The sequence below is a fragment of the Puntigrus tetrazona genome, chromosome 5, assembly GCF_018831695.1.
Source record: "Puntigrus tetrazona isolate hp1 chromosome 5, ASM1883169v1, whole genome shotgun sequence".
NCBI classification, from domain to species: Eukaryota; Metazoa; Chordata; class Actinopteri; order Cypriniformes; family Cyprinidae; genus Puntigrus; species Puntigrus tetrazona.
The window spans coordinates 22,721,852-22,825,460 of record NC_056703.1 but is presented as its reverse complement, the minus strand read 5'-3'; the positions used below and the strand labels follow the sequence as shown (position 1 = coordinate 22,825,460).

The 103,609-nt window shown below is 38.0% G+C and overlaps 4 protein-coding genes across 11 annotated transcripts in view; all 4 read left to right on the top strand.

The window, feature by feature from the left end:
• Positions 1-1,594: 1,594 nt before the first annotated feature.
• On the top strand, positions 1,595-31,956 carry rasa4 (RAS p21 protein activator 4). Of its 2 annotated transcripts, XM_043240616.1 has the most exons (21): positions 1,598-2,165; positions 6,925-6,981; positions 8,373-8,486; positions 8,642-8,703; positions 14,260-14,392; positions 16,545-16,626; positions 16,718-16,855; positions 18,120-18,211; positions 21,929-22,046; positions 23,251-23,404; positions 23,522-23,586; positions 23,892-24,004; positions 24,162-24,354; positions 25,541-25,678; positions 25,894-26,038; positions 26,921-27,093; positions 27,677-27,814; positions 27,952-28,087; positions 28,714-28,834; positions 29,015-29,073; positions 31,153-31,956. In XM_043240616.1, exons 1-21 carry the CDS (start codon positions 2,101-2,103, stop codon positions 31,278-31,280), a joined length of 2,424 nt encoding a protein of 807 aa, XP_043096551.1. In that variant the 5' UTR covers positions 1,598-2,100; the 3' UTR covers positions 31,281-31,956. The 2 variants fall into 2 exon arrangements, with proteins under 2 accessions (XP_043096552.1, XP_043096551.1); XM_043240617.1 differs by lacking the exons at positions 21,929-22,046; positions 23,251-23,404; positions 23,522-23,586; positions 23,892-24,004 and having other exon boundaries at positions 1,595-2,165.
• A 2,697-nt stretch (positions 31,957-34,653) lies between these two features.
• Positions 34,654-63,750, top strand: clip2 (CAP-GLY domain containing linker protein 2). 3 transcript variants are annotated; one of them, XM_043239958.1, is made up of 17 exons: positions 34,654-35,003; positions 35,589-35,805; positions 41,951-42,465; positions 49,273-49,397; positions 50,573-50,786; positions 52,914-53,111; positions 53,249-53,352; positions 53,915-53,975; positions 56,634-56,684; positions 57,873-58,838; positions 59,069-59,126; positions 59,745-59,828; positions 59,979-60,135; positions 61,012-61,171; positions 61,791-61,979; positions 62,069-62,131; positions 62,211-63,750. In XM_043239958.1, the coding sequence occupies exons 2-17, from the start codon at positions 35,691-35,693 to the stop codon at positions 62,220-62,222; spliced, it is 3,072 nt and encodes a 1,023-aa protein (XP_043095893.1). In that variant the 5' UTR covers positions 34,654-35,003; positions 35,589-35,690; the 3' UTR covers positions 62,223-63,750. The 3 variants fall into 3 exon arrangements, with proteins under 3 accessions (XP_043095893.1, XP_043095892.1, XP_043095894.1); XM_043239957.1 differs by lacking the exon at positions 56,634-56,684 and adding an exon at positions 54,402-54,506; XM_043239959.1 differs by lacking the exon at positions 56,634-56,684 and having other exon boundaries at positions 34,655-35,003.
• Positions 63,751-65,682: 1,932 nt separating this feature from the next.
• gtf2ird1 (GTF2I repeat domain containing 1) lies at positions 65,683-87,378 on the top strand. 4 transcript variants are annotated; one of them, XM_043239149.1, is made up of 27 exons: positions 65,683-66,113; positions 72,848-72,977; positions 73,064-73,205; positions 73,281-73,457; positions 73,554-73,737; positions 74,693-74,991; positions 75,168-75,263; positions 76,549-76,632; positions 76,994-77,177; positions 77,712-77,737; positions 77,983-78,106; positions 78,874-78,917; positions 79,068-79,148; positions 80,012-80,098; positions 81,773-81,823; positions 81,906-81,971; positions 82,118-82,301; positions 82,414-82,475; positions 82,940-83,005; positions 83,205-83,472; positions 83,628-83,656; positions 83,742-83,789; positions 84,488-84,565; positions 84,645-84,837; positions 84,944-84,981; positions 85,069-85,184; positions 85,774-87,378. In XM_043239149.1, exons 2-27 carry the CDS (start codon positions 72,852-72,854, stop codon positions 85,840-85,842), a joined length of 2,922 nt encoding a protein of 973 aa, XP_043095084.1. In that variant the 5' UTR covers positions 65,683-66,113; positions 72,848-72,851; the 3' UTR covers positions 85,843-87,378. The 4 variants fall into 4 exon arrangements, with proteins under 4 accessions (XP_043095084.1, XP_043095085.1, XP_043095083.1 ...); XM_043239150.1 differs by having other exon boundaries at positions 65,684-66,113; positions 73,278-73,457; positions 74,696-74,991; positions 82,943-83,005; XM_043239148.1 differs by having other exon boundaries at positions 65,684-66,113; positions 73,278-73,457; positions 74,696-74,991.
• Positions 87,379-88,799: 1,421 nt separating this feature from the next.
• The window catches only part of dtx2 (deltex 2, E3 ubiquitin ligase), a 15,934-nt gene continuing 1,124 nt past the window's right edge, over positions 88,800-103,609 (top strand). The window contains exons 1-9 of one of the 2 annotated variants that reach the window (XM_043239482.1): positions 88,800-89,609; positions 90,982-91,570; positions 94,437-94,495; positions 96,215-96,352; positions 99,182-99,249; positions 99,516-99,677; positions 100,728-100,889; positions 101,158-101,247; positions 103,175-103,609. The exon at positions 103,175-103,609 is cut by the window's right edge and continues 1,124 nt beyond it. In XM_043239482.1, coding sequence (XP_043095417.1) covers positions 89,309-89,609; positions 90,982-91,570; positions 94,437-94,495; positions 96,215-96,352; positions 99,182-99,249; positions 99,516-99,677; positions 100,728-100,889; positions 101,158-101,247; positions 103,175-103,435 — 1,830 coding nt within the window. In that variant the 5' untranslated portion in view covers positions 88,800-89,308 and the 3' untranslated portion in view covers positions 103,436-103,609. The remainder of the gene's footprint in view (positions 89,610-90,981; positions 91,571-94,436; positions 94,496-96,214; positions 96,353-99,181; positions 99,250-99,515; positions 99,678-100,727; positions 100,890-101,157; positions 101,248-103,174) is intronic. The other variant, XM_043239483.1, reaches the window with a different exon arrangement.

Below are 103,609 nucleotides of genomic sequence, written 5' to 3'. Positions count from 1 at the left end.
TATATTCCTGGATCAATGAGTCAGACGTGCCCACACTCGCATTCATTTTGCGAAAACATATAATTGTAAGGAAAACGTTACCGGAGCCCATACAACGTTCTCCAACGTTATCTGACATTTGACCTTTTTTGAGAATGTTTTTCAGGTATTTTTGTGCCTACTTCCTTTTTTTTGGTCAGTTTATTTCTGTCTGAGAAAAAAAAGACCCTGTTGTGATTTGTCAATCAATCACCTTCCTTTTTCCGTGAAGGCCCTTGTGCGTATGAGAATATGTCAGTGCTGACATTGTATGAGAACTTTGATTTCCTCCAAAGACCATAATCAAGGAGCCGTTCAGTTTTCCACCGTGTTTATTCAGCTGCATGCATTTATGGATGCTGTCAGCCTTTAAAAAAAAAAGCTAAAAAGATATTTTTATCGAGTATTGCTATATATGTTCTTATGTGAGTCGGTTCAGTTTAAGTGAAGCGTCTTTCCCTTATGATGGCAGACTGGGGTTATTTGGTCAGATCATGAGCTTATCAGTCAAAATATCTCGTGTTGACACATATTACCTCTGCGAAAAAGGAAGTCATATTACACTTACAGCTCTCTTGTTCTGAATCACTATTTTGAACGCAACATTTTCGTAACACTAGATGATATGTATAATAATATATGTGTAATAACAGAGGCTTGTGCTCCCGTCTAGCAATGCCTGTATAAAGATTTGAATTAAAGAAATAAGAGAGAAGTGGATGGCTGCCCTCAAACTCATAAAAAATAAACAATCACTTCATAGAGATGACACAAAAGAACCGGTATAGGTTCCCTAAAGAACCCTTTCAGTGAACAGTTCATAAAAAAAAAAAAAAAAAAAAAAAAAAAAAATATATATATATATATATATATATATATATATATATATATATATATATATATATATATATATATATATATATATATATATATGTGTGTGTTTTTATATGAAAAGCATTTTAATTATATAGAGAGCATTTTTGATGTTAAAAGTTCTTTCTGAGGCATAAATATAGATAAAAAGAAAAAAAAGTCAAAGAAATCAAAACGTCCAAATGTGAATTCCTGTTCTGGTTTCAGTGATCTCTAGGGCATTTATTTCTTTTGAATTAAGCCCTCCTATATAACCAAGCGAACACAATGAAACCACACTGACATACATTCAAACTATTTTCAGCTGTAGCCTATATAATGAAGGTAGACTTTAACTCTAGAGATGAGCTGTAAATATCAAGTCAGGGCAGGTTGTGGCATTTTTATTAGGGCAATTTGTTAGACACTCTCGCAACCTTTAATATTTGAATCGTGTTGTCATTTCGTTAAATTTAGCTAAAAAAAGGCTCCTCCGTGACAACTTACCCCATATACTGTGAACGCGCGTTCAATCAGCTGTATCTTTTATCTTAGCCAATAATAACGGCAACGTTCAACAAGTTTCTGTAGCCGACCAAACCAAAGCTACAATCGAGACCAAAGCTGACTTTCAAAAACGAAGCAAACGCTGAGAAATCTTCACTGAGGTAAAGACCGTGACCCTATTAGTCCGGTAACCTAACCTCACCAGGGTCTGTTTATCTCGGCTGTGTTAGCTCTCGTTAATCTCGAGGGTTAACAAACGACTCCTTCTCCCTTCACGCGCAGAATTCATTTCTCGGGTCGCGTCGCGTCGCGCCACACCTCGTCTCCACTTGACGCGACGCAACAAAAGTAGCTAAAACACTCCACAAAAGCCGCCCGCGCGCTCGCGGTTTAAAAGCGGCGGCGTCGATTCCGAAGCGAGCGTTGCGGTTTTGTCGCGTCGCGTCTGCTTAATATCGTCTCTCGTCAAGTGCGCGATCCAGTCAGTCACTCCTCCTACAAACAACCCACGGAGAGATCAAACCCGCCCGTGTCTAACGCGTGGATCGCGCAGACGACCGCTGGACGCCCCGGCGGTGCCGCTTCTCAGCGCGGCGTTATATATCGCGAGCTTTATCGACAGAACAGTTCATTTGCCGTTTTGTGCAATGCTCACAATCATGCGCGTTTCTGGAGAAATAAGAAGTGTCGGCGCGTGATTTAGGCTGTGCTCCGGATGACAGCATGGCTAAACGAAGCACACTGTTCATCAGGATCGTGGAAGGAAAGAACCTGCCAATCAAGGACATGTAAGTGCTAGTGACTTTATGTGATAATTAATAAGATGCACTGTACAAAGATAGCGTGTGTTGGAAGAGTGCAGCCTACATGGTGATAGAGAAACTGAAAGCAGTATGGGATTTGACAGGTATGTTGGGCATTACCAGGTGACAAAATTACGTGGATAAAAAATCATACACGTTTATATTTTGTTTCAAAGAATGCTGTTTATGAATGGATCAGATTCTACCATTTAATCATAAACATGAACAAACAGGCTAGTCTGTACCTGCCCTATACCTGTAGGCTATTTGAAACACAAATAAATAAAAGTGCCTCTCCAAGGGATGCACGTATTATCGTATAAATATTAATTTATATATATTTTTGAAACAATGTTTCAGTTATGTTTTGAAAGAGATTGAAAGCCGTAACCTGTGCGCAGGTGGTGAACCGATGAACGTACGTTAAAAAGCTTTTTTATTGTACGACTTGTTGACTTTTGGAACAGAAGCTGACTGCATTGCGAAATGCATAACAGAAACGTACAGCCTAATGCATTTCTCGCAATCGTGAGAGGCTATTCAGCCATCGGATTCAGTCGGATATTTTACATTTGTTTTAATTTTTTGAAAGCTCGTGCCAAAGCACTGCGTAGACACTCTTTTCGCCCCTTAATGAGCATCATCAGTCCAATAAGCCTGTTAATTGGTTCCCTGTTTGGAACTGGCAGCGTTCCATCGCGAATAACACAAATTCATGCGGCGCTTAGCTCAGTGTTTTCTTTGTCTGGCGTGCGGTTGGAAACTCACACGGTTACGACGTCGCAACAGTAGCCCAGACGACAACGGTTTATACGTTTCTATTTCTGGCAGGGACGGCTCTCCCACGTTCTGCGTCGAAATGACTTTATCGGTTAGTAAGGTCGTCCCGCGTTAACATTTCAGCGCTGCGGTCAGTCTGAGGAAAATGTGACTCGCCGTCCTTCTCCTCCTGACTCGCTCGTTCCGCTTCCTCGTGTGATTAGATTGAAAAACTAGTCGCTTATCCAATTTGCTGAACTGTTTAGTTGGTGGCCGGAGCAGAGTGTTTGCATTCACGCCAAAAGTGCACAGCGGAGGATTGTGCATGTTCTCTAAAGACTTGCTTTAGTAAAAAATAGTACGCACCTCTTTGGATTTCCCTGCATTTCTTTCAACGACAATCCTTCTGGAAAAGATTCTAGACTCTTTAGGTGAGCTAATCGTAATCAAGCGGGCGGAGAGCAATCAGCGCCCAGGCGCAGGAAACACGATGCACTTGTTTTCTGAGATAAATATTCCTTGATTGGGACGTTTACAAGATCACAAGTAGAGAATGCAATTAGATACAGGCCTGCTAGATGTTGTCGTCGTCGTGATTTCATAATTATATATCAACTTGGATATAAAATGACAACAATGATAATAATGAATTATTATTAAAGTCAAATCGGTATATGTGTGTGTAATTGTTTCGTTTTGTGGCAATTGTGATATCGTATATCCGGCCGGTTGTTATCATAAAATAAAGCCCTTCAGCCTGTCAGGGTTTATTCTGCGATAAGAACTGGCTGGATGTACATTATCCCTTATATAACGCCGTATTCTATTATTTATTTGACTAAATATAGCAAAATAAGAAATATTTTACTGTAAAATAAAAGTATATTATAATGAATAATATATAAAGAGTAATTATTACACTACAACAGCATAATTACAATATTAATATTAACGTATAGTCATTTATTGAGACATTATATCTTGAGAAACTAGACGATTTGACACCGAGTTGCAATTTCAGCCGTGTTTTAAATGAACTGTGCAGCATTCGTCCCAGCTGTAGTTTAAGAGCAAAACCCGTTTAATTCTTGCAACTCCTTATTTATCCATTGGCTGTTAGGTCTGCGTTCATGACTGAGTCTCAGCTACGTAGTTGATAGTCTCTACTAGAATCACAAAATAACAAATGAACCAGCAGTCAGATAAGCTTGTAGCAAGCCTCATTCATGTGACGCAGAGCGTTCTGTTGAGATGACTTTAATGTTAGGTCTGGGGTCTCAGAGATACCAAAGATGTGTGTTTAAAATTAATTAAACAGTCAATTAAATCAAATGAAATTGATTGCATGATATGCTGAGACATCAGTAACACCCCAGGGACCGATTCTCACCGTTATGTTGCTTGTTAGCATGCCTGTTATTGACACACTGCCTGTTTTTTAGTGATTATAAGCATGTTTATTCAGCATATTCTACACCGATAATCCCATCCCATACCTAAACTTCACAACAACCTCAGTTCTGAAACATTTTTAAATTGGATTTCCGTTGGTTTATGGTTTGTTAGGATAGTGCAGCATTTGACCAAAATACGACTAATTGAAAATCTGGAAACCAAGGGTGCCAAAAAATCTCAATATTGAGAAAATTGCATTTAAAACGGTCTTAATGAAGTATTTAGCTATTGATATACTTATGGCAGGTGACTTACAAAATCGAGGAACATAATCTTCACCCAATATCCATGTGATCTTGAGCCATACAATGTATTTTTGGCTATTTATGGCTTGTTTTGTGCTCGAGGGTGACATATTATCTGAACTGAAGGTATCACACGTGGTCACATGAAGCGTTATAATGTATGAACGTATTTATATAATGCATACATTGTAACCAATATATAATGTATTGATGAGAATATGTAATTCTTAACGAGAAATACTTTTTAACGCATTATATGTTAATTCTTCAATTAAAATGCTACAAAATGTCCTTATTACATAGTTTCTGTTTGAGTCAGGTGGCATTTTTATTCCGTTATTTAAAGCCGATGAAATGAACACAGCGACAGATCTTTTCTTAAGTGTTGTTATGTGCATCCGTTGCTGCTCGGGATTTGGGAATTGGCAGGCGATTGTGAAGGGCCAGGTTTAAATAAACGAAACGATCGGAGGAGTCTGAGTCCGGAAGGCTGAGTTTTGACGACATTTTAAATAAATATTACAAGGTCAGAGACACATTTAATGTGTATTTTCATTTCATGCCGACTTTAAATTTCAAGTACGCGTTTAACTAATCAAATGACTCTGGGGTCTCCAAGTCCCCAAACAGAACGTCATGGCAACAGAAGATAAGAGGCACAGAGAGAATGAGAGAGGAACCTCTCCTCTTCCTCTATCCTGCTACTGCAGGTGGCATGAGGATGATAGTATGTGGTTCAACTGCCAAGCTACAGTGCTGTTTGATGTAGCACCTGATTCTGACAGCCACAGGTTTCCCCATTACACTGATAACAACAGGCGAAGATGAATCACCGCACGATGCACTCATTCTCCTCTCCCTCAGCACACACACACACACACACACACACACACACACGCGCGAATACTCATACAGCTCACCAAAGTTGCCAAGGGCAGTCATTACCTCCACAGAGGAATTTCAATATCCTCACAGTGACAACAGACATTTCTACACATGCTCTCCGTCAATTCACGGCTCGTCCGAGACAGCATGCAGTGAACAACCGTCCAAAATAGACGCGCAGCATATAGATGCAAAATGTGACAAAGAATAGGACGCCATGCTTTTATATTTGAGTGTATATTGTTCCCATAGGAATGTGTGTGTTAGCATTCATCTTAATTGGTGGCTTAATTGGTTTGTGCGGGATGAAATCAGTAAACCGTCTGCAAATAGTCTGCCAAATATTTTTTTTTATTAATGTACCCTTTTCACATTTCATATTTGGGTATGAAGTTCTACAGCTGTGAAACGGATTCCCGTTTATAGCAAAGAAAAAAAAGGTGATAGTGTTTTAATGATTTTCAGAGGAAGAGGAAGAAATATAGAGGCCGAGAGAACAATATCAAATGTAACGTTGACTTGAAATCGTCTTCACTGCAGCATTTTTTTTTGGTAATATAATACAAAGAGTAGTGTTATAAATCTGTGAAAATGGTGCGTGAAGTAGTTTTGGTCAAATATTTTTTTACTTTTCATGACAAATCAAAGTCATGTTGTGTGAGCGACAAAGTATGGGAAGACAAAACAAAACAAACCAATAAGGAAAAACATAAAAACTAAATTATTATAACAAAGAGGACCCTTAAGGATCCTCACAATTCTCTTAAAATATGACATATCTGTACCTTTTTACGACAAAGTCAGTTCAGTTTGTAAAATTTCACGTGCTGCAGTTTTCCAAAAGTGTAATAATTTATGAAGGACTAATTTATGATATTTTCAAAAGGAAAAAAAACAAACTCTATAATAACCAACGTGAATAAAGAAAAAGAATTTGGCACATGTGTTTTTTAACCAGATTTTTAAATATATCTTTGGAAAGTCTTTGACCCCATAAATGACTTTCCTCTGGAATCTCATTAATATCAATATCGGACTGATAACGATTCTGTGAAATAAAAGATTAATGAGTTCTTTCATATAGGTTTCCTTAAAGCTCCACAAAGGAAGATTCTTTGTTGGACTTGAAAAGGTTTTATTATGGAAAGAGGCTATAAAATCCTTTTTTAGTTATAATTATAACATTATATTTGAAGTGTGTGATAAGAAGACAAAAATGTTTTTCATTTAACCTTGTAAACCATAAACGTATAGTATCTTTCTATTTTAAGTATGCCATGTTGTTGATCCGAGAGAGAGCGACGGCATCATAATTAGCATATAATTAATTCTTGATTGCATAAACCAATCACGTGTGATCATGAGTTTTGCAATAACATTACTGTTCATTTCACTTGCAGAACTGGAAGCAGTGATCCATACTGCATCGTGAAAATTGATAATGAGGCAATAATTCGGTAGGTATGATTTTTTTTTCCCCTGACATTTCAATTTGAGTCCCGGTCTTTGGGGATCTAATATTGGTCCACGTTGCGATACAGCCTATAATAAGTCAATTATCACAAACTGAACAGGTTAGAAATGAAATTTTCTGTGAAGCAGAACTAATTGAATTTGTGCCACATAATTGAAATCTCTGCTGTTCCGTAGATTGCTGTGTGGTTGTACTAGAGCTTGTGTACCTCCACATTTGGCAGCTATATAAAGGTCACACTAAACAAACCTACGGTTTGAGGAGTGTGAGGTGGAGGTTCAAAAACGCCAAATATATATGTACAGTGTGGGCATATTGATTGCTGGTGCTCCACATGGAATCAAGAGTAGGAGGCAGAAGGTAGAAGAAATGAAAATCCATCTTATATGCATGAAAACCCTGCTAGGAACCACTCGCACAATGAGAGCAGTGAGGATTTTGAACTCGACTTATTAGGTTTATTGCATTGTTTTATTTGCCATTCACTCCACCGTCTCTTTTGTGACTCACTTTATTCCGAATGCCTATAAAAATAATTTCTTTCCCAGCTGAACCGCAAGGTTTACCAATCATTCTATTGATATCAACAGAGCGAATGTTACTGAGTCCGATTGTTTTCTGAGCTACTGTGATTGTTTAAATCAATCGTTTGCATTCTTTGCCCAGAATACCAAATCCGAAGGTAAATGAATGTTAAGTATGGATTGAGGTCTGATGTTTGTTTGCACAGGATCATTACCGCGGTAAATGAACCTTGTGAGACTGTTGGTGCAAGAATGAAAATGCGATACGCCGTGTTTACGAAACATATTTGCTTTTAGAGATTAACAAAATGCTAATCTTTTCTGATCAGATACCACCTGTCTGCATATCACTGCGGTTAGGACTGCTGTCTGGTTTATTTTTATATAGATTCTCCAGACATTCTTTATTCATTTAGACTAGACACCAGACAGGGGTCTTTTCCAGACTTTTAATTCCTTCAACAATGATGTTTACTAGTAAGATGAGTGTTGTTTTATTATTATTTATGTGTCATTATTGTAAGTTTTAATTATTTTTTTATTTTTAGATTATATTTCAGTTTAAATTGTACTGTTTTTTCATGTGCTTTTGCTTATATATATTTATATATATATATTTTTTTGTTGAAACAGTAATTAATTTAAACGTATAGATTTTTTAATCTAATAATCATATGTTATTTCAGGTTTAATAAAAAAAGAATATTGTTTAGTTTAAGTTTTTTTACTTATTCTTTTTCCAAAGCAATGTATGACATGTTTTATTTCTAAACACACCAGGATGATTTTGAACATTTCCCCGCATTGTGCGCAGAGTAATGATTTGTTTTTGGGTTTTTTTATCTTGCAGGACAGCAACAATATGGAAGACATTGTCTCCGTTTTGGGGTGAAGAATACACCGTCCATCTTCCTCCTTACTTTCGAACCGTGTCTTTTTATGTCCTGGATGAGGACTCTCTCAGGTCTGAACCTATGTACTATGTACTACTTACTCGGTTGAGTGTGAATGTGATACTTTTCTGTAAAAAATGCTGTTTGGCACACACTTTCAACTACTGATATGATTGAGTTAATTGAATTGAACAGTTACGCTTAGTATTTATTTTTGCTTATACAGCCGAGATGATGTTATTGGGAAGGTGTCAATCAGTAAGGAGCTTCTCACTGCTAAACCTCAAGGTAAGACAGAGTATTTCCTAGAGAGAATCTATGCCCTTTATTCACTCGCTGTGCTGAAATGGGGAATCAATACCAAGAGCCAACAAGGCATTTCTCACTGTCAGCAAGACTGAGATTGCAAGAAAGTTGTGACAAATAATCAAGTCGGACCCGTAGTCATATGGTCTTAAAAGTGGACTTTAAACTAAAATACATTTGACTGTCATGTGACTATGATAAACCACAAACTTCCTCACGTCACATTTAGATAACATTGCTACATCTCTTCATAATAGATTATTAACCCCCAACTCTGAGTGTTTAAGGCATTTTGACATGGACAATGGAATATGGAGGAAATTTACAAAGAGGGGAACAATTTATCAACGGAAAAAGTGGAAAAACATTCCAATTACTGAAGGAAGAGGGGAAAATGACATTAAAAAATTAAAAGACAAACAACCAAAAAACTATGTTTGCTTCCTAAAAGATCCCAGAAACCATAAAAACCAGTGATTATCAGTTGTCCTGTATTCACATTTTAAGTTTGAAAATGTATATAAAGATTTAGTTTTAAGTATTACACAGGAGTCCCGGTGTAGGAATTAATGTAGTAATTATTTGAATATCTTAATCATGAAAATATTTAGTGGTGTGAAAAAGTGTTGGCCGCCTTCCTGATTTTTTAGTTTGATAATCTGAAACATTAAAGCGTGACTAACATGCAATAAAAATAAAAAATTAAAATCAGGAAAGGGGCCAACACTTTTTTATACCACTCTCTATATATATTTCATAGCAATGTACTTTTTTACACCAGTGTACTCCAGCTACAGTAAGGATCCACGATGCACAGGGTTGTTGTTAATAATAACAGCCTTGTTTTAACGTGTGACTTCACACATGTGCCCCATGTGACCATCAGTGTCCCAAATTCATGTTCGCTATATACTGATTCAAAGCATAGATAACTAGGGAACAGAATGAGTAACATCCATATTCTCTTCAATTTGCACCAAGTGTTTCTCAAGGAGATGTCATTTATTTACTCTGAAAACAAGAAAACGGTACTGATGAGAAAAACTGAAAAACTGCATGAAGTGACTTGAAATGGACTGCAGTTGGACTCCCTCGTGTACTATGACCACACGTTTTAGTGGGGTTCCTGTGAGGTGGTGTTTTGAGATTGGTGCTGGTGAGTCATTGTGGTTGTCTGAGCTTGCAACTCATGTGTGTTGTGCCTGAGGGGCAAGGACACGGCAGGGTTATCCATTATCATGGCACAAAATGGAAGAGAGCATCACTCTTTGCACCCCCTGTGACGAGTTGATGATTAGTCACACAGCGCAGCCCGTCCGGGATGGAATAGAAAAGCGAAATGACACCATTCATTAACATTGTTTAGTTCGCTGTGTCGGTTTCTCAGAGAGATAGGGTATAATAATGATTGTTTGGATATGCGGCTCAGCTTGTTAGTGTTAACAATAGCCTAAACACGATAGAGAGCCCGTTAAATGTTGCCCAGCAACCCTAGCCTCATTTTTACGACTGAAACGGCTTTGTCGGAGGTAGTGCACTTTGCAACATATTGAGCTTTGGTTCTCATGTGGGTAATCCTGGTTTGAATCTGGCTCGCAGCAGTTCTTTATATGGTTCTGTATCAGTTCTTTTTCTGGTTGTTGTCTATGACCATATGTTCTTCCATATACACTACCAAAAGTTTGGAATACAATTAAGATTTTCTATATGCTCACCAATGTTGTTTTTACTAATATATATATATATTATTCCTTTAATGGAAAAGCTGAATATTCAGCATCATTACTCCAGTGTATGATTTTGTGTTAAAGACAATTTTGACATCTTTATCAGTCCTGAAAACTGTTTTTGATGGCTTCATTTGTTTTTATTAATTTACTTATAAGCCATAATACACTACCATTCAAAGGCTTTTCACCAAGGATGGATCTGAAGTGTGAAGTTAAGAGAAGTATGTTATTTATGTTGCACATAAATGCTTCTCGTTGAATTTTCCAAAAACACTGCATGCGTCAAAACTCTTTCCAACATTGATATCAATAATAACAACCAATCATAATAACTGAGCGCAAAATCAGCATATTAGAAGGATTTCTGAAGGATCATTTGACACTGAAGTCTGGAGCAGTAATTAAAATACAATATTGTTCTATTAAAAATCTTAAAAAATCTTAAAAACCCTGTTCTATAAAATCTTGATGGGGTACATGTCCTAACCAAGCACGATATGTTAAAAACGAGCCAATAAATCTCTAAGACGCCTCTAGAAGAAGCAGATCTGGCAGTATAACTCAACTGTATAACTCAAGTCAGCTTTCATTGACTTTTAAATGACTCTTTATAGAGGTTCTCTTCTTCTCCTCATCTGTCCTCTTCTCACCCTCGCTCTCTCTGCAGCTATAACAAACAAATGGCCTCACATAACCTTTCTCTCCAAGGGCTCTGAAATAGCATTTAGTGAAAGGACACGTTCTACAGAGAACAGAAATAGCCCTGTGCTCAAGTTTCCCTTGGTTTGACAGGGTGTGAACATTGAAGTTAGCTATAAGTCACATCATAGTCTAACCACACCGATAACAGCGTGAGATGGTGTGTAATTAGCTGAAAGGGGAACAGTGGCTTATTATGCAGATTTTCATAGACACTCTAACTATGACATTCTCAGAATAGAGATATATAGAAAAATGTGCGAGCACTGATAGGTACTAGATAAATCATTTTACTTGCATTTTTCCCTGTGCTTTTTTGGTGTGGATTTTGAAGGAGCATGTTCAGTTATTTTCTCCTTCAAGCTGCCGCTTTTCACAAAAAGGTGTGCTTTATGTTGTTTTAAGGCTGTGTGAACTGAATGAATGAATCAGCTGTTGTGAATGAACTGTTTGAATGAACAGCCAATCACTCATTACAACCGGTTTTAGGTTAGTAGTTAAAATTGTAATCTAAATGCATTTATTCCATCCTAATAAATAAACACCTAAAATAGCATTACGAATGCAGTTTTTGTGCTGCTTCTGCAGTGCAAAAACAAAAAATGCATTTATTGATACTGATTTGATTTGATTTGACGTGTCTTAATATTTTAATTGAATGTATTGGTTACATTTAGGAATTTGACCAAAAAGATGAATCGTACGTTTACCAAGGATATTAAAATGGCCATATGAAGGTAAAAGTGCCTAATGCAATCAATCAGTACAATAGGGCAGTAATTGCCTCTTAATGGAAAAGTTCATTTTTGTTGGTGTGGTGAATTAACCACCGCATGGAATGTGAAGAAAATTAAAAGCTTTGTGAGTCATCATGAGTCATCTGTCCATGATAGGCCAGCACAAAAACACATTGCAAAATATTGCCTAAATAGACTATATATATATATATATATATATATATATATATATATATATATATATATATATATATATATACACACACACACAGTATATTTTCACAATATTGCACACTCCTAGCAACAAATGATCTTTATGTCTGTAACGTGATTCTGATAAATTCTCACCACCCATAACATTGTAGCAAAAACCTAGCAATGTCTAAAAACATTAGTAATTTGCTAAAAGCACTTCATAGTAGCTGTACAGCCTGTATGTGCAGAAGAGGGAAGAATGCACTCTGTTATAAAGGACTTTAGCTAGTGGCTCAGCATCCGTTTGAAGCAGAGACCTTGACTCTTTAAAGGCTGGTCCTGTGTGTGTGGGCCACTGTTTTTGAACATATTTATGAGGCAGACCTTTAACTGTAAGCCAATGCTTCCTATACATAATTTCAGTAAAGCTGCCTCAACGCATGAATAACAAACATATCAGTGGAAAAAGCGCTTCTGGAAAATAGCTGTTTAGTTAAATGTAGCTGACTTTAGATTATTTTTCCTGGTTCTTTTCTTTACTTAAGAAAGAAAATTGCAGGCAAATTCGTCTGTATGAATGTCGTGTTTTTGTCATTGTTGTGGTCGAAAGATTGAAGCGAACAAAGGGCTGTTTCAGACCATTATAGTGATTTCACATTCCGTTCTCTTTTCAATTTATTTCTTTTGAGCAATACCGAGTAACAACAAATAGTATTTTCCTGGAATGCTTAAGGTCATCCCTCTCTCTCTCTCTCTCTCTCGTTAAATCTGGCACTATTGTCTGGCGTATTGAAGATACAAATTACATCTGAGCTTCAAACAAATATACGAAATGTGTGCATAATCAGATGCTATAATATCGTTCAGTTTCACAGAATAAACCGAAAGCAGCAGAAACGTTAATTCCATTCAGCTAAATGGAACGGTTTTCCTTGGCAGGCCCAATTTATTTTGGGACTTCTCACCAGAGCAATAAAGGAAAATGGACCTTGACGAGTGATACACCGGCATACTAATTGAGAGGAAAACCTGCTTATCAGACCACAGGAATAAACAAGCCTCGTGTCCACATGAGGAAAGCCAAAAGAACTGGCCAGTGACTGAGACCGAGTCTAGACGCTCTCTAAAGTATGGAGCCCCACACATGACGCATGATAAAAATAAATATGGGCAGAAATGAAGAATTTATTCCAATGACTAATTCATTCTCTTGTTTAAATACAGCAGTGGCCACGTTTCATTCCTTCAATTTAATTTAGTTAAATGTTTTAACTTGAGCGAATACAGTACGGTTGCTCTTTGCCTAAAACAAGGAAAATAATAAATAAATTGTAGGAACACTTTCTTAATGGGGACAGTTTTTCTTGTGCAGGGCTAAAGTAAAAAGATGAAAATAAGATAAATATTTAACTTTCATTATTGATTAGGCAATTGAAATTGCATTCACACAATGTGTACCAGCTCAGTCAGTCGTCATTTTTCACAGAATATATGAATGAATTATGAATCTTTAGTTTAATTGGAATCAGAATTGGATTTAAATACCCAAAAAAGAAAGGTAGTAGTTACTTTTATGATCATTTTATACATTCGGTTGACGAAAGAATTGATGTTTTATACGTTATAGTCAATTGTATACATATTTCTACACACATTTTATTTAAGTAATTCTTCACTACATCCCTTCACTTTCAGCAGTGTGCATCCTTGCGTGTTACATGACACAGTAGTTTCAATTTGCTGAATGAACAATGAGATTTGAGAGCACATTTAATGAACATCCAACATGTCAGTAAATACTCTTGGTCTACCATAAGCTTATTCTTAGAAATACAGCAAGGCCATTAATTCTATTACCCTATAAGCCTCTTAAGGCCAGAGATACTGAGGAGGAAGATGATATATTACATTTATCCCAACTGTATGCCTACATGCGTGTGTTTACTGACTTTCTCCGATCAGGTCATATGGGAGTGTTTACAGGTATAAAATAATGTAATTGAGCAGCAGAAGCCGTAATAATACTGCTCTGATTTCTGCTCCTGCATCATTATAAGGCTGTGAACTAGATTGCTTTAGGGTCCTTGAACTTGCCTGCTAAATGATTCATATCAACGTCATCGGCAGATATGTGAAATCTCCTTTTTCAGATTTGTCGATTTTTTTGGTTTGTTTAGGTGTAGATGGATGGATGAATCTAACAGAGATTGACCCTGATGAGGAGGTGCAAGGAGAGATTCACCTCCAGATTTCGGTGCTGGGAGATGGGGATATTCCACGAAAACTGTGCTGCCAAGTCCTAGAGGCAAGGTGAGGAACTGTGAGGTGCAGCAAAGTACGCGTTATATGTTTTTGTGCATCTTTAATGATCGGCGTAGCCCAAACTTTTATGGGGCCCTAAGCAGAAATTTTATTTGGAGACCCCTCAGTGATGCCAATATGACTGGTTATCGTCAAAGCTTGTTTATTCACACAAATCTAACACACCCACGATCAGTTTTGATTGTTGTAGTGTTGCTTACATATAATACATATTAAACAGCAGAGAGCATCTGTAAAACACCAACTCTTGATCCATGTCTAGCTAATTGAGGCATAATGATATTGGAATATAACAGCACTTAAAACATAGGCTAAGGCAAATAATGCTAAGCTGCTATCAGTACATGAAAGTTTATTTTTATTACAAAATTATATACCCAGGAAAGTTACTTTTAATTAAATGTTGAAGTAAAATGTCATATTATACTAAAATGTCTATTTGCTGCAGTTTTGATGTTTAAACATGAACTTTAAAACGAGGCTATGCTAACTATGCGAGGGAAGCTTTGCCCAAAAGCAACTATGGTCGCAAATGCTGTTGCTACCAATAGAGTTCAGTGGAAAAAATGAGAACAAACATAGATAGCTAATGGTGGTTTTAAGAAACACACCCCTGCCACAAAACCCCCATGTTGAATTTGTCCCCCCTCCACCCCCAAAACGAGATCAACTACCATTGCCCATCAACATAATATATCACAAAGGAAATAAATAAAAGAAAATGTCATTTCATGTAGGCTCCTCTTGGGGGCCTTCTGGTGTTTTAAGTCTGGGTATGTCCATTTGATCAATCAATGATCAATCTTTTGGTTATTTCAGATGTAAGAGGTAAAAGAAAAATACAAATACAACAATAAATGCTAGTTATGAATTTTATTTGTTTACATTAGTTAATAATAAGATAATTTTATTAACTCACATAGATTAATAAATGCTGTAAAAACATATTGGTCATAGTTTGTTCATAACTAATGCTAAAGTTAACAAATAAGATTATACATTTTTTTCAGGCGGCATAAAGGCAAAACAACAATTGTCCTTGACTATATATTAAAAGTTCAAATGCTTTGGTGACATAGTACTCAAACAGTTGTTCACTGACAATTGTTCATGCTGTTAAACAAGAAACTCTTTCTGTTTTTGTCACAAATCTTCACTTTGGACTTCAATTCCCATTACCCATTGCACTGATGACACACACACACACACACACACACACACACCTGATTGCACTCATCACAGGCTCATCTGCATTCAGTCACTCACACACCTTATAACAAACAACGGTTTCTCTCTCTGTTCCACACCGAGTGTTGTAAACGTTTATACCCTCTCCACACCGTACATAAGCCATTTTCCTGTTTCCCAGTTCCCTCTGAGTTTCCTTGTTAGATTTCCCTGGTTTCATTTTATGCCTGTTATCTGGACTCTCTCTCTGCCTGCCGTCTTGAACACTGTTTGTACCCTGATTGAATCATTGCTCGCCTCCCTGGATTATTGCTCTGTCTTGCCCCTTTGGATTACATTCGCAGCTGACTGACCCTTTCTTCTCTCTGATTTCCTCCTACATACCTGTTTGCCATTGCCTTGACCCTGCCAGTTTGGACCATGTTTTGAAAAAAAGCTTCACACTTGGATCCGCACATCTCTGGTCTCATCAGTCCTGTATTTTTTGTGGTGGTCACACTTCATTTTAATGTACAGTTCTCACCATTAACTTAACCATTGACCTGTGCCTCAATACACCCCTGATTTCCTGTTTATTAATTAGCAAGGTAGTGGCTAAGTTTAGATATTGGGCATGATTAGAATATGGTTATTCAGAATTTGTGCTTTATAAGCACTAATAAACAACCAATATGTTAATTGTAGACGTGTCAACAAGCAACCAGTTAACAGTGAGAATTGTACCCTATATGCTGAAGTGTTACCTTAGTATTTTATTATAACAGATACCGCCTGTATTTGTGAAAGAATGCAAGTCAATTAGCATGGCTAGTGCCACAAAAACCTTGAATTTTAGGTATACTTGTCAGAATTAAACCATTTGAAAAAACAAAAAATCAGGAATTGCTAGAATTGGGATGCTAAATTTGGATTTGCATCTAATAGCTTTATGTATTTTTTGCTTTGTTTCTAGAGATCTTGCCAAAAAGGATCGCAATGGGGCTTCCGATCCTTTTGTCAGAGTGAGATACAATGGCAAAACGTATGAGAGCTCGGTAAGGATGTGTCTGTATATTTCTGATTTCATCTGCCACACACTTAGATCTGTCGGCCTCCTACTGATTACAATGAACCTGTTTCCTCAAGGTGGTTAAGAAGTCCTGTTACCCGCGGTGGAACGAGAGCTTTGAGTTTGAGCTGGACGAGACGCTGGCTGACCCTGGGCTTTTGAGCGTGGAGGTGTGGGACTGGGATCTGGTCAGCAGAAACGACTTTCTGGGAAAGGTGACTGTTTCTTTGAGCATTTAGAGATGTGCGTTAGAGGACTTCCTCATGTTCTAAAGCTGACTTTTGTCTTAGTTTAAAATAACTCACAAAGCGCTGAATTAGTATGACCTTGTGTGTTTAAAAATATAAACTTTGTTATAAACTACATTGTTCAAAATGAGTGTCCTGTACTTTCCGTGGATCACAAAAGTATAACTTTTAAATGGTCATGTGGCTCTTTTTTTCATTCATAGTCTAAAAAAACAGAAGGAAATAATTGATGACAATAGTTTATAGAACTTCTGCATTATATTTCAAGTAGTGTTTTTATTTCAATACGTCATTCACATCCAGTCTACTATATATATATATATATATATATATATATATATATATATATATATATATATATATATATGTGTGTGTGTGTGTGTGTTGTCAAACGATTAATAATTATTCATGAATACATTTTTTAACATAATATGAATATGTATGTATACTGTATAAAATATATACTGCATGTGTGTGTATTTATATATGCAAAATAAATATACACAGTACACATGTGTATGTGTATAATATATATAAAAACTTTTATTTTGGATGAGATTAATTGTAATAAGATGATTAATGTAATGAGATGTTATTAAAGAAAGGTAATTAAAATAATCAAATGTAATCATATTTGATTACATTTTGATTATTTTTCTAATGAATTTTTCAATTGTCAAACATTTTAATCAGACAGGGTTAACCCTTACAGTTGAACTCAACACTGATTGCTGAGATGTCTCAAAATGCTTCATCACATCACCAGCACTTTTTGGTTTAAGATGGTTAAATACAGATTTATCAAAAAATCAAGATATTAAGCAATCGGTCATATATACGTAATCCCAAATAGTAAGCAAAACAGTTGTCGAATAAGGATGCATTCTCAATCAAATCTGTACGTGTGAGAAAAATACAGATGCAAGCCCTTTTGTAACTTTTTTTGTAACTTTTTTGTAAACTGCAATTCAAATATTACAGCAAAATAACAGTTACATTTGCTTTGAAATTCAATCACGTAATAACTGCTAATTGCGCTTTAGTGAAATTCCTAAAAGCACACAATTGAAGCATAGTCCCAGTTTCATAACGTTGCAGTTGTGCCTCTGTTTGACAGATGTTCACCGTAACATTGCCTTTGTCACCCAATAATAAGTGTTCCCGATTGCTGTGTTTAGCTTCGATTGCTTTGACAGCTAATTGTCACATCAACTGATGTGTTTTCCTTCAGGTCCTGTTCAACATCAACAAGCTTCAATCTGCCCAGCAAGAGGAGGGCTGGTTTCGCTTGGGGCCTGACAAATCCAAACACAGTGAATATGAGTGAGTGCATTTAAGACTGTTGCAAATATACACGCCGCCTAAGCAAACCTTGAACTTTGGTTGCCACAGCAACAAATATTCACCTTTAGCAGAAGGGATTTAGACGATTGGCGGAAGGACAATGAAATACAATGGATAACAAAAACTATACTTTCGTGCGACAAAAACAAAGTGCAACTTTCCTGGGAATTAGTCTAAGCTAACATTGGAGGATTGTTAGGCACTCTTCCCTCAGGCTTTCGCAGCGTTACGCTTGTGTGTTCTGGTCCATGTGTTGACAGGAAGTACTAATCCTTTCCCTGGCTAAATCCTGGGATTTTTTTTTCTGTTCGTTTGCTCTATCTCCCCCTCCACCCGTCCTTCCTCTCCACCCATAAGAGATCATTTGGCCACGTGGATTGACAGTGGGGATTATATCTCAAGCTGGCACAGGAGGAGTGGGATGGAAAGGCTTATGTAAAAACTCCAGTAAGGGGGATTCGGTTGGGTGATGACAAAAGCTATGCGTCATCTGAGAGCTTGTGTGAGTTTGTGGGTAGATTAAGACAGAGAGTGTTTTTGGGGACACGGCGTGTCAGTGAGACGCACTTGGGCGAAGGAGTCGTTGACATTCGTTCATTTGCTCGTTTATTGATTCGCTTGACGTGATTGTGATGAAGAACTTACTGTCTAAATCCTTCCACGAGTCATGCGGTTCAAGCTCCACTTCTACACGGATAAATGGATCAGGCTCGAGCACCTTTACAGAATGTTTGTGGACGAGGTGTAATATGTAAAAGACGGATAAGGGCACTAGAACGTCATGTGTAGACGCTCTCTGTTATTATTTAAAGTGTTGGACCGTTCCATATTCATATATCTTCTTAAAGGATTGTATTTAGGATGTACATGGACGGTGTATCTATAATTTTAGGATTAATCAGCGCGTTCCATTGAGATTGGCTCACGGTTTGACTTTATTTGACTTAGATTTGGGGGGGTGCTGGAGATAATAGGAGTATTTCCAGAAATGAAAATGAAGATCGTATCATCATTTACTCACTCTTATGTTGACTCTCTGTCTTCTGAGGAACTCAAGAGAAGACAGATTGTTGGTGACCAAATACTTTCAGTTCCTGTTGACTTCAGTTATATTTTTGACCAGACAGTTTCCAAATCAATGGGTACCTCTGTTAACATTTTTTGAACCCACTTTGGTCTAATTTGATCACACAATAAAAAATATATACCAGTTTGACAGATATTATTGAAATGCTAACCTAAAACTACTGTAGCTTAAAATTTTTAGAAGTATGAATTTTTACTTTTGAGCTATGGATGTTATGGATCTGGACCACCGTTTGAATGGGTTTTAATGCTCATCAAAACTGAATTTATTTGATCAAAACGCATACATTTGAGATCAAATTAAGTGAATGCTAACCTATAATATGAAATATGTTATCACAATTTTGTTTTCAAAATTGGCAGATTTAGGCTGCTTTGAATATGCTGATGTAGAACCGTCTGTTCCTGCTAAGCAGTTTTTACTTTTTTTCTACTCTGACCAGATTTAAAAAACAAGATGGGAATTAAAATGTCACAGCCAATCCCGAACAAAGGATTATTTGACTGTAGGGTTTTTTTTTTGCCCACATGCAATAACAAAAAAGGATTGTTTGATAATCATCTCTGAGTCATTGTGGCAAATACATATGTGTGTGTGTGTGTATATATATATATACACACACACACATATATTTTTATATATATATATATATATATATATATATATATATATATATATATATATATATATATATATATATATTTTAAAAGATATAAAAGTATATATATATATATATATATATATATATATATATATATATATATATATTTGCATCATCTAAGATATTGTATTAACTTATTTTTATTTTTATATTTTTTGTCTTGTTTTGTGAGGATGTCCCTGACATTATTTGTGTTTTTTCCTTAGGATGTTTTCTTTTTCTTTTTTTTTTTCACGTTCTGATGTCATCCTGATGAAAAGTTTCCCATTAAGCTCCTATAATCTCTGGCTCCCCTTGGGTGATCCGCTCTCATCTCAGTGAACAAATCAAGCTGTTGTTGTTTTTGTTTATTTTCTCTTTCTTCTCTTTTCACTCCCTCACCGTCTTCTTCCTGATTGGATTTTTGACGGCCTACCATCTGTTGCCTGCTGTTCAGTGACTGGCTGATACGGCAGCGCTCGCCACACACACATACTCTCTTCTAATTCCCACCTTCCCTCGAGTATTACCCATTTTTACAGTGAGAGAGCATGCGGTGCATGGAGTGGCTGCATGCGGAAGTTTTAAATTTTAATGCTGTTTGGAAAAAATAAAGCTTTAAGAGGGTCGTATAATGACAAATAGTTTCCTAACCTTTTGAGGAATGAATGAATAAATAATGGATGGAAATAATATTGACCGAATTGTTTCGTTTTGTTTAGTTGTTTTCGGGTGAACTATCCATTTAAAGGTAAACCATTCGTTTAAGTCTTGAGTAATTGGTTCATATTTGCTCATATTTTTTTTTCACGTGCAAGAGGAGACTATAACAGATTGGATCTTAGTAGATCCCTTTCTCCAGGGCCTATGAGATTCTCAGTTGTCTCCTCTTGTACCTTGAACCCTTTGCCAATGAATCAAACTTCCTTGTGGTTTGTTAGTTCTACGTGTAGAGCAATCAAAGAGAAAATAGGTCACAATACCTTTGGCGAATTATTCGGTTGAAAATACAGATAACTGTGGTTCAGTAAAGGCAGTTTCTACTTGTTTGGTGTGGAAACAAACCCCTGATGCTCAAGAGACTGAAACCTTGCACTGTAAAAAAAAGTTAGTTGTTTCAACCTCTGCCTACAGCTTTTTTGAGTTGGGTCAACTATTGTTTTTTACAGTGCGTGTGCTGTGCAGAGGCAGCATACTGTATTAAATCATCACAGGCCTGTAAAATGTTCAGAAATGTTTAAAACATATTACTCCAAAATCAATTAAATATATTAATTTCATTATTTAATATTTGTGTGAACTGTCTATATAATAACGTTTCACCTTTACCTTATCGTCTTTTTAAATCAAAGGCCACTCATGTCTTCCCTGTGGAGCGTTTTTAGTGTGGTCTGCGGCGTTCTGCTTGTAAAGCGTTCAGAATGGTCATTTGTGAGTTTTTATGTTGATTTGAATGCCGCCTACGTGGGCAGTGGGTTTGCGAGCTTGTTTTGAGGATTGCGCGGCTGCGGTCAGCATAAACCGAGTGCCATTTTTAGTGTGAAACATACATTTCTGAAGCCAAATCGTCTTCAAATGCTTGCCGCAATATTGTGTTTTTCAGTCGGGCTGCCACGGTGTCCTCATTTTCTGTTCCATCATAACACAGCCACCCACATTCGCAGTAATAACATTTACTGTTTGGCTTTTTTACGTATCGCTGAACAGAGCAGTGTCCTTAATGGAGCCATTCTGGGTGATATTGTTTGTCAGCCATGCCGAGTTTCACTTCCCGGAAAGGTTTCTTTTTTTTTCTTTTTTTTTTATTACGAGTAAGCCCTCACAGAATGTTTTCTTAGGTGAAACTAGAGGTTAATGATATTTTCACTCCGTTTTTTGAATCAATGAAACATTCAAATCACGTCATAATCCAAAAACAGGAGAAGATACGACGGCGTCATGATTTTGTATGTCTCTCATTCTCTCCTAGAGGGACTCTGGGCTCTCTTCGTCTGCAGCTACGGCTTCGGGACGAGGTTGTGTTGCCATCCAGCCATTACAAGCCACTCACAGAGCTACTCAGCCAGTCGGTCGGCTCTCAGCTCAACGTGAGTCTGATACCATTTGGACAGAGCCTTATCTCAGGGAATATGCCTGTGCATTATCTCTTAAAATTCGCGTGGCATATTCCTCGTAACAAGATAACAAGACATAATTTGGTGTACGGATTGCGAGATGTGGCACTCGTTGTTATCTGATCTCATTTGTATGCATGTGCTGGATACTTTATTCGTGCCTGCTTGTGTTAAAGGGACAGGTCGCCTAAAAATTCTCACATCATTTACTCGCACTTACAGTATGCTTTTCAGAATTTCAATGGCTTTTTTCTTTCTGTGGATTCCTTTTTTTGGGTGTACTTTCCCTTTAACCTCTTAAGACCCTGCATCCTCATATGAGAACATATTTTAATGAATTTCTCTGAGACTATACATGTCACATTTTAAGTCTGGATGTCCTGTACAGAGCATTTTCAGAGATACCAAATGTTTGGATGTTTCACTGTGACCACTCCTTCTCCTTGGTCTTCAGCTCGTATTAAACGGTGTGTCGTAAATCAACCTCTCAGGAAAACGTTATGGTGTTTCAAATCAAAATACGACTTTCTGTTACGAAACAGGATGTGGATTTCATACATGCCCTCATATGAGGATACCAGAACTAAAAGCGTCTTTAGTATGCATTTCAGGAGACATAACAAATGGATAGGAAAATAAATTATATTTCAGCATTCTATGAACAATTATTACATTGTTACACTTCTGTTTTCATGATATGTTGGCCCAAAAACACATTAATATGCAAATTTGATTTAGTCTATAGATGCATTGTATATAACGAGAAAACCTGTTTATGGCCATTTTACACATATTTTACAGAAAAAATGTATTGAATAATTCTGTTAGAACATAGTTGAGAATCATCTTTATGCAAAGTTTGGTAAAAAAAGAAAACTATAAATGTATTGATGATTGTAAAAATCCTTTGTTCATTTGTGTCTTTTTATTATTTTAAAGAAACGGAGTCTTGATGTCCTCGAACGAGGACATAACATAACTAATGTACGAAATATCATTTTAAAAATAATTTTTAATGCTCATTTTTTTCCTAAAACTTTTTCTTGGGTCTTAAGAGGGTAGAATGTAAGCAATCAAGTAACAATGTTTTCCGTGGGTTATGGTTTTAGATCACAGTGTTGCATTGTGCATATTTTAAGTTCATTTTAAGCATAACCTAATTGACTCTTAATTGTAGGGCAACTGGCCTGATTTCATCATGCTGATTGATGAGACCACTACAGCAGAGAGCAGACAGGAAGTAGCTAATAATCTAGTCAAGCTGTTTTTGGGTCAAGGGCTTGTCAAGGAGTTCTTGGACGTTCTGTTCAAACTGGAGCTGGAAAAGACTAGTAAGCAAACAGACACGAAACATATAAGTGTGAATTACCTGTTTATTTCGTTAGCACCCATATTGGTAATGAGCTTTCTGAAGCTATTGATGCTATGATTTTTTTGTTATTCTTCAGCTGAGCCCAACACACTTTTCCGCAGTAATTCATTAGCCTCCAAGTCTATGGAATCTTTTTTGAAGGTAAATATACAATCTACATGATTTCTGAAACCAGGGACATTTCAGTGAATTAAAAAAATATGACCAAATTTTGTTTCATTTAATACGAGCTATGATTTTAAAAACGTATGAGAAAAGATTACCAATACAAACATGCACTAATGAATCATTGAAGGTATTAATTTGGATATATATTAAATCATTTTTGCTGTGTTGCACATCTTTCCCGGCTTAATCCTCCTGCTGTTTTATTATATTTTATTCCGGCAGTTTTCATAATGCGATTACATGCAATATTACACGTTGTCTTCATTCTGTCACGGCAGGTGGCTGGGATGCAATATCTGCACAGGCTTCTGGGCCCGATAATAAATCGAATCTTTGAAGAAAAGAAATATGTAGAACTGGACCCTAGTAAAGTAGAACTGAAAGAAGCAGGGTAAGACAGAAAAAGAACATTTAGCCTTTTTATGGTTTGTAAAGGTCAATTCCTCTTAATTTCTGGGTGTTCTGGTTGTACTCTCAATTGTAAGTCGCTTTGGATAAAAGCGTCTGCAAAATGACTAAATGTAAATGTAAATGTTCTGGTGTTATAGGTGTGCAGGTTTGCACCGTCAGCAGACTGAGTCTGATATTATTCAGCAGAGCTCCAGCCTCCTGCAGTCGTACCTGTCTGAGCTTCTCACCTCCATCCTGCAGTCGGCCTCATACTGCCCCCTGCTCATCTGCCAGGTTTTCCATCAACTCTACCTCAGAGTTCAGGAGCGCTTCCCTAACCCAGAGTACCGGGTCAGTCACGTTCACTTTCAGAAATGATACTTAAAAGTTCACCCGGAACAGTGTGCATTCTCGAGGTGTGTGCTAGTGTCCCGACAATTCACTAAAAATGTATGCTGGGTATGGGTGGACTACTTTCACTGTTTTGTACGTGATAAAGTTTGTAGATCGTCACAGTACCATTTTAAAATGAGACATTAAAGAATAGTTCTCCCAAACATGAATTATCTATCATTATTTGCTCATATATATATATGCATATATATGTATATATATATATATATATATATATATATATATATATACATACATATATATATATATATATATATATATATATATATATATATATATATATATATATATATATATATATACAGTATATGTATATATATATATATATATATATATATATATACATACATACATACATACATACATACATATATATATATATATATATATATATATATATATGAGCAAATAATAATAGATATATATATACATACTGAATTAAACGTGTAAGCACAGTATGACATTCGCCTCATTTATAACTTAGACAAATCATTGAATGTAATGCCACTCAAGCAAGAGTGCTGTTTTTCCCAAATATCAGCAAAATTACAAATGTAACAATGCTTTTATAAAACAAATTTTAACACAATACTTTCTGTTTTTGCTCCACATCGCCAACAAAAATCATTTCAAACGAAGCCATAGCTGATCGCTTGCATGCCTCAGAACAGCTCACAGCAGTGTTTTGTTCCTGAATCTTTTGAATGAATCGGTTGACTGATTCAGTGACTCACTCATAAAGACAGTCACTTGCTTTGTTTCTAAATAAACTGGCTGCTTTTGAACAATCAGCTGAATTATTCAATGGCTCACTCATTAAGACAGTGACTTGTCGCCACCTACTGGTGCTTTTAGTTTCAAATTGAAAACGACCGTTTATCATCCAAAATAATATATTTCAAACATGAATCATGAAATTATAATTGCAGAATAACTCATTAATGCAGCGCGAATATCGATTTTGTTCATACTCATTTGATTCTGCCAGCCTAAAAAGCGTATTAATATTTTTTTCTAATTTATCGAATAAATGAAATGACTTAAAAGGCAAAAAGAAAAGCAGTCTTTGGAAATATAGTATACTGAGGTGGCTTTCATGACCTGTTTGTATCTGTTTCCTCAGAAGGTGAAGTTCATTGCTGTGACCAGCTTCCTGTGCCTGCGCTTCATCTCACCCGCCATCATGTCTCCAAAACTATTTCACCTTCGAGAGAAGCACGCTGATGCCCGTACGAGCCGCACGCTTCTGCTACTTGCCAAAGTATGATCCTTCCACATGTCTACCGCATATCTACACAGTCACTTTGTCCATGATATAATCAAGCTCAGATCCTTTCTGTAACTCACTTCTGCAAAAACATCCACTATTTAGGTCACAGTATAGTGACGGATTATGACCTTAGAAGATTCATAGAGCTCATTACGCTCAACATGCTCCGTCTTACGTCACTGCGACTGCCTCGTGTGTCTCCTCAGGCCGTGCAGACCATCGGGAATATGGACACTCTTGCATGCTGCTCTAAAGAGCCATGGATGGTGTGCTTGCAGCCAGCCATACAGCAGGGCATCACTCAACTCAAAGACTTCATCACTAAACTGGTCAACTGCCATGAGTCAGAGGGTGAGCTGCGCTGAATTAGTCATTAGATGAAAAATTGAGTGGAACCCGGTGCTTGGCTGGAGACTCGTTCATACCTGTCATATCTGATCAATCTTTAGATAATTAAGCTTTGTTTTTTTCTCTTTTTTCATTTTCTTGCATGTTTAATTGTGTAGTTCATCCAAAAATGAACGGACCCTTAAGAGATGGAGCAGATTGACAAGACAATAATTTTATTCTCTCTCTCTCTCTCTCTCTCTCTCTCTCTGTCTGTCTCTCTGTCTCTCTCTCTCTCTCTCTCTCTCTCTGTCTCTCTCTCTCTCTCTCTCTCTCTCTCTCTCTCTCTCTCTCTCTCTCTCTCTCTCTCTCTCTCTCTCTCTCTCTCTCTTTCTCTCACTTTCTCTCACTTTCTCTCTCTCTCTGTCTCTCTCTCTCTCACTCTCTCTTTCTCTCTGTCTCTCTCTCTCTCTCTCTCTCTCTCTCTCTCTCTCTCTCTCTGTCTGTCTCTCTCTCTCTCTCTCTCTCTCTGTCTCTCTCTCTCTCTCTGTCTCTCTCTCTCACTCTCTCTTTCTCTCACTTTCTCTCACTTTCTCTCTCTCTCACTCTCTCTTTCTCTCTGTCTCTCTCTTTCGCTCTCTCTCTCTCTCTCTCTCTCTCTCTCTCTCTCTCTCTCTCTCTCTCTCTCTCTCTCTCTCTCTCTGTCTCTCTCTCTCTCTCTCTCTCTCTCTCTCTCTCTCTCTCTCTCTCTCTCTCTCTCTCTCTTTCTCTCACTTTCTCTCACTTTCTCTCTCTCTCACTCTCTCTTTCTCTCTGTCTCTCTCTTTCGCTCTCTCTCTCTCTCTCTCTCTCTCTCTCTCTCTCTCTCTCTCTCTCTCTCTCTCGTTTGCTTTATGTTTCAAACAGATCTTGAGCTTCAGACACGAATGAGTCTGCAGTGTGGCACTATGGAGAAAGAAGGCTTCCTCTTCCTGCACAGGACCAAGGACAAGTGCATGCCCATGACATCACCCTTTAAGAAGTACTATGTCACGCTCAGTAAAGACACTCTGTCATACTCACGAACACAGCACTCCAAAGTGAGTAGCAAAATATTCATTATTATTATTATTATTATTGTTGTTAGATAGCTGATCTTGAGTAAACACTACTCCTGACTATTACATATAAATATATGAATCCATTTTTTTTTAAATCAAAATTAGTTTTTGCTAATTAATTATTCATATATATATATATATATATATATATATATATATATATATATATATATATATATATATATATATATTTTTTTTTTTTTTTTTTTTTATTATTCATTTTTAATTTGCATTTTACATTTGCATTTTTCATCCAATATTTATATTATTTTTTAATTTAATTACCTAAAATGTTTTCAGTAGTTTATAAACAATAATAATCATGAAATGAACTGTTTTGTTATTATTTGAAAATATTTCATATTAATTTAGTACAAATTAAAAATGTCCTTCAAATATTCAGCATTATTTTTATCACAGCTAGTAGTTTATCTAGTTACAGTGTAGGAGCAAACTTGAGGTGAAATACGTGGGAGGGATTTTTTTAAAAGTGCCCAAAAGTGTCTATAGAAACATCTATTTACAGTATAAAGTACATAGACTTCCTTCTCTGAATCTGCAGAAGAGCTCGTTTATTTCGCTGCCAAAGATCCGGGCAGTAGAGAAAGTGGAGGAGAAGTGCTTCGGCAGTGCCAACGTCATGCAGATCATCTCAAGTGAAGACTCCGGCCTGCAGGAGACCCTGTACCTCGACTGCAAAGTTAGTGTTGCGCTGCATTCACAAATATATAGAGAGTGCGGCTATTCATAGACTCAGATATTTGTTGTTGGTGAGCTTAAAACAATGGTCCCTTAAAAACCTCAAAAGGGTTATTTGATGTCTCTTTGTTGCCGTAGAGCGTAAATGAGTTGAATCACTGGCTGTCAGCTCTGAGGAAAGCCTGCAGTCACAACATAAACACTATGAGCTGCTATCATCCTGGCATCTATAAAGCAGACAGATGGAGCTGCTGCCATCAGAAGGAGAAATCAGGTACTGCAGATATTGGTCATTTATACACTTTGAGGGATTGCTAAAAATGTTGTGCTCACCAAAACTTATTTTACTGGGTGAAATAATATCGTTTTTTCCATTTTAATATATTTTTAATTTGTAATGTGTAATTTATTCGTGCGTTATTAAAGCTGAATTTTCAACACCTCCCGGTGTCTTCAGTCTCACACGATCCTTTAGATATCACTCTAACCTGATGATTTGATGCTCAAGAAACATTTCTTGCTATTATCAATGTTTGAAACCATTGTGCAGCTTAATATTTTTGCGGAAACTGTCCTCAATTTTATTTTATGATTCTCTGATCTGTTTAGAAAGTTTAAAAGAACAATATTTATTTCTAATGGAAATATTTTATAAAATGAAAAATGTGTCCCTGGGTCAGAATTACTGATTGTTCTTCTATGCTTCTATGATTAGGATATTAAGTAAAGATCATGTTCTATGAAGATTTGATTTAAATAGCTGCATGTCAGGCAAATATTATCCCATCAGCTTTCAGATGCTGACTTTGTGCTCCACGGATGTCTTTACCGTTACTTTTCATCGGTTTATTGTGTCCTCACTGAATAAAAGTGTATTTCTGATGAGATCTTTGTTCACAGACCCAGGCTGTGATAAAACCAGACACGGAGTGACTCTGCAGGAGTGGTATGACCCACTGGACCCGGATCTGGAGGCTCAGCTCATCTACCAACATCTGCGTGGTGTCCAGCATGCCATGCGGTAATGTAGCATGAACATACCGGGCCCGTGGAGATTTTCATCAAACTAAAATAATTGCATTACAATTCATTTGTATACAGTTCAATGCGTGTGTCATTTTAGTAAACCCCCTAGTCTTGTCTAAGTCAATAAACTAGAAGTCCGGGTCATCCAAAAATAACGTCTTGTTCTTCTTTGCAGAGATAAGTATTATAAATTGATAGAGCAGCAAGGAGTTAAGGAGGCAGATTCAGGAAGAGGTAAGATTTCAAGCCTACTTTCTTTCTGCATCGTCAGCGTTAACTAAAACTAGTCAAATTTGAAATTAGAAAGGAGGCCTGATCAAATCCATCACAGATCAGTTAGAGCATCATTTTGGAGACAGACACAGGCTATTTTCTGTTTAAATGCTCCCTGCCCCCTTTTCCACAACTGGGCTGTGACTTTACAGCTCTATCGACAGCATTTTCTGTAGTTTACTGTGTACTACTTAATGCAAGTAGTGCTAATTATCTGCGCCTCAGTACTGTAGTATAATATAAAACAGTATGCATGCTAACAGCACTCCCTACACCTACCCGATGCTTTATTTTTACCTTGTTGGTCGTTTTCCCTTTCATCTAAAATAAACGCCTTACCGATGTGATATGAGTAAACAGACACTATGTTATAATAATATACTGGCTTATTATTTTTCACGTTTTCTGAGTTGGCAGATGCCCCAGATGACCCGACTGTAGCACTTAAACATGGAAAAAATACGTTATGTCACCTTTAGGTAATCGAAATCGAAGCAGGATAGAATAACTTCTGAATAAACCTGGCGGCTCACAGCAGAGCGTTTGAGATGTGCGAGTCTCAGACTTGTTGTTTTATTAGCTTTATGCATTACTGGATTGTGGATTCATGGCACATCGCCACATTTCTATGCTCTCTGTTTTTTCTGATACCTGTAATTAAGGACAAAACGGGGAAAATATCCGATACGGAAAACTATAGCCCTGTTGCCTTAGCCAGCGTGATGTCTAAGGTATTAGAGATAATATTACTGGATCGATCTCAGCAATGTGTTATTACCGATGATGAGCAGTTTGGTTTTAAAAATAAGCGTGGGACTGATGTGTGTATCTATGCTCTGAAAGAGGCTGTATGTATAGAAAGCAGAACTCCACTATGTGTCTGTGCTTCTTCAACCATGGAAAGCTATTTGTAAAATTACAACAGCGAGGGGTTCCCCCGTACCTAGTCCGGTTTCACTCCAAACAATCCAGGCTAGATGGGACACGGCAGTACTCGAGCCTTTTTTAGTGACAAACTGAGTCAGACAGGATGTAACGTTATCACCCGTGCTCTTCTACCTTTACATGGATGATCCTACTCAAAGACTTAAACACTGTAAGACTGGCTGCATGGTGGGAGAAAGTCCTCTGAACCATCTTCTGTATCTAGTCGTAATGTCACCTTACTCTGCTGGGCCGCAACAGTTGATTAGAGTCTGCTCTGGCTATGGTGAGCAATGTGATTTAACACCAAAAGGAGCGTGGTTATATTGGTAAGGACAAAGGAGGACCGTGAGGCTGTGTTTTCCTCTATCTGTCTGGGCTGATTAAGGTCAAATATCTCGGTCGCATCATTAGAAGTGCTGCACTGTACATTACAGTAGTGTAAATTGTATGCACAAGCTTGCTCGTAAATTTAGCGTGCGTACCGACCATGTCAAAATAGCTTTGTTTAAAGTCTATTGCACTCCACTGTACACTGCCCGCTTGTGGTGCAGTTACAGTAAAGCTAAGTTTACTGTAACAGGTTGCACACAATGATGCATCGCGACCCTTACTAAAAGTCCCTCTGTAGATAAATGCCAGTCAGCTTTTCGTTCAGAATCATGTGCCCATGTCACGTTCTGTTATCAGAAATTTGATCAATTTATAAAAGCGACTGGAGGTCTCTAGAAATGAGAGAAGAGCACCTTCAGTCTGGAGGCACTGGAGAAAGGGTTTATATGGATATTAAATGTAAATTATTGTCTTGATGTTTTTATTTATGTTGTATGCTTTTTTTTTCTCTTTCTTTCTTTTTATATGGACCTTTTTGAGTCCGAAATAAAGATATCATCAAATATCGAATAAAAAGGCCTCACAGCAATAGCACTAAAGTTGAAAAAATTAAATAAAAGCTAATTGTAAGTATTATAGTAATATATAAATAATACTAAAATAACAGCTTTCTTTCTCCACTTTTATTTAATGATTAGTGTCCATGTTCAAACGCCGCTCACATGTACCCTTGTTTTTTTCGGCATATGGCAGCTTAAATAAAGGACTGTTTTGTTCTTCCAGACAAGAAGAAGGCAGACGTGCTATCAAAGCTCTTCAGTATTCTCCAGGACCTACGTGACGCCCATGCCGCAGTGGAGGAGGAGGAAAGATCAAAGAATAAAAATGTTTTCTTGGAACTGCAAACGTAAACAAGGACTTTTTAACCGGTTGCGTTTCATACACGGTAATCCAGAGTGTTACTCATACGCAGGCTTCAAACCCGCTATTATTTGACGCATAGACGAGAGATGAAACACTGTACAGGAAGTTAGATTTGTTCTTGTGTACTTGAACTTTTAAACCGATTCTCAGTGGACGGATAGATGAGCTGCAATCACAATCCCTTTATTAAAGGAGAGTCGTGGTGTATTTGTGGAATATTTGGTATCGAGGACAGCGTCACCTTACTGCAGTGATTCACGTGGGTCGTCCTGTTGGCATTTTTGCAGCTTTTGCATACATTCAGTTTTCACTTTAACTTTTTCGACATGTTAACCAATCAGCATTCTTCCTTCTTCAATGTGCTTTTGACTTTACGAAGCACCGTGGATATGCACGTCAGCTCTTCCACCGTGTGGTTTCTCTTTAAATCAGTTTTAACAGAATGTTTATATCGATTTTATGCTATATAGATGCTTGTTTGCAATTTATTTTGTAATCCTCTATGTTGATGGCAAGAGGAGAATTGGTTTATTCTTGTTTTAAATGCCATGCAAAGCTGCCATCCCTGCTGTCTCAATGCCTTGTCTTTATGTGTCACGCTTTGTTTTTATGTCTTTTTATGATATGAGCTGTAAACATGTATGCATTGTGCATTTCACGAAAGCAGTGTATTCCTGTGATTTTTTTTTTTTTTTTTTTTTTTTTTTTTTTAAATGTGGAAGATCGCTTTTTCCCCGAGAGGTAATGTTTAGTATTTCTCCACTAGGTGGCAGTACTTGTGTTCTTTATTGATCATCTGAATTCAGCCCTCATTTGCAGTGCTGCAAACCAAGAACGCCTCTGCATGGTGTTTTAAATTAAAATTTTAAATCATGGCTGTAATTTACTACCTTGTAGTAAATATTATGTGCACGGCACAAACCTCTTAAAGGAACGCTCCACTTCTTTTGGAAAAACGTTAATAAGTTGAGTTTTACCGTTTTTGAATCCATTCAGCCGTTCTCCGGGTCCGGCGATAGCATTTTTAGCATAGCTTAGCATAGATCTTTGGTGATTTTTGCTACTGGTCTAATTGGATTCAATTATCTATGCTAAGCTATGCTAAAAGTGCTATCGCCGGACCCGGAGAACGGCTGAATGGATTCAAAAACGGTTCAACTCAACTTATTAACTCTGGGGGGGTTGGAGAATGAGCCTATTTCCAAAAGTGCTCCTGTAAAAGCTTTGTTTTTACCCTTGACTATCTAGTTTAACTTACGATTACATTGACAATATTTAATTTATCTCATGTGGAGAAAACTATTGTATTATCAATCAATCGCCCTACCGTTTGAACCTTTATGATTTTCTTTCTTCCATAAAATACAATGCCTAAAAACACACGAAAACTATGTTATAAGCCGTTCTGCAAAAATATCTCATTTGTATTCTGTGTATTTTGTGTTTATATTAGCTTTGGATACTCCATATTCACTAAATAGTCAGGTGACAGTATGTGGGCAATATAGATTTTGAATTGAGTGTATTAATCATTAAGACATTTGCACCACTTCTTTCATTTTTGTATGTTTTTTTTTTTTTTTTTTTTTTTTTACATTTTTAAATTTTTCATTCTTACATTCTAAGAAAAAAAGAAAGGCACATAACTGCCATTGGTGCTTTACCTTTTCAAAAAGTAAAAGTAAAAGTACTTCATGATCTAATATGTATTAATATGCATCCTTAAAGTACTAATATGTACCGTTTAGACGTAAACAAGGTGCATAGATTAGCCGTTGCACCTTTGGGTATTGCCCCAATAACAGCTTTGTACCTTTTATGAGAGCTTAGGCTTCTTGTTATTGTTTAGAGTGTGTTATTATCAGAGTTTTGATCATTTTACATTTACAGATCCTGTTATTAAAGAGTCAAAGTGGTGCCTTATGTTTACAAGAAAGAATGTGCTTCCTGTTTTCTCTTCGGTAGTCATCTGAAACATGACTCTGTTATTTTCGCTTTCTCCCCACCTCTCACAGTCTGCTTTCCTCTCTCTCTGTTTTCTTTTGAGGGAAACACGTAATTGTACTATTAAAGACAGGCACTATTATTTCACATGCTAAAGAGGAAGCACTAGTTGGTGAATTTTCTTTTTTTTTGTATTACGGCTAAGCTCTGCAATTCGTTGTGTATGTATAAGGGTTAAGAATAATACCTATGTTTATTTTTAAAGGGGAAGATGGCATGCAGTTGATTCATTTTTGATTATGAGTAATTGAGCCTAGTAACTGACCAGCTGAAGATTTTCACTCCACTGTTGGTTATACTACAGTATATACAGTAATGTGGCAGAATCGTGATTAAATTTAGCAAGTTTCTACTTTTCAGACACATTTCTTACCTATTTTAAAGGTATTTTAAGCATGTTTTAATTTTCTCATGATCATGTTTGTGGAACTGTATGTATCTACAAAATAAAAAAGCATGAAAATTAAGTAAAAAAAATATTTCATTCTTAGTTACACCTTTTTGTATTATTATTATTATTATTATTATTATTATTATTATTATTATTATTATTATCATCATCATCATTTCGTTTTAAGTATCCTTAGATGACCTGTCTGTGTTGTGGACAAGCGGTCTTTATTCAATAATTTAATCCATGACCGGAAATGCATAAATTCCACAGGCAGCTGGAGTTTTTGTTGAGTTTCCGGTCGGGATGCCCGTGCTTCTTTTATCTTTGTGTCAAAAAGTGATTATTCAGTGGTAGAGAGTAACTGGTATAAATATCATATGACTAAAACTAGCTTTGCCTTATTTCAAAGCAAAACCCGATATAATCGTATCCCTGTCCTTAACGTAAGGATAACAGAGTATCCAAAACTGTGGTAATAGGAAATTCGACTCGTTTCGTGCGAGAATCGGTTCTTTCGAACATTAGCCTATAGTTCAAATAACAGGTTAAACGATTCAGTACTGATTGTGGTCCCCGTCGTCCCCCGGCATATGCTACAAATAGTTACAGTAAAGCCAGGATGTTTAATATTTTATAAGTTTAAATACAACGAGGGTAACAGTGACTTGCTACAGCCAATTCAGCTAACAAAATTAAGTTACGCAGCCCTGGTTCGTATGTTTGTTTGTTTTTAACGAAACCGCCATAAAGGCTAACCAAGTCGTAAACACATTTCCATTGTTTTACCGCTTCTAGCATTTTGACTCAAGTAAATGAACGCGTTTCATTTCGAATCGCCATGTCCACGAGACGATTCTCGACTTGTTCAGACGAAATGACATAATTCACATAAAAGATTCGACTCAAACGAACGATTCGCGAATCGGGCATCGCGGAAGCGGCCCCCCCTGCCCGAAGGCTTTTCCCCTCCTGCTTAACGATCCTCATTTATTCAGCGACCATTTGCTCGCCGCTGACACACTTTCGGGACATTTCTAGGCACCCGTGTGTAAAAGAGCTCTCCTAAAATGTACCGGTGTCTGTGAGCCCGGCATCCCGTCCCGCTCTCGCTGCCAGCTGTAGCTCAGCATCCATATTTTTCGCATCCGTGTGGGAGAGAGAGAGAAAGCGAGACAGTGAGAGAGAGAGCAAAGGGAGTGGCAGACGCTGACAAATCTCATGCCGGGAAGCCGACTGAGCCATCCCTGCACAGACCGTCTGAAGTTCGCCGGAGCCGACTTCTATATAACTGACAGGATTTGGACTTCATAAGGTAATGGTGCTGTTAGCGCGAGCGGATCGGCTTTATGTCGCTTGACAGGGGCGCGTGAAGACGGTCGCGAGCACGCCGCAGTGAAGACCCAAAACAATAGAGCAGCGGAGTCCGCGGCGCAGAAACGAAAACTTCCGCCTCGTTTAAGATATATTACGAGCGATTACACGCTTTGTGCTGCAGTCGTCTGTCTTTTAAAATGAAATTAGCGGGGGGAGTTTTTAACGGAGCGAATTTCGGCTTTAGAAGGCGGCTGTGATGACAGCGTATCGAAACTGCCGACCTCAGTGGATAATGGGTCTCGTTTCACAGACACGCTAGAATACCGCAAACGACCTTGCTTTTATCGCTCTTTGGCAAATCAGCGCATTCTCGGTCCGTCGGTGTCGATTGCGTTGTCTCAGCCTCTTCCGTACGATAAAATGTGGGTTTGGTGTCTTTCTTTGCCCCGAAGCGTCGCGTTATTGATGCTGTGGCTCGGCCAGCATCCCGTTCATGAACTGGCACGGGCCATTCAAGGCCATTCGTAGTCAATGGATTTTGTGTAGTCTGTGCGTTTCTGATGCTCATGATGGTTGTCTTCAGTCCCGCAGGTAGAATGGAGAGGGATATCCGCCATCCTCACGTCTAGTGCCTCGAAAAAACCCTTAATAAGCTGCGAAACGTGAAGTTTCTCCAGTGGACATAATGAACATGCTAAAGTCCAGTGGCTTGAAGATCCCTGGCAGGGGTCCTAAACACTCCAGTCCAGTGGGACGAACAACCGCTGGCCCATCAACCAGTCCTGCGGCTCAAAAAGACAGTAAGTCAGCTTCTTCTGTGCCTCGCTCGCCTCCAGACGCACAGAAGCCAGCGACACGTCTCATCATATTAGTCGTCACTAGGCCCAGACTTTTCTGCACCATCATTATTTTACGGCATTATTTCCAGACCTTTTGCGTATATTATAGAATTGATCAGCGTTTTGAATTTGCTTTTATTTTCTGGGTTTTTTTTGCTCCGTTTTAGCAATATCATTTGATAAAATTTTTATTTGTAATAGTTTTTTTGGCAACGTTTTTATTCAGCTTAAATATATTTTCATTTCCGTGTCAGTTTAGACGTAAAAGCACTTAAACATAACATTTTATTTAAGCTATTAGCCATGGCGATATTTCAAAATATATATATTTTTTTTTTATTTTAAGATTTACAAAAAAGCCTTTCGGTAAGATTTTCGTCAGATACTTTAATTTCTGGCAGTTTTAATAGTTTAACAGCGCACACACATATACGTTTTTTTGTGTGTAAAATGTATTTGAGCGTGATAAAACGCATTGAGAAAATCTGAAAGTTTCGCATATTCCATGTAGTAAAAATACGACAATGTCTTTTTTTAAAAAAAAAAAAAACAGTTCCCTGGTTAATTGAAGCGATGGCGTGATAATTACACAATGAAGATATTATGGTATATGAGCGTGTTTATCATACACTACGATGGTTCAGATATCACAGCACCACAACAATGCCTGCAAGGGATGAGTCAGCTGTTGTCAGTTCAATTGCAGTGCTTTGATTGAAACCTAGCTGTTTCTTTTTCACCGAAATGGCATCAGAGAATCTCTCTGCTACTGTCTACCATTCAAAAGTTTGGGATCGGTACGAATTTTCTTGAATTAATTAGTTAACCAATGCTTTTATTCAGCCAGAATGCGCTAAATTGTTAAAAAATGACTAAACCTACAAAGAAGACCTAAGCCCCCGTTCACACCAGTAATGTTAGATTTAGATTTTTTTATTAAAGAATCATAAAATGTATCACAGTTTCAACGTATTTAGCAGCACAAACTTTATCAACGCCGATTATTACGAGAAACGCTCACCTGGGGTCACCTGACACTGGGGTAATGGCTGCTGAAAACGCATCTTTGTGATTGCAGGAAAAACTATATAATATACAAATAGTTCTTTTTCAATTGTAATGATACACATCGCAGCGTTACTGCTTTGCTGAATATTTAAGCAAATAATTGAGATGCTTTTTTTTCTGCAAAAACAAACAAATGCTGACCTCAAACGTAGCGGTGTAGTGCAACTCTCCAACTCGCTTTTTTACAAAAGGCCAGAGCGTTTGCTGATATCAAGTCGTGCCTGGGTTGCGATCAATGTGGTTAATTATCTTTAGAGTCAGATGACGAGCGCTGACACCGGTGACACAGACACAGGTTACATAAATCAGAGTGAGCTAATCCCTGCCTCGGTGACGTGTCCGACCTCACATCCAGCCACAACGAGACCAGACCCTGCTGTTTACATCAGTTTGTGTGTCACCCAGAAGGGTGCCGTGGCTCGGGCCGACCGTGGAATGCTTTGTTCGTAAAACACACACGTACAGGAAGTGCGGTGAAAATCAGGAGGAGCTCTGCTTTTCACATAAAGTCGTCGTCCGACATGGGATTTTCCTTAAAATGCCATTTCACTCAAAAGTCCTTTTTGTATCAAGGCTTCGTTTTTCTCCAGTCTCGACAGTATGCGTTTAATGTTTAGCAGAAGCGGCTCGTGGTATTTATAACTGCGTGGGTAAAATGTGGTAGCCTGCTCTTTTTAAAATTTCACACCGTAGTATTAATGTGTCGCGTCTTGTGGTCTGATGTTACCGTCTCATACGAGAGATCTTAGAAGAAGAGTGCGTGACTTTAGGAATGCAAGTATTTCAGCTACTGCTTTTTAGCGAGGTTTCGTAAAAACTCTTTGAACGTGAAGAAAATACTTCAAAAAAACCCCAATGACAAACCAAATAAGCAAATTAATAAATAAAAAAAGAGAATGCATTTTAATTGCGCTGCACACCATTAAATGGCATATAAAGTTACCGTTTTTGTATTTAATTAGTTCAGACATTTTTTCCTCTCAATTTTTCCTATATATATATATATATATATATATATATATATATATATATATATATATATATATATATATATATATATATATATATGCTGGTTGACTATTAAACATTGACAAAATTCAGTTTTGGATAAAAAAGTTTACAGTTAAAATGTACAGCTCTACAAACATTTTTGTCCAATCAGATGCCTTTTACTGTGAGAATGACCCTCCCATCCACTTAGCAAATCAGAGATGGTGGCTGTAATGTAATCAGGCCCATTTTTGGTACAAAGCTTGTAATATTTATTATCCAGACTTCCTCTTTCAATGGGATCACCATGAGAAAACTATGCTTATGATAATGGTCTACAGTTTTGCAGTGACGTTTACTCAAAGTTAAAAATTAAGCATTAATTTAGCAAACTATACAAACTTGTTTACACTATAAACATCCTGTGGTCATGTAAAATGGCATGTCAGCCGCCCACAGGCTGATGCTCTGTACACTCCCAAAACTAGACTTTTCCCTGAAGATTTCTTACATATGCAGCCCAGGCACAGGAAATGAGTAGCACATTGATTCAGACACAAGACTCTCTGAACCACTGTTTGCTTTTTGAGTGTTTTTAGGCCAGAGAATTGTTTCTTTTGAATTCTTTGGCATGCTTTGGTTGGTAGCATTTTTTGGTTCTTTACCCTACTTTCTGAGTGTAGTTTTTCAGTTCTTGACAAAATCACTTGTCGAGTCCATCCTCCGGTTCGCTCAGCCTTCTTGGACTCAGATTTCATGCTGAAAAATCTCTGTACATTAACGTGGTCAGAAAATACTGTGTGAAATGATAGGTATGATGATAACGAACTGAACTTTTGCATATCAGTGGGGAATCAATCAACAAATTGCATTGAAGTAACACCGAATTGCATGTGTACCTCTATATAAAACTGGGATTAAAGAAAGAAGCTAACAACTAACACTTTTACAGTGTTCTTGTTGCATGTTACATGTGCATACTATAGTAATAGCGAAGAATTATGCATAATTACGAGCAACTAACCACAAGCTAAAGACTAACCCTATATTAAGTACATGTTGTTAATTAATATTGACTAATATTTTATACTATAGTCTAATGCACTGTAACAAGGCCATATTAGAATAAAAATACTATTGGAAAAGTCGCATGCATATTATGAATTCAAGGTTTTGTCATCAAGAGATACCTTCCAGTGGGAAAAAGAGGGAGTGTTTACGGTGGAGGAGTGATCGGGACTCCACAGAGAGCATCTGAGATAGAAATGTGTGTGTGTGTGTGTGTGTGTGCGTGCAGGGGGTGGTTAAAGGCTGAGCTGGGGTCATTGTGTTAGCTTGTGCTGCTGAATGGTGGGATTGAGATGGTGGGAGGAGGAGTGCAGGCACAATAGTGAAGTGAAGCTTGTGTTCTTCTCTTCTTCCTGCATCACTCCTTTTTCTTTTTTTTTCCTCTTACTGATCTAGTGTTACCGTAGCAACCCAGCCACTTGGGCAAGAAATGCACCAGAGCCTCCGCTCGAGCCCTGCAATGGGCCGGGACTTCCTGAATGGGCCTAGTTTTCTCTCCCGTAGTGTAGTGCTCGTGCACTCCTCTCTTGAGTCCCGGCACATGCACACACACGCTCCTTCTGCTTATGTTTCACTGCACTGCGCTGAGTGTGCTTCACTGCTGCCCTAATGTGCGATGCACATTTTGGATTGTAATGGGGTCATTGTCTAACAATGGACCAGTGCATGCAAGCGCTTGCGAGTATAAATATGTATATATTGCTTGTAATGATCCTCATTTGCTGCTTTGGGGAAAAGTGCCTGCTGAATGAGTGAATCAAGAATAAAACTGTTAAGTAATATCGCAAAGAAGTAGTCGATTGAAATGGACCGTTTTGTCATGATTTAGTCATTCTTCTGTGGTGGACGCGCAAAAAACGATATTAGAATGTCCAGGCTGCTTTGTTTCATGCAATAAAATGAATGGGAATGGAGTGTTATGGAGCTTTACATTTCGGCAGGTGATTTACTATCAAAGTGCAAATTAAAGAACACCGACGCAACATAACGACCAACGCAATATAACGAGTGCAGCGCAGATTAGCATAGTCACAAATAAAGAATGAAGAAATAAAGAAGCCACAGTATGTTGAACAGAACCAGAGGACAAAAAAAAGGTTTGCTGTAAGTTAGTTCGAGCTGGTATTGTGCGACTACTAGTTAAAAGTTCCAAGTCATCTTTTATTTGGTAAAGCACGTAAAATAACATGTATTGGCAAACAATGTTCGGAGAATGTGTTCTTCTGTCATTTCAAATAAATTAATACGTGTCGAAAAATACTCCCTTCTACAACGCGTTCTCTGTGTCTCTTCCTAGCAATAATAATTGCAACCATTTCAAGCGCAAAATAGTTTAAGACATGTTTTTTTGGGCGTTAAATAATGGCGCAAATGCCAAGCACAAGCGTTAGTAAACTTTGTTGCGTGATTCATTTGAATCGTCTCCTCTCATACATTTTTACATATAAATATTGATTAAAGCATATACCTAGAGCACATCAAAAATATGGTAAATGGAAGAAAGAACTTCTTGTATTGTAGCAATTGAAGCAAAGCTGCAATTAGCCATAATATTTATTTTAATACTTTTGCCAAAAAAAGGGATTTGTTTGTATATTTCCATCACCGCTGACGTTTCCACGTCTGCTTCTGTGTGGTAGACTACTGACCTCAATAATAGTTGAACAGCATCCAAAATTCTCAACGTAGACAGTCTGTCAGCTCTTAAAGAGGCACACCGCCACTGCATTGTTATGCACCATTTCTAAAGAACAGCGAATTATGTCAGGATGTTTTTGTTCACTGATAAGGAGCACAGAAATTCTTCATATCAAAGATCTGTAACCACCATGTTTATCAGTCCAAGAACATGTTGGAGCAATCGAGAAACAAAAGCAGCCATCGTCCCCCTCCCCCAGCACCAATAACCCCCCACACACACTGACTGACTGAATGCAAACTAAATGAGCCGATGAGGGCTCAAACATCATCCCCTGTATCCTTCAAGCGGCATTCGTTAAGAGGCATGTGTCAAAGGCGCCACATGTGCAAAGCACCCAGGTTCATAAACTGTTTCACTGCAAATCCCACTGACCCAGATTCATTCAGAAATTAAATTGCTGCTCAACCTTGCATGAGGGCCGCAGTGACATCCACACATGAGCAAAATAATGAACGTTCTCTAAATGAGCCGGGACAAGTGTTGATAACATGTGCTGTGAAACGGTGTAATGTACGTCATGTCACTGTTGTGTATTTATCATTATTTTATTCATCTCCGGGTTCTGGTCAGTAAAAGTCCTTCTGAAATGTCATTAAAGGTGAATCAGCAAGGGTGCATGAATTTATTCTGCGTCGGGTTACAGAAGATTTATGTTTCGAATAAATGGTGTTCTTTTGAACTTTAAATTCATCAGAAAATTCTGGAAAAAAAAAAGTTTATGCCGCATAACTATGTTATAATATTCATAACAGTAAAAACAAGAAGCAAAACTTTATTTAAAAAAAATTTAATAATATTTTGCAATATTGCTATTTTGCTGTATTTTTATTCCAATAAATCGTGTCTTCCACTCGCGTCTTATTTTGTGTAAACATTTGTTTCAGTAATGTATCCAAAAAGCTTGAGGAGCAGAAACGATACAGGACACAGGAAAAAGGGCATAGTGCAAGTATAAGCTTATAAGTTTATGTGGAGCAAACTCAACCCACTGTAATCACGTTGGTATTGCATAATTAGAAGTTCCTCCACCCACAACAGTAGTTCAACCACTAAGAGATTTTATGTCTCAAATAACACATTTTTACATGGCAGACTGAATAGTAGTGCTTCAAAATGTTCTAGCAACACAGAGCACTCTAGAATGCCTTGCCCCATAGACCTCCATTGTAAGTCACGCAGTTTTTATTTGGTTTAACGAACTCAGAGGCAGTTCTCTCGTAAATGACATTTATTTTATGAACCTGGAATATTCCTTTTGTAATCTTGTTTTATCCACAGGTTGCCCCTACAAGCAGACGACTCCCACCCCTAGCAGCAACGCCTCAGACAAGTCCAGCTCCAAAGCCTCCGAGGTGGGTGATGAGGTGGCCGGGGACTTTGTAGTAGGTGAACGTGTCTGGGTGAACGGAGTCAAACCGGGAGTCATCGCCTATCTTGGAGAGACACAGTTTTCCCCAGGACAGTGGGCTGGAGTGGTGCTGAACGACCTGGTCGGAAAAAACGACGGCTCTGTCAACGGAGTGCGTTACTTCGAGTGCCAGCCTTTGCAGGGCATCTTCACCAGGCCTTCCAAGCTCACGCGACAACCCATCGGAGACGGGAGCGATGAGCAGCAGAACGCGCAGCTGCAGGGCGGCGCGGGAGCGTCTGGGCAGCGTGTGGTCATGCCACTCAGAGAAGGCATGCTCAACAGCTCCGTCAAAACCGGCAACGAGTCAGGATCCAACATGTCTGACAGTGGATCTGTGAAGAAAGGCGGAGAGAAGGATCTTAAGGTCGGAGATCGAGTGCTGGTGAGTGTTGGAAGTTTTTCTTTAGTGAGTATAATAGTATAAATATGTATATATATATATATATATATATATATATATATATATATATATATATATATATATATATATATATAGCTCTTTTGGACATCCAAAACAAAGTTCTCTTAACTAAATGGAGAAATCCTTTTTTCTTTTTTACAAAATATTCTTTGGTGCATGCTGCATGGGAATCAGGACGGCAGGCCTAGTGAGACTGTCTTGTTTTAAAGGGGATTAAAAATGAGGAGTGGGTGGATTTTTTTATGATTGTAGGGTGGTTTTGTTCAGACACTGCCAACACACATTTATGTTCATAATTTTGCATAATAGTTGCTTTAAATGTCAAAGACTGCTTGCCACAGTCACGTTTAAATAACATATTTCAGATCAGCACAAAAATCTGGCTCCAGCATGAAATGCATTTTATGACCCCTTTAAATGTAAGTTTGGCAAGCAGAGAATTCAGTATTTGTCCATTAAAGTACTCGGGAGACGTGCCAAATAATCTGACTTGTTAGATAAAGAGTAGAAGTTTTAAATGCTCCACCTATGTCTGCAATTAATCTCCGATGGAATTTTCATAATTCTAATCCTCAAACGTGTTCCTCAAGATTAGATTTTGAGGAGTTCCTTGGAGTTGTTTTTTATGTTTTTTGAACAGTTGTATATCTGAAGCGGTGCAACCACAGCAATATTTAGCAGCACTCTTGGAAAATTTCTCTTTATTAAGTATGTCTAAAGGTAAATGCACACTTAAAAACCACAAAAACAATAGACATTACATGTGCTGTTAGCAGCAGCAGTATGTATCATGTGTGCAGTATCAGTAGTAATCTACAACTACAGCAATAACCAGAAGCAGCAGCGTAGCGGATCTCATCCTCCTAAACAGTATCATATCCATTACCGTGTGGAAATCTTCCAAGAGTTGTCATGATAGAACTGTAAAAAAATTCTTACAAGAAATACAATTCTTAAAATGAATCAAATTAGTATAATTTCATTTGGAAAAACATGCGACCTTTAAATGAAACATTCGGAGGAGCTTGGCCTTTTTAATAGATCCACTTACTTCCAACCAAGTGAGTTTTAATGTGGAAAAGTTGTGTGGTGATGGATAATGTACTGCCATAGAATAGATCTCGTTTTCTCTGAGGGGTGCATTTTTATTGTCTATCTTGCAAATCCGTGCTCGGTCCAGCCTAATGAAACACTGACATGGATGTTGAAGCCTGCAAATGGCTTACATGCTCTTACAATTCTTGCAGGGCCTGATGAAATAAGTGGTAAAAACATAGTAGTTTAACAAATATAACTACCAGTGTAGGATATGTATAATAAGCATAATATTCTCAGTCAGGAGCATTGTAGCTATTGGATATTCTGGTTATAAAAATACTCCATTTTGTTAGTATCTGATGAGGTGTAGCTGGTTTCAACTAAACCTTTTGTAGACAGAGCTACTCTACCCATTCGCATGCTGTTTTATTATTGTGCTGTCATCGATTTCAGATTAGCCTGTCCTTAAACGTCACGTAAAAAGCATTTTTTTTTTTTTTGAATGACTAATGTGTGGTTTTCCTTGCGTTAGATTCCTCATGTTATAGATGCTGAACAATAGCTGTCTGCTTTACTATACAGTTGATTGGCTGCGGGTCAAATTGCTTTCCATTTAGTATAGAGCAGTCCTAAAGCTTTTTAGGCAGTCAATATTCTTAATCAGATGGGATTACTGCTCCATAAACCATTCAGCCATTGATCTCAGCTATCTACTTGACTGTCTGCATCAATCAATGACTGACACCTGATTGGTTTGTTTAGTGAGGAAACCCGCTTAGACAAAGGCACAACAGTTTCTATAGATTCTGTACTTTTTTCTCTTTTTCGAACTCAAATCTCAAATCCACAACTTTTTAGAATAACGTATGACACATCGATTTTGTGTATAATTTCGACGTGCACATGTCTGTTTAGTGGTACTTCAGTTCACTATATAACTGAACTGCATTAGAAATGTGTCTGTTCCCTTTTGTTTTCCTCTGCAGCCGGTATCTTATTACCATGACTGTGCTGTAGTGCACGAAGGACCTCTCAAAGTCACTGTTTTTCCATTGTTTGCTCTCTCAAGACTTCCACATGCACATGCATGAAAATGATGCTCGTATATCAGCAATATATGATCCACGGACTGGGACTTAACGGATCACGGTGGCAATGCCTCAAGCGGGGCTAAATCCACCTGACGATGAAATCAAATTGTTCCACAAGTGATCAAAATCATTTTAAAGCTTGATGGTCACGTACGTCACACTACAAAAGAAATGATTTCTGTTTAATCGCAACTTTAGATAAATGCAGGGTGGAATTAGTTATATCACCCAGTCTTTTTGTCAGTTTTATTCAGGGACAAAGTATTTGGAAAAACATTTGGCAGTGACCTATTAATTATGTAAAGATTGTACCATGTGGTCACATGAAAGCTGTGAATGGTGAGAAAAAAATGATGGTATAGCTTAGATACATTTAATGGGGACGAAGTATGTTTATCAATTGTAGTGTGTACTCTGGCAGTATGTGATTTCGGGTACAGTTACTTTATTTGGGTTGCTGTCTTAAAAAGGTCTTAAATCAGAGTAGAAAGTCTTACATTCATGCCATGTACTGCAAAACATGATATCTTCCACAGTAATTTTGTCTTGTTGTCCAATACCAAATCATCCTTAAAGATGTTCCTGAAATTCAAAATGATGGTAGTCTTGTTTTCTTAGGAAGAGTTTATACAAGGATAAATATCTGTCAGTGAGCTGTATTTTCTGAGCCATAATCATAAACCCATTAACTCACTTTATTTGGATCATCTTGTCACTTGATCATGTCACCATGTCATTTTGCTTTTCAGTGTATTTTTAATAAATACAGTTTTTTTGCTCTTGAAAAAAAGACAAAATTACAGAGGAAAAACTCAAAATTTTCAGTGTGATCAGAAGATACAGTTTACGAAATAAATGGTATTGAAATTTATTGAAAGATGTATTTTCACAACTAATTATCTGCTTGCTAGACATTTTTTTAAATGTAGAAAATATATTGAGATCTTCTGTTCTCTTCAGTATTTCAAATTTGATTTATAAAGGTCTTTTTACGATCACAAATTGAGCTTTATAAAATGTGCAGAAACCCTGATGGAGATGACAGGAAGTGAAAAGCGATCATTATATGTCACAAGAAAAACTTCAATCTGTGCATCTATAAAGTTGCAATCTTACCTACATTACTTCTAAGGGATAGCTTGCTATTGAAAGTCTTGAAACGATTTTGAAGATGTCCTTTTTAGACAAAAATGTTATCATACTCTGTTAGTTGTAGATGTTCTTCTGTCAAAGAAACTGGAAGGTGGATCATGTCTCAGTCAGGTTGAGGCTGTGCAGTGTAGTGAGTGAGAGATCCTGTGAGCAGAGACTGTCTGAGTCAGCTTTCTCCACTCATCGCTCATCTCTTCATGTATTCTGCTGATTTTATAGTTCTTCTTACACTCGGAAGGGCTGTTAGACAACAGCAGCTCAAAGCCATATTGTTCTTAAATGACTTGGAAGGTTTGTTTGACATATGTTTTTTCAACTTTCATAAATTGCTGCTGTTTTGGTTAGGGACGCCAACCATTCTGCTGAGAAAAAAACAGCAGTGAGATGACATGATAAAGTAAACATTGCACATCTGGAACGTTCCCTGGGGAATGTTTGTATTATCACCTTATCCACGCTGGAGCGTACTGTGGCTCATCTGCCACGTCTGTTACACACACACACACACACAGACAGACTCGCTCACTGGAGGGAGGAAGTGATGCGTCTGTCTGAATATATTCTCTTCCGGATGCTCTCATTTTTTTATGCCAAACTGCAGATGTCTCCGGAGCAGAATGTCTCGCAGTGCTCAGAACACCACCTGATGAACTTGTGAAGTCATTAACGACTCCACTTCAGTTCCAAACTTTTGTTGAGGCCATATGATCCGTGTATTCTAGGAGAATGATGAGCTCCCACAAACTGACAACCGGAAAAAAATTGGAATTTTGACGTGTATAAATGCAGATTAATTGAATTAAATGTTTTTTAATGCTTAATTATTACTATTGCTTAATTTTACCCACTGAAGCAGGACGTAATACATCTTAATTTCTAATTTTATAATAAGTTCTATTGTCTTGGAAAAATGGTAAGCTTCCAACTGTACTGAACAATTTGTGGTAAGCTTAAACTTTAATGTCATCTCTAATGAAACTGTTATGTAGGCCTATTTGAATACATTTGCAATTGAACATTTGAAACGATAAAGTTGCAGTTAAGCAACTATATTAACTACAAATGTAATATCAAATAACTTCAGTTAAAATTAGAATCAAAGACTTTTGTATGTTAGAATTTTTTTTTTTTACAGCACAATGAAATATTCTTAAAACAATGATTTAAAATGTACTTTACATCCTTGAAATGACTCATTTTACATTTTAAATATACACTTGTTTTTTTTTAAATAGTGGAAGTGAACTTTCTGAAAGTACATTTAAATGCTGATATTATGGTCAGTATTATTATTTGCGCTTCACTTTGCACTACTAGTGCACGTTCTATATAATTAGGCATGCTTCTTTTTCATAAAGGGTTTACAGAGCTAGGCTTTTAATTATTGGTACACAGTGTTGTCCAGCTGGTTCACGCTGCAGCTTGGGGCCAAGAACCTCCCACTTGAGGATGAGACCGTATAACCAACATATAAAGCAACCAACCCCTGCTTATTTTTTTTGGGGGCAGATAATTCAGTGAATTCAGTCATATTATAATAACAGAATGGCAGCGTTGGAGGGAAAAGCTGAAACGATGACATAGTTATTTCTACAATATGCATAAACAGTGCCATAAAAAAATGTGCATACGATGTTTGTTTCCAGAAATAAAAATTTCTCTTCACTGGTTCGTAGAAGCCAGCCAATCAAATTAGAACTGCAGAATTTCATTCAACATTTGCAATTCTTGCCTGCAATATGCATCAAGCGGTCGGCGAACAGACTGTGGGCGGTATGTGGGGCGTGCTGTCTGAGCTGAAACTAGGATTTGAGACCAGGAAACTGACAGCAGCTGCAAATAAGCAGTTCGGTTTTCATTCCATTTGAGTAGAGTCCGAAAAAAAACTTAAACGTGGACACAACTGCAGGCAGTGCATGTGCATGTGTTCATGATCTGCTGTTTACGTATCTCCTCCTTCACATTCTCTAGTAATGGCCAAACCTCAGACCCTCACAAAAAGCTCTGTGTGTACGTCTTCGGCCGGGAGGTATTATTGTAGTTGTATGTACTCTTGTTCCAAAGCAATTCAAAGCAGACGCGCTTTTGATCCCTGAGCAAGAGGGTATGACTTTCATTAATTTTTTTTAGTTTTTTTCTGTTGCTATTTCTTTAGTTATTACAGACACTGGATAATGGCTCTCAGATGGTGAGTCGAGCCAAAGGATGGATGGTTTCCTGCTTTTTCCTGTTCTGTTTTTGCAGAGTCATATGACTAAGAATTGATAGAGATTTTTTTGGTGTAAGGCCGGTTGATAAGAGACATTAAAAAGATGTCTTTGTAGAAATGTGCCTCAAGGTTGTGTACTAGGTCCATTTGAATTCTTCTGTTTTGGGTCATTATGCGAAGTTACATCTTACAAAAATGTGAAATTGTGAAGTTTATTGAAAATGAACAACTGACAGAAACTTAGAACAGCAACAATAAATGCATTTGATGCTTTCAAGTGATCATAATGTTTTGAGAGAGTAATATTTTAGCTATTTTAGGATCAGCTGCACTTATTTCAAGATTTTCAGTCATTGGGTAGTGCATTTATTGGCATGAATAGTTTATTAATGCACATACTGCAATATTAATCCACGATTTTTTTGTCTTTCTGCTGTCAATCAAAATTTAACAACATCTATTATTTATTTCTGAACAGAACAAAGAAAAATGTAATGGGTATATCTCCCAAAAAAACGTCCAGTAAATGTCCCAGTCATAGCATAAAAATATAATTATTAGGAGAAGGTCCACTTGTGACTTTGAAACCTTGTCACTTTAAGAATATTATTCAGTTTACGGTTCTTTATATTATGCATAATTTATCATTAAAGCTATGAATGTGACCTGCTCGGAACCAGAGCCTTTTCTTACAGCAATGCTCATCTCTTTTTTTTTTTGTGGCCATTGTGATTGGATGTGTATGAAAGAGGCAGATTATTTTTACAGCACTGTGAAAGCAAGCATCTGAAGCACCCAGCACGTATGATATACAGTTCTTTGTTTCTAAACGATACAGTATGCTTTCTTACATGTAGTTGGGCCATCGCTAATGAATAGCCTGCGACCTCCTTTTTTCCCCAGTGCTGGGTTGATGAATCTAGGCCAGCTCAACCAGCACAACAGTCACCCTCAGTTACATTTCCCAACCAGCTGATTGAGTTTACTACACCGCACTGCTGACGTTCAGTGGGACCAACTCTCTCTATTTACCTAGACATTAGACTTAGTAGTTGTCGACCAAAATCTGGCCATTTTAAGAGCATCAACATGAGTTGAAGCAAACTCGTATTACTCCAAAACATACTTCACAAATGCTTCATTTTTTCAAATATACCGACTGATTAATGCATATTTTTTTTCAGTTGAATGTTTCGGTTTTGTTATACAGTTATTGCAGTAAACCATGTGCCATTGTTACTGCTGTGTACCACTGATCCTTCTGTGCTTTCTTATCAGGTTGGCGGCACTAAAACAGGAGTAGTGCGTTATGTGGGAGAGACTGACTTTGCCAAGGGCGAGTGGTGTGGAGTCGAGCTGGACGAGCCGTTAGGGAAAAACGATGGAGCTGTAGCTGGAACCAGGTACATCATTAGTCTTCTGCTAACATGTCCTGCCTTTAGCAACACCCTCACAGAGGTCTCTGTGTTAATATATGTCTGTTGTTGTGTGACTTACATCATGGAATCAACATGGGCCCATCTTAATTTTTTCAATACATTCTGGTCTTATTCAGCAGTTCAACAGTTCATGTTATTCCTAAGGCATTTTTTTTGTCTTTTTTTTTTAGCATGAATAGCATGATATTAACTTGCTTAACTGTCACTCAATCCAAACTATTTGTGACAGACAAACTCCTACCATGCATAATTTTTTTTTAGGGAAATTCTGTCACATTACTGGAGTAAAATGGATTGCAAATGCAGTTTCATTTTGACTTTTACTTTAGTTAAGTACAGGCCAAGTAATTTGGACATGTAATCATTCACATGCTGAGCCAAGGTTAAACCTCTGCTGTCTTTTCTATGAAGAATGGGGATGGTTGAGTTCCAAACAGAAATAAACAGCCTCATAGATACTCGTTAATTGTTGACATTTGGCCCAAGGCTGGATTTAGTAGATTATGTAGTTTGTTTTTATAATGATCGCTTGACATCAGGCTGGACATTTGCCTGTGTTCGGTTCAGTCGATAAGAAAAGAAGCATTTATTACTAGAAAACACCAGTGATTAGAAACAGACCATACATCGCTATTTAAAGATTTTGTGAAATATTGTTACATTTTAAAATAACTTTATTAAATTGTATCATTTAAATAAAGAGCTTAAAATGTAACGTATTGCTTTCATTCTGCTCATTAAACATTTCTTATTATTATCTCGTTTGAAAATAGTTGTACAGATTGCTATTTTTGTAAAAACTGTGCATATGTGGACATTTTAATGTTAATAAAAGCTCATAAGCATTATTTACAAATCTAGTTCTTGATTTATTATATTATCATATAAATGAACAATATAAGCAAAACTGAAATTCCTAATATTAATTCTAATACTTTTGAATAACATATTTTTTTTCTATTAAAACAACAAATAAGATTTTCTGTCGTCACACAGAGGTTTCATAAGTGCATTTATTTATTCAGGAACCTTAATCACAAACAATATAATTAAGATGCACTTTTGCATTTGCTGCAGTTAATCACTAAGTCACAAGCTATTTCCTCCCTCACTTCCTTATTCTCTCTGTCTCTCCCTAGATATTTCCAGTGCCCGCCCAAATTTGGTCTCTTTGCTCCAATCCACAAGGTGATCCGCATTGGCTTCCCATCAACCAGTCCAGCTAAAGCTAAGAAGAGCAAGCGCATGGCGATGGGGGTGTCGTCTCTGGCTCACAGCCCCTCCAGCTCCTCCATTAGCTCTGTCAGCTCTGTGGCCTCCAGCGTGGGGGGGCGACCCAGTCGTACCGGCCTGGTAAGAGATGGTTAAATGATGGTTCAAACCATGCCTTACGGTACATTGACATTGTGCAGCATTGCTTTCCTGACATGACTGTTAAAGGCCACCTATTATTACAAGATGAATATAACTTTCAGGTGCCCCAAGAACTTGTTGTTGAAAAATCACCCCACATGCTAATTTATTATAGCATTTTGAAAATGCATATTTTGAGTGGAAGCAGAAACACAATGTCTTTGTGCATATCTGCTGCAATGCCCCCTTTTTCTAGAAAAGGGCTGTGGCTTTAAAGCTCTGTTGCAACGCTAAAAATCATCTGTTTGCTCTTGATTGTCATTTCTTTTATGTTTGAATCAGTTCTGACATATGCTTTTCTGAGTTCGCACATTGGAAGCCAGTGCTTTCATTCCACATGTGCGCTTATACTGTCAATACACACAAGTTTCAGACAGAAGTCAAAGGGTTACTCCACCCCAAATTAAAAATTTCATTCAATTCTCTGCCCCCATGTCGTTCCAAACCCTTAAAAGCTTTGTTTGTCTTTGGAACATGATGATATTTTAGAAGATTACCGGACTGTCCTTATTGTCTGCCAAACTATTTTTACTGTCAAGGTCCATTATTGGCCATTGTTGCCATTATTGGTTCAACCATACCATATGATATTACTTATTGAAATAAATTGCAAAAACAAAATGGCAGTGTCGTGTGTGGAAAGGTATAGATTAAGGGGACGTAATAGGTTTCTCTTCCTACATCACAATGGTGTGAGTCATTTTTTATGTGCTTGCTGACAAAGGCTTACCAAAACAGAATTACTGGGTTGTCCTTTTCACATTTATTTTGTGTTGTACCCCCGATCATCCACCTTTTTTCTAAACACGGAAGTAAGCCTGTGGGTCAGTCTTTTGGTTGAAGAGACGCTATAGGTAAATAACGAGGAGAATAACAATGTGCGTGCCGGAAGCTGTGCCAATAGAATTTACAAATGGTGGCACCTATTTTTATTTCAGGAAAAAGGTGGATAGCACTTGGAAAACGTAAAGTGATGTATCACCTTAAAAAATGAAGATTCTGTCATTTAATTATTCACCCTCATGTCATCAAAAAGGTATTTTGATGAATTCTGTGAGCTCTCTGACTCTCCCGTAGACAGCAATGTAGTTACAAGGCTTAGAAAAATAGCAAGGACATTGGTAAAATAATCCATGGGGTTCAACTGTAATTTTACGAAGCTACAAGATTACTTTTCGCTTCGCGAAGAAAATAGGCTTTATTCATCAATTTGTTCCCTCGCCTCACCCTAGCACCAGAGTATCACATGCGTAGCTTCGCAAAGCAGTCGAACCCCTGATGTCACATGGATTATTTTAACAATGTCCTTGCTATTTTTCTAAGCCTTTCTAAGCCTTGTAACTACATTGCTGTCTATGGGAGAGTCAGAGAACTCTCAGATTCCATCATAAATATCTTAATTTGAGTGAATGAATGAGGCATTTATATAGCACATTTAATGTATTGCCATACACCCAAAGCTCCTTACAATCATGTGGGGGGGGCTCTCTCCTCAACCAAGCGTGCAGCATGCACTTGAATGATGTGACGGCAGCCACAGGACAACGCTGCCAGTGCTCACCACACTCCGGCTACAGGTGGAGAGGAGAGAGAGGGATAGAGCCAATCTAGTGGATGGGGATTATTGCCAGGCCGTGATTGATAAGAGCCAGTGGAGAGAATTTGGCCAGGACACCGGGGTTACACCTCTGCTCTCTTTTACGATGAATGTCATGGGATTTTTTAATGACCAGAGAGAGTCAGGACCTCGGTTTAACGTCTCATCTGAAAGACGGCGCTTTTTGACATTATAGTGTCCCCGTCACTATACTGGGGCGTTAGGACCCACACGGACCTCAGGGTGAGCACCCCCTGCTGAATTTGTGTTCTGAAGATGAACAATGGTCTTACGGGTTTGGAACGACAAGAGGGTGATTAATGACGATTAATGACAGAATTTTTGGACGAACTATACCTTTAAAGGGGTCATTATATGTTTTATCACTCCCTCGAGTTAAAAGCTTGAGAAGAGCCATTTAATAATTCATCAAATCCTTATTTAATTTTTTTTTCCTCCGTTTCTGGCAGCTGACAGAGACGTCCTCGAGGTACGCGCGGAAGATCTCAGGGACCACGGCTCTGCAGGAAGCCCTGAAGGAGAAACAGCAGCACATAGAGCAGCTCCTGGCTGAGAGAGATCTGGAGCGGGCCGAGGTCGCCAAGGCAACCAGCCATATCTGTGAGGTGGAAAAAGAGCTGACGGCACTGAAGGCCCGACATCTGCAGGTGTGACTCACGCGTATAAACACAACACTTATATGTGCATTTCATTTACTCCATTTACTCACAAATATAAACTTGCAATCTTCATTTAACACTGCATTCGAATGAAGAACAATGACCTTTTCTCATATCTCTTTCAGTATGCAACGGAGGCAGAGAGCAACCTACAGCAAGCCCGAGCTCTGCTGGCAAGCACACAGAAAGACAAAATGGAACTGGCCAATCAGCTTGAAGAAGAGAAAAGGTACAGCGTGTAGCCTCACGCATATTTTACAATAGTATCCTAATATTTGCTGTTGTTTAGTTCAGCTGTTTTATTCTTGGTAATAGGTAATGGTTAAACGTAAATAAGGTGCTTGTTGAAGAGCAGGGGAGAGTGAGGGCACTTATTAAATTGTCCTCTAGATGAGGAGTAATAGACATTTTAGTATGTAGTCCTGTAACATTAGAAGGCATATTCTTCAGTAGTTCTCAGCGGTGGACCTCAGCAAACTTCCAAGTGGGAGTTACTTAAAATGAGTCAAATGAATATATAATTTTATGATATTCATAATAATAACTTAATTAAAATGCTAAAAATGAATGAACAATATTTTTTCTGATCTAGTGAGGGGTAAGTTGGATCAGTAAAATACAATTATTCTACAGTTATATTTGGTATTTGAAGACTTGTTTTTGTGTGACCCTACATTCATGCCAAAGGCCTCAGTGTAAAGTTCAAATCTGCTGCCTGCCAACCAAAGAAATCACCAAAAAAGTAAATGAGGAATTCTCTGACACCTGGTGGTCATTATCTGTTACGACAGGAAGGTGGAAGATCTTCAGTTCAGAGTTGAGGAAGAGTCCATTACCAAAGGAGACCTGGAGGTATCTGCCTTTTTTATTTATTTCCACTAATATAATGTATCTTTACAGCTGGGAAGTGATTTTTTTTCAGTTTTGAGAATTTCTGATGCCATCACTGACTTTTTAAATGAACAAATTCTTTCTGAACATCTTCAGTCCACAACCACTTAAACAGCCTAATTTTAATTTGCAAAAAAACCCCTTTGACTAAGATCTGTTTAAATGTATAAAACTGTAACAAATATGTCTCCGTTTATTCAGCCCTATACTTGTCATGCCAAATAAAAAAAAAGCATACTCTGTCTTTCTTTTAAACATCTTTACTCTTTGGTATTATGATTGGTGAACAGCTAAGACCTGTTAATCTTTTTCTGTGCTACCTATGTATGTCTACTTTTCTCTTTCTCTCGTGTCTTTCCATTTCCCCCCCTCTCTTTCTCTCTGTAGACTCAGACCAAACTGGAGCATGCCCGTATTCGGCAGCTCGAGCAGTGTCTGCATTTGGAAAAGTCCAAAGCAGAGCGGCTTCAGAAAGAGTTAGAGGAAAAGATGGTAAACATGCAGGGAGATGAAACACCCCAGCTTGTAGCCATCTCTCCCATTGCCTTTGTTAGAGCCCTTGTCTATGGGTCGCCACTGCTTGTGCTTGATTGCCCAGGCTTGGGATCTCCACCATTTGACATGTTTGTAACTAGTGCAACTAATCAGATATGTTTAATGCCGCTAATTTTTTCAACTAAGCCAGTCGATCAGAAAAGATCAGATTTCAGGCTTACGTCAGGATGTTGATTTAATTGGAATTTACTCCAGCTCTAATAAGAATTTGCCATGAGTGTTGGAGATCCCTGCCTGTCTCTGTGGGGCAGCATTGCTCCAGATAGCCGCGAACTGCTTTCACCTTTCATTTGCAAAATATTTGTTCATGTCTGTCTTCTCTTGTTCACTAAGCATCTGCCTGAGACCCTCAGGTGTAGTTGAGGAGTCATCTACTTCACAGAGATCTCATTTCCTCACATTAGCCTTCAAATTGTGTTTTAGATGCTGAAGTACAGCCTCCAACCTTTGAAAGAGTTGTGATGTGAAACCCTTCTGACAAACCTGCACTGTTTTTGTAGCTTTTATCTTTCTATAGTTAGAGATAGCTGCTAAAATGCTGACATTAATTACTCACCCTCATTTCGTTCCAAACCCACAAGACCTTCGTTCATCTTTGGAATACAAATTAAGATATGGCCCAGAAAGGTAGCAAGGACATTGTTAAAATAGTCCATGTGACATCAGCGGTTAAACCTTAATTTTATGAAGAGGCAAGAATACTTTTTGTGTGCAAATGAAACAAAAATAACATTTATTTAACAGTTTCTTTCCTTCCATGTCAGTCGAATGTCATGAGTGCACATGGAAGAGAAGTCGTTATTTTTGTTTTCTTTGAAACACTAGCCTAATGACTATCCAGAAATCCCAAGTACTGCCATTATGACCACCACAAACACCGAAAACACCTTAGTGATCAACATGAACACCATAAATACAACTTAAACAACCATCAAAACGGTCTTGCGACACACTAGCTTCTAACCAAAAAACCCTATCAACCCAAAAAACCCAAGCACTGCCATATCCACCAAGACCCTAGAAGCTGTTTTGGAAATTCCTAAGTGGCCCTAGAGTCTATGAATGCCCTGGCAACCACCCACATCACCCCAACTGAAACATCCTTCGCACCCTAGAAACTGACTTTGCGTGCAACAAGCAGCACCAACACCCTAGTAACCACCATGAACATGAACAAGCTCCTAGCAATGTCTTATCAACATTCTGGCAACCACCAAGTTTGTAGAATTGTGATTTTTGCATAGACAAACACCACTCAGGCTCATTTATTGGTATCAAATGTTTTAATCGGTCCAATCACAAATGGACAATGAAATACGGGTGTCAACAGGGTCTGAAAAGTTTTGAACTTCCACTTTTGACCACTTCCAGGGTCTTAAACATTATGGGACGTGATGTTGAAACATGCTAGCCAAAAAGGATTTAAACTTTGCTGTCTGAAATCATAAGTCTGGTATGGAGGTGAAAAATATTGTCAATATTGGTAATAATATTACCAATATTGTCTTATAATCACAGTCCTGATTCAAACACATATTCACTGCATTCGGTGTATTTTTTGCGGCTTTCAGAGCAAAAAGGAAAGCTGCTGCTCTATGGAATAGTTTTCCATTGTCTCTCTTTGCACTTTTTTTTTTTGCAATATTAGAACAAAAAAAATTAATACGCCCATACATACCTAAACTCATAGACCCTCCCTTCAGAGTGTTCAGGTGAGTGGTTGAAAGTGGACCGAAGAGACAGCAGGTGTAACCAGGAATGTGTTCCCATGATCATCTTACGTTCTGATCGACCAAAGTGCATATTAAAGGTTTAGTTCACTCGAGAATAAACTTTTCCTAATAGTTTACTCACCCTCATGTCATCCAAGATGTTCATGTCTTCAAGACCTTTCTTTACTTTATTTTGACTGACAAAGATGGACACGAGCATGTTGAATGACATGGTGATGAGTATTATCGGGCCCTTAGATTTACTTGCGTACATTGGCTGTCATTGTAAAGCATGATGAATGGCAGCACAGTCCAGACACTCTAATCAACAGGATTTCACATTTATCAACAGGTCAGAGGCAGGCTCCAGCCAACACCCATCAGGTTGGGCAAGAGTGTCAAGGTGATATAAAGGGAGTAACTTGCTGTGTGGTTTTCAGAGTGATCTTCTACTTTAAACAAGAACATTTTATTTAGATGTGTGCTCTTCTCACTTCTTTCTTGTGGTTCGAGAATGCATCTATGAACTTTTGAAGTAATATCTGATTTCTGATAAACTCTTTTCTTTGAACTATCAAATTTCCAGATGACTCAACAATGACTAACATAATATCTGTTTGGTTTGTGAAATCGAAAACATCTTTGAATATTTTTTCTTTAAACATAGTTTGAATCCTTGTAGTGATTGCCTGTGGACTGTACCGTTCCATCTCATATTTGCCTGGCTGCTTATAGATGGACAGACTGAGAAAGGCTTGCTTGGGCTTGAATTCAACAGGAATGCTGGTGTACTTTCATAGGTTGCACTACATCTGCTTTTTTTGCACATGCAAAAGCCATTTTTCAAGAAATGGCCATTCACTGAAATGTTTGCAGGGCAAGCAAATGCTTTTTTGCTGCTTATGACTGTATTGCCATCCGGTTGCTAGTTCTAGTGGGCAGCTCTCCAAGATATATAGATTATAAACAATTAGAAATTAAAACAACTTGCAAACTTTTTATTTGGTGGATGCACAATATATAAACTTATTTATGTATTAAAATATTATAATGTATAAACTATTTTTGCAGATAGACAGTATGTTTTTTTTTTTTTGAATAATAATATTATTATTATTATTATTATTATTATTATAAACAGTCGTTTTTCCTAATGTACTGTAGCTTAAAATATCTCTTCAATCTACAATAATGCAATAATTTGTATATGTTCCTCCTGTATAATAATAATAATAATGATGATGATGATGATGATGATAATAGAATCACCTATTGTGTGCATTGTTTTGTTTAAGTGTCATCAATATAATGTCACATAAAGACCTTTAAGACATATTTAAACAATATTGGCCCTTACTGTGGTTCTAAATGTGCATCCCTAGTGTAATTGCCTGTATCATTATTTTTACCACATTTAATAATGAGCTTTTTCCCCTAGATTTCAAATCTCTAATTAAATCCAAAGACTGAGTTCAAAAGTCTCATTGTAGAAATTACTAAATCCTTGGAGGGTTGCCCCCTGAGCACACTGGAGTTTTGGCACATAAAAGATGGAAGATGCAGAATTTCTGACCCTCTTTCTGTCCTCTAGCAAACTACAGTTGAGGAGAAGAGTCGCGTTATGCAGCTGGAAGAAGAATTGGCGTTGCGCAAGGCTGAGGTCGAGGAGCTCCAGGCTCGGCTTCAGAGAGGTTCCTTCGGTTCAGGCACAGACGGTGGAGACAGCGGGCCAGGGATAAGCTCAGAGACTCTGGTTTTGCGGGAACAGCTTCTCTCTGCAGGCCGTGAACGCCGTGAAGAGAGCAGCCAGTTGCGAGAGAGGTACGAAGCATCCTTGAGCAGCAGCCAGAAGGAAGTTGAACGCCTTAAAGCCACAACGGAACGTCAGGGTCAAGAGATCTCCGACCTAAAGCAAAGACTTCAGCAGGCCACTCGTGAAAACATGGAGATGATGGACAGCTGGAAAGCCAAACTTGATGCTTTGGTTGGAGACCATCAACGTGCTCTAGAAGAACTGAAAGCCTCGCTAACAGGAGATCGTGGGGCCAGCGACAACATTGGTGGAGAGGGTGAAGGAACCACGCCTGAGATGAGAGCAGCTCTGGAGAGCTTAAAGATGGAGCAGCAACTGGAGTTAGAAAACCTGAAGGCCAAACATGAGATCGATGTTGCCGTAATGGCCAAAGAGCGAGAAGATCTGCGCGCTCGACTTCAGGAATTGCGGGATCAGCTAGAGGAGAATGAGGAGAACTGGAAGGTCCAGGTGGAAGCCAAGAGCAACCAGTATACTGTGGAAATCAAAGAGGTCTCAGAGAAGCTTCAGAAGGCGGAGTTGAGGATCAGTGAGTTCGATAAGTCCCATGAAGAGCATGAAAAGGCCGCCCAGCTTCTCAAAGAGCAGCTAGAGCTGGCTGAGAAGAAGATGGTAGATTATGAGGCCCTGCAGAAAGCTGAAGCTCAGAGTCGAGCAGAGATCCTTTCACTGCAAGAGAAGCTGAGAGTCAGTGAGAACCGATTGCAAGCTGTAGAGGCCGATCACACCACCCAGGATGTTAATGTTAGTAACCTCTGGGACAAAAAAAAAAAATATATATTTTTTTTTTATGTATTTTATTTTAATGATTATTTGGCAATGTTCTCAAAAAGAATTATATAAAAGTTTTATTTATCCAGAAAGATCTTATTTGATGTTCGGATTATGTGAAATTCTAAAACATTTATCATTGTTGTAAAAAAAACACTAATAATAATAAGTTCACTTAAATATGATATTTTCTGCCCATCCAGATGATCGAAAATAATGACAACTCTGAAGAGAAGATGAAACTAAAACAGAATATGGAAGGTACAAATACTGACAATGAAGTGTAGACTTCTGTCATTTCACTTCTACAGCTCAAAAAAATCAAGCTTTGTTTGATTTTTTTTTTTGTTTTTTTTTTGAAAGAAGCCTCTTATGCTCACCAATGCTGCATTCATTTATTTGACCAAAAATTATAGTGAAACAGCAATACTGCCTAATATTATTAAAAATGACTGAAAATAACTGTTTTCTATTTCAGTATCATTTAAAATATAATCTATTCCTGTGATGGAAAAGCTATTTTTAGTAACCATTATTTCCGTCTTCAGAAATCTATCACAGTAAAAACAAATGTTTTTTTTGGTCAAAAGAACAGCATTTATATGAAAAAGACATCTTTTATGAAATCAGAAATGCTTTAACTGTCACTTTTGATCACTTCAGTGCATTCTTAATGAATACATTGCTTTTTTCCCTCAAAGGTTTTAATAACTTAAACTTTTGAATAGTAGTAAATGAGTTGACAGTACTCATTCAGGTATTAATATTTTATTTTGCTTCTTTTAATCTACGTTTATCAAGTAATTGCACCATAGTTTTTAGGCATTTCAGAATGTAAAAGTTCTCTGTACCTGTTTATAACTCCAAACTTTCTATTAGAAACTCTGGAGAAACTCACAAAAAGGGAAAAAGAAGTATCCACTCTAACAAGCCAAGTAGATGCCCTGAAGACCCAAATAACTGGTAATTAACATATTTAAAGTGTTACATTTATGTCATTCCCATTACCATTTGTTGTGAAGCAATGAAGAGAGCTATATACAACATACCATAGGATGGTAACAATATTTTATTCTGCTTCTAACAATAAACACAACTGCATCTTGTGTGTAGCCTTGGAGGAAAAGGTTCGCTTGGGAGAGAAGGCAGCAGATGGACTCTTTAAGGAAAAGACACGCTTGGAGGCAGAGCTGGAGTCCATGACCAAGAAATCCCATGATGCATCAGGCCAGCTTGTGATTATTAGCCAGGAGCTTCTGAAGAAAGAGAGGTAAAGAGCATAACATGGTGATGTATTGCAGGTGTGAGTAAGCTTTTAAGCACTCGAGATTACAATGACAGCATGTGGTCCACGTGGAAATAACTGACTCCGTTTTTGAAGCACGTTTCAAGATACGCTTTAATCATCGAGTTACACTAGTAAATGTGAATATAGTGTGTATAGCGATCCTCTATTTTATTCCTGTCATGGAGAACCATCAACTGGATTGTATTGCTTCCCAATACACTAGGATAAATGGTTAGCCATGTACCACTGCTGATTGTAATCTACTCAAGAGCAATTTGAGTAAATGAAGGCAATTACACTGATTAAAACTCTGGCCTAAAATGTCATTTAGCCTGTTCGATCAATGATACATGCTGACAGTGAATATCCTGTCAGGGGTTTGGCCTTAAAGGGATAGGCCACCTAAACATAAAAATCTTGTCATAATTTGCTCACCCCCAAGTCTTTCCAAACCTGTATGAGTTTGTGTGCTCTGTGGAACACGAAAGAAGTAATTTTGAAGAACGCTGGTAGTCAAACGTTTTTGGTTCCCATTCACTTCAACAGTAGTGACCAAAATACTATGGATGTCAATCGGAATCAAATGGTTTTTCAAAAGTACTTTTTTGTGTTGACACTGACTTGGGGGTGAGTAAAATGGGGTAGGCTATCCATCTTATAGAACTGTGCTTTGCAAAACTAAAAATATATATACAAAAGCTTATTACACCGAGTTGGTTGGCTTTGATTAGGTAAGTCGCCCATTGCAATACCAAAGGATGTTGCCCTAATGTATTCATTTGATATTTTCTGCAATATTTCGTCTTTTTCTGTGTGTGTGTGTGTGTGTGTGTGTGTGTGTGTGTGTGTGCATGTCAGGAGCCTGAATGAGCTTCGGGTGCTTCTGCTGGAATCTCCACGTCACTCTGCGGGAGTGGACCGGGACCTCAGTCGTGAAGTCCACAGAGCCGAGTGGAGGGTGAAGGAGCAGAAACTACAGGATGACATCAAAACTCTGCGAGAGAAACTTTTGCTGCTGGTGAGAGACATTAACAGAAATGTAATTTATTAATGTGAAGGTAAAGCATTTAGCATCCTCGTGCAGTCTTCAGTGTCACATGATCTTTGAGAAATGATTCTAATATGCCGCATTGCTGTTTAAAAAACATATTATCTTATTATAAATAGGAACGTAACAGTATTATGAATATTGTGATATAACAATAGCAAATCTGTCTCTAAATTATCGTGGTTGTATGTTAATATGAAACGATAGGTCTTCCCAGCAAAAGAAAGTGTAGATATATTTAAACTTCTTATTCTAACATAAAAGGTCTTTATGTTGTGTTTTGGGCCATTATGCTTTGGCACAGTATCAGTCAAATGAACCAAAAACTGAAAGCACAATTTGGCTTAAAAAAAAATTCTTAATTTAGCTTTTTTTCATTTTAAGTATCGTATTGTGGACTTCATGTCACGATGTTATTGTATCGTGAGAATTTTGAAATTCGCGCATTTACTTATCGACATTGAAAACATCAGTATGCACAAACAAGTTGTGCTGTTTAATGTTTTTGAGGTAAAGCAAAGTACAGAGGTTTTTGTGCATCTCAAAGTGAAATAAGAAAAAGTTGAGCATTTCTTTTTAATTCTATCAGGGTCGGGAGAGGGCGTCTCCAGACCACCGTCGATACTCGATGATGGACCCGTCTGCTTCAGACACAGAGGTGACCCGTCTGCGTCAAAGGCTGCTGAGCACAGAAGATGCCCTGAGGAACGCTCTGGAACACAACCAACACGTGGACCAGCTAGTGCAGGCCATGCGCACCCGACCGGACAAGAACCAGGTAACCCGCTCCTGGCTGTTCCTTCACCGGACGCACTTACGCTGTCCAACGCTGTCACAAATATTGAAACGCTTTCTTTGTGTTCACAGGCACATGCTAGTGCTAATTCTGCAAATGGAATCCATCCAGAAGACTCTTCCTTCGCGCAAGAGGTTAACAGATCGTTCTCGAAGAGGATTTAGAACGCTAACGTTTCTGTGTCACGCTAAACTCTCTAATTTCTCTGTGTAGGAAGAACACTGATGAGGGCTAAAACGGTTCTCGGACGTTTAGGGAGGAATGGAGGTGCATTGGGAAAGAAGCCAATTTGATGCCTAGACCTTTGGACTAATGCTTCACTGGACATCTTATTTTCTGTTTACAGTTAACACCAAAACAATGACTTTACAGATGAACAAACAGAAACCACAAATCGAAGAATATCTAAAATGATCCGAGATGCTATAAAAAGTGGTTTTTAAGGTCAGTGGTACAACACGGACAGACCGACACACCGATCCTGTAGACTACCTCCGAGATGGACAACAATGTCTGACTTAACATACGAGAGAGAATGTTGGTCAGGATACTTGAATCCTCGGAAAATCCAATACCCTGCTATTCTCTCAGTTGGCCGTAACCGTTTGCAGTTTAGAAAACATTTTTGGCCTCAATTTATACCGTTTAATTTATTTGCCGTCTATGCTTTTTAAAAATGGTATATTCGAAGAGAGAAACTGGCCAACTGAGGTTTAAAGTCTGGTCACTGGTCACTAGATACTGTAGCAAGCAAGTAAATAAACCAGAGAGGCTCCCTTATTCCATTCCTGCTCAGTTTTGTGTTGATTTTCTTTATCGGGACATGAATCTTAAGGTATGAATTATACAGTATTCCGCAACCATGTTCAACAGAATTAGCAAGTTAAGGTGCACCGTAAAGCTTCAAGAACCAGTATTGCAGATTCAGTCAATATTAGCGCATACTTTTGTGATATTATAAAATATTAGCCCACAATGCCAACTCCTGTCCTGTGGTTCATTTCAATGAACAGCGAACCAACGGCTTTTGTTTCTTTCGGAATCATTTGCCGAACCGTTCGATTCTTTTAAGTTCAGACTGGAGACTCTTTTCTTGAGACTCTTAAGAGGAAGTACTACATGCACAATTTGTAGCCGAATTTAACAATTTTGACTATGAACTGTTTTTCATTGCAATGACATTTTGCCCAAACGATATATATATATTTACCTGGATTTGCCTTTTTAAGTTCATCTTTACAAAAGTTTACACACACAGCGTTGTATTTAATATTGAAAGTAAACAACCTTTTTTAACATTTAAGTAAATGTTTTTTTTTGTTCATATGCAAGTATTTTGATAAAAGGAAAGGATCGACCTGTAGTACCTCCTTTTGAAAGATCAAGAAAGACTGTATCAGATTTCTCGATCCATACACGCCTTGTAGTAACAAATCTAAAAAAAACATAACCGGTATTCCAGAACTGATTGTTTCTTTTGAAAAACCACGTTGATGAAATACTGTGCAATTAGGTCACGTTTGTTCATTAGGCAACTTTATACTGAAGCGATTGTCATTTACAACCAAGAAAGCATTTTCTTTTTCAAAAAGAATAGGGAAAATGATAGGGCTGGCCCCAAGTTTTGCAGTTGACGCTGCTTTAGATTGCGGTTGGATTCAATAAAAATGCCTTTTGTCTGTTGGGAAGCAGTTCACTCACCACTTGCTGTAATGGTTCCCAAGAATCAGTAATTAAACATTAACAAAAGAAACACTTTGTTGCGTTTTTTTGTAACAAACGGTTTCCTCTTATTTTCAAAAGGGAAGGGTTTGAATATAAGCGCTTTCCAATCATTATATACTATATGAAAATCTCAATCATTTTCATGTAGCGTTGCCATTTAAAGCTGAAAATGTCATGCTTTATTTTTTTTAAACATATTTTTTAAAAGGTTACCGTCATGTTTTTCCTCCATAGTGGAATGTACTGATATTCAGTTTAGCGATCAGTAATAAGGGATTTTTAATAGCTGACATAAATTCTACATGTACTGCGTTAAAGCAATAGTTTGCCAAAAATATATATTGTGACGAGTAAGGGTTAACTAAACAATTGCTGGCCACCTGTGACGTTGAGATGATCGTGTCAGTGGGAACCAGAAATACTTACGTTTTCTCCGTAATCCACTAAATATCTTTGCGTTCAGCAGTTTTTTTTGTTTTGTTTTTTTTTTTATTCCAGCATTGTCCCTTTACAGCTACAGTAGTTTAAGCCGGACAGTAATAGAAATCAAATAAACTTGCCAAATGTTTAATAGGTTAAAATCTCATAAAAGGTTTAAAATCTCATAAATCGTCAAAAGACATCGTTCGTGGTAAAAAGCCGAACACATTTTCATTCCCCAGAAGACATGAGCGAATGTATTTTGGTCTAACCGGTCTGTATATCGCAAGTGCAATGTCCGGAGAGCAAAGTATGTAGGGCATTTGGGCACCGGGGGCCACCTGAAGATACATATCTGCAGACAAAAACCTGATTCCCAGCCAGCAAATCTAGTGAGAAGCGCACGGGTTCACCGGTAGAGGGAGGCATAACAAAACGATACAGCCAGACTGATGAAGGCTGCTCTCCTAGTCTTTGTTGTCCAGCAGTTTGTGATCACAGATCATCAGGCTAGACATGAAGAGATCCACTATACAACATGACCATTACTAGGCCTACGTTTTAACATCAAAACATGTTACTTATTGCATTTATTTAATTGTTTTTCGTTTTTAAAGGGGAAAACTATAACCAAAATGCATTTTAAAAATATTGTGCGCTTGCCTTATGAGCGTAACTGTTCAAGATACGGTTCGTATGCTCCAAACCTCCTCATTGTGCGCCACGCCTGGAAAATTAGAAGTTGAAAATAAAATACGATTCTAACAGTTTTATAGGCAGAGACCGCACGCGTTAGTCTTGACCCGGGAGTTCAAAGACGCTTTGAACCTGTTGCAGAATTATTGACATTTTTAATATACTTATAACAGCGCCACCTGGTGTTTAATAAAGGTGTGTTTTTTGGGATTCGAGACCATCCCAGCAAGTTTGGGGTCTCTGAAACCCACAGTTTTAGTCAAATGAATGAGTGAACGCACTTTTCGTTATTTACACTACTAATGATAAGAAAACGGATCAAACAGAACCCTTAAGTGCTTTCTAAAAACAAACTCGTGGTTAAAATAGGTTCAAATTAAATGCGCGATTTCCTATGGCAATTCTGAACAATTTTACTTTTGAACTTTTGATGAGGTTAACATATCTAATAGCAAATGAGTACTTTTAACAGTCTGCGTTATATAACTACAAACGACATAACCCATTTTTCTTTTGAAAAAAAAACCCAAAACAATGTAGCATATTTCTGTATTTTTATTCATAATATATTTTTATATACATATTCGTATTTATTTTTTACATTATAGATGTAATAGTTATTTTAATAAAAACCATCAGACAGCCTATCTATTTTAATATTTGCATCATTTTTTTTAAATTATTAATACGTTGCATTAACCTCACCCTATAATGATAAATGTGTTTACAGATTCCCGAAATCGCCGCGTTTATTATAAAAACCGATCGGTGCAACGACGCGAACCGTTTGCGCTTATTTGCAACGATCCGGTTCCCCTTAAAATAAAGCTACGATAACAGGGGGCTGTGGCGACGGGCAGAGAGAAATATAGACATGTTACAGTCACAATGTCAAAAGAGTTAGTTGCACACATTTGTCCTGCGAGTGTCGGCGAGTGCTGTTCCAGCGGTTCTTTAATCCTGTATGTAAATGACAGCCAATAGATGCTGTTGTTGAGTTGGGCTGGGATTAGCGGAGGCGAATGACTTTCAATTTTACTGGATTACAGAACAAAGAAAGGGGAAAGGGGACACACTCCTCTGTTAAAGAAAACAGAAAGAAAACGGGGCAAATTGATCAAATAAATCACGCCGATTTCATTTCGGCGGACTGCAGACCCTTCGAGATTATGACATTTGAGAAAGTCGCTATCGCCTTTCTTTAGATGGGAATTCGGCTCTCACTACTGTTGGATTAAACGGAGAATAAACCTATTCCGGGATTGACAGCATAAGGTAATTAAACGCGGGGAAATCGGTAAGGATTAAATGTAATTCTCTTTGTGTGCGCACGAAAAACCGTTTACGAGTATCGTTCTTGAGCACGTGACTTTTTATGGATGTTGAAAAAGTGAAATTACAGATTATAATTTAGGGGGGAGGAGGATGGCTAGGAGTGTTAGCACGCTGGCTATCATGCTAACGCTCCGCACGCGAATCCGTGACGCCCGACGCGATGTTTCGGGGCCTTTTTATCGAAGTAACACGCTTCGTAACGCACAGCAGTTAGACGAGGTTTGCGATTAAACGCGTTTGCGTCCTGCGTTTTAGCCAGCCGCGGCCGCGGTTCTCCCGTTTTGTTTGTCTTGTGAAAAATGGCAACACAATTTCGGCGCTAGCAAGTTGCCCGAACGGAGCGCTCGCATTGTTGGCCGGGCGATAAATTACACTCGGTGGTTTTTATTTCGCGCTATCTGACGAAACTCGCCGAGGTCGGCGTGGTCAGAGACGCGTTTGTCGACCTGAGAAGGTCATGTTTACAATGTCAAATCCACCTATCAGTGACTGCTAATCTCTGTCTGTCGTGAAGACCGCTTTTCTAGATTACGCCTAACCGAACGCGTCCCGGAGAGTTTGCCGCGGAGCGATAATATCACATGTCTGTAAACTTGCTCGGTTTTCCTCGAAGGACTTCTCGACTGTCAGATCCGTTCAAGGAAGACAATGGGAGTTTATGATTTATGTCGTGCTGTCCCGCTATGACTGTAACTGAAACGTGAACTATCCCAGAATGACTGCTGGCTGTCGGATTGGGCCTGTATATTTATTACAGTAGTAGCTCCCCTTGTTTCTTTGTGGTTTCTCTTCATCCATATTTTATAGCGGAGCCGCAGTTGTTTACTCTACCGAGCATTCTTAAGGTTAAAGTTTATTGCAAAAATTATTGCTCAAATTGGGGCCGGCTAGGAAAATGACAGCACAAGCCACTGTTTCCTTTGTTGCCACAGCTGTGGTAATTATCTATATCACCTAGACAGTTAATTCCCTTCCAATATCTCTGACAAAATTATGATACCGACGGCAAAAGATGCAGAAAGCATTCTCTCCTCTTCACAAAGCTGATGATTTGTGAATCCTAGCTGTACTTGATCCTATGGTGCGTTGCGTTTTGCAATTGACGTTTTATTTACAGTTTTAGTTGGGGTTTTTTTACGTTTGGCATAGTTTTGCTCCAAAACGCTTGTGATTCGCCATTTGAGCACAACCAAAAGTTTGAGGACGTAGACCTGTGGTAATGTTTGAACGTACTTGTAAATACGTTTCTGTGTGAATATGGCAATCGTTCAATGCCGTGGTTTATACCAAAGCACTTTGATTTCAGTACCTTTCGTGAGATCCGTCTCCAACAGGCCTACGGATCACAAGTTTAGGACCTTCGTCCTTTCCTAACAAAATCAGCGTATTTTATGGAAATAGCACTGTGGTGTTCTTTGAATGACCTTTTGTGTAGCAAGTGAGGTCGTATATGAATATGGCAATCATTCAGTCAAGGTATCGTGACTTTTTATAAAGTATATAGCTTTAAACATTGGCGTTTGACAGAGCTGGTTTGTTCACCGCTAATGCGACCACATTCGAGACCCGTTTTTCCTCATGTATCCACACAGTGTTTAGCAGAAACCTAAAGAAAGCGTTTTATTTTCAACTTAAGCCCGTTTAAATCACTAGCTGAGAACAAAACGGTTGCATATTAAAATGGCAGGATCAAAGTATTTTCAGCACACAGATATTTCAATCCACATATATGCTTTTTGATGTGAAGCGCAGAAGTCGATCTTTCCCGAAGCGGATCAGAATCAGGGCAGCATCTTCCCATGCAAGGCCGCGCTTCGTGTTTACTCGAAGCAACATGTTTGTGTGGCCTTGGGGAAAATGTCCGGGGTGAAAGGACTTAGGCCCAATTAAAAGTCAATTATCAGCCTCTGAGCTGAACGATTTAGATACAGTTGTGTTTCTGAAGGGATCTGTGAGCAGAATCTGTATAAAGGCTATTAACAGAAGTATTGTGTATCAATGGCGGAGCCGCAAGCCTCTTAGGGCAAAACTGCTCATAAAACCCACGTTACCCTTTTCTTGAGATGCCGGTAATATCTTTAAGCACCATACAGGCAGTAATTCAAGAAGTAAAGGAGCGGCTGCATTATGCTTCCCCTTGAGCTGAGGATCTCAGATAGCGTGAATGAAAAAAACGGTATTTTGGCAGGGCGGACTCCTAACAAGGAGGAAGTCATTAATCTGAGCATTTAAGCATGTCAGTCCGGATCCCTACTTTTCCTGCAATTTTTTTTAAGGAGTGTCACCAGTTGATTTTTTTTCCAGTGTTTTTTCACCTTAAGAAAATACGTTTGTTGTAGTTAACTCGTGTCTTTTGGCCACCGCAAAGAAAGCTTAGAGTAGGGTACGAAACAAGTCATTTATACGTGAAGCTTAAGGTGTCAGATGAACGTAGTTGCCCTTGCAGATAGGATAAGCCTCTTCGACGAACAAGTCTCACCAATCTAGTTTTTCTTCAAAGAGTTTTGTTAAACGTAGAAGTGTTACGCCGCAGCTATTCAAAGACTTTTTAGCGCAAGGTCGTTTTTTTTTTTTAACGCAAGCATTGTTGTTGTTATTGCTAGGGTACGATTCAAAGTGACCTTAAGGGATACACCGATGAAAGCTTGGTGTGGAAACCGTTTTCACAGAGATTCTGACGTTCATTATTTTGCTGGTGAAGTATCGGAACGTGCACAATTTGGATGAACTTAAAAAATTAGACTGAAATAATCCAATAATCTTAATTTACCAAAAAATTGTAAATAAAACCGTTTGCTTATTCTTCAATAGATTGTTTCTGTGTGTTCTGCAGAGGGATGTTTGGTTTGTGTTCGCATTTTCTTCATAAATTGTAAAATTTAAATTGAGTTTGTTTGTTGTCTTAAAACATCCTGAACACAAGCCGTGTCAGTGGTGTACATTTATCTTAAACAATAAATAGCAAGTAACACATTGAGTTAAAATGTGAATTGTCCGAGTGGCTTTTACAGGTGTAGTTCACACCGAAATTTGGTCTTATCTTCTTTGTTGGGTTGGCTAGGTATGAATTTTGCTTACTGGATGTAATGGGGCGAATAAAATAAAACAAATAAGTAAATAAAAGCTTAAAGAATTTTGCGAAAACATTTTCTTCATAAAGTTGAAAAATGTAGTTTGTTTTACTGTCTGAAAACTTTGACACCTGTTATTATGCGAAAGCGTCATACACTAAAAAAATAATAAAAACAACAATTCATTTTATGCAAAATTGAAGTATTCAGTTAAACTCTGTATATTTGTATGAGTTTCCATTTTAGTTTCTAGTACATTAAATTCGGGAGTCAGCTCATCTATGTCTGAAATTGTGTTTTCTTGTAAAACATGATCCGGTAATCTTTGCTTTATTCACAACTTCCAAAAAAAAAAATCATTTTTACATTGTAGCGGGACTTTATTTTTTCACTGAAGACCCAAAGTAGTGAATTAGATTTGGTGTTTTCCGAGTGAATCCGAAACGAACTAGGGATATGAAGCGTTGGTGCTGTTGTTCAGATGCTGTATGTAAGATTACGCTCAGGCAGAGGCATCCGGCTTTGAGCTGCAGCGGGATTTATAGGAGGTTTTCAGACGAGTAATAGTAGTACTGGGCTCTCTCTGTGCAGTCTGTGGTTTTGGCTTTGCCCGGAGGCTGGGATAATGGCTCCCAGTGTCTGGAGAGATTAAAGGCCAGAGCTGCATTGTTCACATGCCTCGAGATTAGTTTCCAAGGAAACGGATTGCGGTTGCCATGTGAACACAAGGCCCGGAATTAGGATTGCGCTATTTATTTATTTATTTATTTATGTATTTATTGGTTTGTCTTACAGCTCGTATTCATCACTCCCGCTGTTTTTGCTCGTTTTCCGTCTTTAAACCGCGTAGTTAGGTTTGCGCTCGTTTTGAAACCCACCCTAGTTCAGTCCGTATTCGAGTTCGCGGCTTTGCTGTTCAGAGCCGACGTGGCTGAAATCGAGATTGGAGTCGGGGGGCGTCTGTCGAGAGGGACGGGTAAAGTAGTTCACTTCAGAGGGCTCGTGCTTCCAGGTCCTGTCTTGCTTCCAAGGAGAACAAATTAAGGATGAAGGGTTTTACGGCAATAATCTGAGCTAGCTTTAATTGGTTGACAAAGGCTTATCGTAATTAGCTACTTTCACATGTGTGTGACGGATTTTGGTGTATTAGCACGGGGAAGGGTATTACTATCACTTTCCAAAGCTTCTTACAGGTTTTTCCACCCTTCAATACATTTTGTACAGCCTAAAATATTTTAAAAAGTTAATGGCGAGCTTGAAACCTTTTTACCCTTTAGTATGTAATTTAAAATTCTAATTTTGTGCACGTAACGGAGACCATTAGCTGTTATTGTTTTCTCATCGTGTCTGTGGTTCCTGCAGATAGTGATCAGTGTAGATGGCGTATTGGTGTTTCCTACAGAATGTTAGTAGCTATCGCCGTTTCTATAAATGAATGTACCTGAAATAATTAAGGGATAGTTCACCCAAAAATGAAAATCAGGCTTCCCCCGTGATTTACTCGCCTTCAAGCCATCATAGGCTTAAGCGACTCTTAAGATCGATTAAAATCATGTTAAAAGCTTTTTCAGGCTTTGAACACAGCTCTGGCGGGGGGTCCTGAAGTGAAGCAAAGTGCGGATGAACAATATATTGCAATATTTGCAAATTTTAGAAACTATAGTCTTTAACTTCCACTAACTCACGAGAACTCGGCGCCCTTCGCTACGCCGCTCTCTTGTGAATGCGAGTACGTCCGTTAGCACAAACTAGAGATTACAGTTTATTTAAGAGAGATTTAAGTTTTAAATACGGGTATTTTTTTTTACACAATACATTAATTTGCTTCGTACGACCTTCATTAACCCCCTGGAACTGCGTGGATTATGTTTAGAATGGATGAATGCACTTTTTTTTTTTCACGCGATCATTCAGTGCCATTATAAGGTTTGGAAGAGCCATTGTTTCTTTAAAGTCCAATTTATTTGTCTGAGTGAGTAAAAAAATCATTTTTGGGAGAACCGTCACTTTAAGCACTCTGAAGAGTACTGCAGTACTGTCAAATGTTTTGGGCAACAGTAAAAAATAAAATGGTATTAAGCGAAAAACGAAGCAATGATGATAGATTTTTCTGTAATAAAATCAACTTTTATTAACCGTACCCTTTGTCTTTAAAACTTCACTGATTCTCCTTGGTACACTTGTACACAATTTAAAGGTAATTTGGAGAAGTTACAAACTTGCAACAGTGGATTTAGTCTAGTTGCTTCAAATCAGACTGGATGATGGTGAGATCAGATCTCTGTGTGCACCATCACCTCTGTTGTAGGAAATCATGGTAATACATTCAATTAGATTAATCACGGATAATTGCATCCAAAATAAGTTTTTGTTTGCTTAATATATGTGTTGTGTTCTGTGTATGTTTATAAATAAATGCACATACATTATATATTGAAAAATATCTATATTTATATTAAAATAATTTTATATATATATATATATATATATAATTTTTCTTTTAAATATATGCATGCATATGTATTTATAATAATAACAAATTCACACACACAATACATATATATATATATATATATATATATATATATATATATATATATATATGTAAATAAAAACTTTATAATAATGTGATTAATCGCGATTAATCATTTGACAGCACTATTTTCAATATATTTTTTTCCTTTTTTCTTAGTTTCACAAAACCCAAACATAAATAACAACAATGTATATAAGCAACATACATATAACCATTACTGCTGTACCATAAAAAAATGTACATACTTTTTAAGTTTTCGTTTAAAATATGAAAATTACCATAAATAATTACATTAAAAACACTCTTTTAGCTTGCACCATCCCTGCCAAAAATATATATTTTCGGATGGCACACTAAAGGAAAATATATTAATTACCAGCCTCTCTCGCTCTCTTTCTTTCCGTGTAATTATTAAAATAACATTTAGCACACAAAATCAGTTGCAGATGAATTTCTTTAACTGCACGTCACCAGTAAGCAACTGCATGTTTCATAAACCCTGAGTTCACAAATCATCATTTCATTTCGAGACAGACGTCGTTGAAAATAACGAGAACACGCAGTTTATTCAGTCAGACGCTGATTAAGTAATTTCTCTTATTTAGCGAGTTCATGAAAAGAACAACCTTGTTCACATGAGTCATTTGTTCATAAATTGAATTAAACTGAATAACATCATTGCATGTTTCTGTTTCCTGTGTGGTCAACTCAATAGCAAGAGATCTTCTCAGCTATCCTTAAAGCTGAGTTTTTATGTGCGTTAATTATATACGGTATCTTTAACAATCTAATTACAACCTTTGCTGACATTTTATTTTAATGTTCATGCTACATGTCCCATGTACTTATAATAACAACAACAATAAATGACCAATTACAAACATCCTTAACGTTCTTATTATTCCGTGCAATTGCACCGTATCATGAACACCTTAAAATAAAGTGTTACCCAAACAACTGATACGTGTCTTTAGTTTGACTCGATGAGTAATTCAGTCTATATTTAATGTAGCACTATAAACCTGCATGGGAGTTCAGCGCGCTTCATTCTGTTTCTCTTCCTGCAGAAGAATGGCACAGATACGGAAGCTGGGCTGTGACGGCATGAGGACCAACTCTAGGCCAGAGCTCAAAGTTCCCCAAGTATCAGCCAGACAAGAGATCCTCACCAGCCTAGTGTCTGCCCTGGACTCTGTGGTAAGACCGCCCGAGTTTAAAGATACTTACTGTGTGAGTTTCAGGCAGCGTTTTGGTGGTGGATGACCGGTGAATTGTGTTCGCAGTGCTCTGCCATGTCTAAACTGAACGCTGAGGTGGCCTGCGTCACTGTGCACGAAGACAGCGTGATCGCTGTGGGAACAGAGAAGGGAAGAATCTTCCTAAACTCCAGAAAGGAAATACAGACGGACTTTCACAAGTTCTGCAGTGAGTCAGCATGAAATCAAAACCCGATCTGCATATCTGTTTCTATGGGAGTAACAGACTTATTTTCCACAGAAGTGTCCTGTCTGCAAGCGTTGACCTCCATGAACTCCCACGCCAAAGTTCCTGAAGTGGACTGCAGCAGGACTGGAAAAGACTGCGGGCAGCCGGGCAGACAGAGAGCCTTAACAGACACTCATTCCAACATCTTCGTCCTGAGGAAGATGGTGGAGGAGGTGTTCAGCGTGCTTTATAGTAAGTCTGATTAAGATTATTACGCAGGGGAAAAAAAAGATAAAGGAGGCGTAATATTTGGCACAAAGCAAAACGCATGTTTATCCGCCGTTTCAGGTGAGGCTGTTGGGAAAAGCAGCCTGGTCCCTGTGCCTTATGACTGGATTCTCAAGGATCCCAGCTCAGTGGTTGTCTACGGCCTGCCTGATGGTGTAACTCTGAGAAAGCCGTCGGAATACGACACCAAGACCTTAATGAAGATCTTAGAGCAGAGCAACCGCATCCGCTTCATAGTCAAAAGGTCTTCATCTACTTTATTCTTATAATATGCTTGTGGAGTGACGGGAAGAAAGCTGAGGTCTGAGTTTGACTGACGTGAATGTAATTTAATAATAAAATGGTTGCTCTACAAGCGTCTTCACGTAGAGTTAAAAAATTATGACCATCTAACATTTTAAACAGGGTTTCATGCTGGTTTTCTTTCCGCAAAACCTTACATAATAAGATATGCTAGTTAGCAGCACTTCAGAAAACAAGCTTTTTGTTTTCATACCGTCCAAAGTTTTAAGTGTTAATTGCATTTATATTTACACTGTTGACCCATCCCTTCCACTTTAACCCACCCTTAAACCTAGCCATGCCACCAAACCTGTCCCTAACCATACCAATGTTCCACCTAAAAAGAAGCAAAAGTGTTTTTTGAAATACAGTATGATCACACTAAGTACATTGTACTTTTGATGTTAGTACATAATAGGCCACCTAATATAAAGTGTGACCGAATGATTTCAAAAGGATCATGTGACACAGAAGGTTGGACTAATGGCTGCTAAAAAATCAGCTTTTCCATTACAGGAATAATTTGCATTTTAAAAAAACATTTATTGCAAATTATATTCTGATTTCATAATGGTACTGTGTTTATTGTATTTTTGTATCAAATACATGCAGCTTTTGTGAAATAGACCTTCTTTCAAATAAAAATGTAAAAATCTTTCTTACACCAAACGTTTAAGTGGTGTATTGTGTACTGTATCTCTTTATTCATTACGGTATCAGGTTTTCCATCATAATTAGTGAATCTATTATAGTCTGTATTTTGTTTATTTACCGTTATTAAGCATTGAAACGATCAGTTCTATAAATGTGATCATTATTATAATTATTTTATTATTATCAGCACCTTATGAACAAAGACCAATCATTGATTTATTATATATAATTATTATTATTATTATTTTTTATTTTTATTTTAGTAGAACCCCAGAGGAACCCTCTCGGGATGCCAAATCCTGTCCGGAAGTCAACCATCACTCTTCGACCTCAAAGAGCGTAAGCAACCACGCCTCTGTCAAACCCTGCGTGCAGGAAGCGTCTGCTAGCAACTCCATGCTCTCCAGCTTCCTGTATGGCATGCCCATGTCCTCCCAGCCCCACCCAGACAGCAAGCTGGACCTGAAGCCCACATCACTGCACAGCATAGGTAAAGAGCGGCTGGGCATGTGGGCGTCCGCTGATGAGAAAGCGGTTCAGGCCAAGGAATGTGCTGACAATGGTAAGAGCCTCCCGTTGTCTTAATGTATACACTGGCCTTCCACTGTCTTTCTGAGGAAATAAGAAGTGCACTTATGATGCACGTTACCACTTGTGTAGGTGCTGAACCATATGGATATGCTTCTTTTTTATGCGCTTAACTCTGATCTTATTGCTCTGACTGTGTGTCTCTTCCAGGCGAGCGAATAGGGCTGGCAGCGGATCTTACCCAGAGCCCTCCCAGCATCCATGTCTCCAAGCGCCTTCTGTTCTCCATAGTGCATGAAAAATCAGGTGGGTGACAGACTGTACTCACCATTATAGCGTCTGGCCAAGGACAAGCTGGCCTTCGTTTTCAGTGGGTTTTATGGGGTCCCAAGCAGCGCTCCTGTAATATACCTAGAACAGGATATAGAGAGTTAATTAGTCCCTAAAATGCACTTTGAAGGACTAGTTTACCCAAAAACGTAAGTTCTAACATAATCCATTCGGTCCATGTTGTTCCAAACTCATGTGCTATGTACGGTGAAAAGGAGAACTGTTGAAAAACAACAACCCACCAAAAAATCATAATCACCCTTAAAAGCCACCAAAAAGTCATAAAAGTTATCCAGATGACTCCTGTGCTGTGTTCCAAGTCTTGTGATGTCATATGATAACTTTTACACATGATGATTTGAAATATTGTCGTTATTCATTTATTTATTAGTCATTCATTTCTGATTATTTTCCTCTTCACTGGAAGACTTCGGTGATCACTAGTTGATTATTCACAGCTAGACAACTTCTTTGTATTGCAAGCATTTTTTAAATGCACTTGATTTTGGATGTTTTGATGAAACGGCTAGTTTTAGTTTTATGGAATCAAACGAAAGTTGAAAAAAACTATGGTTTGCTTGTAGCGTTTTGCCTTTCAAGGCAAGACAATTTTGTTGTCCATTTCAGAGCTTTGCCCGAGCAGATTAAGTGAACTCGTCATTCAGACTCATTCATGAAGCATGACATATTGATACGTTTTATTATCTGTTGCATAGTTAACAAAAAGTGGCATGACGATTCCTCAGAATTTCTGCCATGTTTCACTTAAAAATAACAGGATATGGGTTTGGAATGACTTAATTGGGTGATCAAATAATGACCGAAATTTTGGGGTGAGCTATTCCTGCCATTATTAAAACATAATCATACATTAAGCTCTTGGTAAATAAATCAGACCCTAATGATAGATGCATTATTTTTATTATGTCAGTGGTATTTGTTTAGGTACAGCTACAGTCGGATGGGACATAAAGAGGGTTGATCTTGGCAGGCTGGGCAGTAGTAATGGGAGTTTGGCCAGGTCACCTGGGCTACCAAAGTCTGTTCCTCTCAAAAGATCAGCGTGAGATCTTCGGTAACTGCAGAGAGTCAAGACCTGCCTTAATTGTCTCCTATGTCTAAAAGAACATAAGAAAACCTTAGTGTCTAAAAAATGCATTTCAGAGAATGTTGACTGAGCTTGTGGCATTTTCACCTTAATAGGCAGCATATGCGTGACAGATTGTTACATGATAATGTTTTTGTTTTTTTGGATGCCCAGAAAAATGGGATTCGTTCATCAGGGAGACTGAGGATATCAACACCCTTCGAGAATGTGTTCAGATCCTCTTCAACAGTAGATATGGTGAGCTGAAGTGCGCAATGCAGAATTTACAGTCATATCCACTATTGATGAAATGTGATGATATAATGATATGTCATTTTTTCGTCATTTTTTCAGTGTTAACACATTAAAGTGATAAGTTGATAATTTAGAGGCCTTTATCAAATATACAGTAGACTTTATAGGGTTATTTTCTCTTTTCCCAGATTAGTATAAAATTAACTAAACCATTGATTCATCTGAAATTTCATCAAAACAACCAGTGTGTGTTTTTTTGCAGTTGGGGGATTGTTTAAATGCAATAATTTTTCAGCTCTTTGGTATAGCTCAGAATATCACACACCTCAGCTTTAACTCATCAATGAATTAATGTTTATTTTAGCTGAAGCGTTAGGCCTGGATCACATGGTTCCTGTGCCGTACCGGAAAATCGCCTGTGATCCGGAGGCGGTAGAGATCATTGGAATTCCAGACAAGATTCCCTTCAAGAGACCATGCACTTACGGTGTGCCTAAACTCAAACGAATCCTGGAAGAAAGGCACGCGGTCCGCTTTGTCGTCAAAAGGTTTGAAACTCATTTAAACCTACTTATACTGGAGAACTAACGCTGACCCGATGAGAGAGAGATTTCCTTTTTGTGCCAATTAAGATGAATCGAGCCATAGTCAGAGTTAAACCAGGACCGCTAAACTGAAACAGCGGCGGTGTAATTTGTAGCTCTTCCAATTTTAACATGTGATGACGATGTCAGAGATTTAATTACTGATAACCTTTCATTTTTTTGTCATGTAATTAACTGTGTGGCTCTATGAAAATGAATCCAGATATTGGTACTGGATGTACTGAGTTTTTAATTTGCTTCATAAGAAAAAAATGTCTAGCCGTCTTTGCCATCTGGCAGAGCGGCGCTAGGCATCCAAAGTGGAGCGTCATGCTGGTTGTGGTAACCGCTGCCATACACGAGCCAGCGTGGAGCCGCTGATTTGGCGTAATGAGGAAATCTCCTGCTGCTCGGCACCAGACATGCGTAGACGGCATTTCAATGTTTCAATATGTTCACGGCTCACAGGAACTCACTATTTTATTTTTCTTTTCATAGAATGTTTGATGAGCGTATTTTTACCGGTAAGCGTTTCCTTAACCAGTATTATTACAATGTAATAGCATTGTTATTACGTAACATCGTCGTTTTTTTTTTTTGCACAGTGAAAAGTTAAAATATCCTTTTTCTAACTAATCTGATTCAAAGCAAATTACGTTTGTTGGTTTAACCTTATAAAGGAATGTTTATTATGTCGTATTCTGATTGCAATTAATTGTTACAACGTGAAGCACGTGTTTACATTTAACCTTTAATGTTTTTTAATAAGCTGCTGGTAAAATAGCTAAGGAGGAGGGCAAACAGGATGGCGCCGCCCCTGAGGATGGGTTTCCAGATGGGCTCAGGGTGCCAAGCTCTTCTCTAGAGCTGGTCAGCAACACTCACAGTAGCAGGTACCATTTCCTGTCTCCAAAGAAGCATATCTGGATTTTCTTAAATGCTAGTATCTGTAGCGATACACTCACTTTGGCTATATTCTCACATTCACGTTAAATTCTTCTTTATTGCTCTGATTGGGCTGTACACGTCTTGTTGTTTCGTGGCCAATATCAAATTTTAGTGTATTGATCACAGTTTTTTAAATGTTTATGTCCAAAGCAACAAAAAAAATACGACGAGTTTGTGTGTAGACAGGACAAGGACAAGAATTTGTTTTTTCTAGTTTTCCCTCAAGTTTTGCTGTCATTCTTTGGGTGATCATTAACTGATCACCCAAAGAATTCCCATTAATATTACCATTATCTTTGGAGTCATTCCTATTAGCTCAGAAATGTCTTGGCTAAAAGTCTTCTCTGAAATAATTCTGATATTACATTTGATTTGTATCTGACGGACCGTCTCTCCATCTCTGCAGACATTTCCCTTTCTAATAATAACTTTCATAAATATTGATTCATTAATAAAAACAGTTTTTATTCTATACTTACATAGAGTAAGAGACTAAGGCTGTGCTTGTATTATATAGTAATGAATGAAAGAGTTAAGCAGTTAGTCAGCGTTATCTGTTTTTTGCATAGATTTAGTAAAATATTAAAGACTAAAATTAAGTGTGTCAGAAGTTCCACGTTCGGCTTTGGAATTTTATTGGGGTGCATCACTTAATTATCTTGTAATTATGAAGAAAGTACATGTAAAGATGCATCTGTGTGCTGTGTTTCAGATCAACAAGCTCGTGTGTCAGTCCTTTGGCTGAATGTGAAGCAGGTAGATTGTCCCCTCATGGTTTTAATACAGTTTTGGATATGAAATTAAAAAAAATAAAGTACAGCTTTGCTGTTTTCCCTGCAGTTGTATCATTATAAAACGTATTTAAAGTGTAAAATTCAAAATAATCCAATATGCTATGTTTTTCAGGGCCATCTGGGGACTGTCTGCCTTTGAAAAAGATCAAAACCGAACCCCCAGATGGTGAAATTATCCAGGTGACAGTGCCAGGTATGGTCTCCCGGCCCCACAGTAGAGCCCATGCTGAGAGTTTTCATATTTCAGCCTAGTACCTCAAGTTTTGTTCTCTTTTTGGTGTTATTGTTAGTTAACAACAATCATATGTGCAGAAATTTGTGAGCTGAAAGCAGCATGAAGTCCCTGTAGGTCTTCGGGATGGGAATGCATTAGCATATTTCACTTACTCACATAGAGGAAGTGTGTCTTTGATGGTTGACTTCTGATTTAAAAATATTTGCTCTCATTTTCCACCCTGCTGTGCAGTGATCTGAGCCTTTGAGGACAGGCGGGACATTTTGCATTATATGGCACATTCATTGGCTAAAAACTGTGAACTGGAGGAAGATCATATATATATATATATATATATATCTTACTTAAAGACCCTGCTTATTGTTATGACTATATGACTAATACTGATTAAATAGCAGTCCCAAACTAGTTTTTGTTAATACAATTAAGTTTGTACGAGCGTAATAAATATACATAGCACACACATATATTATGTACAGCCTGTTAAAGTACAGTATGTACAGTATGTTAAAGCCTTTATTCTGGATGGAATTAATCACTTCCCAGCACTATTTAAAATAAATTCTGTTCTTATCAAATAATGGTTAAAAAACATTTTCACTGGCCTCACAGTGGACCATTCGTCAGCTATATTTATGTTTATTAATATATTATATTTATTCTAAAGATAATTAACAATTTTATCAGCTTGAATTGTTCTGCTTTTCACAATTCAAAACCAAATCCCAATCAATAATTCATATTATCAAAAGCAAATTCATTTTGTTTAACTGTACATCCAACAGCTGACTTTCTCTATTCTCTCATCTTCTACATCTCAGAGTCCAGTGCTTCTACAGAAGAGCCAAGTGAGCCTCAGGCGGAGCGCTTGACCCCTGACCTTTGTCTTTCCAAGGAGCCTGTAGCAGGTAACGTCTTACTCTTTATCCGACTGTAGTTCCACATCCATCTTTTCTCTTGCTTCTGGTAGTTCATAGATAATCCCAAACACATGACATGTAACCCTTTTCAACTTCTCATCCAGTTTAAATCCCTCTGCCTGGTCTGTACCTGTCCTTCGTCAAGCGTTAATGCCTGTCTCGTAATCTTTATATGTACATGTGCGTGTCCGTTTAACTAAATGTCAAAGCCATCCTTCTAAGACATTCGTTTCAGTGAGTTAATGCCCAACACGGACATTAAATGCTAATTTGGCCACCGCGTAGTGCGGGGAAGCGGGACAGCAGCAGTTAATGTGCACAACCGTTTTGACCAGTGATAATAACGTAGGTTAAAATATGGTAAGACGAGAGTTTCACATTTCTTATTTCAATTCCAAACCCAGCACCCCAGACTTACCCCCAACAGTAGTCTCACCCGAGACGTGTTCCCAGTGCTGTGCTAGTTCACCCACGACGGTCAACCCACTTCCAGTAGAACTCCCTAAATAGACTCCCAGTGTTAGCGCCCCTAATATATAGAAATATACTGTTGAGTTGATATGAACGTTCAAATGCAGTACATGGGATGTGTTTATTTAACAACTGTGAAGTCTTGGTTTTGGAGAGAAAAAAAAAACGATGCTGTCAAATCTTTTGTCGTATAGATTATGATTTTTTTTGTATTTTTTGTAGCTACGCCAGATTCTTTCAAATTGGTTATTTTCCATGACATGATCACTGTGATCACAATTTGATCAGATCTTAAATAAAATAATAGGTAATTATGAAAGGCTATAGAAAATAGTTAATAGTATACAAAATAATTGTAAATGTGTATATAGTTAAAACTTTTGGGGTCAGTAGATTTTTTAAAAATAAATACTTACAAATGAAAGCCACAGTAAAGACGTTTATAATGCAGACACTTATTTGTAAATACATTTATTATCAAGCAGCACAGATGTTTTTAGCATTGATAATAATAATAAGACTTCTTGAACACCGGATCAGATCACAGGACACTGAAGAATGGAATAATGAAGCGGAAAATTCAGCTTTGCTTTCCTAAGAAGACAGTATTTTATTTAAGAATATAATGATCATAGCATCATAGTATCGTTTCACCTTATTACTGTTTTTGTTGGATATTTTGAGTGAATTAAATGCAGCCTTGGTGAGAATCTGAGACATCATAAAAAAAAAAAAACGTAGAAAACTAATCTGACTGATCCCAAAGTTTTGACTATTAGTGTATTTACTGTTCTTTAAGAATTTTAACATTTGAGACTTTGATGTGCTAGTTACATATTAATATAATCTGTAATAATATCTGTTTTTGGTTTTTTTTATTTTAATGGCCCTATTTTATAGTTTGCAAGTCAAGTATAAATATTTGATTCCTTTTATATGAAAATTTGTAAGTCGTGCAGAAACCTGGCGTTGTTGAAGCGTTCATATAAACTCACAGATTAAGCAGTCTGACTTTTTAATTAATAACGCTGGATTTGTTATGTTGAAGTTTGCATTACACAAATGGTCACTGGAGTATACCTCAGGTGAGTTGAATCATCAGAACACCTCCTGCAAGTGTGTAGAATTCACATAGGAAGATTTCCAGTGTGCTACACCGAGATTAATGTCATTCTGTTTGTATCTCTGCAGAAGATTTAGCGCCGAAGTCTACAACACAAGGGCTCAAGAGAGCCGTTGAAGGTAAAACTCCATTTTGAAAGATCACTCAGGTTTGTGTTCAGAAAGTTTAGGCCGTTGGTGTGATTGTCCTCCCTTTCCCCAGAAGACATCGGAGAGATGATCCTTCAGCTGCGAAAGCAAGTCGAGAGCCTGTTCAGCTCCAAGTACAGTGAGTCACGAACTTGATGTACAGTCAACTATGACGGCAACCTAAAAATTCGCCTGTTACATTTATTCAACCAATCAAATTCTCCACTGGTTTAAAATTCACAAATGATCATCGAAAAGTCAAATCGCCTCTCTTTCACTTTCCAGGTGAGGCTCTTGGTCTGCCTGAACCGGCTAAAGTGCCATATTCCAAGTTCCAGATGTATCCAGATGACCTGTATGTCACAGGGCTACCAGAAGGGATGAGTTTTCGAAGGCCAAACTGTTTTGGAGCGGCGAAACTCCGGAAGATTCTTGCCGCCAGTAGTCAGATTACGTTTATTATAAAGAGGTATAGTCATGCATTAAGTGCATTAAAGTGATCTATCAGATTAGTTTGCTTAAAACCACTACAGTGTCTAAATAAGTAGTGTAACAGTGTGCCTTTTTTTTGTTTTTGTCAGGCCAGAATTGTTGACAGAACAGGTTAAACACGAGAGTGTCTCTAAGACAACCTCTGATTCAGGTGAAATAACATTTTATTTTATCATGGTTACTCCTTTGTAGAGCTTTGCTTTGCTATTTAATTTAATTTAATTTTTAATTTTTAATTTAATTACATTTTTAATTTAGTTTTTAATTTAATTTAGTTTTTTATTTAATTACATTTTTCATTTAATTACATTTCTTATTTAATTACATTTTTCATTTAATTTTTTTTTTTTATTATTATTTATTTTTTACATTACCCTGGATGGATGGCTAGTCCATTGAAGGGGTTTTAGTTTTGTTTTGCTTTTTTATTTTACTTTATTTTTTACTTTACTCTGGATGCATTGTCTGGCTCGACCGTTGTAGAGGTTTGTTTTGTTTTGCTTTTCTTTTATTCTGTTTCGTTTTAACTATCCATTTTATATGTATATTCCTTCTGGTTCAGTCAAAATATCCCTTACTAATCTAATATAATGCTCCTTTTGATTAAACGTTCAGCAGAGACTGACTCCAAAGATCAATCAGATGACCCGGGACCTGCCTCCAAAAGACCAGGATTCTCAGGTAACCCAGTGATTAAGTTATCAGGTGTTGTACACGGTAAGTTTGTGGCTTTATTACATCCTGACTAAATGAAATGATTCAGTTGATCCGTGTGCCACGTGTCTGTCTTTTGGATGCCAGTTTATGTTCAAACCTTCATTCCTTCTGACGATACGCTATCACTAAAGCGTTGGCTTTTCTAACATTGTTCTGCCCGCAGACAGTTTAGAGGCCAAGCTCTCCCGTATCGACTTGGCGAACACTCTGCGAGAGCAGGTCCAAGACCTGTTCAACAGGAAATACGGCGAGGCACTGGGCATTAAGTATCCTGTGCAAGTGCCTTACAAGAGGATCAAGAGTAACCCTGGCTCAGTGATTATCGAGGGCTTGCCCCCTGGCATCCCCTTCAGAAAACCCTGTACCTTCGGCTCACAGAATCTGGAGAGGATATTAGCGGTGGCAGACAAGATCTCTTTCAGCATTACAAGGTGAAGAGCTGCGCCAAGTTTTTGAAGAGTTCTCAAACTTTTGAAATCCTTGCAAATAAGAAAAAAGTGCGAATGATTGCTTTGTGAAATACGCTGGCGTTTATTTATGAAATTACAAAAAAGAGAATTACGAAAGCCTCCTTTTATCTTTTCAGGCCTTTCCAAGGGCTTATTCCCAAGCCAGGTAAGCTGTCAGAATTGTCAAAACTGTCAAGATATTTTGCTGAGTTACTATTAATAAAATAATACAATATTTTTTGCTTTGCCAGCACCGCGAAGAATAACCATACTAAAGAAAGGTTACACCCCAATAAGTGGTAAGAATAAGGCATCATTTATGATTTAATATTATAGCTATTAATTGCAGTTAATACACAAGCATCCATGTTTACTCTGGGTGTGCAGAACACAGATTGGAGGCTTCAGCTTTGGGCACTTTAGTTTTCTGTTTGAGATGAAATTCTTTTTTATTTGCAAATATACCGCAGTTCAAAAGTAATACGAAGAGTTAATTTGCAACAAAAAAAAACGCTAATTTTTACTATTATAAAAATGGCCGTTACATGTAAAATAGTTTATTCAAAAATGATAAAACTTAGTCGGTGTCCAAAGTTGTAAAAAATAAAGCAACATAAGCCTAGCCATTAAAGGAACAGTTCACCCAAAAATGAAAATTCTGTCTTCACTTACTCACCTTCAAGTAGTTCCAAACCTGGACGATTTTATTTGTTCTGACGAACACAAAGGAAGATACCAGGCTGTTTTGGGTCACCATTGACTTTATGGGAGTCGACGGTGATCTAGAACATCCAGGTTACAAACGTTCTTCAAAATGTCTTCCTTTGTGTTCGTCAGAACAAAGAGATTCGAAGAACTACTCAAGGGTGAGTAAATGATGACAGAATTTTCATTTTTGGGGTGAACTATTCCTTTAAGCTGTTTAAAATCTATCCATCGTTATTTTAATGCTGAATATGTCAGTAAACTTCTCGCATGTCTTCTCACTGTCCAACAGAAGAAGACGAGGTCAACCGGATGGGAGAAAAAGTGATATTAAGGGAACAAGTTAAGGAGCTGTTCAATAAGAAATATGGTGTGTAAACTACTGTTAACCGATTTATACCTTAACGCAAACATATTAGTGTGAAACTCCTCGAGTGTTTTGTGTTCAGGTGAAGCTTTGGGTCTGGACCGCTCGGTCATCGTTCCGTACAAGTTAATCCGTGCCAATCCAGGCTCACTGGAAGTGAGTGGACTTCCCGATGAGATTCCCTTCAGGAATCCTAACACTTACGACATAGTTCGGCTGGAAAAAATCCTGCAGGCCCAAGATGAAATAACTTTCAATATCAAAACCCCTTTACAGTAAGCGCTACAGTTTGTCTGATATGATAACCGTGATTGTGTTCGAAGAGGTATGCTTTCCGTTGTACTTCAAGCGTCGTCTGACCTCGATTTTGTCTTTGTTTAGGCCTTTTACGGAGTTATGCACTCAGTCTTGTAATAAAGGTAAAAGCCTTACACTTTTTATTTCACTTTTGAAAAGAATAAATTGCTAACCCGAATGCGCTTCAATCTTCACGTCGTCTTTTGCAGAAGGTAAAGAAGTGTCTACGAATCGACGCAAGCGTAAACGAGTACTTGACAGCAGTCAGGCATCCGTGCCCACCGGAGCAGACTCAGCACTGTCGACCAATCAGATACCTGTCATGGTAAGCAGACGCATTAGAGCAAGGTATTCAGAGAGGAAACAAAAAGCAGAATTGATTCGATTTTGAAAAGCGGGTCTCATGTAGGAAATGAAGACGGACTTAAATGTGAATGTGATGGCACTAAATAGCCAGTTAGTTACGGGTTAACATTAATTAACTGATTAAATGTTTAGGGTTAGTGAGAAGTTAGTAGGATATATTTAATAACTTTTCATCGCTAATCCTGAAAAAAGCTTCAAAGGATTTTTGATAATAAAAAGAAATGTTTCGTTAGCACAAAATCAGCATTTTAGAAGGATTAAGGATGGATCATGTGACACTGAATGATTGAATATTCGGTTTCGCCAGGAATAAATTACATTTCAAAATCTAAATTTAAAAAACAATATTGCTGTTTTAATATATTTTAATATATATATCTCATCCAATAAATACAGCCTTTAAATAAAGTTAAATAATTGTACCGAGCTGAGATTTTTGAATTTATTGTATACGGTCAACTCAAAAGACATTAATTCTGCCTGTTTATACTACGAACATATATTAAGAGAGTAACTTAAACGTCTTTTTTTCCCCCCTTCTTTTTCAGCAATGGCCCATGTACATGGTGGACTATAGCGGAGTGAATGTTCAAGTTCCTGGGAAAGTCAAATATTAATGAACTTTCTGATGGCATACGAAAGACTTCCACCGTTTTTTTTAAACCTGACGTTTCTGAATGCTAAGTTCAGCTTTCTTCGGAGCTGTGGCAGATCCCGCGGCTCACACGTGGAGACGGCCGTGTGTTCTGGCAGGTGCTGGAGAGCGTGGACCGCTGGACGCAGTTGTTTCTGAATGAAGTGCTAATGATGGGGGAAGCAGCGGGAAATCGATCTGCCAGCGCTTTAGTACTTAGAGGAATAGTACTCGCCCTCGTGTCAGTCCAAAACGAAAGCTTTTTATTTATTTGATTTTACTTTTTCCGTTTTTTTGCTAAATGCTGTGTGAAGATTTGTCGGATATTTAAAGCAATACTTCATCCAAAAATGCCGAAAATGCACCTCAGGCCACCCAAGATTACAGATAGGCTTATTTCTTCATTAATACAAATTCAGATAAACAGATAATCCTCTGCAGAGAATGGGTGCTGTCATAATGAGAGTCTTAACGGCTGATAAAAACGCCACAGTGAACTCCAAGTAGTGTAGTAAAGTAGGCTGAGCCTGCTTTTCACTTCACAAGACGTTATTTGATACACTGGAGTTTACCGTGATGTTTTTATCAGCTCTTTGGATTTCCTTTCCGACGGCACCCATTCGCTGCAGTGGATCCGCTCATGCTAAATTTATCCGCTTTATCTGTTTTGCCCAGAAACAAACTCGTCTGCATCTCGGATGGCCTGAGGTTGAGTGCATTTCCAGTACGTTTCGATCTTTGGGAGAACTATTCCTTTAAGAAGAGCAACAGAACACAGGCTCGGAGACATGAGGGGGAGATTGAGATTGTTTGTAAAAGGAGTAGCCGTTATTTGCGTATCAGATGAACTATATTGCTTTGCCACCAGGATTTGATATAGCAGATCCTGGACACAATCATGGTTAAATAACCATCTCATAAAGAGCAGTCAGAAGGAGATTTGGGATTAGTTTTTTTCCCCCCAAATACGTCTAATCACTGTTGGGATACACAGCCTTGTTTTTTTGGCCGAGAGCTCGTACGGTATGTGCATACCGGATACGAGTCCTGTAGTTATCTGGCTCTCATGCCTTGCAAATGTTTGTATTGTTATTTATTTATTTATTTAAATAAAAAAAAAAAGACTTGTATATGCAGGGAATGTAATCTACCACATTTAGTACAGAGCATAAAGTACTGAATGACACGACTAATGATGCTAAGCTAGCTACTGTATGTATTCAGAAAGAAACATCCGCTTCAGGTTTCAGTATGTCAAGTTGGAAAAACCTAACATGATAGCACTAACTTGTATTCAACCGAGAGACTTTTTGTATTATTTTAGCTTTGTAAGTTACTCTTAAGTTCGTTAAAGTAAGGCAAAGTGAGATATACGACGGAGGAAACATCATGAATGTATTGTTTGTAAAAGGAAAGAATGCTATAACGTTATTATGTAATGACTGTCTCTGGAATCGCCAGTATTTATATGCTGTACCTTAATGCCATTTAGGCCTTTCAAATAAAATGTGTTGCCTTGCGTTTGTGTGATTGTGACAGCGTTATGCAGAGAAAGCCTAAAACGTGTTATTTGATGGAGAAGAAAAATGTACATTTTCCATAAACACTAGACCAGTGGTTCCCAACCTTTTTTAACTCACAGCCCACACAACCAAACACATATGTTTCCGCGGCCCACTGCAAAAAAAAAAAAAAAAAAATTAAATGTATGCAGCGAAAATATGTTACATAGCCTAAATCGGCGGGTTGTTTTTAAACCAATCAACGACCTGGAATAGTGAACGCTTAGTAACAGTTTATTATTATTTTTTTTAATTTAATTAATTATGATATTTAATTATTACTACACATTTTTACGTACATTAGCAATATTATTATTTCTATTGATAATAACTGGCGGCCCCCCTGCAATACCGTTGCGGCTCACAGGTTGAAAACCACTGCACTAGACCATCATTAGCACCATCTGCTGGGCTAAAGGAACATTACACTTTTTACTTTTGTAGTAGTTCTGATTACAGTACAGAATTACATTGGCATTTTTCCTTAAATACGATTGAAATAAAAATAACACGTTCTGCGGTCAATCTTAAGTTTTTAGTTAAACTTTATGAACGTGTTATATATTATAGATTCACGGAATGGTTGAAATTAAAACCATAGATTTGTCTAATTAAACAATTAATTATTGGCTGATGGCACCTATGCCAGAGTATTTTTTTTAACATTTAAATAAGTTAAATGATGATTAATTAAAGACTCCTGAAAGTGTAGTTCGCCAAAAAAAATTACAATTTTGTCAGAATTTAATTGCCATAATTTCGATGCAAATACGACTGACTTTGGAGCATAAATAACTTATATAAAATGTTTAAATAAAAACTGTTGCTATTATTAATATTATTACTATTATTTGGGAAAACCTTGACGACACACGACATGACAGGGTTTAACTTAAAACAGGACAAGGATCTTAGTTAAATTAAGGTTTTTAAGCAGCTTCTATAATACCTTAACGTTACAGATATGCACCTTGAGAGAGCTCAAACATGCATCATAGTCTGGGACTAGCCTTAAGCCTTGTCTGTCAGACCGGAGGATAGTGTAATAATAAAAATACATAGCACGTAACCTTATAAGCGCGACACTTCTTTTGAAAAAAAGTGTAGAGGGACCTTTAGTTTGTCACTTGTCAAGCCATCTTATGAGTACTTTCAAAATAAAAGTCACCGGCCGTGCAGACATTACATACCACAGGAAAGTTTTAATATTTACGACTTTAATATTCGGCACGCGATAGTAGTACCGGAAGAAAAAAATAAAACAAATAAAATGACATTTTTAAGGAATTTTATTTTTTATTTTAAACCTATAAAAAAACTTGCGGAAACAGCAAGGCCGCGTTTCCAGAGGGGTGTAGTCTGTGTCCGGCTTCACAGTGTGTATCTATGGGAATCTACCAGCAGCGACACAAACACACACACTGCAGGCGAGGAAGTCACCGTAGCGCTACAACCCAGTGCGTACTTATAAAAATCATGTCAAGTGGTGTGTTTTTATTCAAAACTTGATAACTCCGGTCTGCCGCCTACTAAACAGCCACCGTTGTATCGCACGGTACTGGTTTATAATCCCGTTAGCCGTACAGTAACGCAGTGAATGGCGAAGAGGAGAGAGAGACGCGGCTAGTCTGAAGCTGCGACTCCAGCAGCCTAACAAGATGATGCGACGTCAGTGGCTTTACGCTCGAATCTGCGGTTAAATAAACCCCCGCTGCTAAATAAATCACCGTAGTTACGAGATCGATCAGCCTCTTGCTGAATACGAGCAGTAAGGAGCCTAGCTGGATGTAAATCAGGTGAAACTCGAAAGGGTGTTGTTGTTAGCTGGGCCGGATCGCTCGTTTTAAGATCGCCGGCGGGCGCTCGAGATCTTTTCTAACAGACAAAATGGCAACAGGCTCCAGTTTTCATTCGGGAGGAAGCGGATCTAGAAACGGCCCGTCATTCGCTTCGCCGTCGTCTTCCTCGTCTGGAGTGCCGGGGCAGGCTCAGCCGATGGCCGTGGTTTGGGAATGGCAGGATGATCTGGGCTTCTGGAGGCCCTACACCGGACAGGTGAGCAGCTACATCGAGCAGTGCCTCCAGAGAGGAGCCAACAGCAACGGCATCTGTCTGGCACAGGCTGACCCCAGCCTTTCTGCGTACATCATCGACATCCCCAACCTCAAACAGTTCAGACAAGACACGGGTGAGTGGACCTCAGACATCAGCAGACCACTGATGAGGAAGAGTTACAACTAGTACTGTGGTGGAGTCCATATTGTGCACAGTATCAACCATTACTATGTTCATGTAGCATCTGCGGGCTGTTCTCAGTTTAACACATCCCAAATATGCTAGTACCACAGTAATCAAAATTAAGTCAAATAAATGACAAAAATACTAGTTAAAGTTTTCTGTACGTTTTAAAATGTGATGCCACACAAAGTTTCATTCATAAATGTATTTTTTTCGGCTCTCAAGAAACATTTACATTATATCTGTATCTAAAAAATATAATGCTATTATATCAGCACTTTTTTTTTCAGTATTATTTCACGAATGCAGTGTTAAAAAAAAAGCAATTTAAGTCAAATTGAAATAATTCATAAAATAATGAATGTCTTTTTTGTTGAATGCATCACATCTTTGCTCATATGTAAATAAATGATTATAATTTAGGATGTTAACTAATATTAAAAGTATTATTTTCCTTTAAAATAAATTAAGATATATAAAGAGATATTTGGTATATTATAATCCTTGTTTATGATCGTTTTAATGGTTTATAGTGGCATCTAGACTTGCATTAATGCACTGATGAAGTTTCTAAGAACATATATATATAGTACCTGCGTTTTAAACAATTTTAAAGATTTGTAAAATCATCTTGGGCATGGTTACATGCTGGACATTTTGTCCTATATACTATGCTATGTTATAATACCACCATCTGGTACCACTGCAGCTCTTTACTGTAAAAGAGTGTGAACACTTACTGCTTTATTTGGATGAAGTAAATGTGTTATCAGTCATCAAGGAAGTGTCTCTGCTATCTACAGAATGAACGAAGCCTAGTGTAAATCCTGGCAGAAATTCAGTTGCTCTATATGTATGATATTTATGCTTCATCTTGCAATCTTGGATAACAGGTCATTAAATCCTATGGGTAAAGCTGTGTGGTGCTGCAGTATGAGACATAGTGAAACATAGCCTATATATATATATATATATATATATATATATATATATATATATATATATATATATATATATATATATATATATAAAATATAAATATAAATATAAATAGTGTTGGGCCTTTGAAGTGGAGATTAGGCTTGTTTTTGGGGATGTTTGAATGGTTTTCGACACCTGTCGTCTCTACGGAAAAGAACAGGAAAGAGGTGACAAAAATCACAGGAAATAAGTTAACAGATTCCGACAGGATGCACAGCATATTTTGCGGATAAAAACAGCTCTTTTCACATTTGCTTCAGAAGAGAAGCACTTTGTTGTGGATGAGAAACGCGTAAATGTTCTTTGGAATGATGATAAATTTGTTCTTTAACCCTTTGTAGGAAAGATACGCGCTGTGCGGCGATCCCTGTTCCCACAGTCCTCAGCTCTGGGCAGCGGGGTTCTTTGGGACTGGGCCAATGATGAAGGAGGGTGGACGGCGTATGAGATCCGAACCTCCATTTTGCTGGAGCACAGCTACCAGGCAGGGCAGGCCACAGCTGACCTGAGCTCACACGGCTACAACTACATTGTGGACCTCACTGCTCTGGAGCAAGTCAACAAGTCCACCAGCTACAGACGACGCGTCAGGCGGCAAGGTAGCGTGCCGTATCCTCTCGCTTCCGGTTCGGTTATTCACTCGGGGCCGGCCTGTACCTGTCACCAATGCGTGAGCAACAGCAGCACCGCCGGACCCATGCTGAGCCGGTCACGGCATTCCTTCACAGCGGGGCAGGCCAGCCGGCCCAGCCTCCAGCCCCAGCATGGAAGACTTCCTGGAACCAGCTCCTCCTCAGCCTACGCGCCCTACCCCAGAAGACCCCTCTCCATGGGGAACTTGTTATGGAACGGCCCGTGGAGCACCCCCACCTCAGTGGCTCATCCTTCAGGACCACCACAGGCTTTTGGTCACCATGCAAATGGCTTAAGGTACGACTACCGGGCCTGTTTCAGAAGCTGAACAAATGCGGGTTATCCTTTATTTGATGTGGTATATCTGTATTTAAGGATATATGCTATGTGTGAAGCTAGAGCACAAAACAAGTCATAACTAGCATGGGAACATTTGTAGCAATAGCCATAAATACACTGTGTGGTTCATAATTACAGTATTTTCATATTTTTGTTTTATGCCAGAAAGCATTAACGTGTTAAGACCATGTTCCATGAAGATATTTTTATTATTAAGTTTTCTATCATACATGTTTCAAAACCTAATTAGTTATTAGTAATAATATGCATCGCTAAGAACTTAATTTGGACAACTTTAAAGGCGATTAAAGGTTATATTTTTTGCACCCTCAGATTCAAGGTTTGCAAACAGTTGACATTTCTTTTTGTCAAAAATGTACATTTCTGACTGGTTTTGTGCTCCAGACTGCAGGGTCACATTTGATATCTTCACAGTATCGTGGAAACCAATATAGTATTTTTTTATAGGACTTATTTTAGCCATAATTCCAAGGACTTTGCACAAGCATAGAAGCCCTCCCACAGAGAGCGGTTTAAAAATGCTTTTTTTTGTTCACTGCCTTTTAGCCGTGATAAGGAAACTGATGTTTGACTTTCCGAGTTTCAGATGACACAAAAGGTCGAAAGGTTTTATTACATCAGCGAACGTGCTCTTCTCCTTCCTGTTATTGTGTCTGTACTCTTTTGTGCTTTGTAGTAACATACTCGGTGATTCTGCATGACTCGATTTGTAGTAATAAGTTTAAAACGTAATTTGTTAGTAAAACAGTAATTTGCATATGTTCTTTAGTTTGAAAGTGGATGCATAAACTGTGGTCGCACTCTATTTTATAGAAATTTCCGCATGTAGAATGTACTTACTATAATCAATAAGGTACTTTAACTATGCTAAAGAGATTATTTGCCTAGACGTAAAAGAAAAGGGTCTCTTTTTGTCTTTAAAGAGAAGGCGATGGTAAGCAGAACTATTTGGTGGCTACGTACATCCTTCAAAATGTTACGTATTCTGCAGAAGTAAAAAAAAAAAAAAGAAGAAATTTAATGTGCAGTCACATGAGCAAAATCTCACACGTTCACATGCTTATCGTAAAAATAAAGCTCAACCAGAACTGCGGTTGCCTAAAAACTTGCAATGAACGGTGAACATGAAAACCAGCACGACAGCATGTTAATTTCTTCTCTCAGCCTGGGCTGATTTTACTGATAATCCTTCCTTTTGTTCCCATACTATAATTGGCTGTTCCTCTATGTAATGGTGTCACATCCTGCCCTCTGTGTGGGTCTTCAGGACATGTGGAGGAGAGCAAGTCTGCACTTACTGTGCTGACTGAAAGGGGAAGACCCAGATTTTGTTATTGTTCTCTTCTGGAAAGTTAGGTTGAAAGGAAACGTCTGTTTTTACGCATTCCTCTCTCACTCCTCATTCACACAGTCGACTTGCGCAAACATCCGTATCTGAGCCTGCGAGACCTTAGATTCATTAACTAGTAGACGAAGTATTAAACGGACCGAAATGAACGTCTCGGCTGAATTCAAAACTAAGCTCACTAGCTTAATAGTTAAGCACAAGCATTAAAAGACAGCGTCTGAACAAAGCGCGCGTAACGTAATAGTGTTGCTCGCTGATGTGCTCGTATTTAAGGTTTCAGTTTTGTTTAATCCATCTTGCGCAGTGATACACAGGTGGAATGATGAAAATGTTCACAGCCATCACACCCAAGAGTCATGAGATTCTCAGATCACTGTGGGAGTGTTATGAGAGCTGAAATGACTGTGATTTAAAGTGTCGTTACATAGGTGAGCCAAAGTTGAATTGTTAAACAGAAAATTAAAATGGCAGCAGACACATCTTAAATGAGGTTTAGATGCTTATGTTTTTCACTTGGATCACCTGATTTGGGTTTGGGTTACAGTACCATTAGTAACAGTTCATAACAGTTTCAGAATACACAAAACCACAAGTTTATTTACATGCATCTGTATTGAAAGTAATGTCCAGTCAGAGGTGTATTCTGTAGGTTAATCAGAAGAAACAGACTTGAACACCTACCAAAATGGCGACTTGTTGATGGAAATATTAAATGATGTTGAATCTGTCTGTCTGTGTTCGTCTATCTATATACATATACATATATGTGTGTGTGTGTGTGTGTATATATATATATATATATATATATATATATATATATATATATATATATATATATATATATATATATATATATATATATAAGATAAATTTTTAGCAGCCATTACTCTAGTTTTCAGTGTCACATCATCCATCCGAAATCATTTTAATATGCTGTTTTCTTGGTGTTTAAGATTTTTTTTTTTTATTTTGAATGTTGAAAACAGTTGTGCTGCTTTTGTGGACACTGATACAATTTTTTGTTTAAAGATCACGTTTATTTGAAATAGATTTTGAAAACCACATTTTGAAATATTATGTCTTTAACTGTCACTTTTGGTTAATTTAATGCATCCTTGCTGAATAAAAGTAAGTTGCTTCTAAAAAAAAAGTCTCACTGACCGTAAGCCTTTGAAAAGGTAGTGCATTTTTAAAAGACATATCAGATGGCTTAGCATGAATTACACCATGACAGCTTGAGAAGGCTGGGGATTTTCCTGGAACATATCTTGCTTTCATTTCATCTTTATTAGGTCATCATCAGAAATCTCAACTAACTCAATCCCTCTCACTTTTGCGAGATATAAAGAACACGACACAGCTTCCGTAACTGGAGCGCGGGTCATTGTGAAAATCTCTTGTTCTCATGCATTAATGTTGACATGCAGTAAAGTATCTCGGTTTCTGTCTCCACAGCATCCCAACCATTCCTCTACACATGAACGGATCCAGTAATGTGAACTCTGCACTGGCAGGTACAGCACTCACCCATCACACATACCACAGCAGAGAAAAGCCTTCCAGTGATGCACTGGGCTCTCTTTCTTCTCATCCCAGAAAGGTGTTTGATGCTGCAAGTAGCAGCTGAACTGTTTCTTGGGAGTGTCAGTATGAACCACACAAACATTTCCCAGAGCAGCGATAGTCGGTGAAGTTAGTTCTGGCATTCTTCAGTGAATGTGTCACAAGTCTATTCATGCCTCAGACTCGGTATATTGGTTCCACATTGATGTTTTTGTCTTACATCAGCTGCTTGTCACAAATCAGTTTATGACATTAGTGGCTTCATTGAGTCACCGGTTTGTGGGTTTTGAGTTGGTGTGCTTTGAAAGAAGTCGCCCTTTGACGAGTTTCAAGCTAATGGTGTGTGTCTGGGGATGTTGGATATCTGTTGTTCTCGTAGCTGACAGCTGCTGCACAAAGATGAATGAGGCATTCGGGGGAACAGAAAGACAGATCTGGGACGTAGCGATATTTCCAGTGTAATTTTCGCTAGACTGTAGGTGGCGTGATCAGTGCAAACATTAATTGTACTATTTATTACTTATGATCAGCTGACCGTTTTGGGTCATTGTTTTCATCAGGAGCACAATCCACTGAGGTTTTCACATGATTTTTGTGTGTCTGCTGATACTTCAAAAAGTTCGTAAACATCATATGATCTGTATGAAATCCATATGAATTAAATTGTTTACTCAAAGTATTTTAAATAGACGGTTTCTTTATATGATTGACCTATGGAAAAAGAAGATACAAAAATAGAAAGAGGTTTGAGTTGGTTATTCTTAAAAGTATGTATGAACAGCCAGAAGTTTTTCCCATGTCATTTTCCAAGCCCTAGTTTGGAACCATATTAGAGTGAGTAAAAGACTGAGCTATCCCTTTCATTTTGAGTTACTGTGCTTTTATAACTAAGGGATGTGCGAAATTATGATTGATTATATTTCTAATCTGTTTGTTGGTGGATTGCCTAAATTGTGGATTGTGAATAGTCTTAATGTGCTGTATAATTGCAGTAATTAGACGTATAATTACACAATTTGGGTCCATCTGACCCCAACCAGATGCTTTTAACATGGGTTTCAGGACAAAATAGTTAAACTTCAGGAGTACTGCTCTTTTAATAAAAAAGGAAATGCTTATGTTCAGGTTTTTCCAAAATGCGTTTGAAGACACAAGTTTAAAACCCTGTGCTGCTTTCATAATGTTTGCGATGCATCAGGAAGCTTTCGCTTTTCATGCTGGTCTGTTATTATGGTGTAATGGATTTCAAATTTCCTAAAAGTCACTTAAAAGCAGCTTGATTTGTTGTTGGTAACTTCACATGTCAGTCAGATGGTCTCTTCTCGTCAACGTAGACCAGACTTTATGCAAATAGTCAGATAGCCAAAAGAGACCCTCTGGAGACTATAGGTTGGCCTCTGAAGCGCATTGGATTCGGTGTACTTCATTTAGCGTATTTAGTCCTAGCAGGTTGGATTGTAGTCAGCATCAATAGTTGGACTGATATTATTTCCTCTGCAGTAAGTAGGAGCCTAAACTTTTCTTGACCTCATCAGAGCATGCCTCACTTGTGGTTGGCCTCTCCACTCTTGGCTCATTACTCTTCCTTTCCTTCACTCCTCCTCCTCCTCCTCCTCCTCCTCCTACTCCCTTCCTCCTGCATGTCTCCACGTGGCCTCTGGCCGTTCCAGGCATGGCTTCCATTTTGATGTCAGCTGCAGGACTGGGAGTTCGCTTCTTGACCGCCCCCTTCTCTCAGAGTGGCTCCAGCAGGCCCACCAAAAGCCAGCCCAGCTCCGTTAAGAGGGCAAAGAGACAGTCCAGGACAGGTAGTTAAGCACCGCCATCCAGCTCGACCGAACCTGCCCTCCACTGGCCTGCAAACTGCTGCCGCTCCTGTCCTTTTTTTGATTACTGTTTTTCTTACCATTCTACTTTCTATTTATATTTTCCTCAAAGGGTTTGGTGCTTTAGCTTCATTCTGACATGCTCCTTCTGGACACTGCAAGATGTTTATGTTTTGCTGTTTATCGCTTGCTTCGGCTGCCATGTTTTCACCCATTTCATGTTAATGCTGTCATGGTCACGCTGTCTTGCTTCCATCTTCCCGATCACATAATGAATGCACCATTGATGGTATTCGGCTTGACACCTGCCTGCTCACCTGTGGGACAGATGTCTTTGGGGGGGGGTTATGGAATAACAATTGTTCAATGGTCTGCTTTTCTTTCTCTCTAATCCTACATAACCCATTTTGTCGTCAATGCCATTTATTTTAATGTCTTTAATACAGAAGATGGATATTAGGTTCAGACTGACACTCACAAGCAATGTTAGTTTACTCCTTTAATACCAGCTTACTAAAACATTCTAAACACATTTTCTGTTGTCTGACAACTCTAAAAACTAACACCGGGATGTGTAACCTGAACAGTGTGTGCTTCCATATGGTATTTAAAAGGCTGATGAGTATTAATACTTTACTCATTAAAGGAATAGTTCACCAGATATTAAAATTGTCGTCATTTGCTCTACACTTTACTTTATGTTCCAAACCTGTATGAGCTCCTTTCTTATGTTGAACATAAAAGGAAATAGTTTGAGGAATTAGAGATGCACCGAATGTTCGGCAGCCGAATTGTTATATGAATAACCAAAACGACAGAATAAATTATGCCAAACTATGACGTGATGCGTTTAAATATAGGCGCGCACTAATGCAGCAAACATGTGGGCATTTCAAAAAGTTTGAAAGACGTTGCAATCATTACGAACGGCGACAGCGAGAGACCGTTTAGCGCTGCATCTCATGTCTACGATGGGAAGAGGAAGGGTGGCTGTTGCTGGTTACGAATAAATACAAAAAGGGGTTCTTACAAATGGGCAGAAAATATAATTTTTCCTAACTCAAGTTAAATATTGCTCTGTTGGTATAGTTACAAGTATATTTAAGAAATGTTTAGTAAATTGTTGTTTTGCAATTTTGCAGCAGTAAAAAGCTAATTTTGGGGAAAATGTGAAACCCGTGTTTCATGTTCAGTATTCGGCCTTCGGTCCAGTGTTTCATTTTGTTTGGCTTTGACTTCGGCCAAGAATTTTCATTTCGGTGCATCCCTATCGTTCTTTTTATAACTCTTCAAAACATCATCTTTTGTGTTTAACATGAGAAAGAAACGTACACTGTATTGGAACGACATGTGAGTTTTGGTGAACTATTGTTTTAAGGAAAGCCATGTAACAGATATTTCTGACTCTAAATTGTAATTGGATGAGCCACCTTCAAGTTTCTGTAAAATGGCTGATACATGCACGTTATTTACGTAATTTCACTTTAAATTCTGCTCTAGTGAACTGTTATTTAGCAAATTATATTATTAGTAGTAGCAGTATGTTTAATTACAATATGCAATAATTTGTGTAATGATTTGCACTTATTTTGTTAAGAGCAAAATAACTATTTCGCTAAGATCCATAAATTTAACTAGTAGCACTTTACAATAAGGTTTAATTAGTTACCGTTAGTAAACTGATTGCCAAAAAAAAAGTTTTACAGTATATAAAATTAATTCATATAACTACTGTTTATTCTTAATTCATGTCAGGTCATGTCCATTAAATAATGGCGGGGGGTGTCTTGGTATAGAGCCACTATGGGGATATGGTGATGGAAATGGAAAAAATGTATATATTGCAGTGCTTTTCTGTTCACTTTGTGAAACTTGTGATGGACAGAATATGAGGTGGGAGGAAAAACTGTATTTCATTGCTTTTACAAGCGAACACAAAGTTTCTTGAGCAAATGGAAAAGTTTTGTGAGTGAACGTAAAAGCTTTGAAATATTCTTTTTTTTTTTTCCTCACACGTCACATTTTTTTTTTCCTCATCACTTTATCCCCTTAGGGATTGAGGTGCAAAAAATAAGGAGTTTTTAATTGGTTTTGCTTAAACATTCTTGTTTACGCGAGCTTATGCGTGTCAGCTTATAACCAGTGTATGATAATGCATAAAAATGCTCTCATTAGAGCAAACTCTGATTCAAGAAGTCTAGAGCAAACATTATTGCCTTAGGTAGTTAGTGGCTTTTCCGTGGAAATACTCTGGAAACAGATGTCACAGCATGTCTCACTGCTTCCTACCAAAACACATTTCCATAATGTATTTGGCCATTTAGAAATCCAAACAAACATAGCATTCTGCATTTATGATACAGAAGGAGTTTATTTTCAAATAAACGTTGTGTCAGCATGACGAAAAAGTGTTTATAACTATGAATAATTAATTATAGATTTATATTTGAAAATTGACTTTAGAGAACACTTAATAGGGAAGATACTTGGATATTAAATAACCCACAAAATAGTTTTTTGGAACTTTTGGTGGGACATATTGATCATTTAAATCCAATTAGCCTTCGAGTCACAGTGACTGGTTTCTTATAGGTGTTATTATGAGGAGGAATTAATCTGATTGTCCAAAAATCTGTGTAGTGAAACCGAACGCAGCCTAGCTGACAGACATATATGGCTCTACAAGCCACAACACTGTAATTTAAGCTTTCAGGGAGTCTTTAACAAAACGTAATCATGTCATGACGTTTGATTTTGAGCGCCAGTTATTGGACTCGTGTAGGTTACGGTCTGTCTTATTTATGTTCTTAGCACCAGCTCAGAAACCAGAAGAAGTCATTAAGAAATACATGGAGGAAGTGCCTGGGGTCCAAGATGAGGTATATTTAAAGTTCACAGTCCAATAACACTTGTTTTGCGCTAGCATAAATGGGTGAATTTCACACGTCATATTTTACACCATATTTAAATGGAATGAAATGTTTCCATTTCTGGAAAGTTTTTCCTTACTAACAATGCAATGAATCTTAATGGTTCTGTAGCACAACGTAACCTGTATGTATTTTTATGCCGCTCACCCACACGTTTATTGCTGCTTCTGGAAATATTATCCATGCATTGGTCTGTGAGATATGTGTGCTTTCAGGACTGTATTATCTGTATGGAGCGCTTGTCTTGCCCGTCTGGTTATGAGGTCCCAGCTGAGTGCTCTCAGTCTCTTCAGCCCAACACCGTGGGCAAACTCACAAAATGTGGTCACACTTTCCACATGCTTTGCATGCTGGCCATGTACAACAACGGAACCAAGGTGTGCAATTCCTTACCAACACTTCTAACTGACACAGTTTTCTGAGCTAAAGAAATAAAGCAGTTCTTTTACCAAATTGGTATACTTAAAATAGATATGGAACGTGAGCTGGGAGTAAATGATGATTCAATTTTGGGATGAAGTATACCTTTAAAGGTAATATATATACCTTTTAGTGCCGTTCAAAAGCCAGATGCCTGTAAGAAATGTGTTTTTTTTTTTTTTTTTTTTTTTTTAAAGCAGGCTTACTATGGGCACATTTATATGACAAAAAGATACAGTAATATTAGATTTTATTGCACATTTCTATTTTAACATATTTTAAAATGTAATTTATTCCTGTGAGAGTGAAGCTGAATTTATTCAGCCATTACTCCACTATTTAGAGTAACACAATCATTTTGAAATTTGATTCATATCATTATATTCTGATTTGCCACTCAAGAAACATTTCTTCTTATTAAAGGGTTACTCCACCCATCACTTACCCCCATGTCATTCCAAATCTGCAAAAGCTTTGTTCATCCTCGGAACACAATTTAAGATATTATGCAATACGTTTTGCATTTGGAAAAAAAGAAAAGAGGGGATTTTTTAAAAATTTTTTCCCCATCAATTTGTCGTCTCTGTTTCTCCGTGTCAATGTTGCGCTGTTTTGGAGAATACCCGCTGAACGTAAACTGCGTGTTTGTCTTTACTTTGATTAATGAAAACTGTGTATCTGTGTGTTCCGTTTGATGAACAGAAATTTCAAAAGAACAGCATTTATTTAGAATCTAAATCTTTTGTAAGAGTATAAATGTCTTGACTGTCACTATTAGTTAATTTAATAGTGACAGTGAATCGGTCCTTGATGTAAATAAACTTCTTTCATCAAAAAAAAACTTCCTGACCACCAAACACTAGCGTGTGTAACACATTTTTACAATTACTCCTACAGTGACAATAGGCTCATGAAATTATAAAAAGTTGTATTAGTTCCAGATGCTACCTAAATATTTTCGTATAAACCGTTTCTTTTATTTTCTCCCACTTCATGTTACACCACAGGATGGGAGTCTTCAGTGCCCCTCATGTAAGACAATCTATGGAGAGAAGACCGGCACCCAACCCAAGGGCAAGATGGAGATTTACAGTATCCCTCAGTCTCTGCCTGGACACCCGGACTGCGGCACTATACAAATCATTTATAACATCCCGCCCGGAATACAGGTCTGACTTGGCAAGCTGATGTAATGCTGCACTGTTTCATATTTATTTGCACTATAATTTAATCATATTCTTAATAACCTCTTTAGAAGAGGAAAATAAATAAACCGAACAAAGTGCTAGAGGTCCATATGAACCAGCCAAATGTTTTCATTCAACGGACCGCGTTTGTTAGGGGCATAACTGACTCATTTCTTTGTGTGGAAATGGTTTTGTCCTTGCCTCATCCTGCGCTAAGCACTCATCATCTTAATGCACTTTTTGTCTGCAGGGTCCTGAGCACCCAAACCCAGGGCAGCCGTATACGTGCAGAGGATTCCCTCGCTTCTGTTTCCTTCCTGACAATGACAAAGGAAGAAAGGTAATGGAGGGAATTGACCCAGTTCAAATAAAGATTTATGCCATGCTCATTTGTCAGAATATTGGATCGCTCGCTCCTTTCACGCGTTAAAACCTGTTATATTACCGTTCAGTGGCTGAATCAACTGTTCCAGTGCTACCTGTTACTCACGCAAACATTGGCTTTTGGTGCTGCTATTCACAAGCTGACGATTACATGCCGTTAAAATGTCATTGTGTGTGAAAATATAGCAGCTTACTGCTGGTTTAAAAAAATAAATCTATAAAATAAAGCCAGCTGCTGGAGATTTACATGGTCAGTGCAACTAAAGGTGTGTCACATAGAAACGTTCCATGGTCCAATTGTCAATAGTGTATTGATGAACACTTACAGAGAGTCACTCGCTGTGAAAAATGTTGTAAAATTAGAACATTTTCACGCATACAGTTATTTTTTTCATCAAATGCTAACATTTCTATAGAAGGAAAATTAGCAAAAATGATTCCCAAGTTATTGTAAGAAGTACTTGGCTATCAATTCAGAAACACTTGATCATGATGGCATACATTGCAAAGCCTTTGCTAAATGTAATTGTCAACCCATTCAATTTCCAACATATACTTTATGTACCGTTTAAGGGGAAAGTACACCCAAAAACTTCAATCCTGTCATTAATTGCTCATCTTCATGTTGTTCCAAACATGGGGACGTGGTCTTGCCAGGATTTCTATATTGCCTAAAATATCCAGGCGTTGGCTGTTTGCACTGTGCAGATCGATCGTTGTATGACATTGATGAGAGCTAAAGAGAGAGCAGCAGATGGCTCCTGAATCGCTTTCGCGGTACTTTGGTGTCATTTAATGATCGGTGTGCAGCGCCGCTTCAACCGCTTTGCATCGCTTTGATTGTTCTTTATAGATCTCACCTTCTCACCACGATTGGTCGATTAGGTGCAGTACTGCATGTTACTGGTCAAACTAGTTTTAGGCAGTATACAAATCCTGGCCAGGACGTGTCCTGTATAAATGGCACACATGGCCTATCTAAACCCATAAGGAACTTTGTTCATCTTCAGAACACAAATGAAGATATTTTTAGTGAAGTCTGAGGCCTTTCTGCATAGACGGCAATGCAACTTACACGTTTAGGGCCCAGACAGCTAGTAAGGAACTGAATAAAACCGTCCATGTGACATCGGTGGCTCAACCCTTACTTTATGAAGCTACGAGAATATTTTTATGCCCCTTAAAAAAACGAATATAATGACTTTATTCAACAATTTCAACAATGCGGTTTCAGAAAGCTCTTGAATTTCATCAAAAATATCTTCCTTCGTTTTCTGAAGATTATCAACAGTGTTACAGGTTTGGAACGACATGGTGTATAATTAATGACCGTAACTTATCCCTTTGAAGCATGAAAATGTTGACTACTTTCAAGGAATGAAAAGAAGTGCATTATTTGTTTTCAGGAACATTAGGAAGACAAAATCAAAATTTTTAAGTTTGCTAGGTCTTATCCTTTTTATATAGCATATCCAAAATCAAAAATGACTTTGTTATTCATCCCTGCAGTAGTAATAGAGCTGGTTGTATCAGTAAAACTTTGTCGAACCTTTAAAAGAATTTCAACTCCAGCATTTATTGATTGCCGATAACCGCAAAACATAATTTCTTGTTTTGGTAACCTTTAACCGAGCTCATTAAGTTCCATGTGAGTTTTACCAGCACGTGATTTCTCCGGCAACAAAAATAAATCACTCCGTACTGCGGCGAAGCAACAAAAGAAATGCAGTCTGTATTGGCTCACGACCAGGTCTCGCTCAGCGTTTATGTTTAATGTTGATCTTCGCACGGCGCTCAGGTTTGCGTTTCCCTCTCAGAGCAAACCGCAAAAAGTGTGTTTACTTTAATACCGAGGGCCCTGATCATCTCCAACTGTCCTCCAGGTGCTGGAGCTGCTGAAAGTGGCGTGGACGCGGCGCCTCATCTTCACCGTGGGCACTTCCAGCACCACGGGGGAGCCAGACACCGTCATATGGAACGAGATCCACCACAAGACAGAGATGATGTCTAACGTCTCCGGCCACGGCTACCCAGACCCCAACTACCTGGACAATGTGCTCTCAGAATTGGTGTCACAGGGAGTGACGGAGGACTGTCTGAAACGGGACACTCCGAGCCAAGGGGCTCAAGGTTCAGCCATGTGAACCGGACCGTCCTGTCTACTAATAAAACTTGACGAAAAGGGAAAACTGGAGTTGCGCTGTTGGTTGGATGTATGCGAAGGTGGTCGTACGCAACTCCGCTCATGCGTTTCCGTTCTCTTTGGCCGAGTCTAGAATATTAACGCACACGTGGGGCCGCTGGCTTCGCGGTCATCC

Excerpts from the sequence above, each read along its gene's own strand:
- gtf2ird1 (XM_043239147.1), top strand. The coding sequence starts at position 72,852 with ATGGCACAGATACGGAAGCTGGGCTGTGACGGCATGAGGACCAACTCT. Across the intron at positions 77,178-77,711 it reads GTCCGCTTTGTCGTCAAAAG|AATGTTTGATGAGCGTATTT; the intron begins GTTTGAAACTCA and ends TTCTTTTCATAG. Across the intron at positions 81,972-82,117 it reads CCTGTTCAGCTCCAAGTACA|GTGAGGCTCTTGGTCTGCCT; the intron begins GTGAGTCACGAA and ends TTCACTTTCCAG.
- clip2 (XM_043239957.1), top strand. The coding sequence starts at position 35,691 with ATGAACATGCTAAAGTCCAGTGGCTTGAAGATCCCTGGCAGGGGTCCT. Across the intron at positions 58,839-59,068 it reads ACACCACCCAGGATGTTAAT|ATGATCGAAAATAATGACAA; the intron begins GTTAGTAACCTC and ends CTGCCCATCCAG. Across the intron at positions 60,136-61,011 it reads GAGCTTCTGAAGAAAGAGAG|GAGCCTGAATGAGCTTCGGG; the intron begins GTAAAGAGCATA and ends TGTGCATGTCAG.
- rasa4 (XM_043240616.1), top strand. The coding sequence starts at position 2,101 with ATGGCTAAACGAAGCACACTGTTCATCAGGATCGTGGAAGGAAAGAAC. Across the intron at positions 8,487-8,641 it reads CTGGATGAGGACTCTCTCAG|CCGAGATGATGTTATTGGGA; the intron begins GTCTGAACCTAT and ends TTGCTTATACAG. Across the intron at positions 28,835-29,014 it reads GGTGTCCAGCATGCCATGCG|AGATAAGTATTATAAATTGA; the intron begins GTAATGTAGCAT and ends TCTTCTTTGCAG.